The 124,177-nt window shown below is 38.7% G+C and overlaps 6 protein-coding genes across 8 annotated transcripts; 1 reads left to right on the top strand and 5 right to left on the bottom strand.

Moving 5' to 3' along the window:
* Nucleotides 1–4,659: 4,659 nt before the first annotated feature.
* On the bottom strand, nt 4,660–13,298 carry LOC594408 (nucleoside diphosphate-linked moiety X motif 8). Of its 2 annotated transcripts, XM_030986628.1 has the most exons (6): nt 13,105–13,298; nt 11,041–11,650; nt 10,220–10,352; nt 6,767–6,841; nt 5,668–5,915; nt 4,660–5,263 (listed from the first exon to the last, which is right to left on the bottom strand). In XM_030986628.1, the coding sequence occupies exons 2-5, from the start codon at nt 11,568–11,570 to the stop codon at nt 5,670–5,672; spliced, it is 984 nt and encodes a 327-aa protein (XP_030842488.1). In that variant the 5' UTR covers nt 11,571–11,650; nt 13,105–13,298; the 3' UTR covers nt 4,660–5,263; nt 5,668–5,669. The 2 variants fall into 2 exon arrangements, with proteins under 2 accessions (XP_030842488.1, XP_030842487.1); XM_030986627.1 differs by lacking the exon at nt 4,660–5,263 and having other exon boundaries at nt 5,667–5,915.
* A 6,279-nt stretch (nt 13,299–19,577) lies between these two features.
* LOC105443845 (xylanase/beta-glucanase-like) lies at nt 19,578–26,146 on the bottom strand. Its single transcript, XM_030986626.1, has 5 exons — nt 25,960–26,146; nt 24,686–24,846; nt 23,703–23,843; nt 21,528–21,629; nt 19,578–20,864 (listed from the first exon to the last, which is right to left on the bottom strand). The coding sequence occupies exons 3-5, from the start codon at nt 23,754–23,756 to the stop codon at nt 20,616–20,618; spliced, it is 405 nt and encodes a 134-aa protein (XP_030842486.1). The 5' UTR covers nt 23,757–23,843; nt 24,686–24,846; nt 25,960–26,146; the 3' UTR covers nt 19,578–20,615.
* A 3,640-nt stretch (nt 26,147–29,786) lies between these two features.
* LOC577463 lies at nt 29,787–38,020 on the bottom strand. Its single transcript, XM_777691.5, has 3 exons — nt 37,604–38,020; nt 35,507–35,705; nt 29,787–34,339 (listed from the first exon to the last, which is right to left on the bottom strand). Exons 1-3 carry the CDS (start codon nt 37,888–37,890, stop codon nt 33,782–33,784), a joined length of 1,044 nt encoding a protein of 347 aa, XP_782784.1. The 5' UTR covers nt 37,891–38,020; the 3' UTR covers nt 29,787–33,781.
* A 3,064-nt stretch (nt 38,021–41,084) lies between these two features.
* On the top strand, nt 41,085–89,384 carry LOC588097 (phosphatidylinositol 4,5-bisphosphate 3-kinase catalytic subunit beta isoform). Of its 2 annotated transcripts, none has more exons than XM_030986624.1 (19): nt 41,085–41,249; nt 43,890–44,111; nt 55,616–55,844; nt 64,251–64,459; nt 65,301–65,474; nt 66,632–66,868; nt 67,769–68,014; nt 68,683–68,964; nt 69,647–69,823; nt 70,675–70,796; nt 71,339–71,482; nt 72,557–72,656; nt 73,705–73,886; nt 75,157–75,266; nt 76,162–76,240; nt 76,993–77,172; nt 77,649–77,766; nt 79,006–79,154; nt 86,790–89,384. In XM_030986624.1, the coding sequence occupies exons 2-19, from the start codon at nt 43,968–43,970 to the stop codon at nt 87,049–87,051; spliced, it is 3,144 nt and encodes a 1,047-aa protein (XP_030842484.1). In that variant the 5' UTR covers nt 41,085–41,249; nt 43,890–43,967; the 3' UTR covers nt 87,052–89,384. The 2 variants fall into 2 exon arrangements, with proteins under 2 accessions (XP_030842484.1, XP_030842482.1); XM_030986622.1 differs by having other exon boundaries at nt 43,887–44,111.
* Nucleotides 61,068–63,728, bottom strand: LOC115924472. The gene is made up of 4 exons (XM_030986625.1): nt 63,347–63,728; nt 61,991–62,090; nt 61,649–61,735; nt 61,068–61,464 (listed from the first exon to the last, which is right to left on the bottom strand). The coding sequence occupies exons 1-4, from the start codon at nt 63,347–63,349 to the stop codon at nt 61,289–61,291; spliced, it is 366 nt and encodes a 121-aa protein (XP_030842485.1). The 5' UTR covers nt 63,350–63,728; the 3' UTR covers nt 61,068–61,288.
* A 4,797-nt stretch (nt 89,385–94,181) lies between the features above and the next one.
* On the bottom strand, nt 94,182–123,209 carry LOC100890965 (ABC transporter G family member 21). The gene is made up of 13 exons (XM_030986621.1): nt 122,930–123,209; nt 115,913–116,066; nt 113,099–113,271; nt 112,397–112,502; nt 110,421–110,521; nt 109,626–109,787; nt 108,425–108,518; nt 105,030–105,200; nt 103,619–104,058; nt 102,883–102,940; nt 102,172–102,389; nt 98,703–98,914; nt 94,182–94,852 (listed from the first exon to the last, which is right to left on the bottom strand). The coding sequence occupies exons 2-13, from the start codon at nt 116,043–116,045 to the stop codon at nt 94,576–94,578; spliced, it is 2,145 nt and encodes a 714-aa protein (XP_030842481.1). The 5' UTR covers nt 116,046–116,066; nt 122,930–123,209; the 3' UTR covers nt 94,182–94,575.
* Nucleotides 123,210–124,177: the final 968 nt, after the last annotated feature.

The following is a 124,177-nucleotide window of genomic DNA, read 5'->3' as shown; positions in this document are numbered from 1 at the left end:
GGTTTAAGAACATTCAAATACTGTTATTGCTTGTGTTAATAAAGAAACATGTAATTGGAATATAGAAACGCATTGTGAGGTAGTTATTTGAAGACGACACCATCAAACAATATTCAAAACAAAATAAAAACAAACAAAACTTTCAAAAATTCACTCCTTACATAAAATGGATATGTAATAATAACAGCACCGTGGGATACATCTAAAGAGGCGTAGCATGTGTTCCGATAACGAAGGAGCAGAAGTTGGATGACATGCAATTAACTAAATTATTTGTACCCTTTGAGCCTTGTAAATTTGAGCTTATTATTATTATTACTATCATTTTTTTCCATTTTTTTCCATTTTTTTCCATTTTTTTTTTTTTTTTTTTTTTTTTGGGGGGGGGGGGGGGGGAGGTGTTTTTCGTAACTTAAGATTGAAAGGGGACAGTTTGAATTAGGGCCTTTGGTGAATATTTTGAGATGTAAGCTATAATATGTCAAATCAACTTGTGACATACTTTTAAAAAAAATCAAAAGTTGGTAAGAATATGAATAATTTGGTTGTTAACTGTATAAATTGAGCATGTCTTTTAATAATTAGGTGAAAGTATGAGAAGGGGTCTATAATATATCCTCATTCTTTGTTCTCCTCACCTTTTTCCCCTTCTTTTCCTCCTCCCCCGACCTTATTTACTTCCTTTTCCTGCATCAGATGGTAATGGTACACATGCACAAATCTGCAATAGATGCCAAAACATTGAACAATTAAAACTATGATCGTAAATGGAGAGAAAAAAAAAGGATGTTCTTTTTCATTTGTTGGAATACCCCAAAAGGTCATCTGCTAATCTGGCCTGACAACCTCCTCCCCCTTCCTCTCCCCTCCCCAACCCCCCTTCCCTTCACAGCGGTCTTGCAATGCCCCTGAATATTGAACTTTGTGCTTCCCGTACAAGCACTTGAGCATGATCCTGGGTAAATAACTGTACTATTGCCCTCATAATATTTTATTGACTCTAAAAACAAACAAAGAAGCATAACTTAGGTTTATGATGGCCAATACGTTTATTGATATATTAATATATAATCCTTACATTCATATATACACAATAAAACAAAATGCTTTTTAATCATTAACCTGTATGTTGCACTGGCACATAACATTTGGCATTGGAGCAATTAAAGAGAACAGTTTTAGTACTCCGCATAAACTGAATGCTTTTCACTCTCCTCCTCTTTCTACTGCAATATTAAGAAGAACACATCAATTTTTTTCTCTTCTCACAAATTTTATGACAAAATTCCTCATTGGTAGGCAGTTTAAACCTTGATGTTCCTTGTCTAATAATATTGTGAGATCACAAAAATTTGTGTGGTATATTCTATAGTTTGAGTGGTGTATTCTATAGTTTGAGTGGAATATTCTATGGTTTGAGTGGTACATTCTATAGTTTGAGTGGTATATTCTATAGTTTGAGTGGTACATTCTATAGTTTGAGTGGTATATTCTATAGTTTGAGTGGTATATTCTATAGTTTGAGTGGTACATTCTATAGTTTGAGTGGTATATTCTATAGTTTGAGTGGTACATTCTATAGTTTGAGTGGAATATTCTATAGTTTGAGTGGTATATTCTATAGTTTGAGTGGTACATTCTATAGTTTGAGTGGAATATTCTATAGTTTGAGTGGTATATTCTATAGTTTGAGTGGTACATTCTATAGTTTGAGTGGTATATTCTATAGTTTGAGTGGTACATTCTATAGTTTGAGTGGTACATTCTATAGTTTAAGTGGAATATTCTATACCGGTAGTTGTATATTCTACATAAAACTTATGAGGTAGATACAAAAGTATACATGTACAGTACGGCTTACTTACTTACGATACACTAATTATTTTAGTGAAATAATGAACTCTCACTCTCACTTCAAAGCCTAAATTGCGAGTTATGATGCTCAACACAAAAGCAATACCGAAATCAGCGATTTTTGGGATCAACACAAGTAAGACTTAATAGTATTTCTTAGATTCCCTTCAAACTCTGAACTTGATTTTGAATGCCTAGTGGCTAAATAATGCATAGGAACTTAGAGCATGTTTTCGTACAATTATAGAAATTTCTTTCATAATATCATATGCAACTAATAATAGGAACATGTAACTTTTCACACATATATATACTATTTCTTCAACATCAACAAGGTATGCTTCGGTATCGACTACAACAGAATATTTCAGATATCAAAGGCAAATACAAGGTCATTATGGAAGCACAATAAAAACATAAAACATTGATTAAGCAGCCACATAACATTGTCATGAATCACTACATTATAAGCAAGGACTCTCATTCCACACTTAAAGGCCCTATCCGATGAAAATACAACTTTTTATCAACGGAAAGCTGAAAGAGCAGAGAATACAAATACACTGTATAAAGAAATGAAGAAGAAAAATTTCCTTTCAGTATTGCACAAAAGGGAATTAAAAGCTTGATTTCCGCACCTCTCCGAACTACAGGTAAACAGGGGTCAAATTTGCCGCAGTTACAGGGATGACATAGTATGTGCACCCGATCGGCTCGCTTGTATAGCCGAGGTGATGAGCCATGCTTAATCAATGCAAAGTCATTGTAAATATGCGTACTCCACATAAGATGATGTCATCAACTCGACAGCTGGTTTTTAGGTCGGCAACTCCCGATTGTCAAAGCTTTAGATTTCTAGTTTTCAGAGAGCTGTTACTCGTCTGACAGGCACTAAAGTAGAATATAATTGGTTGTATTGTAATCTATGGCTTGTAAGCTTTCCTTTGATATATAATTCATCTATTTCATATTTCACTTTCGGTAGGGTCTTTAAACACAATTTTATAAAGACTTGAGTGGAGCCTAACTTTGCAAGTTTCTGGTTGTATCAGCTTTAGCTACAGTACATGGCCTACTGACTGTGGTCTCTCATAGTCTTCATGCTTAGACTCTCTGTTATGCATTACAATGGACATGGGTCTGTGCCTGCAAACTCACAGTACACCTGCATAAGGATTGCAATTTTAGGATGGCATCCATGTACTGTTGATGTAATGCAGCATAGTTTCATTTCATTTCATTTATTTATTTATGCATGTTCACACACAATTTCACAATTCATTGGAGTTAACATCATACGAAAAAGAATATAATATAACACATCATTTTCAATATTACAATCCATTTAAATTGACTTCACGTGAAAAAGAATATAACAATGTTGCAAAGTTGCAACAAAGGTGATTAAACATAAGTAAATAGAGCTTGGATCGTTACAACACCTATCAAATATATAATATATGACAAATTAAATTTTAAAAGGATTGTAGTAATACTATTTAGTTATTTTAGTTCAGACTTCAGACCTGTCTTTTCAAAATTCGTCAATCTAACCATTGATAAAGACAAGTCCACATGGGCTGTAGAGGGCAGCGGTCAACTTATGATCTGTACTATGGCTTGATTTATAAAAACAGTGTGATAAGATTACATTAGAAGTCTTAGATAATACATATAGATTATCCTTGCTTGATTCTCCCATATGAAATGCATTGGAAACTCATTTATAAAGTAGACTAACAAACTCTTTGTTAAAGGGGGTGTAGCATGGCAAATACTGGTTAACGCCATCTACGACTTCTTTTGGACAACTGCACGTGAACGAGTGGACTCGATGAACAGTCAGCGCGCGCTAGCGTTCATGGAACAGACCAAAGTTCTCCTCGGGCTTAGGTTTCGCATATGTTGCACGCACGTGAATAATGCGGTTGCGTTGTCCATAGCTGTATTATACCTGATCGACTCCGAGCCAGGCCACGGGAAAGACACGAGGACACGTAGTCCCGTCATGCTACACCCCCTATAATACAGGGTTATTAAGTTCATCCCACTTCAATGTATTCTATCGTATTTTGAACCTGATATAACATGGCTTTTTTATGGGCAAGTATAAACTATATTGTCCTATATATGTAACCAACCAGACAGAATTTACACAGCTAAATTTCAAACTATCAAAATAAATCCTATATCAGGTTCTTTCAAAATAAAGCCAGACTCAGGTCGTAAAATGTACTGTACATAACCTTCAGAGAATTAAAACTGTTTCCCTCGCATTATTTATTCATGGTATAGTGTTATTTTCTCATATATGGTATTGTCTATGTATGGAAGATTTACTCAAATATTCTTTCAATATGATATAGGGTTTGGACTTAGGAGACATGAACAAATACAATGTACATAATGGGGAAAACCAGAAAATATTTGGTATTATTAATCGTATCAGACATTTGAGCAGGACAATTTTTAAATGTTATTGCCCTCAAGGTTTGATGGATAAACCAACAAAACTACAGGCGAACAAAATATTATTGACCGCTCAGAAAAGTCAATGGGATTTTGTGTGTAATTTGCCGGTCAATACGGTTATACAGTAAACCGATGAACAAATATTATTGCCCGATCTGAAAAGTCAATGGGATTTTGTGTGTAATTTGCCGGTTAATATGGTTATACAGTAAACCAATGAACAAATATTATTGCCCAATCTGAAAAGTCAATGGCAAAATGCCTGTTAAACTAGTGAGCAATAATCGAGCCAGTTGTAAATTTCATCGCGCACCAGCTGCTGGTATATTACGCGGTATAAGAAAATGTTGTATTGCCCAGAAGGCAGTCAATATTACTTAATAATCTTAGATTCATTGGATGTTATTGTAACACCAGTCCTACCCTCAAACTTACTCCAACCTGAGTGAACCTGACGGAAAACAGATAAAAGTCCTTGCCATTGGGGGTAATATCATGATTTGTTTGGTCTAATGTTAATCTAGTGTCATTTTTATCAACCTGACTTGAAAGCCAGAAACTATCGCACAAATTAAATGTTCACAGATTTCGCAAGTGGTTTGAATTTGCAGAAGTTTCATGCCACAAAATAGTTGATCAACCTTCAGCTGAATTTTTACAATTCATGAAAGTTTCTTGCTCTGAAAATTGCCTTAAAACCATGAAGGTTTCACGTTGTGTATTTTTCTGGTTTGATGGTATTTACTCTGGATCCACCTTTTTAAAATTGCACTACTCGACTTATTGCACAATTATTAACAGCCCACACTGACCAAAATCTGCAGTTACAAACTAAATTATTAATATCTTTAACAAGTTTTGAACATTTTTAAGTATGTGAAATATCTATTTGTCTCGATTTATGTTTCTTGAGACTCCTAGAGTCCACCTTTTATTCCTGAGATACAAAAAACAAAACAAAAATCAAATTTACAAGGGGTATGAATAATTTAGTTGATAACTGTATGTACTTGTGAGTAGAATTTGATAGCACAGGCTTTACACATGATCTTGGTGCTTAATCCCACTAAAGCTTGGAGCGCATTCAGTTTAGTTAGCAAAGGACATTTCCCAACGGCTGATATTTTCATGAAGAGCACAGCGCTGACCGCTGAGGGAAAATTTGATCACGAAGGAAAATACACCTGCTGTGCGGTCCACAAATGTTATATCACACATCCTACCAGTCAATATCTGTTATATTAGATAGCCTTGATTCCACTGTGTTATATAAAATTGTAACAATGGGTTGAATTCCCATTGGCAATAGTTTAAATTAAATTCCCTTAGGCAATTCCCTACCGTCATGATGAAGCAGCCTGTTCTTTCTTGACCTGACTAAGAAGTGACCGGTAGTGGTCAGGGACAATGGCCTGAAGGGCAAGGTCCAAGATGTAAGCGGTCAGTCCCCAGACCCGATGCTCTCCGCCTAGAAAGACAGGTAAAGCCGCCATAGGTTGTCCAGAATACTGGTGGGGCTCGAAGACAGTGTACGCTTGGCAGGCTGGCCTGCACAGATGGGACAGCGTCATTACAAACACGGAAGCAACCTGAAAAAAAAGAAGAACAAAAATAAGATTAAGATTCAGATGATTTTACCTATGAAAAATAGTTTCAGATTCAGACTCAATCAATTAATTGTTTTGTTTATTTACTTCATTTTCATAAAAAATACAATCAAAGTAGTTAAATATTCATACAACAAAACGATAAAAATACTGAGTAATCAATATCATATGTATTACTTTTCAATTTCTATAAAATGAAAAAGGAGAACTTAAAAATAGCCTATGATGGCTTTGTGAGATAATGTTCCCAGTAATATATTCAACTAATTTTTATAGAGCATAGGTTATACATACCAAGGACTATTATCATATGATGTAGGTCAATACCAACATAAATACAAATGAAAATTAGATTAAAATATCAGAGTGATAACGGTCACACAGTTCCTTTACACAAGTTTACCAGAACTCAACCAATCCCCACACACCTTGACCAATCCCCACACACCTTGAACAATCCCCACACACCTTGACCAATCCCCACACTCCTTGACCAATCCCCACACACCTTGACCAATCCCCACACACCTTGAACAATCCCCACACACCTTGACCAATCCCCACACTCCTTGACCAATCCCCAAACACCTTGACCAATCCCAACACACCTTGACCAATCCCCACACACCTTGAGCAATCCCCACACATCTTGACCAATCCCCACACACCTTGACCAATCCCCACACACCTTGAACAATCCCCACACACCTTGACCAATCCCCACACTCCTTGACCAATCCCCAAACACCTTGACCAATCCCAACACACCTTGACCAATCCCCACACACCTTGACCAATCCCCACACATCTTGACCAATCCCAGACCTCCTTACCTCATCAGGGTTGTACTTCAGACTTTGAATGTCAATCTCTCCAAGGTGGCCTATGATTGGTACAACTGTGATCCTCTGTAAACAAACAAATAAATATATATTGTTATTCTTATGATTTTAGACTCACCAGTACCGTAAAAGAAACGGAACATGTATTTCCATATTAAAAAGTGTAGAAAAATAAAATTTCTGAAAGCGGGACTGCACTACCTGTAGCTACTAGAGACCTCTATATAGCAAACAATGCCAAAGTGGTACTCTTTGATCCCCCATGATCCCCTTTTCTTAATGTTAAAGGGGAAGTCCAACCTGAAATTAAGTTAGTTTTAATAGGAGTAGAAAAATGAGAGAAACAAGTCAGTGAAAGTTTGAGCAAATTCCGATTAAAAATAAGGAAGTTAGGATTTTTGAAGTTGTGATCAATCAAACACAAATTGGCAACTCTATGACGTATCATGCGAGCTCAGCTTCCATTTGCTCAGTACTAAAAAATCTAAAATTTTCATTTTCCCTCAAGAAAAATTTCAACCATACATGCACCCTAAATATAATAATTGCAAATATGTTTCTATACTCCCCCTGCAAGGAACAATATATATTTCGTCATCAATAACGAAGAAAACATGATTTTATGGAATATTATGCACAAAGCAAATGAAGGAGAGCTCGTATAATAAGTCACAGAGTTGCCAATTTGTATTTGATTGATCACAACTTCAATAATTCATAACTTTCTTATTTTCATTCAGAATTTGCTCAAACTTTCACTCACCTGATTTTCTTATTATTCTGCCTCTATCGAAACAAACTTATTTTGGGGGTGGACTTTCCCTTTAATAGAGAGCTGATTTGATGAGATAATCACCTGACAGTGACCACGCTGTGAGGTCTAATCCCTCCTGGCCAAACTAGTGCAGACAGACATTAACGTATGCAATATAAAAAATAATCATATAAAATAATAACAACAAGTCATGAAAATCAATGCAGTTAGTTCACACCCAAATCAAACAATCATGAAACACAATAATGTATGTAAATACATAATATGTGATTCAGCATAACAAACTTTATAGACAGATACCCTTCTTTTTTGAAGAAAAAGAAAAAGTTTAATATATCAAATTTGGACCCAACAATGGGAATTTGTATTAACCAAATCTGCCTAGTATGGATGTACACCCATTAAAATGAATATTCATCATATCAAATACTATTCACAAGCATGATCAGATGACAATGTAAAGCACCTGCTTTATTTGCACTTTGCATAATTTAAGGAATGCAGATTTTCACCTCAAACTACAATATATATATCTAGGCATACCAACAGCACCAAACAAGAATTAAGGCCGCAACAAATGGCCTAGGACTGATCAGTTTGGAGTTGATTTAATAATAAAAATAATAGTGAACATTTATAATGCGGTTTGGATTGTAAAGTTCTGGCAAGCCTAACCAGGGGTGATAAAAATAGATAAAAAATAGGTTTTTTGTTTTCCCCTCAACCACGCCCCCCTTGAGTAAAAAAAAAAAAAGACGATTCGCGGGGAAAAAATGGCATCTAACAAACATTCCCCCCTTTCGAGTAAGAAAATTGAGACAAAATTGGGAAAATTGGGGAAAAAATAGGGAAGAATAGAGATAATAAGAGGGAAATCGGGAAAAAAAAAAAAATTTAAATTGGGAAGAAAAAAAAAATCAGGAAAAAAAATCGGGAAAAATAAAAACAAATCGGGAAACCGATTTAAATCGGGTTTTTATCAGGCCTGCTAACACAATGGCTCGTAGGTGTGCATACTTTTGCAGTAAAATTGGAGCATTGTTTGAAAACTTCTCATATTATTGTTAGCAACATGGCCTATTAATTCAAACTGACCTCGCATCCTATAACAGATTGCACTTTTAAAAAAAATAGATTTCACTATGAATGAGAGTCAAAGTCATTAACTTGAAGTATAAGGTTTTTTTTATAAAAAGCTGTTGCTAATACTGGAAAACCGCACACAAGTATCAGGGACCTACTATGCTAATGTTATCATATTTCCTGTCTGGTGTTTTTAAAACACTGAAACAATGGAACAATAACACCAACACTCTCTGACCTCAGAATAAGCACAGCAAAGGATGTCAGACTGAATGGAAGACAATGAGGGGGGGGGGGGGGGATGTCACAGGACCTACATTATACAAGTACCTGTATTCAGTATGGTAACCTCTATTGTTTAAATATTGTAGTACTTAACAGTGTTCATAAAATGATTTTAGAAAGCTAGCCATCGCAACCCATATATACATAACTTTTGATTTCATTTGTGCAAATGTGAGTTGAGATTTTCAGTGAATGTGATTAAATTGCAAATAAACAAGTACATGGTATGTGTTTGAGATATACATAGTGTATGTGAATAAAAGTTACACAGAGACGATAAAAACAATTGATTGTGGTACCATAACAACCTTTCGATAAAAGATAAAGTGAATGCAAGGGTGACTATGGGAGGGAGATAGAGAGAGAGAGGAGAGGTGAGTTGAGGAGAGAGAGAGGGGGCATGAGAGACAGACAGAGAGAGAGAGGGAGGAGCGGAGATAAAAGGAGAGAACCGGAGAGAAAAACAAGAGGAAACAGAGCATTATTTGCAAACCTAACCCTACACTTTCGAAGAATCAAAGCCTGGAAAAATTATCACTGGAAAATGTATGTATCTCTGAGCATCAATCAATGAGTTATCACCAGGCAAAATGATGAGTTTGGTGATCCAACAGGCTCTTTCAACAATTTCTCAGGACTTTTCTTCATCAGAAGGACTGGGTTAAAGTTTGGGTTGCAATTGGCTTTGAGGTTAGGGTTAGGTATAGTGTTGGATCCATGGTTAAAATAGTCACCCAAATAAAATTCATGACAACTGATAATCATAGACAAATTAAATATGGATGGAAAGATTTTCTCTTGAAAAACATGAACAATTTGCTTAAAAATCATATAGATATCATGGAGGGCTTAAAATGCAATTTTGTCGGTAATTGTGTCTCACACGTGACGTCACGAATCTTGATGCTCTACAGAGGACCGCTGAAAGCAGAAAATCAGGATCTCAAAATTAACACTTTTGAGAGATGATTACTGCGGGCCCCAAACATAGTTTGAAGAGGAAAGTTTTTACATTTGATCAGTAAGGCTTCCTTTTCGCAATGATATGAATTTTGCATCAATTAAAAACACTTTTTATTCTTCGGGTGACTACTTTAAAGTTAAGAACTCAGTTTGGGTAGAAATTCCACGAGTGAAAGCCGAAGGAGCATGTGTCATATTACCATGAAATGGGGTTGATATCATGCAAACCTCTTGAGGGTCGTCATCCATGCAAGTGAAGCGAATACAGAGGGCACTGACAAAAGAGAATTAGTGAACATCACCTTGAAACACAACAGACAATTTAGCACGTAATCTACCTCTCTTCCGACAGGGGCTAGGTTACCCCACACCTCCACTGTCTCTGGGTTGATGCCAAGCTCCTCCTGTAGTTCACGCAGAGCGGTGTAGCACACGTCCCCATCCGTGGGGTCCATCTTGCCTCCTGGAAAACTGAGGAAATACTACATGTAGAATCTTGGTCTGAAAATCTATTATTGATCTACTATTGAAGTTCAATTGCTCTATGAATGCCGACATAGGATGCAATTAAAAATACATTACATCAGTGGTAGTGATGTCGGTAAATTACCCCGCATTTAAGAAAAATACACCAAGGTCCAAGTTTTTCTCTGGAAAACATTTTTAGTCCTCATGTCAAAGTTTTATTTTACAACTAAAATAGAATAGAATAAATGAATGTGAAGTGGGATCAGCTAAATCACCTTAACATACAAAGTGTGTTAATAGTGGTCCTCTCTTGTACAATAATTTTGTTTAAAGTGAGAAAAAAAACAGGTCACGTATTACTCAAAATTTCTCACTGGAAATCTACACATTTAGGAGAGATAGAGAGAGAGAGAGGGCTAAGAAGACAGTCATCTACTCTTGAGCTCCAGAGTTTGTACATGGGTACCCGGTAGGATGCGAAAGCTAATGTGGTTTGATTAGCAAGTGTGCACTTGTAAAAAAGACGCCTGGCTGGAATGCTCCCCAGGGATTGGAGAATGTGCATACATTGTGTGAGGGTAAGTCTGAATCCTATGACCGGGTAATAATCTGTAAAGCGCTTTGAGAGGTCCTACGGTCCTGAAAAGCGCTATATAAGAACTAGCTATTATTATTATTATTATTTACACACCTGACCTCGCCCGAGTGGTCTTTGAGTGTCCTGGTCCGGAGGGTGAACAGAATGCAGGGTTCCCCGTTGACGCTGCACAGGGGCACCACCACTGCCCCTCTCTGCTTCACATCCTTGGTGTAAAATCTCCTCAGTGTCCTCAGCTTAGAAGAAAGACTGCTCATCACCCTCTCCTTGTTCTCGACCGAGAAGGCATCCCCGAGAGAAGGCGTCTTTGCCCCAGACATGCCGCTCGTGGAGCCTAACCGAGCAGGTTGCGTATCAGAGACGCCTGTCTTTAACAACTCTACAACATCCCCATGGGTATACGAAGGGCCACACATTCTTTGAACAACTGAATGTAATGGAGGATGTCTTAAATGGCAATCTGGAAGAATCTTTCTATTTGCTGCATGACTAACTGGAGAGGAACAGGTAAAGATGATGCTGGATTGTCTTTGTAAACCACCTGTTCTGCAGTTCATTTGTCTTGCACATATCGACCATATTGATGCTCTTTGTGTTAACTTTGGAAAGAAGCACAGAGGCATGGCTAGGTTGACAAATTTATAGTTTGCCGTCAGTATTTGATGAGACAGTGGCTCTTTTGCTCCTCACAAGGTTTGCCGACCTGCAAAACAGAGAAGAAAAAAAAGAAATACTATGTTTTGTGAATAAGATCGAGATTGCACTACAGGAATGTGCACAGCAGCATGTACGGTTCATGAAGGGGGTACCTTTAAAAAAGATCCTGGCTTTTAAAGATGTACATGCCATTCATAGTCGACATTGTAGATCTACTGTACCTGTTAATTATGAATGTGACAGATGTATCTAACCTTAAGGGCTAAGTGGTTATGAAATATAATAATGATATCACCTAGCCTTAATTGGCAACCTATTGCCTGCATAAAGAGTGAGGTAAACAAAACATGATAAAATGCATTTGTAATTACCCCTTCATACGCCTGACGAAATTTGCAAACTACCTTTGGAGTTTGCTAGTGGACCTTTCTTCTCATACTAAACACTTTGAAATCGGTAGAAAATTGAACCAAAATGCGGAAATTTGTTACCGGAATGGTAGTGCTTTGCTCACCTTCCACATGTCCTTAAAGACAATGGGCTTACATGCGATTGGCAAATACATGTACATTACAAAAATGCTGACCTCTGACGAGACTTCGCAATGTTGGTTCTGCCGGAAACGCAAAATTCATGGGGTATATATAAGAAGATGCTTGTTTTCCTGTTGTCAACTTGATACTTACTTTACAACTTACTTTAGTACACTAAACTTATCGCTATTGTCATAAAGTGAGCATAAAATTGGCAACACGTAAACAGGCATTTTTAGGTGCGGGAAGGGGCGATTACAAATGCAGTTTATCTTGTTTTTGTTTACATCACTCTTTATGCATGCAAATTGGTGCCAATTAAGTCTAGGTGATATCAATTATCACCAAGATTAGAACGCTTTGCAGTGGTGTACTGATGAACTATGGGAGGGCATTACAAGACATTTTCTTACTAAGGAGCCTGAAAAGACAGGTGAATACAGGTGAAAAATCATGCAACAATAACCATAGACCTAAACACTGTGTTAATGTCAACATTAATTCATTAAATTAACATTTAATTAGATCTAATTTGTTTATAAAATAAAGTCAACATTAATAAATCAAATTCATTTCAACATGATTAACAGGACACTGTCAATTGTCCTTCTTCTTCTTCTTCTCCTTCTCCTTCTTCTAAATCTAACTAGACTACTTCTAGTTCTAGACTCTACTTATTTTTCTTCTTCTTCTTCTCTTCTTCCTAAAGACTTAAAGTTTCATTCTTTCTTCCAATTTTTTCTCCATGACCATGTCTTCTTATTTGGATAGAATCGGACTACTCATAATGCTTAACTTAACAAAAGCCTTAAGAATCATACAAGTTCTCTCAAACCGATACTCAACTCAGCTAGTCATAGCATGTCTCTTCTTTCAGTTGACGCGTTGCAATTGCGTTGGCAGAGAAAATACATAGACACAAAATGCAAGGTATGGGACTGAGGTATGGAACTGCATACCGTATTACCTTTCGATGTTTCGCTACAGAAATCCGTGGTTGAGGTCAGTCTTGTTCAAACACATGCAGTGTCCTGGTTTGGAAATGCGATAAAATATCTGAATTACAATAGACTTCAAGTTCTCTGACCGCAGAACAACCCCAAAATATCCAATAAGGCGATAGCAAATGTCAAGTTACTGAAAAAACAAAAAAGTTGTTGTTGTTGTGTTTTGAGTTATTGGCGATTAGTCAGTGATTTGACTATTGTCGCCATTTAATTTCGTGAACTACTATGGTATCCTACACTGAACAAATACCATAAACCCTAGTTCTCGTTCAAATTAAAAAGTTGGTAATTATATGATGGTCAAAGTACGTTTTCATTTGGACATATTGACATTGTGTTCGAATTTCACAGATATTTCTGATATAAATGAATTGAAAAGGAAACGACCTCCCTTCCTCGGAGGGGCACGCATATATTCGTCTTTTAAAATTTAAATGCACTTTGAACAACGGTGTCGATTTGTATCTGTGGTTGGGGGGGGGGGGGGGGGAATGATAGGTGCCAAAATATTTTCGGCAATAGATCAAAGCAACCAAGAAGTAGAGGCGTGTGGCAGGTTGCACGGTTTGCACCCCCTCCCTTCCCAGTTATTAACTTTTTCAAGTCACCCTCAATAAAGATAACATTTCAGAGAATATGGGAACCATGTGGGTCCCACATGGGCTTGCTACCTGGGTTATTATCCTGTCAAGCGCGTAGCAAGGATTTTATTTTAGGGGGGGGGGCGGTAATTATATTTAAACGTCTTTGGGCGGTAGTGAGCATACGAAGAGTGCGAAGCGCGCTCCGTAGGGGGTGGGTGCAGGGAGGGGGGGGGGGTGGGTTCCCCAACCCGCGCAAATCGTGGAAGCTCTATTAGATTATTAGAGAAAGAAGACGATTCGTCCCGGCCTCGAGAACGGACGGACCCCATGCGTGTTCCCAAAATGTCCGGTAAAGGGGTACTTTTCGTGCGACAAATTCCGGCCCGAGAATTGTAAAATAAGTGTATTAACTTTTCACTCGGAGATTTCTTTAAAAAGGGGGTGTTTTTTCTTTTTTTCTCTCATCTCTTTGGACTCCTGAGAAATTATTCCGAATTTAGGGGGGTACATTGAGCATTTTTCATGATTTAGGGGGGTCTCCAAGGCAAGAAAATCCCGCGAAAAGCCCGCGAAATGGGGGTTCGGAAATATTGGCAGTCCTCAGATAGGGGGTGCTTTCAAAAAGAGGGAACAAGCATAATACCCTAAATAACACTGAGTGGGGGGGGGGGGGGGCGGGCGATTCGTTTACCGTTCTCGACTCTTAATCCTTGTCTAAATTCAGTTTCTGTTGACGTTTCATTAAATTAATAAAGAAAGAAGACGATTCGTAGTACCAGTCTCGACTCTTAATCCTTGTCTGAATTCAGTTCCACCCCCTTCCCGGCCGCGCGAAGCCTGGAAGCTTTGACGTTTCATTACATTATCAGAGAAAGAAGACGATTCGTTGTACCGTTCTCGACTGTTAATCCTTTTTCTTCCTACGTCCTCTTCCTTTCTTCTTTCTCTCTCTCTCTCTCTCTCTCTTTTTTATTTGGCCGGCGGTTGTTGTTGTTGTTGTTTGTTTGTTTGTTGTTGTTGTTGTTTTTTTTTTTTGGGGGGGGCGACTGCCCCCACCGCCCCTTGGCTACGCGCCTTATTATTGATAATCCTCTCTGTCTCTCATTTTGCACTTTATCACACACATGAACATGCACTCTCACTTCCCCTCCCCAACACACCATTTCCGCACACCGGTTCACACATCATACACAATGGATGGGGGGGGGGGGGGGGGGGGGGTAGTGATCACTAATTTTTGTTTGGTCCTCGAAAATTTGAAAAATTGCACCCCCCCCCCCTTGGCGCTCAAGGGGGGGGGGGGTCCATCTCCCCAAAAAGGTAAAATTAACGTTAACAAATGTAAAAATACACATTTTTTTTCCCAGGGGGGGGGGGGGGGTCGGGCCCTCCGGTCCCCCCTCCTGGATCCGCTACTGGGGTTCACCGGGTAAAGAATGGATGTAGGGTAATCATGAAGAAAATCTAAATCTTTTGTGGAAGGGGTGAAATGAATTTTCGAATATCTGTTTTAATTTCATACGATGTATCATGTATGTGTCGTTTATGTTTTGATCAAAGCAAACCGAAAACTATGTGTCATCTGAATCTGCCCTTCCATCCAGGTGTTTCATCTATTAATTATAATCACCTGAGGCTAGTAGTAGCCCTCTGTCACACACCGTATTCGGACAACTACCCCCAGGACATCCATCCCGGATAACCACCCCAGTCAACTACCCTCTTAAGGCAACCATCTTCTAGGACGACTACCCCCATAACGAAATACCCCCGGACGACTACCCCAGACAATTACCCCCAGGACAACTACCCCGGACAACCACCCCCATTTAACTACCCCCTAGGGCAACCATCCTCTAGGACGACTACCCCCCCCCCCCAGGACGAACTACCCCCGGACGACTACCCCAGACAACTACCCCTATGATAACTAACCCCTAGGACAACTACCACCCGGACAACTACCCCCGGAGAATTAACCCCTAGGACATACCCCCGTACAACTACCCCCAGACAACTACCCCTAGGATATATGTCCGGGGGTAGTTGTCCTAAGGGGGTAGTTGTCCGGGGTATTTTTCTGGGGGTAGTTGTCCCAGGGGGTAGTGTTTCCGGGGGATAGTTGTCCTAGGGGGTAGTTTTCCTATGGGGTAGGTGTCTAAGGGTAGTTGTCCTGGGGTGAAGTCGTCATAGAGGGTGGCCTTTGAGGGTAGTTGTCCTAGGGGGTAGTTGTCCTACACTCTTAATGTCAGCGAGTAAATTGTGCCGAGTAAAACAAGTTGAGTAACAAAATGAGCAATTCAGTACTCAAGCTGGAGTAAGACCTTGATTTTAGTGGTACTCGTCACCCGAGTAATTTGTTACCTTCGATAAAGAGTAAATCAATGACTCAACATTGAGTACGAATTTCGTTTGTATCAATTTTGAGTAAACTACGGTTGGGTATTACGCTGCGGCAGGTGATAAATAAATCAACATTGATCTCTTACCCGAATTTACCTCGGGTGCGAGTGAAAGTTGGATCGATGGAAAGTGCAACTAGCTGTCAATATGCATGTGACACCTGTTCTACACATTTTTACATAATAGCAGCTGTATGTTCCTTTGTCTACCTAAGGAACTGGATATTTTGTACTCTTTCATTGTCCGTCATGTGCATGTCTCGTGCATGCATGTGCGCGTGCAGAAAGATGCGAAAGAACTGAGATACACTCTTAGAAAAAAGGGTGCAAAAAAGGGTGCAAAATAAGAGTTTGCACCCTTTACATAAAAATGAACCCTATTGAAGGAAAAGGGGTTAAAAAAAGGGTGCAATATAAGATTTTGCACCCTTCCCACAAAAATGAACCCTATCGACCAAAAGAGGGTGCAAAATAAAAGTTTGCATATTGCATGCATATTCATGATTACTTTCCACGTGTTCACATAAAAATACATTTATCATGATTTGTTAAGCAAATTATGACAATGCATATCAATTTTTTGATTTTGTATTTTCCTTTGGCAATCATTAACCAATATATTATTTTGTCTGATCATGTTACAATTACATTCACGTTTTAGCAATAGATATATTGATTATATGATTACTAACCAAGAAACATCATGCATGTTTAATATGTATTTGTGTACGAGCAAATTTTACCAGTATTCCTCGATGATGGGTGCAGGATTGCACCTTTTAAAGGGTGCAGGATTGAACCCCTAAAGGTGCTGCTATTGCATCGGTTTGCACCCCTAATGGAGTAAAAACATGTACTTAACTAAGTACATGTTTTTACTCAATATTGATTGAGCAACTAAGCGTTACCCAGAAAACATACTCAATATTTGAGCAAAAAAATCGCTCAAACAATTTGAGTCAAAACATATACTCGTTAATTGAGTAAAATTTGGCTCAACTCATGAGCAGTTTCTTACTCGACATGAGTTGATTACGTTTCTACCCAGTACTGAGTAAAAAAGGAAACCGCTAAACAAAGAGTAAATATTGAGTAAAGGTTGACTCATTCAAACTGAGTAGAGATTTAGTCTTTTATTGAGTAATATTTTTACTCAACAGATGGGTAGATTTGTTACTCAACACATGCTGAGTAAAGTTTACTCAAAAGTCGGGTGGTTTCCTTTTGACCACCCAAAAGAGTAACATTTTGACTCAAATTGAGCAGTTTTTTTTTTTTAGAGTGTAGGTGGTAGTTGACTAGGGGTGGTTATCCAGGGCAGGGGGTAGGTGTTCTAGAACCGTCACACACATATACCCATCAAGTATTCTCTCTCTCTCTCTCTCTCTCTCTCTTTTTCTTTCTCCCCCTCTCTCTCTCTCTCTCTCTCTCTCCCCCCTCTCCCTCTTTCCCTCAATCTGCCATCTCTCGACAATATATCCCCCCTCTCTCGTCTCGCCTTTTCTCTCCTCTCCGCTTCTCTGCTATCCTGAGCATCACAGTAAGTAATACGCTAAGACTCCGCGGGGGGCATGACGTCTCCGCGAGCCTTTGTATTCTATTGTTTTTTAATGAGATCGCCGACCGAAGTTGGTGCAGCTATCTCCTCCTGAACCCTCCCCTCGGGGTCCAGGTGCCCGGTGCCAACGTCCGCGGGAGAGTCTACTCTGTGGAATTGGCAATACTCCGCCCGAGGTCCTCCTCCGTGTCGACGTCCAGGGCAAAAACAGACGCGATATGCATAATGCATGATATGCGTGACGACAGAGATACTCATGCATATTCCACATTACATCCGTATCAAAGACACACACAACAGATGATTATCAACTCAAATTATGTTGAGTATCAATGCACTATGCAAAGGGTCGGGATTACCCGAATAAAGCATCTTGCGATAGGACGTGCTTTGTAGTAGATGCACAAGACAGAAAGATACACGTACGGGGCTTCCCGTCGACGTCCAAACTTAGAGACCTATTTCCATCATGATTGCCGCGATTTGTATATAGTTTTCGTGAATGGAGGTATGAAATCAAAGTTTATTTTGTTAATATTACGGTCATGTTTACTGAACTTTGATTATCATTTTCTAAAGGAAAGTTTTCACAAGAAAACCATTGGATTGACAGCTCAGTCGCAAGCTCACTTCAGTCAACACACGTACAGTATACAGTATACACGGTGCTCGGCCGGGGCGGTGCATTGACTGAGTGAGCTGCGCTAGAGTCGAAGAGTATGGGGGGCCAAGCGGGCCAATATTCGTACAACTATACAACTACACATACGTCTATCCATCCATCGAAGAACCCGTCAACACAACAGCGTGCGGGCCGAAGTGCCATAAATTTGTTTCTTATATTTACAGTAAATTACAAGAAAGCATAAAATAAGGTTATGAATTGTACATTTGCATATTAATAGTTCAATATCAACCAGATTATCTTCATCACCATGGAGCGGCAATTAACTGGAAGAAGACAGTAGCATGTGACTTCATGCATTGCAAAACAGTCAGTTGCGTATTGAGTAAAATTGTTTGGGGGGAGGGGGGTGCAGAAAATAATCTGCATCACCATGCACCATTCTTGCATGTTACATGCAGGCTCCAAGAAACGTTTTTCAAAGTTGGGGGGGGGGGGGGGGGGGGGGGGTCAGTTAGACCGCAGCGGGTTGAGTGTATATAGGCGTGGGGTCCACGCGTTTCAAGGGGCTATAAACACCCGAAAGCTCAGGGGTTTTAGGCATTTAATTAGGGTCAGATGAGCATATTTTTAATACTTTATTTGTGACACTGGCAGGTCACTAATTGGCGTGGGGTCCATACGAAGATTTGCGTAGTGTTGCGTACCAACTACGCTGGCCTACGTTACTATATGCTGAGGGACGCAAAGGGGTACGCAAGATGGACGCAAACAATTCAACATGTTTAATTTGTTCGCGTACTTTCGGCGTAGAAACTTGACACAGAAAGTACGCAACACTACGCTACTGTACGCCATGCCTACGCAACAGTACGCTACCCTACGCCAGATCGACAAAGCAGTAAAAGCTTTACACACAGTAAACAACCGTAAGCAACCATAAGCAAACCTGTACGCCAGCCTACGCCTAAGCGGACACATTTTTTTTTTTTTTTTGTCTCGAAATTTCATAATTGGCCATTTTTTGGCGTTGGGGAGGGTAAGGTCACCTTATTTAGGTTAGCCGTGGGTATAATTTTTTTTTTTTTTTTTAAGTAATAAGAACAAAAAAAACAAAAAAAACAAAAAACAAAGGGGGGGGGGGGGGTTTTAGGTTTTTTAGGGGGGGGGGTTTACATACATAAAAATACCAAAGGGGGGGTTTGAACCCCCAACCCCCCCCCCCCCCCTGCGTACGCCCCTGCGCTGTGACATTCATCTCAACTATTCGTTTAGTTCATTTTATTCCAGTCAAATCAAGCAATAGTCATCGTTCACAGACCTACATAATAAATTCGTTAATGATTTCAAATGTTCAACATTTATACAGCAGCACATACTGTTGGATAATACAATTTAATGTTCAGTTTCACACACAGATATATAATTATCTACATGTAGATGAATAATCGTGCAAGCCATGCTTTGTATTTAGATTTAGAAGTCAATTGAAGCAGCATCAATACTCGTCACAAAACAATGAAATAAAACAAATGTATAGGCTTCTTGATTAATCATACTCCTTATTACTAGAATTACAAGTCTATAATATCTTTAATATTCTTGCTAGTATCATTACATATGGTGCATTTTAACAATTTGACAGCAATGTGATTTTTACCGTCCCAATGCCCATTGTACACGTGGTGTCATTTCGATCGCGTTATCATCCCTACGTCCTACCCAGTCAAATCTATGTTTGCAATTATTGCATCCTTATGCATTATTCAACGCAAGGTTTGCATTGTTTATTTTACATGCGTCTTTTTTTTTCCTTCTTCTTCTTGTTTTCGAGTTAGTTTACACTCGCACGGCGCATCAATGACTGGACCAGTCGCTGACGCAGTACTACGTTAGAGAATGTCGCATCTGTGTTCAATCGTATCCAAGAAGAAACGATTGCTCGCGTTAATAAATCAACGCACTGCAGGTCTGCATCATTCATTATGTTACGGTATTTTCTACGGTATAACATTCATATGCCACGTCAAAAACCGTGGTGGCTCATGACGCAGTACTACGTCAGTAAAAAATAGGGGTTTCACAGGCACAGGCCGCTCGATATTTTGACTTGAGGGTCGGTTGATTTGAGGTCTGAGGGCCGGTTAATATGAATTCCAGTCCCAGACCACCTCTGGTAAAAACAAATGACGCCTCGTGTGCAAGGCGCGGGATATTAAAGTAAGACCAATTATCATGATAATCAGGTACAGGCCCAATGCCTGAACGATCTATGCAACCGCTCTCAGACAGCATCCATCTACTAGTGCATCGTAGTGGTGGTAGTGGTTGTTGTTGTTGTCGTTCCATCTGAAGTAGTGGTGGTGGTGGTAGTGGTGGTAGTCTTGTCATGGCGAGCTATTCGCACTCTTGATGGCTCAAGTACCGGTTCGATCCAAAGTGTCTCGTAATCGGCGCAGATGGAGGCGACGACGGGTGATGTATTGAGATGCAAGAACCCATTCGGTATGACCCCAGCTGACGTGAAGTTCCTACCAGACGTCTCCGGTAGCTATAATAAAAACAGTAACATTTAAACGGGCGTCCCTGGGGGAAATAATAATTTGTTAGGAGGAAGTGGGAGGAGGTGATCCCAGTAGGTCGTTAGCCCAAGAGACAGACAAAACAAAAAAAAATACTTAAGAAAAGTTAATAGTTATAGAAAAGAAAAAAGAGACCAGGCCGCCGGCCCACAAAACCGACAGCTCACAAGACCGATAAAGTAATTAGGCATGATATTTAAAGGAGGAAAATGTCGGTCTCGTTTGGTCGTCGGTCGAGTGAACGTTCCCCTCAAGAAAGTTGTTAGACAGTCCCCTGAGAAGGACATAGTCAGTCTCATAGTCGGGCTGTCTGACGAGCGGACTTTCGGTCTTGTAGCGGAAAGAGGATGTTGTCGTAAATTATTTAAGCGACGTTTGCAGACAGAATATCATGTTTTGTTATCAATAACAAATCAGACAAAATAAGAAAATACAAAAATCGTCCTGATCCATAAAAGGTTAAAGACAATCAAGAATGCTCGTAAATGTTAAATTTTCTCAGAATCGAAGGCATCAAGGCCGTAAACAAAAATTGAAAGAAAAACAATAAAAATCAAGAGTTTATGAATTGTTAAAAAAAAAATAGGAGTAAGCCAGCACTCAAAATAATTATAAACATGCTTTAATCTTACGTCGATCGAATCTCCTTCATTGATGAATTCAACGTCAATGGTCTCGTCAATCACTCCTATCAAACACATCCGCTTTCGGGTCATCGAATAAGTCATCAGGCGCTACGAGGTCAATAGATTAAGAACGAGTTTTAATTCCTTGATTTTATAGCGAGGCAAGGACATCGACTTTTGGAGGATACAAAGGGCTATTAGACTTCAATCCAATGATTCACAAAAGCTTTGCATAAAGAGGAAAATACGAACACATCTCCCAAATCATCATTATTATTATTATTATTATTATATTATTATTATCATTCATTATTATATTATTATTATTATTATTATTATTATATATTATTATTATTATTATTATTATTATTATTGTTATTATTATTATTATCATCATCATTATTATTATTGTTATCATTATTATCATTTCTATCATTATCATTTTTATCATTATCATTTCCATTATTATCATTTCTATTATTATCATTTCTATTATTATCATTTCTATTATCATTATTATTATTTTTATCATTTTCAGGTGGGCTGTATAACGTACAGACCACCTTATAATTTCGTTAGAATTGCCTTTATTTATTTATTATTTATTATATTATATATTTTTCTTATTTCTAACCACTTTTTTGTTGGCAAGATAACTTGGAAATGGCTCAATCAAATAATTTGAAATTTGGCACACATATGTATAGGCATATGTACAAAGCACAATAACGTTTTCAACATTGACCTTCACTGATGACGTCATCTAGGCGCCATTTTGTAAAATTTTACGAAAATCAACTCCTGATCATATCTTCATAACCAAAAGGTATTTCTGATTCATATTTATCATGATCAGGGTCAATATCCGTCCGGTCAATTTCAGGTCAAATAACGCGCGCGTGCGCGTACGTCCGCGCGTCAATGCGCGCGCAAAATTTTGAAATGCTCAAAATCGTCTCAAAATCATTTTGCATACGTTTTAGGCCATTCTAAGCATTTTTTTAAAAATCGCGCACACGCGCATGCGCGCGCGTTTTCGCGCGTAAAACTATTAGACACCATAGAATCGCCATTTTTTTTCTTTCATAATATTCCACATATTCTTACAAACAAATTGATACCATGTTTGTCTCTTATGACTATAAATAATTGAATAATCGACCGTTTAACATGAATTTCAATGCGCGCGAGCTCTTGTAATACATAGCATATATGGGCAAAAACATGCCTATGCAAAATCCATTATAGCTCTTTAGGATGCAAGGTGACCCCAATTTTTTTTTCATATTTTGAGCGAGTATGAATCAGAGATATGATTTCATGTCTCATTTGACCCTCAATTAACTCATGACGCCATCATAATGGCCTCCGAACTCAAAATTTCAATTTGCCTATTATGACGTCAGCATTTTTTTGGAAAATTGATTGTATCTTTCTAAAAATTGATTAATTTTCTTTAAAATTTTGATATGTTCTAGCTGAGACAATTCTCTACAAATCCAGTTGTCACAATTTTTCATTTTGACAAAGGCATCATGGCGTATTTTTGCGATTAAAGGAGGCAAGCTAATTTTTTCACATTTTGCGTGTATTCTCTATGGGACATGACTTTTTCTCAAACTTGATTCTACATTCCCGTCTTTCGCGAGCAATATCTACGTCGTTTTAGCTTCATTTACGCTGAACTCCGAATATGTTGTAGCTGAGACAAAAAGCTATTTCAAATGTACCCTTTATTTTGTCTCAATTTTTTGTTGGATCAGCCCACCTATACCTGTTCCAAACAAGTATTACAAATCTAGTTTTATATTATTATTATCATCATTATTCTTTTTATTATCATCGTCATCATTATCATCTTCGTGATAACATTTTTTAAATAATTTTATATTATAAGTTCTTTATTGATATGTTAATATAACATATTAGTTTACCGCCCCTCCAAATGTCTAGTAATGTGCCTATTATTTTATTAGTATGTTCTTGTATTATTGTGTGTGCACCTATTCTTTGTTATGATTTTCATGACACGATTGTGTACATTTCTATTTTTAATCCGTACAAGATTTCTCGATTCGGCCTCTGGTTGTGATGAAATTTGGTAATAAACCATTTCAATTTCAAATTGTTAATTCATCATTTTTCGTTAATACTAAGATCAGATTCGAACCTCTGACTCACCCGAGAGAAGTCGTAGATAATGGTCGCATTTTCCCCGTAGCCATCTCCCGTCATGTCAACCCTAAGGACGTTGAGGGCGTGGTCGTAGTGACATTTTTCGTCAAAGCGATGATGATGGTAAGAACCATGGCGATCGAATGACTATTATGAATAAGAAAAAATATATGACTAGTAACAAGACTGTAGATTAAAGTTGTAAAGGGATGTTTTTCTTCAAAAGGTTATGGCAAAATTGAGAAAACTCATGTTTCTTGAGTTCAATTTAGCTTTAGAAAGGGTTAAATTAGGATTGTACTTTGTACAAATACATTCAATGGGCTGTCCACAGTAGTAGAGTAAGGAACATACATTACCGCGGGATGTATACAAATGGGTCACAAGGGTGTATCCAGTTTATAATTTCTTGGATGACATACGTTTACGTAGACATATTTTTCTCGCTAGGACCTTGAGGCTTGCTTATGATATAGGATTCAAAAGATATGGAATAAAGACCTATTCTCTTAAAAGTGGACTCCACGAGAAGTTTGAAAAAAAAGAAGTTTGATATGTATACTCGGAGCAGGCGCATTTTAGTGAACCCCCCCCCCCCCCTTTTTGATTTTTTTTACTTCCCCGGTGGGAATTGTCCTGGGAGGGGGGGGGGGAGTGGGGGTGATTGCCTAAGGGGGTAATTTTCAGGGGGTCTTGTCCTTGGGAGGACGGGGGTCCTTTTCCACAGGGGTGATTGTCCAAGGGGGTAATTTTATGGGATGTAATTATCCAGGGGAGGGGGGAGGGAGGGTAATTGTCCATAGGGGATGGTTCTCCTCGGGGGTGATTTTTCGGGGGTAATTATGTCCCGGGGGGGGGGGGCTATTGTTCCGCTTGTAATTAGCATGGCGTGATTGCCAAGGGGGTATATGTCCTAGCTAGAGCCGTTAAAACGTGTGTGGCGTCACCATCTGGACAACAGAAGACAGTCGAGGTGTATTTTGACGTACCTTGTCTACAGGAGCTGCAGGAGTGGCCTTGATGGGTTCACCGTTCTCCTTGCACACGGTTGTCTGGTAGCATTACTGAGGATGAGGAGGACGAAAATAGCGAAGAAGAGATTTAGGCAAACAGCCAGGAAGACCAATGGTGACTTTAGGACATGTCGCACCTGAAGGACAAAAAGAGAAGTACAGATCCAGAGAAGTACAGATCCAATGAGGAAGGAGGAGGAAGAGGTGGAGAAGGAGAGGAGAAGTTGACGATAGAGGAAGAGTACACTGAGGGAAAGAAGGACAAGGAAGAGGAGGGTGACCCTACATCTCTGAGAAAAATGTATCTAGGCCTGTGCTTTTGAGGTTTTCCGGGGTGAGCTAGAATTTATTTTGTTTCGGTCAGCTCTGGAGCTTTCGTTTTCTGGATACCAGGAACTAAGTTATTTTCACATTTTTGTGACTAGTCTATATTATTTCAGGGACCCTTTTCCCGGGATTTTGCCATATAAAGACCGATCGATGTGACACTGGCCAGATGTGGTTGACAGAGGGGTCTCAGGCTTTTTTTTGGGGGGGGGGGAACTCGACTCTTATCCTGCGAATAAACGGTTTGGAAATGTCAGAAATATTAAGTTTAGGAAAGATGAGTATACATCACATTCTCATTAATGTGACATTATTTTGTTAAATATTTTGTTTATTGACATGACAAATGCAAGGTTGGGAGTTTTTTTTTTTATAATGAATGTCATAGAAATGATAAGTTTCCCTTTTATAACTTTTAATAACAATCAAAATTAATCCATGTGTGAAGTATAAAAATAATTAACTTGGGAGTTACACTTGTTGTATACTTAAGAAAATTATTTGAACAACTTTTGCTTGAACTGCACTTACAAAAACATATCTGATTGTACTGAGTTGGAAAATCACGAATATATGCCAGTTGAATAATCAGAGTGAAATGAAGTGGACCAAAGGATTCTCTAATCGAATTGCAGGAACAACGATTATGATCTCCCGTGAAATCGAAGTCTTCTTGTTTGTTTGCCCCCAATCTTTGATGTAATTAGCATTTCATTAAATAACCCTGGTACAAGATAATCGAGGACACCCCCCCCCCCCTCTTTTGAAGAAACTTTCTATATAGTTTCGCCGATGCCGATCGATATTCAGCTGTAGTATGATATTACATACTCTGGATTGCACAAGTAACAGTTAGCAACACAACAATCAGCAAAAAACTGACCATAACAGTTTGGAGTAATAATTGTTTTCAGTTTGCTCACCCTTTCTCGCCTCTGGTCCTCCGTTCTACTACTCTGAAAGTCGGCACCCGGGGTTAAGACACTGTATACTGAAAGTGGTACAGGCATGTTTGCTTCTTTGTCTCAGCTTGGTCCTCTAATGAAATATCTTCCAAGTAATAGCTCGTGTTTCGTTATAAGGAGACTATTATAACTCGTTCTAGTTGAAGCTAGTTTTGACAGCTTTGGAGAGTTTTCCGACCAAACCTGGAAAAGCAATTTCCTTTGTAATTTCCGAAGGACTTGAGATAAAACATTTCCTTCATGGGATATAAACGTGTTGGGCTAAATAATGGGGGGGGGGGGGGGGGGGGGGTTCTTTCTCATAATTTTACCCTGAACTTTAACCAAAGTTTGTTTTGGAATTACTATCCACAAACATAAACATTAAAGATCTTTTCAGTCTTCATGATTAGAAATGCGTAAATCTCCATCAGAATTGATATTTCCTCATTATACAACGTAACTTTTCGCACTGTGACCTCACAGATATTAAAATATTTGCTCGCTCGCTCGCTTCGCCCTCACTCCCAAGTAAATATTCAGACCCTCACATCCAACTGGAGTGTATGATGTTGGACCATGTAAAGATAGAAACAAACATTAAAATCATCTCTGATAATACAATAACAATATAGGGATATGTACCAATATCTACACATTGGATATTCTCGCTTTGAGGTTTCCCTTTGTAGGTACCCCTTTTTTCCACAGAAAATGCCCTTTTGTGTTGGACCCCCACTCTGAAAGGCGCTCCGCCACCCCTGGTTTAGGGAGGGAAGCTGTCCTATAGCATTCCTAAAATCATGTTTGAAATGGATTTAATGAAGCACGGTTTCATGGTTGACTTAGCCATCAGGAAGACTGGATAGACATGATAGTATGCAGGGAAAAGTCGCTGCATGTACCAATCTGACAAAGTAAATGACTTTACATTTTAGTCATCAGGTATCGATTCCAGGGGTCAACTGTGGTCAGTTTTAATTAAGGTCATCCGTGATCTCTCACTCCCCGGCTCTCTCCGCATCTTTCCCCTCTTTGCAGCAATCCTCATTTCTTTCTTTCTTTCTTTCTCTCTCTCTCCACCCCCCCCCCCCCCCCCCCCCACCTCTCCATTCCATCCATCTCCCCGCCTCCTAATCCCGGCTTTTAAAGATTATATCTCTTTTTCTTTCTGTCTTTGATATCTTTCTCTATCTCTTTCTCTTTTCCTCTGCTTCCTTCGCCTTCTGTATCCGTCCCTTTCCCCTGTTTGCCTCATTATGTTCTCTCTCTTTCTCCTTTTTATTCTGTTGATCTCTCTGTCAATTACCCGGCCCTCCCCTCTCTCTAATATCTCTCACTTGCCTATTCCGTCATCATAACTCTCGTTACCAGGTACATTATTTATCATTTCTACAACGTTTTCCATTCGTTGTATGGTTCTCTCTTCTCATATATTATTACTTTGACCAACTCCACCCCCCCCCCCCCCAAAAAAAAAAAAATGGGGAAAAAAATGGTAAATCGTGAATTTATGAGTAGTACGATTTGTGTGCTTGAAACATGTGAACGACATACTAAACTGAATTGAAAACATTGGCAGTTAACCAACCCTCTTTCTCTCTCGGAAAATACTGCTAAAATAGCAACGGAAGCTTATCGACCACATTGTTAATGTAGGTCTCGATATTTCATCATTGCAATGAACAGTTTGTTGAACTTCATTCCAAACTCTAAACCAGATGTGGACCCCCCCCCCCCCCTCCCTCCCATAAGACAAATTCAAGAGTGTGACATGATTACCCAATGTCTACAATTTAAAGTTGGAAGTTTATTTTCCTTGGCCCAAATGTGCACATCAAGAGGTTTATTACGTCACTATATGATAATTATCAATATATATTAAACAATACTCCCCCCCCCCCCAAAAAAAAAAAGAGTAGATAATAATATGCTGGCGAGTCCACCCTGCAAGTGAATCCAGTTAACAAGATTTTCAAAATTACAATGCCAGATGTAATCTGGTACAAAGGCATTTTACGCTTCCACCCCCCCCCCCACGCTTCCACCCCTCCCTCCACACACATACACACGTTTACATCGGCAGTGCATCCCTTACAAGTCGGCTCTCACGTGTACAGAGAAACAACATAATGGACCACTCAGCAGCAACAAGTAAAAACAAACGCAATGAGTAATAATAGTACTACTACTACTACTACTACTACTACTATACTACTACTACTACTACTACTGCAACTGGTACTGCTACTGCTACTACTACTACTGCTATTGATACTACTACTACTACAACTACTACTACTACTACTACTACTACTGCTGCTGCTGCTGCTACTGCTACTACGGCTGCTATTGATACTACTACTACTACCAGTGGCGGATCCAGGGGGGGGCCTGGCCCCCCCCCCCCACTTGAGAAAAAAAATCATGTAAATTCACGTGATTTTTACCTTTTTAGGGGGTTGGGCCCCCCCCCCCCCCTGGCGCTCAAGGGGGGGGGGGGGGGGAGGGTGCAAATTGAAAATTTTTCGAGGACCCCAAAAAAAAAAATTTGCCCACTACCCCCCCCCCCCCCCCCCCCGGCGCGATTTTCAAATTTTCGGGAGCAAAAAAAAAAAAAAAAAAAATTGTACTCACTACCCCCCACCCCCCTCCCCCCACCCCCCCCCCCCCCCCCCCCCCCCCCCCCCCCCCCACTGAGCGACATTTCGGCCGGCGCGATTTTCAAATTTTCGGGAGTAAAAAAAAAAAAAAAGTTGGGCCCCCTCCCCTAAGAAATCCTGGATCCGCGCCTGACTACTACTACTACTACTACTACTACTACTACTACTACTGCTGCTTCTACTGCTACTGCTACTACTACTACTACTACTGCTATTGATACTACTACTACTACTACTACTACTACTACTACTACTACTACTGCTGCTACTGCTACTGCGACTGCTACTACTACTACTACTACTACTACTGCTATTGATACTACTACTACTACTTCTACTACTACTACTACTTCTAATAATAATGATAAATCAACTAATACACTTTTATGTTGTTATTTGTTGCCCATTTGAAACCTCCATCTATAAATGGCAGAGCGAGTCGGTTTTCTGTTGATTGCTAATTAATGTAATTGCATTGTACGGTATTGGTACACGCTAATTTGTTTTGAATCTAATCCATAGTGCATGTGCATGCTAGCAAACCCATTATTTATTTACATGAAAGTCAATGGCTAGAAATTAATGCATGATCACTAATGATCATAGTATTTAGTATGGTATCCATTCTTTGTGCAAACCTGTAAGCCAACTCTTACAGTGTATAGGTTTAATAACTCGCATCCTAAACACAATCAGCCTAATTGCTACATTTCCTTCGATTGACTATACTGCTCAGAGTCAGCTCACAATTGTGCAGTGTACTATAATGGAAAGACAAATGGGTCGTACAGAATATAGAAAATGTGCCCTAAATTTAGGGAGGGGGGGGGGGGAGGGGCAGGGTTGCATGGGTGGAGAATAATGCAAACAAATTTGCACTACTACTACTACTACTACTACTACTACTACTACTACTACTACTACTACTACTACCACTACTACTACACCACTACTACTACTACTACTACTACTACTACTACTACTACTACTATTACCACCACTACCACCACCACCACCACCACCACTACATGTACTACTACTACTACCACCACCACCACTCCTATTATAGGTTCTATCACTCCAATAAATTATTATGTACAGATTACACATAAACATGACTACAAAGAGCAAAATATACCACGCTTAATTTTTCACAGTATGAAAATGGTTTATTGCAGCCTGAAAAAAAGAAGATCATAAAAAGTTGTTGGAAATACACTGACCCTACTAATATCCTCTTTGGATATTTAAATGTTACACTTGCAAAGTATGAAACTTTATCATCACAGGATCAGGATAAAATTTACAGATTAAGAAAATGAAACTCATAAATTAAAGTTATCCAGTACAGTACTTGCTAATGTCTCACTTAAAGGACATAATATATAGGAAAACTTATTAAAAAACTGGTAAGTGATATCCACTTTGCCAAGATTTTGCGCAAATAGAAATCAGAATCAGAATAAGTAGCATTACAGTGCTTCACAATGACTTGGAAATAATTGAGAAAAGTAGCTGTCATGTCAACTATTTCTCTAAATACAGTTTGGACTGTTGAAATGAATATCATTTAATACAACATGCTTTTATGTGTAGTCCCCATGATAGCGGAAAAACTTGACTTGTTTAAAATAACTGTTATTTTGGAATGAATGAGAGAGAAGGGGAGAGGCGTATAGTAATACTTCACAATGCTGGCTGCACACAAGGCATCAATCCCTTGTACCAATTACTTAGTAATTCAATTAATTGAAATTTCAAAAGGTATCCTGCAACAGTAGAGAGCAAAAAAGGCCAGACACAAAAGGCCTGTTTTCATCAGCTTGAGTTTGCCAAATAACCAGCTATTTTAATTATCCCGATCCCAAATTATCCAGTTAATTTGCATCTTCATCAGCGGAAATCAGAAATGTTGGTCTCGTTTCCAATATATCCCGCTATTTGAGAAATAGCGGGCTAATTTGCGCTCGTCCGAGCTAGTTTGTGATGAGCATACAGTTGGTCTGGTGAAGATGCAATTTCCAGCTATGAGAAAATATCCTGAGTCTGAAAATAGCAGGTTATTTGGCAAACTTGAGCTGATGAAGATGGGCCTAAAGAGTCAACCAACGTTTTGAGCAGCCCTCATTGGCATGCAAAATGACTCCATCTTGTGTTCCATTTACTGTTTTTCAAAAAAATTAAACCTTTTGTTGGGCCATCGCACCATCTAGCAAACAAGTTGCTTCACTGACCTTGGATTGTATTTGGTCTATCCTGTGTATTCATGAATGTTCTAGAATTGCACGATGGTAACGACAAGGCATGCGCAGCCAGCTTCATATACTTAAAAGATGTTCATGCATGGGTATATAGTCCTTCGTGAAGTAGGCAATTTAGCGATTACTATATAAAACTGAGCCAACGGGAATTACGCTCCCGCCTCCAGTGCGTACATCAGTGTGCTACCCTCCATATACCCACGTATGAGCAACTTTAATTGGATTTAAGTTGATTTGATTTGATTTAATGGTTTCTATATCTTCTCTTCAAACTATCATTGTGTTTCTTTGTAATTCCTACTTTCACCTACCAACACCTTTAAGTGTTATCATTTAAAAAATAACCTTACAGAGTTTATCTTTATGCCTGTTATTATTCACGGTGCCCATACATGCTTTGTTTTGCTGGGAAGAAAATACAAAACAATATATCAAAAGCCCTTTTATATCTTAGGACGAATTGTTCAAAGTTCAAATACAAGTAGGAATTTGCCTCCCCCCCCCCCCCCCCGAGAAGGAGTTTACACAATAAAAAAGACATTTTATCATCTCTGTAATCCTTACATTCATTGATCTAAAATCCAACATGTTTTTCTAACTTCAAACATAGCAGATGAGTCAAGAAATATTTCAGTTTGTAGAACAGTAAAATACCCTAAGTGAAGAAGACAATATTAGAACCTACCGAGACTAAAACCACAACTCCCCACTCCAAATTTTGCTACCAGAGATGAAAAAGAGAAAAAAAAAGGTGATTTAAGTAACAGCACATCACATGTATCAATCTCACATAGAGAAGGAATCTGTGTTATAAAAAAAATGCAGCAATTATTCATTCTTTACACTTTATGTTGCCTAGGGTGTTGGTCAGTCATGTATTTTCTTTCAAAATGAATTTTAACCTAAAGTATACAGCTAATTGATGAGAAATAGTCTTGACAGCGGAAGTTGTGTCGTGTACGCGTCTTTACAAGTGTCATAACCATCTCTCTTAAAGGCAGGGAATTGTACCGACACTACTTCAGATTCATAAACATACTGCCATCTGCTGCTCACAATGTCCCAATGTGTTGACAGCCATGTTCCACAATGCATCACCAACTGATGACATGCGTGTGATTATGCTTGGGTACAGGAATCAGGAATTGCTCAATGTATGCCCTCACCGAAGGATGGCGCAATTGAAAATACATTTAGCAGTGGTAGCAATGTTGGTAAAAATATCCTGCCTTTTGTACGCTATGCTAATGGATCTCTAGACACCCCCCCCCCCCCCATATTACTGGGTCTGATTATTCTGCATACCAGTCAATTACACTTCATGATTAACATTCAAATTGCTTTAGGGTTTACAATTCTATGTATGTAGTTCGATTTTAAGGCATAACCCAACACAAACAGTCATCCAGTTCTACTGGAATCATTTTTACAGGGCCACCAACCTAATATGCAGGCAGAGACTCTAACATGACAATGTACCACAGTTCTTAAAGCCTTGAGCAGAGCCTATCTCTGGCCATGTCCAGAGCAGCTTCAGTACATGGCACAGTGTGCAGTATGCAGTCAGCCTAGTCTCACAGAGCAGACACCGTTACGCACAGTAACTGACAAGGGTTTGTGTCTGCAAACTACTACCAACCAAGTTAGGGTTATCAGAAAGTTCATGAATATTCCTATTACTTAATTATTTTTGTGTTGTAAAGCTAAACAGGCAAAACTATGCCTGGGACAAATTTTGATTAACCCATTCGAATTCCTTGAATTCTATCAGATAAGGTTTGAGGGACAATGTTGTAAGGAAATAATATATTTCAAAACATGTCTTCTACTTCTAACATAAAGTGATTTTATTTAACCAAATTTCTTAGTGGATTTAAAATTCCTAATGCTGTCTGTTCCCCAGATGCTAAGCAAAACCCTTCTTGATAAATCTGAAATTAGGAGCCATCATGGCCCCATTTCACAAAACTTGTCATCAGTGACAAATGACAGTTTTTGTTATAAGCTACTGAATTCCTTGCTTCTGATTGGTTATCAGCAGATTTGTCGCTGAATTTTATCATTTGTCATTGAACAAAAAGGCTTTGTGAAACGGGTCCCTGGACATGACTTGTTACACTTTGACCCTGTTCTTTACTGTGGAGTAACACAAACAACTGCACAATGTATGGTTCTCTTCAATCTGGTGTCATGACTAAGTCAATGGAGCCTACCCCTGTATCTATTTCTTTCTATCATATTTTTTGAGCCACATAGTAGTAAGTGTCCATGTGTATTACATCATAATGCACCGACACCAGATAAGGTTGAATTACCAATTAATGTGTCTGTGTGCGTGTGCACAGTTCTCTCAAGTATCGAACCTGTTGCCCCCACCAGATATTATTCCAACTTGCCTCCATATATCGAGGTTGAGGGAAATTTGGTATCATGATGAGAATTCCTTATAGCCGTAAGCTAGGGTGCAGGGCACTGCTTCAGAAGCCTATGCACACACAAATTAGTAATTCAACCTGATCTGGTGTTAGCGAATTATGATGCAATATTCATGGACCCCGTCTACTATGTGGCTTTCACAGTGAAAAACTTGATTCCAATTTGGAACAATGTATGGGAGATAACGGATAGCATCTTTTTTCCTCTTGCGTTTGAAAGAATATGGGTTTAACAGAAATAATCACTTATCATGTATGAAAATGTAGAAAACTGTTACAGTCTTTTTCGAGGTCAGCAAATCTGTTAATGTTATACCTTTTCTTCTTTCAATTCTAGGCTGATAACTTGTCACATTAAAATGAAAAACAACTCTACCTGGAGAGCCTTCCTCTCCTCCATTAGTACCATGTATAGAGGGAGTCGAAAGCGTATCCCTGTGAGCTAATACGACCCTCCTCGCTTGCTCTTCAACATAGGGAACTTTGACCTGTCCCACGGAACTGCCATTTTAGGAGACCTTCTCAACGGATTTTCATTCATGTAAACCTCTGTGACAACGTAAAGCGCAACACAGACCGCTACAATTAAAAACCCGATGATGAGGATGGTATAAATAGTGGCGTTTGTCTGCGTAGGCTGTTCTATTTCCCGTAGATGCGCTTCTGCAGGCTGGAACGTGGGGTTCAGATCCAGGGCATATCTAAAGTGAACCCCTGCCTCTGCGTAGTTACCAAGCACCTTGAATATCTCACCCAGCGTAAAGTGTTGGAGCCACGAGTTTTGGTCGGGCGTCTTGAACTGGAGAGATTTCTGCGTTAGAAAGAGAGCGTCGGAGTGGTACTGGAGATTGAAGAGCACCCTCGCTAGGTTGAGCAGGATGTCAGGGTTGGTCGGTGAAAGGGAGATGGCTTTGCGGAAACACTCGATAGCCAGATACGTGTTGCCTTTGATCCTCCAGAAATTACCTACTTGATTTAAGACGGCTAAAGATGAGGGATTCTGCAGATGACAAGCAAAAAGAAAATGAAAAATAAGAGACCTTCTGGAACACATGCAGATGCAATGTTGGAAGTGAAATTAATTTAGGGAACTACTAGTACTTACTTTAGCCTATATGTATGTGTATGTGTTATGTAATCTGTATCTGATTCCAAGATTCTAGTGAACTGTTTGCAGACAGAATGCACAGATATATAAAGGGTAAGAAAAAGGTAGGACCAGTACTCATTTCAACCCAACAGATAATAAATTTAAGAAATGATGTGTGTAAATTATAAACACAATTGAGATATGTTTTAAGACCTACCAAAAGTCAGGGCTTATTGCCACAGGCATCATTTAACAGGTTGATTATCTGAGTCACAATAGTCAGACCCAAATTTCTGCACACTCTTAAAGAAAACCTTTGAATCCCAAAGTGTGAAAGTACAAAGTACTAAGTAACAGGTACCATACACCCAATAGCAGCTACAAAGGTTACAGGCATGTTCTTTAGGTGCTTTTCATGTAAAATATTGTGGCTGTGAACTCATGGTACAATGAATGTGTTTTCAAAATGAGAGTGAGGAAGGGAGGGGGGGGGGGGGGGGACAGGTCAGTTGTGTCCCACAAATAAAAACAACACTGCCCAATTGCACTTTTTTGTAGAATGATATAATTTAATGCTTACTTCTTTGTGAGATGCCTAGTTATGAACTATTTTGTTAACCTGTTATAAATAACTGTATTTCAATAGTCAGAAAACTCAGAATGCAAGTTGCATGCAGTATACCTTGTTTCATTAGGTAGAGACAGCCAAAATATTTGTCAGACTACCTACCAACAATTAACGTACACTGTATGCAATTCGCGTTCTTCCTACAGAGGTACAATTATTTGTAATATATGCATGAACTGATTTGAATCAAGGCACTTTATAACGACGTAGCATTAACTTTGTTTACAGTGTGAAAATGGCCTATTAATATCCATCAGAGGGCCCTGTCTTATAAAGAGTTGCAACTGATCTACATAGATCAACTGAACTTGAGTTAAATCATAATTTAAATCAAAACTGCATGAGATCTTGCAGGTAGGCAATTATGAGTTTAATTGGGGGAATGCAATTACCTTATTCTAATTCCAATTCTTTATACGATAGAACCATGATGTTGGATGTATACTCACAAGTTTTATAGTTTCTCTGAGCGAGTTTTCCAGCAGCGACATATCGACCTGATCCGAATCGCTTCTCTTAAATATGAGGGCTACTTCTGGCTCTGGTATGCTGGGATGTTTCCATCGGTCTGCTATACCATTTAAACTGTCGTAGTCTGTCTTATTGGCATGCTTCCCACAATGCAATGGGTCTGATGGGTTGCTAAGCCTGCATACAAGGAAGAGAAAACAAGAGAGAAGTGGTTAGAGGTTTGAGAGATAGTGCTCTTCAAACAGTTTGACACATGAAGATCTCAAATTTTGAACATCTCAAGATGAAAGAATTGAATGAAATGAAATAAATAAATTAAAGGGGAAAAAAAGGTCAACAAATTTACTCCATGAACATATTCAATTCAATTCAATTTAACAGGGTATTCAACTATTCATTTAACAAACAAAAAAATAATCGTTCTTAACTTATGATGTTCTTAACTTATTACGGACTATTTTGATTTGTAATGTATTTTTCTTTCGTTTCTATATAAGGTACACTATTTAATGTCATTTTCAACCATCACTCATGTAAATTATTCTTTTGAGCATTTTCTTTTATTATGCTAAGCAAAATTGAGGAATTCTTGGAGAGCATAAACAACAAAATTGTTTCATACAAATTAAACATATTTCAATTCATCATTTGTATTTATTTGTAGTTATATTCTCACATAATCTGTTTACATCGAACAGGTTTAGCCTCAAAACCTGTGTGTTATTGTGCAAGTTAGAATAAATCTAATGGAGAGTGGTTAAGGTTTTTTGGGGGGTGTTAGTATTGATATTAAATACAGATGTCTCATAAGATTGCAATTGTCAGTTCCATTACATCTCTGTATGTAGATCGCAGACAGTTATTACTGTCATGTTGGTTTCTTCGTGGCGATACACCCCAGCAGGATAAATAAAACTAAAGCTAATATTTGACAGGGCCATATTTCTTGTCTTGTCAAACTTCTGAATATAATGATGCTCCAGAATAATTACAAATTGAATCTTGGTTCCAAGATTTTTTCTGACTAGTTTTTAAATAAAGATCGATCAATCAATCTTATTTACTGGGTGTAAGCCACAAATATGTTTTAAAAAATTGAAATTTCTCCCAGGAAGCATTACATTTATAAAAGTTGAATTATGTTAACTCTGGAAAAAGAAAAGGAGGGGGGAAAAAAATCAAATCAGTTACAGAATGAAGATTGGTCCAAACATGTACCAGCTGTAAAACCTAATGACAAGGTCTGGAAGTTGTTTTAAGTTACAACGACGGTTGTACAAGGCATGCTCCTCGAGTACTGCGACATTTGCTCCACAGCTTTTTCCTACACTAACCGTATTCTGAACATCAACCCTGGACCACACCCTGTACACCCAACCCGAATCCTATCCCAGGGCTCCTTGGAAGGGGGTCCGGAGTGATACATGCATTAGCCCTATGTTAAAAAATAGAATGGGGGGGGGGGGGGGAGTGTACTGTAAAGACCTAGATTATGAGAGGGGGGGGGGCACCATTTGGATTTTGGGAAACCCCAAATGCAATCCAAATCCTATACTTTTGCAAAATAGGCGTGAAGCAATTGTCACCGAAGAAAAGGACGAATCCCTCAGCTCAGATGCAGATGACGTCTACCTATTTCTACCATTCACAATGGCAGAATTAATAATAAATTTTTTATTCTACTTTATATTATACAATCAAAAGGTGAGCAAATGGAAGATTCCGAAACAAACATGTTCATCTAGTCTAGATCTAGACAAGTTTTGGTTCAGATAAAAATAACCACATGATAATTTGTTCAAATTCATCAACATCAATTGCCATGACACAGAGAGTCACCCAATCAAAATACAGACATCTTTTGAGGATCACTTCTGCATTCACAAATCACAATTTTGACTTTTCCAATTAGTATATCGACATGATATTTAGTCCCAATTTTGTGACAATTTAAAGTTAGATCTAAACTTGAATTTGACATGTTTCAGAATTCAGTTTCACCATGCATTTGCTCTTTCTGACTAGAAGTACAACTACAATTCTAGTTAATTAATTTCTACACAACATGAACGTACTCTAAAATTCCTCCATCTTCTGTTTTTCCGCAAGATAAACATTCTTGATCATTCGTATTCAGTAAGGGTTCTCCAAATCCATATTTCTGTGCCAGTATACTCATCACCGGATCCTCAGTGGAGAGTTTCCCCGTGTCTTCCTCGCTGACAGGCCGTACAAGGAACTCGCCAGTCGAACTCTCCTGCAGCTTCCAATGCGTCGCTGATCGGGTGTTCGTCGTCACAATACTGGCTGATATGACATATAATGTCATATATGTCATATAACTAGGCATGTCCAGCGCCATGATGGGCCGTTTTCCCGCTGCTGAATGAGGCTAATTTCCGTTTATTTTGAATTATTTCTCAACAATCAATACCTGTCACTTTCTCGATCCTGACCTAAGCCAGTTTTGTTGACACGGAAAATGTACAATGTTATTGCGCCCTCTGCGATAATATGGATTCTAAAAATCCCCATTTGAAACAAATTTCTGCCTTTTCCATTTGGGGGTGGGGGGGGGGGGGGTGGTGAGGGGTGGGGGCAATGGCACGCCGTGTTTTATTATTGCATAGTTTCATTTTTTTTAGGAGGAGGAGAAAAGAGAAGAAGAAGAAGGAGTAGTATTAGTATTAGTAGTAGTAGTAGTAGTAGTAGTAGTAGTAAAAGAGAAAGAAGAAGACGTTCGATAGTTTACACGAAGGTCGATCAATAGGCCATTTTCGTAATGTAACCAAATTTAATGCACAGGTCTTTGTGAAATGCTTCAATACAAACTATTTCATTCACCTTATGTAAGAATAATAGTATTTCAATAGACAGAATCCTAACTGCATACATTAGTCGGTTGCCAGGTTGGACAAACATTATGGCTTGACCTACCAATAGTAACACTTAATATATGCAGTTGCATTCTGACTATTGAAATACTATTATTCCTATCAGGTGAATGAAATAATTTGTATTGAGGCACTTCACAAAGACCTATGCATTAAATTTGGTTACATTACGAAAATGGCCTATTACCCGAGAAGTCATGTAAAGTTTTTTTTTTAATGGACCCATTTGTTCCACCAGCGGCCATTCTAGACCCTGCAAAGACATTCCTGTGAAATGTATTTTTCTCTCTCCTTCGGAGATATTCACACTTGTGTCCCCCCCCCCCCCGTGAATTCAGGACCCGGCATTTGTAAAAGTTATTACCTACTGTCCTTCATTGGCGTATCAAGGGGGGTGTACACCCCCTTTTTGTGCAAACAGGGGGTATTTTAATTGTTCACACACCACCCCCATCCTTGGCAAAAGGGAGATGTTTTACAATTTTAAAGAATCCTTTATCTGTGTTTATCTATTGCATTACCCCCCCCCCCCCCTCCACCCATGGCCCCCAAAAGTAAAAATATAATTATTTTTTTTGCTCAATGGGGACGGAAGGGGGGGGTGTATGTTAAGGTAAAATTTTCTCACGAATTGGGCAAAAAAACACCTCCACTTAAAATATACTGGATACGCCCAGGCTTTCCTTCATTTGCTGTTGTTGGTGATGTTGATTTCAATATCGGTTTCTGAGCAAAAGATTGTCTGTGTGACACTGACACTCATCACTAATCAGAGATGGGACACAGATGGGAGCACAATCTTGGGAAATTATTTTAAGGGGCCCAACTAAATGCATTACTATGACGGTCTCTTTTATGAAAAATCAAACTCACCAACTGTTGTATATTGATGAGACATTTTTAAATGAAGAAAATGTGATCAAAGTTCTTGGAGTTTATATTCATTGTGATTTAAAATGGGATACTCAAGTAAAAGAAATGTTAAAAAAAGTGCAACAGAAAGTTGTACAAAGTCATGTTACGTACCTGAAATGTTTTAATAGTGATCTCGTTATTGTTTATACTGGATACATAAGACCAATTTTAGAGTATTGTGCACCACTTTTTTAATTCCAATCTAATGCGTAAAAAAACAGATAATGTTGAACGAATACAAAAATGGGCATGTGGAATTATATTGGGACTTAATTATGAAACATAATCTTGCTCTATAAGAATTGTGCAATTTGTTAACGTTGGAAGAACGTAGGGATAAACTTTGTTTCGATTTCGCCATTAACTTAGAAAAGCATGAATATTGTGTTCTTTATGGCTACCAAGTCTAAGAATTGTTAATTTTAATTTACGAAATGTATAGAAATATTCTCAATTTATTTGTAAAACCAATCGCTTTAATAATATCTCTCTCTCTCTCTCTCTCTCTCTCTCTCTCTCTCTCTCTCTCTCTCTCTCTCTCTCTCTCTCTCTCCATTGGGTAATTCTGACATTTAAGTCGTCAATGCACTTCAGACAATGGTCTCGGATTCCAGTATTGAAGGGTTGGGGTGTTGTTTTAAGTTTTTCTTTTCAAACCCAATCTTTTTTTATTTGTGTATTTGAACAGTTGTCTTTTTAGACCAGTCTTTTATCTGACATGGTTTCATTGTGCGATAATGTAGATACGTTTTGTGAATGGATATTCTTTTCTATTTATATTGTATTCTCGATCATTGTAAACACATACATTTCAGCTTTTTAGCTGCAGCATGTGCATCATTGTACTCTTATGTTTTTCGAAATAAAACCTTGAATCGAACTTGACCTTTACTTTATGAGCTTTTTGTTCCAGCTTGGAACAGGCTCCCATCATCAACACCACCACCTCCACCACCACCACCACCACCACCACCACCACTACCATCACCGGCACCACCACTACCACCATCACCACTACCACCACCACCACTACCCCACGGTCTCACCACCACCACCACCACCACCACCACCACCACCACCACCCCTACCACCACCACCACCACCACCACTTCCATCCCAATCACCATCACACCACTACCACGTACCATCACCCCCACGGTCCCACAACCACCACCGCCACCATCACATCCACCACCACCACCACCATATATCCACTACCACCACTACTACCACTACCCCGACCACCACCACCATCACTACCATTCCCCCTCCCCCACCCCCACCACTACCATCCGACCACTACCACCAGCACCGCCACAGGTACCACGACCACCATCGCCGAACATTTATGCAGACAACAAAACAGCCGATTGACTGCTCGCTCTGCCCTATAGATTTGTCATCATTTTATTTTTTATTGCACTTGATAACGTTAAACGCATAAATATTCTATACAATATGAGAAGAAAGTAAATATCAACTCGAGTTTAATAATCAAATGTTTTCCCTGCAGCAAATGACTCATCGTGATATAGCATGCATCCTTCTGATCCACTACACAACCATTTGGGGTTTTACGGTGGTGGGTGTTCTTTTAACCTAGACGTATAAACCAGCTACTTTCAGAAATTTTGCGCAAAGTAGGAAAACTAGCTCTCACACAATACGGGCGAACAAAACGTGCAGCCTCCTCGGTGATCTCATGAAAAGAGACTATCGATCGGAGCATGTTGTTTGTCCAAATTCACTTCCTCGTTGGGTTCAATTTGCGGATCATCGGACACCGCTAGCATTCACAGATTGCTGTAAACTCGTAAACAAGTCGGCGGTAGAGATAGAAATGTTAACAAAAAGGCAAAGGTGACACTTCATTCTGGCTGACAAAGAGCTTTAGATGTTGGAGAAAATATAGGTGAGTAATAATTTAGAAGTCCATAGACGATCTTTTAGTTTTATGCGATATTTTTCTTGCAGATCTATCTGATAGATCTACAATCTGTTTTTCATTCTGCCAGACAGTGTTGTAAACAAATCAATAATTTGCAACAGTTCACTGTACAGCATGTATGACAAGTATGAGGCTATGACCAGCCTGTGTATTATTGACTGTACTTCATGTTGTCTTGTATATTTTGACGTTTTAAACATGTGTGCATTACTTAAGAAATCTGCAGGTTCAAACTATAATTTCATACAAAACAATAAATTATAGACAAAATATGTGCAGTCTCGTGTGCAGCCTGCATGCAGCTGCAGCCGGTGTGAGCTATCCGCCATTGGCTGTTCGTGTGTAGACTGTAGGTTTGAGCTGTGTAAACCATGATAAATGTTGTTCACAGTGACCTCTAACTACAAGTTCATTCACTGAGACAAAGACTAAAGACCGAGAGGTTTAAATTGCAGAAATTATTATAAATTTTCCATTTAAATTTAGCTACACCTGTACACATGATTAGTTTACGATTGTGTTAATAAAGTACTTGAGTTAACACCCCTGCACAGATAACATACGGTATATGCAGAGCTACCAAGCGTCCCGCATTATGCGTGATGTCATGTATTCGAGGGTCTAAAAAAACGCTCTTAGGTATGAAGCGCGCATGCGCGCGATTTTAAAACGTACGCCATCGCTATACCCTCGCCCGCCGAGTCATGAAAATATCACGCATACATGTAGATCTAGCTGATCTTTGAACTTGGCGTCTCTGTATATGCTAGTATATTTGACAGCATTTAGAAGAGGATAAACTCCACTTTCACACAGATTGATCACTGATGAAATATTTTAAATATGATTCTATCGTGAATTTGATGAAAATTAACTCATCAAGTGTTCATTGTGTTGAACAGGCTGACGTGTGACTGGTTAAATGGATGTGCAAGACATCTCTTTTTTATGGAGAATGAAGATCTCCAAATTTTGTAGGGTTGCCAAAAATCTCACAGATGCAGGGGTTAAGTATTCGTGGATTGAGATGGTATGGTCATGGGGTTGAGAGAGAAAAAAATCCAAATGGCTTCAGAAAGTAATAAATGTCCAGAGGGTGTTTCACAAAGACTAAGATCTACTTTAAGTTGGACTTAACTATGGCAGGCCATTAATGCCAAAGTCTCACCATTTACTGGCATTGGTCTTTCAAGGGACATACATCATGCTCACAAATCTAAAGCATTTACATTTTTGGATAATTTGTTATTGAAGGAAAAAATATTATCTAAAAATCAAAAGTGAGAGACCATAGTACATGCACAGGTACAAGTAACTATTGATCTCGCTCTCTTGAAAGTTAAAAATGCTCACAATTAAAAATTTGTGAATGTGCAATCACTTGAACTTGCATGAAAGTACACTTCGTACAACATACAATTGTTGTTTGTGTCACATCATTTATAATGATAACCTTGTACATTTGGTCATGTGAGTGAGTTCAATAGCAGAATGTTGTGTACATTGTAACAAAGTTGACAATACAGTAGTACCGTAGGCTTGGACACTTCTGTAAGGGTGATATCCTGCTATAGATAATGTATGGCTAGGTTCAACTTCAACTTTAGCTGATCTAAAAATAGTTTCTACTTTCCAGTTCTACACTGTACCTCATATTACAGTGTATGTATTTAAACAGATTTATCCTTGAATATTTAATTTTATTGCCTACCGGTAAATTATTTTGATAACTATACTGTACTTATCCACATCTTTGATAAAACATCTCACAGCAATATTATATACCGGTAAGCTTTATAATATAAATCCTATATAATGAATGTGAGATGTGACCTTTGTTATATTGCTTTTGTATTTTGATGTTTGTATCATGCAGTAAATACCTGATTACATGTACATGTACTTTGTAAAACGGACCAAGTCAGCCTTGAGCTGCATGTCATGTTTACAGAGAACTTCTAAAGAGAAGGTTCATTAAAATATTGAATATTCAGTGTTAGCTGAATTAGAAAATTACAACATTTTGTAAGCTACAGATACAGTAAAGTGAAATATAAGAAAAGTTACACCCAAGTAGTTCTGACTTTTTCTATTTATAAGCATGTACATGTATGTCAAGAGCCCTTTTGATTTGGTTCAAGTCCCGCCGCAGCACTAATGTACTTTGACAAGACATTGATCTACATTTGCCACTCTCCACCCAGGTGTAAATGGGTACCCGCTTGTAAAAAAGACGCCTGGCTGGAATGCTCCCCAGGGAGTGGAGAATATGCATACATTGTGTGCGGGTAAGCCTGAATCCTATGACCGGGGTAATAATATAGTATTAATGACTGCTTTGAGAGAAATAGTTGTTTTTATACGCTCAAGGGAAGGTTAGAATTGTGCCATTGCCCCGAGGCGTGCCGAGGGCAATAGCCCAATAGCCAATAGCCAATAGCCAATAGCCCAATTGTAACCTTCCCGAGAGCGCTATATACAGTACATGTAAGAACTAGCTATTATTATTATTATTATTTTAAATGTAGATCAGTTAACCAATTGATGACTCAGACCGACTATTGATCTTACAATGTTTAATCTGTTTTTCTTAACTTTCAGAAGTCTGTTGGCGCTAGTTCACTTCAGATTGTGCTTGTCTGTGAAGAAGGATCCCGGCGGCGGCGGGTGGAGTCGGTCAGAATGGCTCCAGGGTCAGTCCCAAACCTTGACCAGTGGAGTGAAGGAGACCTCCATGCCAATGTGGAGCTGATGTGCCTGCTACCCAATGGTATCTACATACCACTCCAGTGTAGCAGGGAGGCGACCCTTACAAACATTAAAAGAGTAAGTTCATTTGTTTGTTTGTTTTACCTGACTGCTAAGAAAGCTTGTGCATGATTGTTAATTAGAAAGTACTGTTTTAAAGGTACATGTACATGTACTAACCCCTTTTGCAGGCCAAAAAATATGAAAAGGTTAAATTCCAAAGGCATTTGAAAGATAATACTACTTTAGAACTCCCCTTAAAACAATGGGGCTGCAAAATGTCTTTAAGTGGGAAAATAACAACTATTAGTTGTCATATCGACTTAGGAGCTATAGAGCCAATAAGTAATAGTCTTGATTTTCAGACTATTGTACCGCATGGTCGTACATTTATGCTGCGCAAAGATTCAATCAGTTTGATTTTGGCCATTACAAGAAGTGGGTTATTGATGTAGACACATCTTTTACAGCTCATGTTATGTATGTTATTACCAAAGAAGATTAAAAAGCCAGTCAGTCACTCAATACTGACAATAGTGTCTGACAGTGAAGTCTAGCAAGTAAACAGGTTTCCTTGCATAATTTGAATATTAGGACACTGCTAACGTTTAAATTTCACAGATAGGACATACTGTACATGACATATTCATAATTCCTGCAAAGTTCTACAGAATTTGAGGTTGGCTGCAAAAGGGACATAGTATCTTTGAAGGGTGTTGTATTATTAAGTGAATGAAGGGATTGTAATATTGGGTCTTACATTAGCAACCAGGGGACCAACAGCTTTAAATCCTCTCCAATGGGGTAATGAGGATTAATGGCTTACCAAAAAGCACTATTAAACACCTATGCGTATCCTGTGTCAATATTCACAGCAAGAAAGCTAGAAAGCACTTACAGATCTCTGGTAAAGGGGTCCTATTGTTTTTCTTTCTTCAAATTCCTCCCTTTCATTTTTTTGGCATTTCTTTATCCACATTCAGGATACGGTAGGCCTACTGATTGATCAATATCATTCAAATGGGACCTGCCCACAACATTATTAGTTCCTTGAATCCCGTACAAATTATATATGTGTAAAAAACAGAGAAAGATTGTTGATAAATTATACAGAGGATATTTCATAGGAAAAGGCTGATACAATGTAGCTGCTGTAGTGTAGGACGGAGAACACTGTACCGGTAAATACTTTTTTGGTTTTCGAGAGCTCCTCTCGTCTTGGACCTGGTAAAATTTTAGTAAGATTTTAACTCAGTGATTTGTATGCATTTAGTTTTTATCAATTTTTTTTTCATGAGCTGTTGTTGGTTTAGAGCTAGATTGCTCACTGCTCCTGTGTACAGTGTACATGTAGTCTGGTGGTACAGACTCTGTTTGGACAGTTCAATACAATTCAATACAGCCTTGGGCCTACCTTAACTTTGTCAATTTTGCTGTGTGGATTAGAGCAGCTACAGTACAGGGCCTATTGAGGTCAAAAGACCATGATATATCTTTATAGTCTTGCAGTTCAGACACTTTGACACATTGCCCCAAATTCACATAGGAGGTTTAAATTTAACCTGTGGTTTAAACCCTCAATATAAAACCCATGGGTTATATAAATGAAGATTTAAACCATGGGTTAAGTAAAGTTTAAACCTCCTTTGTGAATTTGGGCCATTAAACAAACTACACAGTACAAACTACTGTACATTTAGCTCCTGTGCGGCATGTTTTCACTGGTGTAGTTATGTACGTGGGAGTCAGTCGGTCATGTCTCATCCATAATAAACCACTGATTACCTGTCACACTCAACCCGTGGCAATTCTTACTCACCAATTAGATGCCAAATGTCGGAGGTTGGTTGTTGTTTACGCGATGCCGGTGATGCATCCACTTCTCGCATGGTCCTGCATTGCGAGATGCAAGCACACGGTAGTCTCCGTGCGCAAACCCTTGTCAATTGTAAGGCAATATGCCAACAATGTGATGTCGAATTTCACTTAAATTGTATCATAATGTGAAAGAGGATGTCATTTTAAGACACACTTCTGTAAAGTTTTCCCCCCAAAAAATGTTAGTTTGAAGACAAATATTAATAAAAGAATACATAATTTGAGTTTTCTGTTTTATGCAGAAAACCTAAATTTTGTATTCTTTCTTTAATATTCCACTTTGACTCTTTTGTTTTGAAAATCCTTGAAAAAAAAGTGTCTTAAATGACATCCTCTTGCACATTATGAAACAATTTTTCAGGCTTCCAAGTCCCAACACTTTAGAGGGGCTTTAAAGAATGTGGTTGATTTTTATTAATACATACTGTATATAGGAAATGAGCTTCCATAATAGTTTGAGGTTTGTGAATATTCGTTCAATCAATATTTTCCCCTTTTTGTATGCCACGTGCACAGAGTACACGTTCATGATTCTAAAGCCAATAATGCTGTGTCCACAAATCTTTAACTCTGTTTTCATTTACACACATACATTTTATGTTGGTGGGATTCATACAGTATATATTCTCTCTTGTTGCCTTGGTAAAAAATACACATGTAATGTACAAGTTTAGAAAAATGAAATATTGCCTATAAAGGGCAATTTCTGGCGTTGTTGGCAGGGAAATGCTATTGATGTGATAACTGTCTGGTGTACATTGTAGTACCTGTAGAACCTACAGTATTTCATGTTTACTTTCTTTGGTCATTTCTAACAAATGTTAATGAAATTTTGACTAGAGATCGAATTTTGTGAAGCAAACTGCATATCATTGAAACTTTTAGATCATGTACTGTACATGTACATGTACATTGTACACTGTACTTGGGCAGGTCCAAGCTATTGTCCCCTCAGGGGGTCAAATTTCATCTTTATATATATTTAACAAACTATACATCATTTTAAAGCTGAAACTATGAATTTTATGAATCTGATAAAAAAAATAAAAAATCATAAAAATACGAAGAATGCCAAGGTCACAAACTTTGATTTGTGTTAATTAGCGTGACGTACGGGACATTACATTTTTATTTTTGTATCTCATTTGAATTATTTTTTCAAAATTAAATATTTTAGGACATGTAGACCATCATACTAGAAAATAGGAAAAAAATATAAAAACTTTAAAAATTAATTAATTATGCAAATGAGGTAGGTTCCAAAGTGTGATGTCCCGTACGTCACAATTTGACATTAATTTGTTTAATTTTAATTATGAAAATAATTTTTTTTTTAAAAGATATTCTAGGAAGTTCTAATTTAGATGAATACCTAACAAAAAATAGGTTTAACAAAAATAACGAAAATTCTGTGTTGATTACATAATCAAATTAAGAAATGTGACGTACGGGACAAGTGTGTGACGTACGGGACAACCCCATATAAAACCAATGCAAGATGTGAAAAAAGGAAATGACCAAAAGGAGAATATATATGTGTTAGGAAACTTGTTGTATACAGACGGATATGAACATTCCAACTGGGTCCCTTCTAGGAATTTACTTGTACTGTTGTTGTTGTTGTTACTGTTTTAGTCTTAAAGGCATGTGTCATTCAATTATGAATATTTATTGATGTAATTAGTCTTCAAGCCAGACCCCTGGTATTATCAACTTTGGTATTTTGCCAGTTGATGTCCCCAACATTGGCAGAATGCTAAATATGTAAATCATAATAGTACATGTACATGTTATGGAGCCAGCTCAGGAATTTTGATCTCCTAAAAACTAAATCATAACTTTTAAGGAAGGATAGCCTCTCTCACTCTCACCCACTTAAGATTTTCATCACTTTTACATCCATGCATTTTTGTTGAATTACGCTTTAATCTTTTGAATTGTGGAAAAGGTCACACAAACCTTTAGGGTTTTAATTTATTATATCTGGTGGTGTTAATAAGATGTCTTTAATCAATACAAAATACATTCAAGATTTATATTTTTGTATCCATCTTTCACAAACATGTACATTAATGTACCGGTACATTGAAATTCTTGAATATATGACAGCAACATATACATGTACATGTAAATCTGTGATAAAAAGATTAAAATAAGACAATATGTTCAGCATTATCTTTGAATTCCTTCAAAATTCTATGATATTACTATCAAGTAATTCAAACAAGCTATGAAGAAAAGATTTTATATTTGTATTTTGTAATGTACTGTATCTTTGTTCACAAAATATGATGTGCCGAGTGTGCCCCTGTGTTTCAAACAAGTTTTAATAAAAGTTTTCAAGTCAAGGCAGCCCCCAAGAAAGCGAAGAAGCCAGTAAAAAAAAATGACTGAGAAGAAAGAGAAGAAGAAGACTTAGTTCATCTTCTTCATTAATTATTATTTTAAAACATTTACATGTACATGTAGCACTGTTGAATGGAATGGATGAAAGAAATGAGAAAAGAAGCATGACTGCACATGATAGATGGGTAAATGGAATAAAAATGGTATAGTGTGTGTGTATGAATGTAATTTAACTTGTTTTCTTTATTAAAGTAATATTTGTATTGATTTACCTCATAAATTAACACAGAGGATATTGAGTGATGGTCAGAGGATCTAATTGGGTTCTAAAACACTCTAATTGTCACTGATTTAAGTTAAAATTGTTCATATTTAACAAATTTTGACGATAATTCTTCATTTCAATGCATTTTTCCATAGGGAAAAGTTGTCCCGTACGTCACATACACACATTTATGTTTTGGTATATTACAAAACAACGGAAGGTCAGAAAAATATGGTTGTAGTTGTGATTAATGCTTGATTCCATAATGAATTAAGATATCATTACCATAAATCTCATAACTTAATAAATTCAGAGAATTTTTACGACGAACTTATTTTTGAAAAAGTCAGAAATTCTCTGGTCCCGTACGTCACGCAGCACATTAATTACATTAAAAATTAATTTATGAATTGGTCAGAACTAAAACTTTCCACAAATGAACTAGCCCATAATAGCCACAGACTCATACCAAAAGATAGCCATATAAATAATTTCATCCATTGTTATTTCTTGTTTAAAGTCTCTGAATGTCCCGTACGTCACAATCCAAATAGCTTGGACCTGCCCACTTACAGAAAGTAAAGCTATCAAATTGAACTGGCAAAACACAAAATCAAAACAAAGGAAAGAAATAAGAAATAAATAAGAACCAAAAAACAAGAAACCAGTCACATTTAATAAAGTGACTACATGCATGTACATGTACTTGTATGATACATGTACATGATACACTTGCTTCATCATCGAAAAAAAAAAATCAAATCAAATCACGCTCTCGTACAACTTGTAGTTGTACTGTGTGTGAGCTACATGTTTATAATGTAGAATGCTATTTTAGGCAATATATAGGCTAGCATACCTTTACATTCAATTATTGAAAAAAAATTGTTACTTGTCAAATTATATATTAAATGCTAATATATCAGGAAATTCATATGGCCCACCTTCTGAATGTGTCACCCATATTTTGTTATTGTGGTATTCAAAGGTCTGATTTCCAGACATGACACGGCGGTGACTTGCAATCAATATACCACTGTGAAGTTGGAAACAAGTTAGATTTCACAAAATCAGGAAACAAATATGCATCAATATAAATAACTTTGAGAAACTTGACCTCAATTTCCTGTGACCATTCTAATAAAAATTGTGCGAGCTGAAATCTTCCACATGTACATTTTGTTTGTTTGTTTTACCGGAGTTGCTAAGAAAGCATGTGTATGCTTGCATTAAAGTAAATGACCAGGAGACTGACTGTTAACTTGGTAATGAGGATCAATATTACCAAAGGTTTTGAACCCGAGACCTTCCAGTTAGGAGACTCCTGCTCTACCACTGAGCCATCGTGCCTCCTTGTTGTACTCTCCTCCCCTGTATGTGTACATGTACATTGGTATCTCTCCTCCAATTACTGCTTCTCTCCTAAATCAGTATCAAACAATTAATAATCATCATAATGCTACATTAACTAAATTAGGTTCGAACTGGAAGTACTTACTACTTTAATATTCTTAAACTCACTTCAAGTGATCTTTGTGATGGAGTTAATGCAATTGAGATTAGAATATACCTTTTTTGGTGAACAGTTGCTAAAAGCGATTTTGATTTATCGTTATTGATTTTTTAGTGATGCAACAGACTTTGTTTCAGTCTTGCCCACTGTATCTACAGTACTTTAATAATAAAGGTTGGGTATTAATTGTCCAATTTTCAAAGATAAATTCTTTTAATGATTTTCTAATACATTATATCGGCCCTATTTTCACGAAGTGACGGTAGTGAGGAAAATCGTAACACAAAGTGAATGCAATTTTTTTTCACTACCGTCAATTCGTGAAAACAGTGACGATATGTAGCTTACTTTAAACAGGTTTTATTTGCAAGTAATCACATTTTGGACCCCTCAGACTCTGTCAAATGTAGTTGGGTTATATGTACATGTACACCCAGATTTATGTAACTCTCCACCCAAACAGCAGGACAGTAGCCGCGAACAAACTCACCAGTTGCCTCAATGAAATCAAAACCTGGTCTTTTCAAAACTGTCTCTGCCTTAATGATTCAAAATCTGAAATGATTCATATTACTTCTAAATTTCGGAACTCAGACCCCTTTCCTGATCTTGTTATGAGTGATGGCTCTCTCAGTTGTTGTGCTTCTGTGCGTGACCTTGGTTTAAATATTGACAGCAATCTTACTTTCAAACAACACATTAGTAATATTTGTAAGTCTGCTTCCTTTGGTATATATAAGATCAGTAGAATCAGGAGGCTACTTGACCGACCCACAACTTCAAAATTAGTCCATGCTTTTGTCTCGACCCATATCGATTACTGTAATTCTTCTCTTTCTGGCCTCCCTCAGTCACATCTAGTCCCACTTCAAAGGGTACAGAATAGCGCTGCTCGGCTTGTGACTCTCTCGCGTAAATCAGAGCACATAACTCCAATATTGAACTCACTACATTGGCTTAAAATTCACCACCGCATATCCTTCAAAATTCTTCTCCTGTGCTACAAAGCTATCAATGGCTTAGCCCCCTCTTACCTTTCCGATCTCATATCCTTACGTTCCCGTACGTCGTCACGAACACTTCGTTCATCTTCCACATTACTGTTAACACCTGGACCCCGCACTAACACCCGGTATGGTGACCGCGCCTTTTCAGTTATTGCCCCCGCTCTCTGGAACAAACTGCCCGCCTTTATTCACTGCGCCCCCTCTGTATCTCAATTCAAATCTCTACTCAAAACCTATCTTTTCAAATTGTAAATTGCAGTTGTGCGTCGGTCAATGGAGGTGCGCACCATATTTGTCTTTATTTAGTTGATTGCCACTGTTTTTCTTACCTTATCTATGTTACTTTTGTATTTTTGCTTTTTCTTCTAATTTAATTCGACGGGGTATAGTCTTCTCTTAATCAGAACACTGTGCGCTTAGAAACATCAGTATTAAGCGCCTAATAAATGTTATGTATTATTATTATTATTATGTACATGTATGGATTCCATTTTGATGCCTATTTTGAATAACATGTGATTTGTAGCTCAGTACTGTACTTAGATGGAAAAGAAATCCCTGCTGTGCAATATGAATATCCTATTCCAATATTGGCAATAACCCTGATATATCTTAACCTTCTGTACAGGGATGTGAGTTGTTTGTTTGAAAAATGAGAAAAACAAGTTGCTAGATTTCAAGGAAGTATGGTTCCCATGGTATTTGACTCAGTGATATCATTTACTAACACACAACTGAGTTCACTCTGAATCACCAGTCATCATGTTTTTCTTTTTCTGATTGCACAGAGGAAAGAATCAGGCTTTTGACAACAAAAAAATCATTTTACTGCAATGTGTTCTTGAGAAAAAGAAAAAGAAGGAAGCAAAGTGGAGGAAAAAGGAGGAGAAGGAGAAGAAAAGAAGGAGAAGAATAATAATAAGATGATGATGAAGATGATAGAGAAGAAGGAGAAGAAGAACAGAAAGAAAACAAAGTATAAGAGAAAAATAAGAAGGAGAATAAAAAGAAGGCGAAGAAGAAAAAGAAGATTTTACCAATAATTATTTGACATACCGGTACACTGCATGTACAGTGTAGGCCTACAGCATATACAGTACTTCCGGAAGTATCTTTCACTTGAATTATTTCAATCTAGATTTATTTTTAATTTTGCGGATATTTTGTATGAACTGGTTTATTCCTGTTTCAAGCAAGTAGTCTTTTTGTGAAAATTTAAAACAAACTACCTTTACATTCCAGTCTACACAATAACATGTTAGTGTTTGACATGTGTATGCAGTATCCCTGTACATGAAATGTAGTTTCTACTCAAGACAAATGCAAATGAGAAGTATGGTTCTCCCAAAGCAAATTAAGTTATACGTTATGTAATTAAATGCAGGTGCAGTGTTTCAAAAAGGATTTGCCCCCTGATTGCATAATGATGGGTTTCAGGAACCATTATACATGTACAGTTATATCATTATTACTGTACTACAAGTACACATGTATATTGTAGTTCCTGTAGGATAGTAATTGAGATACTGTACATGTACGTTAATTATAGCACTTGGTATCTCTTTTGAGGCAACATGTGTATCATGACCAAGAAATTGAAGATAGTCTGGTGTACATGTACATGTACACGTACCGGTAATTGAATATGATATTAAAATGGCTGAGTATTATACATATTATCGGTGTTTATTTCTCTACAAAAGATACATAGTCATACATGTACATTTATATTTATATTTAAAACTGAAAAATTAAAACACAATCTTCTCTTTTAATCTTTCTAAAGATTGTGAGTACCGTAATGTACATATTTGTACAGTATGTTGTATGCTTTTAAGGTTTAAATTAACATCCATAAGTTTGAATACATGATTGTGTAAACAGGCCCTGCATGATCCCTATCTCAACTATAAACATACTATAGAGTGGTGAAGTGTGACGTCATCAAAAATCTATTTTCAGAATTTCTCAATTTTTTCTTCATTTTCCGAAAGAGCATCAAAAATAATGTCCAAATGTCGAAAACCAATTGAATATGTTAAGTATTGGCTGAGATATGACCATTTGAAATAATATATGTCCTATAGGAACTCTGTGTTATCTATGCTCTGGCTCCTAATGGTTAGGAGCCAGAGCATATAACACTGAGTTCCCATAGGCAATCTTTTTATTCAGATGGTCATATCTCAGCCAATACTTAACATATTCAATTGGTTTTCGAAATTTGGACATTATATTTGATGCTCTTTCGGAAAATGAAGAAAAAATTGAAAAATTCTAAAAATTGATTTTTATGACGTCACAGCTTCGGTACTCTATAGGCAAATTTGTTTGTGTTTGATTGGTCGACTATTTTTTTTTTTTTGGGGGGGGGGGGGCAAGGGAGTGAGATGGGGGACAGATGTCCAGTTAAAATAATACATGGGAGCAGTGAATGTTTTTAGCTCTCAAAAGCTCCAAAAGTACTCTCAGAAATTAAAAAAGAGCTCTAGTAGAAAAACAATACAATACTTAATACACAGGCGTCCTAATTTAATGATCAGGCCATCTTCGGCAGGTAGCGAGTTGGTGAGGTGAAGATCAAAATTTAAAAGGCCAGATTCTGGACTACTACTAGTAGTAGTAGGCCTACTGTATGCACTGTGTTCTCTTGATCTTCATTTGTGTTTTTAGTAATGCAATATCAGACTCTATACAAATAAAGTGCAGAGTCTGAATTGTGGTGTTAACTTCCTGGTTGTGGTGTGTGATGACGAAACGTGTTGTGAAAAAGTCTAGGATTTTCAGGGAAAAAACGCATATTTTTTGTTCTGTTAGTAACTATTGTCTTCTCATAGTCTTATTGTTCTTTACAATAATATATATATGTGGTTAACATTCAAATTAATCCTCATTATTCTTTACATGCATGTAAACTGTATGCTTGTGGACAAATGTTTGAAATGGGAAATGAGCATTATTGAGCAGTATAAACTATGAAGAACTGATGACATTGTCAGTTTGAAAGTCACCACCTGTACACAGACAGGTCTTAAATACTTCCTCTTACATTGTGCATGTGTATTTCATGATATAAATCTTTACAGTTTTTTGTTGTTGGATTGCCCAATACCAGTTAATCTTTTACAGGAAGTTTTTTTAATTTGTTTGTATGTGTCATGGTCTGTAGAGGTGTTGTGGGGCTAGTGGATGCGTCCACCAGACTATGGATGACATGGTTCACGTTTCATGTCCCAACCCGGACTCTTATGTGTCATTTGGCTAGACATTAATCTGCACTTGCCTCTCTCCACCCAGGTTTACGTGTAGTGAATTCACTCAATTGATACCTTGGAGGAAGAAATTCAAGTTATTCCTTGATTGCTTTTATCGACCAAGGGGAGCTGGCCTGTAAAGCCAGGTTACCGTGATAGTTTATATGTACAGTCAAACCTGCTTTAGTGACCACTTGTCTACAAAGGCCACATTTGTTGTTTCCCTTGGAAATGGTTTCTCATTGAATCATGTACTATTAAAAGGAACCTGTCTACAAAGACCACCTGTCTACATAGGCCACTTTTTGTGTTTCCCTTGGGTGGTCGCTATAGACAGGTTTGACTGTACCTTGAGCATAAACTGGGAGTGTTACATGTAGACGTGTATTGTGTGCAATATACAATTATTATTATTAGACCTACAGTGTACAGTGTACATGTGGTTGTATTCTTCAGGTACAACAGTCTCATTTTCATTGTGCTATAAGGGGAAAAGGGAATGAGGAAATAATTTATTATACTACACTGAGCACTAGAAATAATTAACCAAGACCAACTCTCAGTTTTACAAGCGCTGTAATTGATATCCTGTGAGCCTAGAAACCAGAGACTTGTTGCATTATTGATTACCCGTAAGTGCAGAGACTGCTCACCTTTATATCTAAAAATGATTAATTGAGACAATACAAATGATAGAACAAAACATAGAGAGCACAACATGTACATGTATATACATGTACACTGTAGTGCTTGAAACCTCCCGAAGAACTATAAACTCTGCACATATTTTTGTTTAAGAAATACCACATAGAAATTACCATAAGGAAATTACCATCGTGCCAATCCTTATTAAAAGAAGCCACATGTACTACCAGTAAACTAATCAATGGCTCTGCTCCTCAGTGCATTATTACTTTAATTTATTAATCATTAGATCCCATCCAGATCTTTACGCTCTCAAAAATCTGAATTTCATGGTCTTCCTAAGCTCAATAAAGTGGGGAGAAAGAACCTTTGCTCATGCAGGGCCTTTGCTGAGGAATGCTCTAAAAAATTGAGATACATGTATATATATATATATATATATATATATATATATATATATGCAGGGTTAATACTTCTGTACAATATGGGACATGCTTTTCGAAAGGGAAAAAACCTCACAACACAACACAAACAAAACAACAACTATATTCTTTATCCATATACTGTATGATATTTTTCCAATTGTTGTACTGTAGCTCTTTAAGCCAGTTTCACTGTACAGTATATAATGCACATACACTAATGATGAATTAATTTGATCCCTTTCTCTTCAGGAGCTATGGACCAAAGCCAAGTCAGAACCTCTCTTCAACCTCCTCCTCGATCTCAACTTCTACATCTTCCAGTGCATTAACTATTCAGCTGAGCAGGAGGAGCTCTTAGACGAGAAGCGTCGGCTCTGTGATATCAAGCCATTCTGGAGTACGCTGAGAGTCGTCAGGAAGGCAGGTGATGTCGAAGATAGGGTGCTCAACTCACAAATTGGTCTCTGTATTGGCAAGAGTAAGTTATCTTCATTGTTGTACATCCTTTATGCATGTTAGTAGGATTTCTAGTGTCGAGAATCATGTGGAAAAGCATGCGATGTGGAAGATAGAGAGGAATTGGGTTCTTGCATTGCCATTGAAATTTTGCAATTTGTTATTTTAAGGTATAGTTGTATCTTGCTGCAGAGACAGCCCTCATCAACGATTCACAAACTTACGTTGGTGGTTATTCTTGGCGCTTGCTTAACAGTTTAAATGAGTTGCAAGCCAGACAATGTAGATGATTCCTTAAAATAGGGGTTTCAGGTGATTTTTGTCTTTTATAGCTGAAGCTTAATTTCCTTCAAAAGTTGATAGAATGTAATTTTAGAAGCATAATGCAGTTTAAATTTTGAAAATCGGTCAAAGCGTTAAAGAGTTACAATTTTTTTAAGAATTATTTTTTAGGGAATTTTTTCACAGAGGTCACATGATCAAATCTTTTATTCCTATTGTTTTAAAGATGGCACCATTGTGGTACTCTTTGTATAGGAATTTGGCATGTACGTTTAAAACATATTTATCAATATCTCTGAGATGCAGAATCCAACAGCGATGAAATTTTGTATATACCTCCGCAAGATACAATAGATTGTAATTAATATTTTCTTGACATTATTAATCATATTTTAAATATGCAAATTTATGCAAATTTATTCAATTATATGGGAAATGGTGATATCCCTTGAATTAAATGAGTCAGAAATCTAGTTTTCACAAATGTTATGCATATCTTTGCAAGATACAGGAATTTGTAATTCATATTTCTTGACATTAGTGTGTAATAATTAAATATGCAAATTTATGCAAATTTATGCAAATTTATTCAATTATATGGGAAATGGTGATATCCCTTGAATTAAAAGAGTCAGAAATCTAGTTTTCACAAATGTTATGCATATCTTTGCAAGATACAGGAATTTGTTATTCATATTTCTTGACATTAGTGAGTAATAATTAAATATGCAAATTTATGCGAATTTATTCAATAAAATGAAAAAACTATGATATCCCTTAAATTTAAGGAATCAGACATTTTTTTTCTCACATTATTGTGTACTTATCTTTGCAAGATACAATATATTTTAATTCAAGGTTTTTCAAATTTATACAGAAATGTAATCCTTGTTTTCAAATAAAGAAAAACAAACACATGTACAGCTTTATGCACACCGCCAAACATGAATGCTCACACACTCACTTACAAACATAACCACATACGGACAAATACACACACAATAACAATTAACAGAGACTTCCAACTTTCATACCATACAAGTTTCCAAACATATAAGTACATACAATAAAGACTAATATATTTAATGTTTGAATTTGTTCTTATTTATTTGCTATTCTTTTCTTTAAAGGTTGGTTCCATTGCATTTTCTTTGTAATTATTTTTGTTTTGTTACATCTTCTTTGCATGATAATTTGTTTTGGTTCCGTCACAACTTCTCGGGTATACTTCAATTTTCAATTTGCACCAAATTAAAATTAATTTGTTCTAGTTAAAGTTAACACTGCTCAGCTTTGACTTGTGAGATTGACTCAAATGTTACTAATCACTTGATCAGAAAATAATATTAAACAATTCATTCCTTCTTGTTCTGCTCAGCTTCGAATTTTCAGATTAACTGCTTTCAAATGTTACTAATCAGTTGATCAGAAATGAATATTAAACAATTCCTTCTTGCTCAACCTAATACTGCTCAGTTTTGAATTCTCTTTTCAAACTTTATTAATCGCTTGAGCAGAAATCAATCTTTCACAATTAATTCATTCTTCTTCAAGTCAGATAGAAGGTTGTACTCCTTGAGTTCATCCTCATCCTCATAATCAATGAAGAAGAGGGTCTTCAGGTTATCAGTCTTGTAAGAACTAATACCAGTCACCACACCATGGATCCAGACTTTCACATGTTCAATTAGGAAGACGTGTTCGATCCTCTTGCCTACAAGTAACTCTGGGTTCAGAAGAAGTTCATCCAGATATTGTTTTGATGCAATTGCTGCTCTCTTCTTCTTTTCCTCTTCTATTTTTTTGAACATCTTATTTTTCTGCTCTTGAAAGCTTTCAACTTGATCTTCAGGTGCTGTGTACTCGAAGCTGCTTCCAGCACTGCTTTCCCTTTGCTGAATTGCAGCGGCTTCTACTGGGTCAGGTTGTGGTTGGGTTTGTAGATTGTTGTGCTTCACAACATCTACTAAATGTTGCATCATCTCTCCTCTTGTAAACGGCTGCCCTTGATGAGATAGCTGGAAATGTTCTTTTGACGGACCTTGACATTTAAGGACCTTCTGTAAGAATAACAGCTGTGTGTACAGTATTCTTCTTATTTGTTCGTCTGATTTTGTGCTCTCAATGTCTCCAACCATCTCTGTTATCTTCTGCTCTGAAGTCCACACTCCACCAAGCTCAACTACTTCATTGACCAAGTCTGCTGTCGACTTCATTCTCTTTTCCTCAAGATCCTTCCTCTTTTGTGATGCCTTTTGAAGAGCTTCCCATTTCTGCTGTTTGATAGCCTTCTTCCGTTCGGCATATCTCCTAAGAACATCGTCTGAGCACTGCCTTGCCGCCTTCATATATTTCCCTCTTTCTTTCTCTGACAGAGAGTCAAGCCACTCCGGCATCTTATTGTTGGTCCACATGATGAGTGCTTCAAGAGTGGTGATTCTGGCAGAGGGTTTTTTGCGGACAAGCAGATCGAGTTGTGCAAAATCCCTCTCTCCAATCATGTTGGTGCTTGGGACATTGTGGTATGCTGCCTTGACGTCATCAGCCAGGTCCCAATACTTTCCTCCAGGTAGCTGGTCTTTGCACTGGCGTTGAAGGATGAGCAGGACAGCACAGCTTATCAACTCAAGGGCTTGGGTGGTCAGCATCTCTGCTTCAGCATCAGTACTGTCTAGGAGCTTCTTTGAGATGTCATCTCCTGTGCTAATGTTGAAGGGGCTGTCACCTGCCAGGAGAGGGGATGCGTCTTCCTTCCATACCATGAGCTTGGTTTGGAGTTGATGGAGTGGCTCATTCGTGTCGAAAATGTTGCCCGAGCTGATAATCCTTTCCCAAAGGGGCTTGATGGCAGCGATGTAAAATATGCCAAGTGCTCGTATCTCGGCCACCAAGAGCTTCTCATTGATGTCCTCTTCGATTGCCAGGAGAAGGTTGTTACGATTTTGAATCATTGAAAGAAACTCCTGAATGTGAGGAACGTGGAAATAAAGGGCGGAGGCACCTTCAAAAAGAATGTTCGCACGATTTCCAATGTAATCAACCAGATGATTCTTCGTCCCACAAGCGTTTGACAGAAAGGCTGAAAAGACATCTTCAACTCCCGACTTGTCACATCCCCGGTGATGAAAGGCCTTACTCGATATCCTGATGAGTCTTGTGGCGCCAGATTCTGATGTTTGCAATGTGTGTGCATGCCTTCCTGATGTTGTAATATCTTCAAACGCTTTCAGGGCTTTGTCCACTTCTTCAGCGAAGTTTATTAGGGGATGCATTTTACAGAAAAATTTCCCGAAGTCACTTACACAAGCTTGAACATCACCTGGAAGCTGATTCCACTGTTTGACAACTTGAGGAAGGAGGTCCTGACGAAGTGCTCTCAACCTATCATTGAATTGCGGCATGGTAGCCCCTTGATCAGTCATTGTTGACTTCACAGTTGTAACCAATTCCTTGTACATGTCTTCTTGATTACCACCCTCAAGTTGAGCGAGAGATGAAGCCAGTGTGTTGATTCTGTCCTTGAAGGCATCCATTACAGCTTCAGTATCACCTGCAGCCATCTCAACTAAGCCCATTGTTCGGGATGTCCCATCTGGCAATGTCACTTGAAAATTTTGATATTTCCGATGATGTTTGGTAGTACCATCTCCGTGAATGCAGTTTCCAAGTGCTTTTTCTGGTGTTGCTGACTTCATTGCCAGGGCAACTTCAATCGTTGCTAGATGGTTTGCTTCCACGGCCAATCTCGATACTGTCCCTGCCGAAGGGAGACGCCCGATGTTTTTTCCAGTCAAGTTTTTGATGACAGTTCTAATGACGGAAGTAACCTTCCGTAAGGACACATTCTGCGCAAGCAACTCCATGATAGTTTTGCGGATGCAGTCGTTATATCTACCATTTTCGAATGTCATGATGGTATTGTCCTCCATTAAACCTATCACTTCCTCCAATTCCTTTTCCCTCTTCTCTAGGAACGACACTCTCTCCTTCAGGTCCATCAGATCCTGCACGTCTGCACCAGATGTATGTCGTCGCCGGAGATACCTGGCTTGGTCATAGACCTTTCTCCGAGACTGGTTGATATGTTTGGAATGCGCTTCCATGGATTGCACTCTATCTTTTGATGAGCTGAGTTGGTTTCTGTTTTGTTCGAGATCTTCTTTTAACTCTTTGACGAGAGTAGATAATTCTGAATTATCATCCTTCAGCTTTGTTATGCTTTCATCTCTCCTTTTGATCCTCTTGTTAACATTCCTGGCATTTACTTTCTGAAGTTTTCCTTGACATGCTACAAGTTTTTTCTCCAATTCGAGCAGTTCTTTTTCTTTTTCTTCATACTTTTTCTTGTATGCGTTCAGTTCCTGACAAGTTGGATCGAACTCTGCAGTGATTTGCTTCATCTTCTTGCACAGGAATACAAAACTATCCTGTAGCGTGCTGAAATCAGCAATTTCTTTCTGTCTTGCTTTGCGCATGTCGAGCTCCTCCTCTAAAAACTCCAGACGATGCCTTTGGTCTTCTATTGTTCCTTCCATTCCTGCCAATTTCCGTTTCACTCCTTTGTTGTCTGTCTTGATTTCAGCGATTTGCGCTCTCATTTTCTTCTTCCTAGGTGTGTCTGGCTCCTTCAATTGCTTGCTTCTCAAGACTAAGAATTCCTTATCTAGAAGACTTGACAATTTCTGTACCTGTACAATACCTTTAGCATTTTTTTTAATATGTTTGTACTTTGTTACAACCTCTTTAACATAATTACAAACTTTATGGTCGTTAGCAGAAACACCACCTAACTTGATCAATATTCTAGCAATTCCCATATTTGACATTCTATTCTCTTTCAAGAAGTCGTACAGTTCTACTACAAGACCATTTTGCAATTTCTCCACAGTGGGCAAATCCTCCTGTCCCGTGAAGAGGTCCCGGTGAAGATCCATGGCTGTACAGTATGGCCCAATATCTGCAGGGGAAAAACATAAAAGAGAAAAGCAAACTATTAATTTATGAATCATATTATGTCATTTATTGTCAAGTCAATAGCTTTAATTTAGTAACTGAGTAATTGTTGTGTCATATGTGTATTCATTGTGATTGTTCTGCCTATTAAATTAATACAATGCTTATTTACTGATGAGGATTGGATGAACTTAAAATTTGAAAACATATGTATATTCCATTCATCATAAATCACAGATTCCAAATAAGATGTTCATTTAATTTTGGGACGATTAACCATAATAAAAAACAGTGACAACAATAATTACCGTTGCTTCCTCCGGGGATTGCCGTCGCTTGAGAAGCTGATGATCCGGCCGCTACTCCAGGAGCTGATGACCCCGCTGCTAGTGCTACAGGAGCTGTTACTGTTAACAAAACAAAATTAGAAAAGATGAATAATATAACACCATTCTTATTTCCTTAGCGTATTTTGTCATGATAAATACTACTATAAAGATTCAAGGCAACAATTATTAATTAAAACTAAAATGTTCATTTAATTCATGCATGATTTACCATTTGAAAATAAACAGTGACAACAATAATTACCATTGCTTCCTCCTGGGATTGAAGTCGCTTGAGGAGCTAACGATCCTGGAGCTGATGATCCCGCTGCTGATGATACAGGAGCTGTTACTATTTACAAAACAAAATTAGAAAAGATAAATAAATTAACGCCATTCTTATTTCCTGAGCTAATTTTGTATCATTATCCCGATTGAGGGCAATGAAATTGAGTTAACCAACAACAAACTAAATGAATTAAAACATAGACTCTTTGTACAGTATAATATAAGTTGGTTACCAAATTATCTTCAACACTTAATATTATTTCATTAACAAAAATAAATTAATCTAATTAATTTATAAAGAATGAAAGATGATACCTACCTTCAGCTTCATCATGTTCAAGATTAGTCCCTGACAAAATCCCCTTGTCTTTAGCCTCATCCATTGCACTTGCTGGCTCCTCTGACTCTGTGTTTGCCATCTACAAATATAAAATAAAACATTAAAAATCAATCAAAGAAATGTTCACATAACGTTCATTTCCGAAACAAAACATGTAATGTAATATTGTCATAATAATAAGTAATGCCTCCGGCCCCTTTGTTAGCGAAGGCACAATTATTTTTGAGAAGAAAAAAAAAATGATTATTTATAATTACTGTCTAGGGTAGTCTACTTAATGTAGTTCGGTCGAACTTGAAAATTGATTGTAATTTTGAGTACTTTTATAACAATTTTTAAAATTAGGGTCTACAATAAGTTATGTAACTGATTATCCAGTTCAAGAAGTAACAATCAGTGAAATATTTGAACAGAAACATTTGGTTAGAATAACAAATAGATCTAGACTAACATTAATATGCACATTCATTGACAGTGATTTAGTTTTCAGCCGGGTTTTCAGACAGGTGGAGGAGGTAAATAAATGAGAAATGGATCAATAAAGAAGTTCCACACAATAAATAAAATATGTAATCAACGAGAATCTTGCGCAAAGAACATAGATTTCACATTATTTATGATCAGAAAACTGCTAGGGAGTACAGAGAATCGTGGAGAAATGCAACTATAAACTCAAGCAAACGTAACATTCAACGTATGGGACTAGAGTGAGTTCACACAAGTTGCGCAAGAATAAAATCCGGAGGCCTCAATTCCGTCCTTAAAATTGTCTTATTCTTTTAAAAGTGGCATTTTGTAATGTTTATATGACCAAACATACATACCATGTAATATTTTGTCTCCAAAATAACCAAAAAGTCACAAGATCAACATTTTATCCGATTTGTTTCAAGAATTTTCCGTCAAAAATTTATCGTTGTTGTGGTAAATACCATTTTTTCACACAGGTAACTATCGCATTTATCTGGATTTTTTCCCGAACCGAACTTTAAATAAAAATATAGAAATGTGCTTTAAATGTTACCAAACATAATCAAAGTCCTTAATTATCTACTAGAACTAGTTTAAACTCGTGGAATTTCGCTTAAAAACGTAAATATTTACGTATTTGTCATATTGTTGAATTTAACACCCCCACCCGAAAAATGGACCTGCCCATGTGTCTGTGCAAGCTCAAGCGGTCTTCGCACAGCTCGCTCACGACGAAGCTCAAATTCGATCGTTTATTTTCATGAATCGGGCCTTAATAATTGTTTTTTCCGCTCTTCAAATTTGATAAAACATCGACAATGAATACATTTTCTGAATCAGCAGACTCTATATTTTCATACTCACCATCCTAAGTTGGATGCAGATTACGGGAAAATGATGAAATCGTAGCTTTTAAAACTTCATGGCATTGTTTCGTCAGTTCTCCTTGCACTACAAACACTTAGGTTATATCAGCACGGAGGGCACTTTCTCGGCTTCAATCGGGTATGTTCGGATTTTATTTGTCAACAAATACTAAGAGCGGGGGAGAGACGAAAGGAGGCGAAGTCTTAACGATGTTTTCCGAAAAGTACGATATTGCGGTGCCTTCGCAACGCTCCGTGATTTTTAGAGCGAAGTTGTGTGTGGCTACGGAGTTTACGTAATAATCGAAAGACACACAGAGAATACTACACTTTCGCTCTCTCGATCGCCCAGTGCGAACTCATGACGTCATCACTCTGAAACCCCTACTTAAAAGGTCTCTAAATTCTAATGTTAGTGTTCATAGTCTGGGGACTGACAATATTTGCAGGAAAAGGGATTTCATTCAGATATTACTGGTGCCATCAGGTTAACAAAGATCAAATTATTTTCAGTTTTCTGGCAGCCTTTCAGATGGTCATTAGCACCTGGGGAGTGTTTCACAAAAAATAATAATGACTTTAAGTTGGAATTTAATACGGCAGGCTGTTCATGACAATATTTGCTCTCACCATTATGATCTTTAGATGATATTTTTCCCTTCAATAATGAACTATCACAAAATGTAAATTCTGTAGATTTGTGACCATGATTTGTACATCCCTTGAGAGACCAATGCCAGTACATGGTGAGAGGAAACAGTGGCATGAACGGCCTGCCATAGTTCAAGTCCAACTTAAAGTCGATCTTAGTCTTTGTGAAACAGCCCCCAGGACAAGCCCAGATGTTTTACATGTACTCGAATCACCCATTTTGATATGTTTCTCATGTACCTTTGATACAGGTCTTCATGAATACGACATGATGAAGAACCAGGAGGTGCATGACTTCCGATCCAACATGAAACGGATGTGCATGTCAGTACAAAAGGCCCATATGAAGTGGCCTTGGGACAAGAAAGCCATGTACCTGTTCCCTCCGGAGGTGGACCTGGCCGCGCCAAACAACCTTCCGGAAAATCTCCTGATCAACATGAGGTTCTCCTCCAGCCTGGTAAGTTTATTGAAGGGAGAAAAAAACATCACTTCGAGGGCTCAGTGACACAAAGACGTAACTCCATTTTGGCCATTTTGAGAAAAAGTGATTTATGTGTCACTGAGCACTTGGGCCATAAGGAGTTAAGTCTATGTTTCACTAGCCGTTGACTTCAATGGGGTGTTGGGTGGAGTTAAGTCTTTGTGTTTCCTGGAAAGCCAACATTTTTCTGAACATTTTGATATCAAATACTCATTTTGGCAAAATATGGAGTTACGTCTTTGTGTCACTGAACTCTCGACTTGTAGCATACTTTGAGTAATTTGTTGATCACATTTGAAGTAAATTGATTGTGGACTACAGGATTCAGATCTGTGGACTGCATGTGGATCACATGGCTCGGGGTTGTAGTCCAACCGTGGCACTAATGTTCTTTGGCAAGACATTAATCTACATTTGCCACTCTCCACCCAGGTGTGGTAAATGGGTATCTAGTAGGAATATATTCCTTGATTGCTTTTAGCACTCTTAGAGAAGCTGAGCTAAGCCAAGGTAATAATACTACTGGTACTTTGTAGGTGTCTTAAAGCTCATCTGTACTAGTTTATAGAAGGGATTAGACCCACCCGCAAGGTCACTAGACAAGTGGTTATCTCAACAACTCAGCTCTCAATTAACATAAGAAATAGAGGATCACGGGGGACCAATGGCCATCAATTAGGCATTGTTTTCTATATAGAGGGAACAAGTAGCTACAAGTAGTACAGTGTGGCTTTAAGCATCCCCTGAATGGATATGTGCACAATATGAATTATCATGACTATTATTATAATTTATGAAATATCTTTTCTATCTCTAGTCGACCACGTCAGTTCTGCAAGTGAAAAGCATGGAGAAGGCTGAAGATCTGGTGGAGAAAGCACAGAAGAAGATGTCCATGTACCAGCAGAACACTCAGCCTGAGGAATACGTCCTCAAAATCCGCAGCTATGAAGACTTTCTCCTGGGCGGCCATCCCCTCTCAAAATACAAGGTATGAAGGAGACGGGTTCTTCAGGTATCGTAGAGGAATGGCCGGTGTAGCACCTGAATGGAGAAGTGAAAGTCATGGGTTTGAGCCTAGGGAGGGCACTGATGTGATTTCACAAGATATTACAATTTTGCCTGCCACTCTCCACCCATGGGGGTGTTTCACAAAGACTAAGGTCGACTTTATTGTTGGACTTAACTGTGGTAGGCCGTTCATGCCACTGTTTGCTCCCGTCATTTACAGGCATTGTTTTCTCAAGAGACGTACAAATCATGGTCACATATCTACAGAATTTACATCTTTTGATAATTCATTATTGAAGGAAAAAACATTATTTAAAGATCATAATGGTGAAAGCAAACAGTAGTATGAACAGCCTGTCATAGTTATGTCCAACTTAAAATTAATCTTAGTCTTTGTGAAACACTCCCCAGGTGTAGTAATTGGGCATGTGTTTGAATGAAATTTCAGTATCCTGTGAGCATTCAGGTGAGTAGCATAGTTAAAGCTGGGGTAGTATTAGAGCACCTTGTATAGTGGACAGAAGCACTTTACAAAAATCAAATGTTTGTTTATTATCAGGTGTTTACTTTTATGTATTAGTCAATTTCCTCTGAGCTACAAGTTAATATGATTGTGTGCCTTAACTGTCTGGATGATTTTGTTAGCTTTGAGAAAAAAAGGACATCTGACTGCTAATTTCAACTTTTGTTAATTTTTTTTTTACTAATTCAACTCCTGGGCCTTTATTTGTAAATGATGCTAGCTTTAAAGGCAGTCTGTACTAGTTTGGCTAGGAGGGATTAGACCATCCAGGGTGGTCACTTACAGGTGGCTATCTCATCAACTCAGCTCTTAATTAACATAAGAACAAGAGGATCATGGGGTACCAATGGTCACTGATTAGGCATTGTTTTCTATATAGAGGCAGCAAGTAGCTACAAGTAGTACAGTGCGGCTTTAAGCTTTATCAAAATCAGGTTTAACAAGCTAGTAAGAAGCCTAAGTTTTTCTTTTGTTAAATATGAATTTAGACCTAGGGTTGGGTTTAACTGGAAATGCCCACCATGGAGCACACAGTCTATGTACATGATGGTTCAAAAGAAGGCTTTCAGTGAAGCGGTTATAACTGATCCCCATTATTGTGTGACTGTCCACAGTACATCCGGAAAGCTGTAAAGAAAGGCCAAAAGCCGGAGCTCATTCTCATACACAAGTCCGAGTTGAAGGTAGAGGATCGCTTCAAAGACCCCATGTTTAACGTCCTAGCACAGAAGGAAGAGCAGGCGCCGCCCCTCCCTTCCAAAGCAGGGCGTTACGTCAGCTGGGACATCGAGGAGAAGGTCCGCGTCACATTCCACCTGGCAAAGAATGTCAACGTGATTGAGAAGTCGGGGGTAAGTACAGTGAAACCTGTATATAAAGACTGCTTTAGTAAGGGAGGCCAGAAAAGTGGTCTTTATAGGCAGGATGTCTCTATGTATATGTTTCTTAGGTATGATAATAATAGTAATGATAAAGATAGATTTATTGAGCGCATAATAAACCAAAGTTTTTCGATGCGAAAACACTTTCAAGGGAAACAAAAATTGTGGGCTTTATAGACAGGTGGTCTTTCTATAATAATAGTAATGACAATAGGCATTTCTAATGCGACTTCTATCCAGAAGTTCTATTTCGAGGCGCACTAATTATTACCCTGGCTTTAGTCTAACTGCCATTACAGCGCTCTAGCATTTCAAGGAAATAATTCCTGCCAGGCACCCATTTACCTCACCTGCAAGTGGTCCCTAAAGCAGGTTCGACAACAATATTGAATTAGAACTGTAGGAGACCTGTATTAAAGAGAACTGTACAAAAAAGTTCGATTTAGGTTTACGACTTATTCCTCCAAGCATACAATTTCAAGGTGGTTGATAAGTTAGGGGTAGATGAGAACTCTTCAAGATCTGTAAGAGAACTGATAAAAAATAGGTTGAATACCAGGGTCAGAGTCATATTCCTACAAGCAAAGCATGTCAATGTTATAGAAAAATCTGGGGTAAGTAAGATCAAACAAGATCGGTACATGAAGTGTATCTAACAACCCTGTATGGTCTACTGCATTCTGTGTACTTCAGTAAGAGACTAAAAAGAGTAAGGCTAGACTTCAGGCCTCAGAGGAGTGTGTTCAAATGTCAAAATAGAGTATATGTCTTCAGACTAAACTCCGCCTCCCCCTCCCCCCTCCCACCCATGTCTTTATAAGGTCTCATATATGTCAACTTAATCATGATTGGTTTGGTGACATGAAACAGGTCCGACTCAAGGCGGGCGTGTTCCACGGTGACGAGGAGCTCTGCCCCTTCTTCACGTCCAAGGAGGTCGAGGGTCCTGACCCCAAGTGGCAGGAGACCTACGAGGCAGACATCAACGTCAGCAACCTGCCTCGCATGGCCAAGCTCTGCATCATGGTCTACACGCTCGGCAACAAGAAGATCGTCAAGACAACATCAGGAGCACAACTTGACCAAGGAAAGGCAAAGAAGAAATTTCCAAGGAAGGTCAGTTGAATGCTCTTTGGTGGCATGTCCAAGACATGTGGTCATTTCCTGTCCCATAAAGAGGCTGTAAACTCCATATAATCATCAGATGTACCTGAAACTCCGAGGATAGCGTTAACGTATGGGACAGAATACTTTGACCTTGAATGTTTCTTGGTCTTTATTTATTTACTCCTGAAGATACTTTAAAACACCTGTTTTATTGTATGAATGGGGCTGTTGGTTGGGATGATTGATCACATATAAGGTCCCTAGTTATGAAACCATTTGTCCAGAGAGGAATGGGGAGGGGAGGGGGGTAGGGATAGTTTTTAAAGGCCTTCTCTTTTATTGATGTCTTTGACTGTATGTGCCACAAATCAAATTTAAAGAAAATGTCTTGATGCATCTCAAGTGCACATGATCAGTCCAAAGTGGTTGTTAACCTGTTGACAAACTAATTCTGTTATTCACATAGGCTTTTAGAGCTTTAATGGAAACTACTATTTGCTGTAGACAATGGGTTTTAAATGAATGTATTATTCTAATTCCATGTTTCTTCCTCAGTTTCATGTAGGATTTGTTGAACCCTCCTTTTTGCAAACAGCACTATTGAAAATACCATTAAAGAACAACCCTACTTTAATAACCATCTTGCATTCTGTTATCTATCGCATTACTCTCTCCAGGATCTGGTGCCTATCGCATGGGTCAACCTGACGTTCTTTGATTACCGGTCCCAGCTGAGGTCGGGACCACACAAACTCTTCATGTGGCCGGCCTCGGAAGACATCGACCTGAACCCCTTGGGTCATTGTGAGTCCAACCCCAGCAAAGACGACACAACCTGTATCGAGGTGTCCTTTGAGCAGTACAGGCAGGGCAGCGTCTCCTATCCTACGTTTGACAAGGTGATAGAGAGGGCAGCAGACATCGCGAGGAGTGATGACAATCCGTTTGAGACACCATCAGTAAGTGTGCTGTAGAGTTTAATATCTTATATTCATTCTGAATAATAATAATAATAGCTCACATTTATAATGCGCCTAATACTATGTTTCTAGGCGCAGCACATATTATTTTGCGGTCATCAGATTAAGGCTTACCCGCAACACAAAATGACTTGTTAGGTCATAATCAATTGGTTGTAAGAGATAACAATTAATTCAATCACTTTATTAAAGTGGAACATTGCCAACTTCACAAGTGGAAATGAACAATTTTACCGGTAAAGATGCATCTATATTCCATATGAACTCAACCGGCTCTCAAGAAACAAGCCTGAACACAATTTCATTACAGCATTCTATGAACATCAGGGGGGCATTTCACAAAGCCTTTTTTCAATGACAAATGATAAAAATGAGTGACAAATCTGCTGATAACCAATCAGAAGCAAGGATTTCAGTAGCTTATAAAAAAAACTGTCATTTGTCACTGATGACAAGTTTTGTGAAATGCCCCCCATATGATGTTATTATCATGATAGAACTTGAAATAAAGATCGGAGCAATTGTGGCTAAAGGATATGTCAGATCACGTACACGTATGTGTAACTTTTTATAACTTTTTCATCCAGAATTTTTTTTTGGAGGAGCTGTTTCGCTAGATCACATACATGTATGTGTAACTTTTTTAACTTGATTCTTTAAGGAACAAGCTTTGGAGGAGTTGCGTCAGATTGTTGAGAAAGATCCCCTGGAGCCACTGAGTGAACAGGAGAGGGAAGACCTGTGGCTTGCGAGGCAGGATTGCAGGGATCAGCTACCCCATGCTCTTCCTAGATTGCTCAAGTGTGTACATTGGAACCATAGGGATGAAGTAGCACAGGTGAGTTAAGAGGGGGGACAAAAAAAAGGGGGGGGGGGTGAATTGAGAGGGTGGCTATAGAAAAGGGAGAAAAGGGAGAAAGGAGAGAGATAGGGAGTGATCAACTACCCCATGCGCTTCCTAGGTTGCTCAAGTGTGTACATTGGAACCATAGGGACTAAGTAGCACAGGTGAGTTAAGAGGGGGAAAAAAGGGGGGGGGGGGGGTGAATTGAGAGGGTGGCTATAGAAGAGAGAGATTGGGAGGGTTCAACTACCTCATGCTCTTCCTAGGTTGCTCAAGTGTGTACATTGGAACCATAGGGACTAAGTAGCACAGGTGAGTTAAGAGGGGGAAAAAAAGGGGGGGGGGTGAATTGAGAGGGTGGCTATAGAAGAGAGAGATTGGGAGGGTTCAACTACCCTATGCTCTTCCTAGGTTGCTCAAGTGTGTACATTGGAACCATAGGGACTAAGTAGCACAGGTGAGTTAAGAGGGGGGAAAAAAGGGGGGGGGGGGTTGAATTGAGAATAGTGGCTATGTAAGAGAGAGAAAGGAGAGAGAGAGAGAGAGAGAGAGAGAGAGAGAGAGAGAGAGAGGAAAAAGAGAGAGGGAGAGAGAGAGAGAGAGGGAGGGAGAAAGGAGAGAGAGAGTTGGGATCAACTACCACAGACTCTTTGTAGGTTTATTTGAAGGTGGCTTACAGAAGGGGAGATAGAATATGGTTGTACATCAAGGAAGATTTGAGAGAAAGAGATCTAAAAGGAGAAGAATGACTGAAGAGAGTGATCAGGCGAGGAGACAAGTAAGATACGCAAATTTTAAGCCAAGCATATTAACTTTAAATTTTATTTAATTCTTTGTTTGCATAGATGCAAGCTTTGCTGCAGATTTGGCCTCCATTGAAGCCAGAAGAATCAATGGAACTCTTAGACTACCGCTATCCTGACGTATCTGTCAGGCAGTTTGCAGTCAAGTGCCTTCAGCAACTCACGTGAGTCACTCTCCATCTTTTCAACTATTACACTTCCAGGCATCAGAATTGGTAGGCCATTTTGAACGGGGGTGGGAATGTTGGACCATATATTTGCTGACAGGGTAGCTGAGAACTTTTCTATGCGCACAACAGTAAAAAGCATGCGAACCATGAAAAAACAAAAAAGTCATCCAATTGTCAAACTTTCAGAAAACATATCAATAGCCTGCATCAATTTCATTCTTTATTTGGAAATCTCCATCCCTGACTACACCCCCCCCAAAAAAAAAAAAAAAAAAAAAAAAAAATAAGAATAGATAGATGAATGGAAACAAAAAATATAGAGACATATATATATATATATATATATATATAATACAAACATTAATTAAAAAATCAACAATGAACAAATGAATGGATGTGAATCCCAACATAACTTTCTTTCTCCGACTGTTTGGTTCATTTACATAATTTTTTCATTTATTAATTCACATAGTTTATTGTTGATCTGGCTATTTTTTTTGCCACTTAAAGTATTTTTTTTTTTTCTTTTTTTGCAGAGACGATCAACTCTCTCAGTATCTTCTGCAGCTGGTACAAGCCTTGAAGTACGAGACTCATCTAGATTGCGCCATCGGCAAGTTCCTCTTAGACAGGGCTCTCTCTAATCAGAGGATCGGCCATTTTCTATTCTGGCATCTTAGGTAAGCATATTATCTTCTTTGCATGAAAGATTGCATCTCAATTTTTCTATCCAAATTGGCATCTACTGGTAGTCACAATGTCATGTTTACAATTTTTACAATTAACAACTAAATTATTCGTACCCCTTTTTTTGTTTTTTGTTTGTTTTTGTAACTCATGAATGAAAGGTGTACTGGTTGAATTATAGCCTGTGTTGAATACTTTTAGATGAAAGTTGTAATATGTCACATTCTCAAGAAACGTAAATCGGGACAAATCAATACTTCACACACTTAAAGGTAAAGACCAGTATTGGAAACGCCCCAATTTCAAAAAATGAAATGGAAGCTCTCATTACCAATCATGTGAAAGAATATGTTTTGACTAATACATGATGATACAAAATTTGCCGGGAAACCGCCTACTAATTCATATATTTGGTAAATTTGTTTCTCTCATGGTCTATGAGAGATATAGGGTAGTCCCATATACATCTTTCTGTGTATAGTGCTTGTAACTTTACGAAGAATGGGCCAAATTTCTTATCATTTTGATGATTCCAGAACCTTGCAGATGCTAGATGCTAGATGATCAACCTTTTCTGATCGATTCCACAACGTTTCTTTCACAATGCAATCGCATGACCATAACTGGTCTTTACCTTTAAAAAAATTACAAAACATGGTAAGGTTTGAATAATTGAATTGTTAACTGTTTGTGTGTTCAAAATATAATACATGCCCATTCAACTTACCGGTACTAGCAAGCATTTATGCTTTCTTAGCAGTCAAGTTAAAAATAACCACTACTACTACTAATCGGGGAAGGTGAAATCGGTGCAAAAAAATGGAAGTTTCTGACTTTACAGTACCATATAGTACAACTGGTACAACTGGGGGGCGTTTCACAGAACTTGTCATCAGTGACAAATGACATTTTTTGTTATAAGCTACTAAAATCCTTGCTTCTGATTGGTTATCAGCAGATTTGTCACTGATTTTGGTCAAAGGCTTTGTGAAACGGGTCCCAGGTATATCCTATCCTATTATTCAACCGTGCCATTACATGTATCTTTATGTTTTTCTTCTTCTTAGAGCGGAAATGCATCAATCAGCAGTATGCACGCGGTTTGGTCTGATGCTAGAGGCTTACTGTAGAGGAAGCATGGCCCACATCAAGACACTCAGCAAACAGGTCAGTATTAATAATAATAATAATAATATTTCGCTTATATAGCGCTTAATACAATGTCTCTAAGCGCTTTACAGATATATTACTACCCCAGTCATTGGATTCAGTGCTTGCCCTGCACACACTGTGTGCACAATCTCCACTTCCTGGGGAGCATTCTAGCCAGGCGTTAGTTGACGCTCAAAAACACCTGCATCTTATTCCTTTCATTCATTCCTTGCTTTGTTCCTCTACCATTCTCACGACAGAGGGGTCGGGGGTCACAGATGAATACACCAATGCTCTCCTCTATTAAAGCCCCACTGCACTACTTATAGCTACTTGCGCCCTCTTTATAGCAAACAATGCCCAATCGGTGCCTGTTGGTCTCCCATGATCCTCTTTTTCTTATGTTAATTGAAAGCTGATTTGATGAGATAACCGCCTGTCAGTGACCTTGCAGGGCGGTCTAATCCCCCTTGCCACACTAGTACAGATTGGCTTTAATTTGCTGTATTTTTATACAACGACTTCAACCAAAACTCAAAAGCAACATGTTCAAGCACCATAACATGCAGTAAGACAAGCGACATGATTTTCTCACGATTGTAACGTAGGTGGAATCTCTGAATGAGCTGATCAAATCAAAACGGGCCAAGCAACAAGACAAGGGAGAGAGGGTGGTATTCTCATAAGTTAAGCTGGGACTAAGTCCAGACTAAACAAGAATTTTAGTTCACACTTCTATGGAATGCTAGGTTTCATCTTCCTCCTTCAATATTCATGACAAAGATAATCTACCAAAAACTTTGTAGAAATTCAATTCATACTCATATTATCTTTTTCTTCCCATTTCATTGCAAAATTAATTTTTTGAACACTTTTCATTGAAGGATTAAAATAATCTGTACAGGGTAAATTAGTTTGCAACAGGCACTCCATAGAAGTGTGAACTAACTAAGTACGCGCTAACTTAGTACGCGCTACTGGAATACCACCCATGATGCATAAGGTTTCATATAACATGCAGTAATACGATTGAGTGAAATGATTTCTCTCAATTGTAATGTAGGTGGAATCTCTGAACAAGATGAAGAATCTGAACGAGCTAATCAAATCGAAACAGGCCAAACAACAAGACAAGGGAGAGATACGAGATATGATGCAGAAGGTTCTACAGCAAGACTCCTACGCAGACACCCTCTCTAACTTCGTCTCACCTTTAGCTCCTTCCAACAAACTCAAGTGTCTAAGGTAAGACGGTTGTAGATCAGGGGAACGTTTCACAAAAGTGACATCAGTGACAAATGACATTTTTTGTTATAAGCTACTGAAATCCTTGCTTCAGATTGGTTATTAGCAGATTTGTCAGTGATTTTTTGTCATTTGTCATTGAAAAAAGGCTTTGTAAAACGCCCCCCCCCCCCTGCTGATTTTATTTACCAACATCAATAACATAAAGTCACTTGTTACTCACTTGATCCAGTCTTAGACTGTTGTTCCTATCCATGGTTTCCTTTGGTTGGGGTTGTCATCATATTTATCTGGGGCATCTTTCCACCAGTTCTCAAGTTCAGATTTGAAGCGATTGTTAGTGGCACTCTCCACAACATCGCCTGAAAGACCATTTCACACATTGATTATTCTCTAGCTGAATGAGTTTTTCCTTAGTGTCTTCCGGCAGTTTGCAATGAATGTCTTTCTTTGTCATAATGGTCACTTCTGTTATTATGGGATGCACTAACTGTAAGGTCAAATTAATCATTTTAGAATAACAGGTCCTAACTTTGACATACCTTTGTCAAATACTTTTATGGGATGACCCACATACAGTTTTTCCATTGCAATATGCATACATTTGCACACATTTTTGGTTTTAGATATTTAAAGGTATGCATTTAAATTTTCATTTGTATGCGTCAGCCCTTGGCATCAGTACAGAAATACCATAATATATTTCCTTCTATTATTATGACTGCAATAAGATTTTCACATCCTTAAGGCTCCCAAAGTTTGTTGCTATGAAATGTTGCTTTAATTCTTCAAATTCCATAATGATAGCAAGTGATTAAGTGGACCTACATGACTGATATTCCGAATATCAGTCAAGAAATACATGTATAACACTTATCCATGCTGTGCAAAAGTATAGTTTTAGCCATGTTTGATAGAAAATTGTACGATTGATCAATCGACTGATGATCAATTGATAGTACATAGTGATTGATAGCAAATAAGCTAGCAATCGCTCTCTTCTCTTTATTTTATAGGGCCTTAGTTTACTCTTAAAGCCCATCTGCACTACAGGGTAGTTTGGCCAGGAGGGATTAGACCTCCCTGTGTGGTCACTGACAGGTGGTTATCTCATCAAATTAGCTCTCACTTAACATAAGAAAAAGTGCATCATGGGGGACCCATGGATACTGCTTAGGCATTGTTTGCTACCGGCATATAGAGGGCGCAAGTAGCTACAAATAGTGCAGTCCCGCTTTAACATAGCTTGTTGTTTCTATTTCAATCACAGACTAAACAAGTGCAAATTCATGTCATCCAAGATGCGACCGCTGTGGTTGGTGTTTGAAAACGATGATCCAATCGGAGACGACGTCTATATACTCTTTAAGAATGGAGATGGTGAGAACATATTTTGTAACTTTTCAGCCTTGACTGATTCAAATAATCGCAACTCCATACTAAAGAAATACTGAAATGTAGGAGTTTGTAAAGCCCTACGCACAAAATGGCCCGAATTCACAAAGGAGGTTTAAATTTAACCCATGGTTTAAAGCTTGTCTGTACTAGTTTATAGGAGGGATTAGACCGCCCTGCAAGGTCACTGGACAGGTGGTTATCTCATCAACTCAGCTCAATAATTAACATTAAAAAAAAGGATCATGGGGGACCAATTGTCACCGATTAGGCATTGTTTTCTATATAGAGGGAGCAAGTAGCTACAAGTAGGACAGTGTGGCTTTAAATCTTCATCTTCAGTTAGCGATGGATTGGAGGTCTTGTAATCAATCGCAAATGTTCACAAAACAGGGGCCTGGTTACATATTTAATTTCTTCTGCTATTATAAAGACTAGTCTGCTAGTTTTCAGTGACTTCATCAATCTGTTTCACTTGTCAAAGAACAATCTCACTCACCAAGAACCAACCTTTTATTTCATAGTTATGTCACCTCATAATTCTTAGTGTTTTTATGTCAGAGATGGTTCTCCATTTGAGGTCTTTGCACTTGAACTAGCATTGCTTTTTAGTGGACCCCTCTGTTTCCAACATGTATTTCTTAAATTTGTTTTAAATGCTTATAATTGATTTGTAATGTTTTGTTGGAAACATGAATAAATTTGAAATCTTGAAATCTTGAAGAAAAGTGGTCTTTACAGGCAGGTGGTATTTAAGTACAGGTTCCTTTAGTATATGTTTCAATGAGAAAACATTTTCAAGGGAAACACAAAATGTGGCTTTTGTAGACAGGTTTGACTGTATAACAACTGAAAATTCTTATTACTGTGTGTTTTACAGATCTACGGCAGGACATGTTGACGCTCCAAGTCATGCAGATTATGGATAACATATGGCAGGAGGAGGGCTTAGACCTTAGGTAAATATCTCATCTTAAAGCCCATCTGTACTAGTGTACAGGAGGGATTAGACCACCCTGCAAGGTCACTGGACAGGTGGTTATCTCATTAACTCAGCTCTCAATTAACATAAGAAAAAGTGGATCATGGGGGACCAATGGTCACCGATTAAACATTGTTTGTTATATAGAGGGCGCAAGTAGCTATAAGTAGTATAGTGGGGCTTTAAATATCTCATCTGCATTATCACAGACAGGCAGTCGATTGCCACAGTCAACATTTGTCATAAGAACATGTAGTGTAGATGTGACCAGGCACCATAAAACCATCCAACGGTCGAATTGTGTGGTTTTCAGTTTGAGGTCAATAAAGGTGTATTTGGTCAGGATGGTCAAATTTTAGTTTTCAGCATTTTTTGAAAGGGTAAAGATGTAATTTCAAAATTTGGAAGCACAAAACAATTTGAAAGTGGTATTGTGGCAGTATTTTGTAGACCTAATTTATTTTTTCCATGTTTTTTTGCATGTAGTAGTTTTTATTTATGACCCTTGCTACTGGTGTCATTTCGATCTCTAGTAAGGTTGGGCCAGTAGGATTTGAAAATCGTAATCTGCTGCTTACCTAATATGGCTTGCCATCACTACTACCACTACCATGATCGTCTTCTTTTGATTTAACCCAATCCTTTGGATTATCCTCTTTGAGTAGATTGTCTCCATTCTTTGAATTTCTCACTACCAAAATTTATCCACCCTTTTTTTTCTTTCTTCAGGATAATCCCGTACAAAACCCTCGCCACCGGTCCTAAAGTCGGACTGATCGAGGTCGTTACCAATTCGGACACCATCGCAAACATCCAGAAGCAACATGGTTCAGTCAATGTGCTCACGGCAGCATTCCAAAAGGCGGCTCTCTTTGAATGGTTAAAGAAACATAGTCCGACAGAGGAGATGTAAGATCACATCTTTCATTTGCAGAGGCCTAGCCACTAACCGACTTTTTAACTCACTAACATAAAACCACGTTCACGTATACTGTGGCAACTTTTTAATTTTTCTTTTAAAAGGAGACACTAAAATAGCATGTTATTGATATTACTGTAATCTATTGCTTATAAGCTTTCCGTTGGTCTGACAGAGTCTTTAAGCGTACTGCGGCTCACATTTGTGTATCTTATAACACACAGATAAGTTAGTACACGTAGCACCTTTGTTGCTCACAGCTACCTATCATCCCTAATTGTCATTCATTTCAATATTTCTGGTACACAAACAAATATGTGGCTTATGTGAATAGGCCTGTATGGGCTAAGTTGAAAGTCTCGTTTCGGGGTAGTGGATTGGAGAAAGCAGTAAGAGGCATGTCTTCAGATTGTTATTCAATGCTCACATTCATTGTATTAAGTTCTCTCCTTTGTTTCCCCCGTAGGTTAAACAAAGCGATAGAAGACTTCACCTTCTCCTGTGCAGGCTACTGTGTAGCAACCTATGTCCTAGGAATCGGTGACAGGCACAATGATAACATCATGGTAAAAGAATCAGGACAGGTTAGTACATTGAGATGAACACTGTATCTCTTATGCTTTCTCTTTAGTAGAGTGTTATAGAAAATGCTGGTACGCCTTGCTTATCCCAGCAATAGCCCTTCTCTGATCTGAATTAAGCCATTAACAGAGATTCTGAAAAGAGAAATAGATTGACATGTTCCACAAGTCTGGCCATGATCATCATGAACAGCTTCGTCAACAACATTTTTGACCATGTGATTAATTTGAGGAAAATGCTCAATGATGAACAGATCTTTGTGGGCCTCCTGCCCTTCTCTGCTGAGTTGCATAGTAAATATTCATAATTATTATCTATACAAGGCTTCCTAGTGGTACAATTAATCAGTGTATTTAATATCTTTAGCACAGTACCAGGATGACTGATCAATATTGTTGTCGTATTGCTCAGTCATCCTGGAACTTCAACTATCGATATCGATATCACACTAAAACAAAGCCATATTTATTGAGGTAAGTCAATTTTTTTTATTTTGCTAGTTAGCCTGATATAGATGATAATAATATTACATGTCCTTTTTTGGTGTGAAACAAGAATATATTGCTCCCGCTATTACAATATTGGACTCGTCTCCAACTCAATCAATATTGTCATAGCTCTTTCAATATTAATTGAGTATTCATGTATTTAACTGTTGCTTTCGAAGAACAAATATTCATGGATATCACTGCCTCAGGTAAAAGATACTGATATCGGCATCACTTAATTGTATAGTTATGCTTGGAAAGTAAAAATGAATTGTTTAAACCTGTCAAACTTGCCAATAGTCTAGCCATGAAAATGCATGTCATTGACTACCTGTGTAATGCTTTCATCACATTGTTACCTTGATAGTCCGATTCTTAGTCCTTTTACTCTTTGTATGTATTACACTGTGCACATTGTGCCTCTCTGTAAAAAGTTAATTTACTTTTAGCGATGATTTAAAGGGAGTGTAGCCTGACGAGACTACGTGTCTTTCCCGTGGCCAGCCTCTGGCCAATCAGGTATAATTAGACTACGGACAACGCGACCGCAGCAATCACGTGCATGAGACCGAAGTGTGAGGAGAACTTCAGTCTGTTTCGCGAACGCTGATCATTTAGAGATTAAGTCGCTGACTACCGTTAATCAAGTCCATTCGTTTACATGCAGTTGTCCAAAAGAAGACGTAGATGGCATTAACCAGTATTTGCCAAGCTACTCTACCTTTAAGTTTTGTTGATTGGTTCTCATTACAGCTCTTCCACATTGACTTTGGTCACTTCCTGGGTAACTACAAGAGAAAGTTTGGTTTGAAGAGAGAGAGGGTGCCCTTCGTCTTGACCCATGACTTTGTACATGTGATCACCAGGGGGAAAGGAGCCAGCACCACCACAGAATTTGACAGGTAAGTTGACCCCAGAATAGGATGCCTAAAACAGCTGGCAGCGAGATGGTCGTAGGTAGGGGCAGTAGCGGGGACGGGGAACTGGGCCCCGTCTTACAAAGAGTTGATATCAATCGTAACTATGTACTGTACATAAGAGATAGGAGACTGCAAAGATTAGAGGACTTGCGATTGATTTGGATTAATCGTAACTCTTTTTAAGACGGGGCCCAGGCTAGATATATGAATCCTTGGTTTTCTTTCGGGAGTTACATGTAGGTATTATGCTCCATAAAAGCTAGATGTATCTCTGACCTGTAAAACAAAATTTTAAAAGGACCAAAGCACCACCAAAGAATTTGTCCATAGAAGAGGGTAGGTGAATATGGTTGGGGGAGAGGGAAAGGGGGGAGGAGGAAGGGGATGGTTCAATGAGGCCTCTGTCCTCTTCTGGGAGTTACAGTTGTGCAATAAGCTCAACAAAGTTAAAACAACATGTGGAAATCAGCTAGTACCACCAGAGAATCCGATAAGTAATTTTTTAAACAGAATAGGATGGGGTAGTAAGGGTAGGGGGAGGGTGGACATTAATTTTCACTAACTGTACGATTTAAAAAAAAGGATTTGTGGGGATCAAATGATACATACAAATGTGTTGAGAAAAAAATTCCTGTGATTTTACACAGCTTGTGTGTACTCAGAGATGCCAACTAGTACGGATTTCCCGTAATTTCTACGAGAAATCGGCCGATTTTGCAGATTTTGCCGATTTTCAAAATTAGCACTTTAAGGTTTAGCACGTTTAAGGTTTAGCACGTACTCTTGACTATTGCAGCGCAGCCATCCTTGAATCCATGCATAGAAATCCCACAGGGCTTCCGATTGGACAATTTGTTATCTAGCACACCCCTTTCAGTGCATACATGTGCATACAACATGTGCTTCGCGAGCGGGGGCCGGGTGAAATACCTCTCTTGGCCGCGCCGCTACCGCCCGCCCAGCGCCAGGCCTCGCTACGCTAGCGCCGTGTACACTGTCGGATTGCTCACAGGCTGTCACAGCGTTCGTCGATTTTCGTCGACAATCTGAACTCATGTTGGTTGGATTTAGATATCAATCATCATGTCTGTCACATATTAAGTGCAAACAAACTAACAAAGTAGTTGAATTCCATAAACCATAGTCTGGTGTTTATTCCCCGCACTGGGTATCAAGTCACGCGTATCGCATATACATCGCGCACATGCGATCTGACCTCCTGAGGTCACAGGTGTCACATTTGCATAATCTGATACATATTCATTATCATGACATCCCTCCTTTGCCAGAATGAAACTTTATCCTGGTCTATTTTTATACTATAGTTTCACTGAAAATTCTTGTAATATTTCTTTTGTTCTTGTGTTTCAGCCATATGTGAATTACTGAAATAAACATGCTTTGATGCATTTGCTTTTGTTTGTTTCTTCTTTTTTTTTTTTTTTTAAAGAACAACTTCTAACTAACAACAAATTTATCTGGTCGATAAACTTTTCCCAAATGTTTTATCTTCCAAACAACTTTGTTGAACAACATAAAACATAACATGCAATATAATATCTTTCATGCAATATCTTTCATGCATCCAGTCTGTGGTCCAAATAAAAGTTCAACTGTTCACTGGATACTATTGAGTTCTAGTTTTGAGTTTGTGTAAATCATCTGTTATCTCCAAGCGTTCATACGACTAGCTGACTGAAGTTTCTGGAGATACTCTCTTCGATGATTGAATCCATTTTTGAAAACTGATCGATGCTCCAACTCAAACTTGTGTTTTTCGCAACACCTATCACATACAATAAGGGCAGCGTTCGGCGTACACCCTTTTACATTGATTAATGTATGTGTAATATTGAAACATATATATCAGAACTTATTATTTTAGCACATAACACAACTTCCTCGTACGCTTGGTTTCCATGGTGATTTCTCCAACATGTCGATTTCACAAATATGGGCAGCGCAAGGCGTACACCCTTTAAATCATAACTTGGCTTCAACCAATGATTTCCAAACATTTCTCCTTGGCACATGTAGTTTCATATATCACTGTCGCTATTTTACAAAGAGCTCCTCCCCACCATATTGATCTGGAATCACACAAAATCATCATATCGCTTAGGGAATCTTCTCTGGCGTTGTGGTCTACTAGCTGCCATAGGAACGTTGGTGTTTGTTGTCTCTGCTTGGGTATCACCATCTTGATGTCTCTGGTCACCGCCTGATGTGTTGCTCGCTGCCTCTGAGTCTGGATCTCTGGTCACCGCCTCAGGAGTACTGGTCTCCGCCTCAGGATTACCGTCCGACCCTTCAGGAATACCGGTCACCGCCTCAGGATTGCCGTCTGTCCTCTCTGGATTGGCAGCTTCGTTATGAGTGTCTCGGGACATGTATCTTTTTACACTTGATACATTCCTATTATACAGGACTCCGTCAGGAGATTTCACAGTTACCATACTTCCTGTTCTTGCTATCACTGTGTATGGCTGGCTAAAGTATGGCGTGTCTAGTTTCCTCCTTTCATCACGTCTTACTATCACCTTATCTCCTGGCACTATGTCAGAATGTACGGCTCCCCTCTTCAGATCTGCATAGTGTTTTGCACCACTTTTCATTTGGAGGTCCCTGTCTCTGAGTTCCTGATCCTCACTAATGTCCTGGATTTGTGGTAGTTTAGTTCGGATCTTTCTCCCGAACAACACTTCTGCCGGGCTTTTTCCCGTTGTCGAATGAGTACTAGCCCGGTAGACTGCGACGTAAGTCAGCAAGGCCTCTTTCCAATCCTTGCCTTCTGCCTGTGCAATTCGAAGCCTTTTCACTATACTCTGGTTCTGTCTTTCGACCTCGCCGTTGGCTTGGGGCCATTTAGGAGTCACCCGATGGTGGTGAATTCCTGTAATGTTCATGTACATGTACTCTGCGAAAACTTCTGAGATGAACTGGGGTCCATTGTCTGAGTATAACGTCACAGGTAACCCATGTCTGCCAAAGATTTCAGCCAGGGCTTTGACTGTCTTCTCTGCAGTGGTTGATTTCATGATTGCATACTCGTAGTATCTGCTATAATAATCAACTACCACAAGTATAGATTCTCCTGTCGGAAGTGGTCCTAGGAAATCAACAGCTACATCCACCCAAGGTCCTGTTGGCAACATAGTACTTCGAATTGGTTCTGGTGGATTACCCCTGCTTGTGATTTGGCAACCATGACACGTCTTGACGAATTTCTCTGCATCTTTCTCACATCCTGGCCACCATACCTTGGTTCTCAAATTCTGTTTGGTGCCAACAATGCCCAGGTGTCCTTCGTGAGCTAATGACACCATCTTTGGCCTCTGTGCCTGTGGAATCACCAATCTGCTACCTCTCAGCACACACTGACCAATTATACAGAGTTCATCCTTGATGGGAATGTATGCTTTATATGGACAATCATCCCATTGTCCACTGTGAATACACTCTCTGATAACTTCGAGTTCAGGATCATGTTCAGATTCTCTTTCGACTTCCTTCGTTGTCACCGCACCTGGCGTTGACTGGACTGCCACAAAACGCACAAAGCTCTCTGCTTCTGTTTCCAACACAGAAGTTTCTCTTGGTTGATCATCCTTCAGCAATCTTGACAATGGATCTGCTATGTTGGACTTTCCTGCGATGTGGACTACCCTGTACTTGTACTGTTGAAGCCTCAGAACCCACCGCTCTATTCTCGCACATGGCTTAGATCTCGGTGAATAAATGACTTCAAGCGGTTTGTGATCAGTCACTAGATCAAACTCTATTCCATACAGGTATGCATGGAATCTTTCACAAGCCCACACAAGTCCAAGGGCTTCTTTCTCCGTCTGAGAGTATCTCCTTTCAACGTTACTTAACGAGCGGCTGGCATATGCTACTATCCTCGGGCCATCAGCATGCACCTGCACCAGCACTGCTCCTAAGCCAACTGGACTGGCATCCGCTATGACCTTTGTCGGTGCATTTAGATCATAGTAGCCCAGGGTTTCTGCACTCATTAAGCTTTCCTTCAGCGCCTTAAACGCTTGTTGTTGTTCATGACCAAATTGAAATGGCGTGTCCTTTCTGGTCAGCTTTCTCAGTGGATCTGCCAATGTAGCAAAGTTCGGAATGAACTTTGCGCAGTAGTTGACTAGCCCCAAGAAACTTCTCATCTCAGTTGCAGTCTGGGGTTCACGGGCCTCTGCAATTGCTTTCACCTTGGCCAATCCTGGGTTGAGTCCCTCGCTAGTCAGTCTGTGCCCCATGAAGTCCAACTCAGAGACACCAAACTTACACTTTTCTGCATTTGCAGTAAGTCCTGCATCCCGCAGTCTGCCAAGCACCTGCTTCAACCTCTTGTCATGCTCTTTCTGGGTCGATGCATGCACAATGATGTCATCTGATATGTTCGCAGCTCCTTCTATCCCAGCTATCACTCTGTGTATCTCATATTGATAAATCTCTGGAGCAGCATTGATTCCGAACAACAGTCTCTTATAGCGGAACAACCCACAATGAGTGACAAAGGTTGTCACCTCTCTAGACTCCGGATGTAACTCCAGTTGGTGGTACCCCCACTTCAGGTCTATTTTCGAAAAGACCTTGCTAATCGACAGCTCCTGTAGGACTTCCTCAATAGTGGGAATGGGGTGACGTTCTCTTATGATTGCTTCGTTCACTCTACGCATATCGATACACAGTCTAATTTCATCATTTCTCTTTGGAACTATGACAACTGGGCTTACCCATGGCGTGGAGCGTTCAACTGGCTCAATGATGTCGAGATCGATCAATTCCGCAATCTTCATCTCGACCTTTTTCCTCAGTCCAAATGGAGTCCTTCGCACAGGCTGGGCCACTGGCTTCACCGTTTCATCCACTGCTAACCGCACCTGTCGACCCTTCAACTTCCCTACTCCTTTGAAGACTGCTTCAAACTCATGCTTTAAACCTGCATAGCTCTGTACCGCATTTACATGTACAATTCCCACCTGGAGCACTCCCAGCTCTTTAGACGTATGTTTGCTCAGTAAAGGTTCTCCCTTTTCTTTGATGACAACAAACTCTGCAGTCGACTTCATCTTGCCAACTTCTACGGTGGCTGTGAAACATCCAACAGTTGTTAATGGTATCTGTGATGTGTACGGATAAAGCCTCTTGGTACTCTTAGTAGATTTGCAGATGATTTTGTCCTTCTTCAGTTTCTCCCACAACATCTGATCTATTACATTGCAATCACTTCCCGAATCTACTATCACCGGGACTGTGACACCTCCAATGATTATTGGGACTTTCTCATGATCACCATTCACAGCAAATTGATAGTACCTCTGATCACGGCCACGGCTGTTGTCATCATCACTATCATGTCTGGGTTCACCTTCCACTTGGCGAACTCTATTCTTATACTTCTTTCCATCTCTGGACTTCCAGGCCTGATAAAAACCCGATTTAAATCGGTTTCCCGATTTTTTTTATTTTTCCCGATTTTTTCCCGATTTTTTTTTCTTCCCGATTAAAAAAAAAAAAAAAAAAAAAAAAAAAAAAAAAAAAAAAAAAAAAAAAAAAAATCATTTTTTTTTTTTTCCAATTTTTTTTCCTTCCCTATTTTATCCTGAATTTCCCGATTTCCCTCTTATTATCTCTATTCTTCCCTATTTTTCCCCCAATTTTCCCAAGTTTGTCTCAATTTTCTTACTCGAAAGGGGGGAATGTTGTTAGATGCCATTTTTTCCCCGCGAATCGTCTTCTTTTTTTTTTTACTCAAGGGGGGCGTGGTTGAGGGGAAAACAAAAAACCTATTTTTTTTTCAGTGCTCACTATCACCCCTGACTTCCCATCTCTGAATTTTCCTCTCGCCTCACTTGTGCTCTTGGCCTTACTTTTGCACATCGTCGCAAAGTGGTTTTGGCCTCCACATTTCCGACAGATCTTTCCTTTGGCTGGACATGATGCATCCTTCCCAAAATGTCCTTTGTTCCCACATCGGTAGCATTCCAAATTCTTTTTTCTGTCATTCTCGTATGATACTTGATTCACTTGACCAGCTCTAGGCCTTTCTCTCTCTCTCAATGACATGGAGTTAAATTGACCTTCAACAGCTTCTAGAGCAGCAGCCATGGACAATGCATCATTTAACTTGAGCTCACCTCCTTTCTCCAGCATTCTCCTGCGAAGTTTATCAGCTCTGCAGTACTGAACTACTTGGTCAAGAATTTGGTTTTCTACATCCCCAGCTACGAAATTGCATCCAATAGCAACCTGTCGTAATTTGGTAACAAATTGGGCAACCGTTTCACCATCTTCCTGCTTTGTTTTCCTGAACAAATGTCTTTGAAACGTAGCATTAGGTTTGACAACATAATGAGCATTTAGGGCATCTGTGGCTTTTTGATACTCATTCCTCTCTCCTTTATTGGGAAGTGTTTTGAAAGTCTCCCGTACCACAGGCCCCGCAGTGTACAGCAACAGTGCTCTCCGTTGAGCCTCCTGGGCCGGCGTACATCCGTCCAGAAACAGGCCGCGACTATCGGCGTAGGCTTCGAACTCTTCAAGCCAAGCTTTCCACTTGCCGCTGACAATACTTGCACCACCCGTCGGATCGAAGTGTGGAACTCCTCGAAGCGCTAACAATTCCGCTCCAGCGAATGCCATGTTGAAACTTTTCCAGCTCGTAGCCACAGATTCAACATCCAAGAAACATTAATCCTCGTCGCCAATGTCACATATTAAGTGCAAACAAACTAACAAAGTAGTTGAATTCCATAAACCATAGTCTGGTGTTTATTCCCCGCACTGGGTATCAAGTCACGCGTATCGCATATACATCGCGCACATGCGATCTGACCTCCTGAGGTCACAGGTGTCACATTTGCATAATCTGATACATATTCATTATCATGACAATGTCTTCCACAACTAAGAAGCGTGGCAAGAAGTTACAGACTTTTAAAGAACAATACAGTAAGAAATGGAAATGCATCGTGTAACACCAACTAATGAACAGGTATGTTACTTTTATTTAACTTGTTGTGCTATCGCGCTTGCCAGCGTGCAGAAAAATTTGCGTCGCGCAGAAAATTACGGATTTTGTCTCCAAATTACGGATTTTTAGCCTTATGATTACGGATTTGTGCTCTGAAAGGTTGGCATCCCTGTGTACTGCACCAAATATTTGGGCCATTGTGGTGTTAAAGGTAAAGACCAGTATTGGAAACGCTACAATTTCAAAAAATGAAATGGAAGCCCTCATTACCAATCATGTGAAAGAATATGTTTTGACTAATACATGATGATAAAAAATTTGCCGGGAAACCGCCTACTAATTCATATATTTGGTAAATTTGTTTCTCTCATGGTCTGTGAGAGATATAGGGTAGTCCCATATACATCTTTCTGCGTATAGTGCTTGTAACTTTACGAAGAATGGGCCAAATTTCTTATCATTTTGAAGATTCCAGAACCTTGCAGATGCTAGATGCTAGATGATCAACCTTTTCTGATCGTTTCCACAACGTTTCTTTCACAATGCAATCGCATGACCATAACTGGTCTTTACAAGATCAAATTATCATAGCTGTTTGATTGGGAACTATATTTCTTTCTCCCTCTCCCCAGCTTCCGACGTTGCTGCGAGGAGGCGTTCATGATCCTCCGTCGCCGTGGTAACCTGCTGATCAACCTCTTCGCCATGATGCTTTCCAGCGGAATCCCGGAGCTGTCGGACGAGACCATCAAGTATCTCCGGGACGTCCTGGTCCTGGACCGCAGCGAAGACGACGCACTCAGGTTCTTCCAGGGCAAGTTCAACGAGGCCCTCAAGAACTCCTGGAAAACTAGTCTGGACTGGATGATGCATCATATTGCCCATAGAGATTGAGACAATGACATCAATGATACGGTGTCGCGATTTTTGGACATTGTGATCTACAGCATGCACCTCGTAATAGTATACTATTTTTGCAGATGATGACTTGAATATGAAGTCGATGGAAACTGGAGTTGTTTTCTTTTTCTATGAGAACAAACAATGTCTACATCACTGAGATGGAGATGGCGATGGCGATATCATCGGGAGATAATGATGTAACGATGATGATTTTACTGGTAGAAGATGTTGAATCATGATAAATTGTAGGATACAATTGTGCAATGTATAGTTTATACCACAGACCACATTGCAGATGTATACTTGAATAGTGTCAGTCACTACATGCTTAATCTTGATTTATGAAAGAGTTCTATAAGAAACTTTTTTGTCCCGAGGATCATTGGAATTAAATGCTGTTGAGGATTTCCTTGAGGACCTGCATAAATTACCACGCAGCAGATTTTAATTCACTTGCATTGAGAGGTTGAAGGATATTCCATAATAACTTTGAGGAAAGTTTCTATGTAATGTAGAGAATGACTTGCATTGATACAAAGGCACAACTGATACAGCTGGAGAATAGGTCCATGGACAGATATATAGATTTACCTGAGGTACAGAAGTGCACATTGCGACTAGAAAAGGAAGACATACACTGGTCTATTGCTGTAAAACAAAGTGGAAAAGAGATGCAGTTTTCTTCTGGAAGTTCTTCAAGCATCGTGGAGCAATACCAAATTCAGTCAAGGAGATTCGCTCTCTAATTGTCTCGCTGAGGAATTGTGTGCAAATTATGAATCACTACGTGAGCAGTTATCTGATTCAATATTGTGATGCAGTCCAAAATTTAATTACAAAAAAATAGAATAATGGGCTTTTCTCAAATGAATTTATCCATATTATTGCAGATATAACTTTCCTTCACATTCTCAGTAGCTTATATGAGTAAGTCCAACCTTGCAGCAAGTAATGCAAGAAATTGTCTAGTGAACAAAGACGATCAGTTTAATGGCATGACTTGGTCTAGAAAAGAAATTTATTGTAAAGTGCATGACAAAAAGTAGTCTATAAATTGTCAAGCAAAGTTTATGGTTTCAATATATTATGCATTGATGTATGTCGTGATAAATGTGTTAAAGGGACTAAGCAAGAGTATATTGACAGAAAGGAATGCTGGAACATGTTCTCTTATTATTTGCAATATTAATAGATAGGAATATTATGATTATTTCAGATCTTTATGGATGGGTCAAAATACCGCTGGGATGAATGAGTCAACCATTTGCCTACCAGAACCACTCGGTTCCTAAGTGGAACTATGGGGAAATATAAGAATGCTGTAGTCAGCGGGCTAACATCCTAGTGTATGTAAAGATCATGCTTGAAGACGGGATTCTTCTCTGGTGCTCATTGGTGTAAACACAATCGCAACCACTTTCAACAAATCAACCGAAGGCATTTCAATAGCCTTGCACTTCACCCATTGACCTGTGCAAACATGAAAATGACTAATTACGTAATCCAAACAAGATTTCTACGGGATGTACACAAGGGTTTTGATATGGCCCTTGGGTTGAAATTACTTGCGATCGTGTTGGTAGATGAGGGGAAGAAATTGAGTCTATTGCGTATTGTATGCCATGTACCAAGTATAATGAACATACATTGACATAAAAAATATCGTTCTACTTGATATTTGGTTTGGTCCAAGCTTTAGCATGGCCTGCAAAATCGTACAGAGGTGGTTCGATGGATAAGTCTCCTGACTGCGAAGGATGAGGTACGGGGTTCAAATCCATGTCACAGCAGTAATAATGATATGATGATAATGATAATAATATGTCTTGTTTACCCAGGATAACCTTCTCAGTATTAAGATAGTTCTCCCTGAGGTCCCTGTAACTATATTATTATGTCTTTTAGCAAGACATTTATCTACATTTGCCATGCTCAATCCAATTGAGGTAAATGGGTATCTGGCAGAAATCTTTTCCTTGAAACGCTCAAGTGCTGTAATGGCAGCCGTGCTAAAGCGGGGGTATTATACAAGACTCCACCACTATTATTATTACAGTCAGAAGATATAGAATAAACTTAGATGTCACTGGTAACATATGGGCCGAAAAAGCTTGGTCTGGATCTATTCTAGTAGGACGATGGTGCGAAGAAATGAAACAACAAGAGTCATAGATTACTTGTAGTCGATCAGTTGAAAAATATTATTTTATACTTTCCATGTAGTTCAGCTATCGAACATAAATATATTTTATGGTATTGTGACCAAAATGTATTGTACAATTTTATTCAGAAATTAAAAACAACCTAGCAATTTTACATTCCCAGTTTAATGTGAAGTATGGCTCCATCATTTCTATGACTGCGATTGGGTTAACAGTGTTTGACAGTTACATAACTCAGTTCTGGGGGATGTTTCATAAAGCTCTTCGTAAAGTTATGCATGACTTTACGAACGACTTGAATATGAAGTGCCAGATAGGATGCCCAAAGTTTTTTCTGATGTTTCCAATAACCTCAATTAAATTACGGCAAAAAATATTCTTAGCATTAAAAATATTTGTTATAATAAGAATGTTCATCTACATCTGCACAGTTCAGCTTATGGTAAGTTGATGGAGTTAAAAATTATTGACCATCCCATTCGCCTTTTCATAATTATATAACTCATTTTTAAAGTCATGCGTAACTTTACGAACAGCTTTATGAAACACCCCCTGGTGTGTCAGTTTCGCACATATGAAATTGAAAGTAATATAAAGACCTTGTCAAGTGCGTAGGAACATTACCTTGAAGCAGCACTTACACTGGAAGAAGAAGAAGAATTGATTGGAACCGGTCAAGAAAGGGATGTGTGAAAACCAAAGAAGTGTGTGTGTGTGGGGTGGGATGGGGTGCAGAGAGAGAGAGAAGGGGAGGAAGAGTGATATAAGAGTGTATATACAAGAGAGAAAGAGGTGGAAAATGAGATGGGGGTTGGGGAGCGTGTGTAAATAAAAGAGGGGGAGGGAGAGGGGAAAGAGAGAGGGGAGTTGTTGAGTGATGATATTAATGATATAATTGTTTATAAATAAATTAAAGATAAAACGAAACTAAACAACTTGGGACGAAATTGTAACGTAGGGTGTATGCTGTTAATTGCCCCAGTAAAACCACTTTTCTGTTTGAAAACTAGAAAAGTAAATAACTCTCATGACTAATATACACTGCTGCTTCTTTCATATTCCATTGATAGAGACACATTAACTCTTTATTTGCCACACTGTGTTGCATATCCCGCTAGAAAGGTGTTTCTAAACTTCAATTTTGGAATTAAATTTTCTCTTACGAAAAATGAGGTAGTTCATATATTAAGACCAATTATTATTATTAGCAGCCCCACTGTCATCCTATACCCCGCCCCCCTCCCCAGGAAAACAAAAAACCAGGGTACACTATGGTATTAAACATACACTAACTGGTGAATGACCTCTTTCTGAACTTATTTTTCATTTCCGGTGAGCCACCACAGACTGGAAACTTAATCACAAAAGTGTGACGTGTCGAGAAAGCCTCTTTATTTAAAGGGGAAACCAATTCCTTCGTAGCAAACTACTCTAAAATAAAGTAAATAGATATATTGGAGAAACATGCTGGCGAAAGTTTAAATGAAATCGGACAGAATATGAGAAAATTACGCTTTTTCGAAAGTTGCAATCACTATAGGTAGGTATAGCACACAAAAAATAAGTACGACAAACATGTTATTTGATAATTGCAAATGATCAAGCTTCAAAAGCTTCAAAATCAAAAAAACAAAATTGAAATTGGTCAATGCGTTGTGATTTTATACCATTTTTTTGATATCGCAAAATTACCGAAAAACCTGCCAGATATGGTCAAATTGGCAAAAATGGCAAAATTCGACAAAGTTGAGAACCTAATTCATCACTTTCTTGGACACAAATAATAAATTAAATTATCAGACACTAAAATATCGTCTTTGTGGTAAAAAATACAAAAAAATACATAAAAGCGACATAAAGCAGAATAGAAACAAAACATAAATACTAGTTTTTTTAAATACCAAAGTAACAAAAATTCTAAAATAATATCATACTTTTTTTTTCTTTTTCAATAGATTTTTTTTTATTGATTCCAAACAATACAAATTAATTTTTAGAAATAACGTACAGTTGTTTTTCCATGACATGAATTCAAAAAATTTACATTACATAAATTGTACAATTGATGAAAACAAAAATGAAATCAGTTGTAACTTAAAACAAATATCCCCATCCAACCAAACACACTACTCCCCCATCATGCGACACACACACACACACACACACACACACACGCACACACACACCACCAGACCACACTTCCACCACACACTGTTCCTAATCCCTCAGAATACCCCAAATTGGAGCGACAGACAAACAGAAACAATCTATTTAAAACATTTAAAAGAAAATCATACGCACACACACACACACACGCACACACACAAGGTTATGCAAAAATCATTTGAGTTTAACCTTTTAGAACCTAAACCGCCCGAGACCGCCTTTCAGTTTACTCACTAAATTCAATTCAATTCAATTAAGTTTATTCATTTCCATAAAAATCACATTACAAAAAACACATTCATATAATAACATGCAAAATCTTTCACTAAAATATAAATAAGTACATTAAAATATTAAACAATAATGACAAAGGGGAGTTATAAAAACCCAAATAAATAAGTTTGCCGAGATATCTCCCCCCCCCCCAAAAAAAAAAAAAAAAAAATTGTGATGAACATAATAAAGATTTGAAATTACATAAACTTATTTTGCCCCAAAGAAAACTCGTATAACAAAACAAAAACAAACAAACAAACAAACCATACAATCTCTACAAAAACACACACACATATATAAAGTGGAAAAGTATTCTACCCAAAATCATATGTAATTAGATGCTGCTTTACACTTCTTTTAAATCCATTGTAATTTATTATAGATGGTATGTTACTTGGCAAAGTATTCCATATTGTTGGTAATTTATGTCTGAAAGAAAATAATAAATAAGATTTTTCAACAACCCATAGATGGTATTAATTTCTAGTTGAACCGCCGTCCGTTTTTTCGCGCGCTATAGTATCCCGAATACGTGGTCGATAAATGCCCATACTTGTTTTGCGTTACCAGGCGCGCCGGAAGCAGTTTGGGATTGGGGGGCAAACATTCCAGGGGGCTCACCTTCCAGGGGCAGTGACGTAATGAGAAAAAACGTTCGGAAAGGGGGGGGGGGGGGAAACGAAAAATCTGCATCACCACCAGTCTTCCACGTTACGTGCAGGTCCCGCGGAACGTTTTTCAAAGTGGAGTATTAACGATCAGGTAAAGCGTAAATTGGCGTGGGGTCCACTGGGGCATGAGCCTCGGCAGGGGGTCAAGGGGCTGAGCCCCCGGAAGGTCAGGGGTCTTAGGTATTTATTACAGTTAGATGAGCATCCAGGGGCCCTCTTTAAGGCCATTGACGTGTTCCAGGGGGGGGGGGGAGAGCCCCTAGAAGCTCAGAGGTTTCAATATTTAACTACGGTCAAATGAGCATCCAGGGGCCGCCTCAGGGCCCTTGGTGGGGTCCTGGGGGCAGAGCCCCCGGAAGCTCAGGGGTTTTAGGTATTTAATTACGGTCAGATGAGCATCCAGGGGCCCGACTTAGGGCCCTTGGTGGGGTCCAGGGGCCAGAGCCCGGAAGCTCAGGGGTTTTCTGTATTTAATTACGGTCAAATGAGCATCCAGGGGCCCGCCTTAGAGCCCTTGGTGGGGTCCAGAGGGCAGAGCACCCGGAAGCTCAGGGGTTTTCTGTATTTAATTCCGGTCAGATGAGTATCCAGGGGCCAGCCTTAGAGCCCTTGGTGGGGTCTTGGGGGCCGAGTCCCTGGAAGCTCGTGGGTTTTATGTATTTAATTACGATCAGATGAGCTTCCAGAGGCCCGCCTTAGGGCCCTTGGTGGGGTCCAGGGGGATAACCCCCGAGAGCTCGGTTTATTTTAGGTATTTAATTACGGTCAGATGAGCATCCAGGGGCCCACCTTAGGACCCTTGGTGGGGTCCAGGGGGCAGAGCCCCCGGAAGCTCAGGGGTTTGGGATATTTAATTACGATCAGATGAGCTTCCAGAGGCCCGCCTTAGGACCCTTGGTGGGGTCCAGGGGGATAACCCCCGAGAGCTCGGTTTATTTTAGGTATTTAATTACGGTCAGATGAGCATCCAGGGGCCCACCTTAGGACCCTTGGTGGGGTCCAGGGGGCAGAGCCCCCGGAAGCTCAGGGGTTTGGGATATTTAATTACGATCAGATGAGCTTCCAGAGGCCCGCCTTAGGACCCTTGGTAGGGTCCAGGGGGGATAACCCCCGGAAGCTTGGTTTATTTTAGGTATTTAATTACGGTCAGATGAGCATCCAGGGGGCAGAGCTCCCGTAAGATCTGGGGTTTTAGGCACCTAATTACGGTCAGATGAGCATTTTTTATACCTTATTTGTGACATTGGCAGGTCACTTATTTTTTCTCTCCGTCTTTCTTTCTTTTTCTCTTTAACATACTTTGTCAAAAAGTGAGGGGGGGGGGGGTGCTCGAGCCCAGCCACTTTGCAGACCATGACATAAAGGCTTCTAAATAAGCGTATTTTTCGCCCGACTGTAATTTGGGAATTTCTTATTTTCCAACAAACGCATACAAAGGTATGACTTACAAAAAAATGGAGGAAAAATACCGGAAAATCATGTCATAATAACAACATTTGTACATCACTGGTATCGAATAAGAAATACACCCCCATCAGTACGCCAGCTATAACAACAAAAAAAGACACGCTTTCCCATTCTCGCACAATATGTCCACAATATGTGCGTTTCGCTATTATAAAGACCTCCATTGATAAATACCGTATAGGTGGCATGCGCAATGTTTATGAAATTTAATTCCTGTGAACTTTTCTTTTCTTTCAATGGAATTGTATATGTGATTTAATTTAGTTTTTTTATTATTGTTATGTTCTTTTGGGCTAAAAATACAAACCATGTTTACTCCTTTACTGCTTTTTTTTTTGGAGGGGGGGGGGGGGCGTTTTTTTTTTTTTTTTTTGGGGGGGGGGGCAACCGCCCCCCCCCCCCACTTCCGGCGCTTTTGTGCGTTATCTAGGGGTAATTTGCAGTCGGATTCTGCACAAATATGTATATCCTTGTGTAGAGCGAAAGTGAGGATTTCTTCATAATCAGGCAGCTGATACGATGGTCAGTGATCATTGATTTGAATGACAACGACGACGAATCTGATGATGATGACCGCGACATGATCACAATGGTTTCTCCTGTCATGAACATATCGTTGAGCGATAAAACCGGGGCAATAATATCCAAAGTCATTTGAAGGCGTATAAAGACGTTATATCATACAGTGATACAAGGTTATATATAAAAACAGAAATTTTATCTTATTAAGTCGTTAGTTCATACTCATTACAGTGCCATGTAACGGATCCAGGTCACAGCTCTGGTCTGCGGAATCTAAGCACCAAATACGCCAGAAAATTGAACGTGACAGCGAATCCGAAAAGTACCATGTAGGAGCCCCAAATAGGAAAACTGAAATCCAGCAAGACCTCGACGACCTGTGCTTCATTTAAAATCCCACGCGTACTTGTGATCGACGTGGAATTCGATACGATAGCGTCCGATATTGCGCTCATGCTGGTACTGATGTCGTCTGCTCTGCTCAATGAAAGACAATCTCCAAACTCCGAGATGACTGTCGTGTTACAGCTGCCGAGACAAATAAACAAACAAAAAGTTAGAAAGAAGGTTCGGTTGTGGTAAAGGTCAGACATATATTATGTGAGTTTCTTCATACTTTTTAGGTCAGTGTGGAAAAAAAATCATAGAAGAATTTGGCCATGATCAGGATTGCTTTTGAAATATCTTTTGATAAAAACACAGATTTTTACAAATCTAAATGTAACTGAAATACCGATCATTACACTAAATATGATTTACTATTTCGATCTAAAATATGTTATGGAAATAGAAATTGAACAAGTACAGCAGCAACATAAAAAAGCAATCCTTAAATTTCCAAGTTCGGGAATGTAGTAGGTACGAATTAACTTTAAATTAACCTGTGCAATAAAAACTACCTAGACTGGGGAAACATGATTCACTATATAATTCCCTTATAATAATATAAATTCCGTGTTTCGTATACAATGAAAAAGGGGGTAAATCATTGACCTCTATGAAACAAAAAAACAATCAAAACATAGAGATCAGTGGGGGTAAATCCACCGGATAACCATCAGGATAGTGAATCACTCGCTACCGAATACAAATATTTCATCCGGATACCCGATAAGGAGGATGGGATACGACGGTCCTCCGCAAGAGTCACAACAGATTTCCTAGACTGAATTGAAATATCCTAATTGTGAAACATAGGGCCGTTTTTAGAATTGTCTGTTCCTTCGAATAGTTTCGAATAGTTTCGAAGGAACAGACAATTCTAAAAACGGCTCTATGTTTCACAATTAGAGTAAGGTTTAATCTCAAGGCAAATCACAGTAAATTTAACTATAGAAAAGATGAAGATTTGTTTTCTTCACATTGTAATACTAGAAAATTATCACTGTTTCAAAAGATATCTTTTGTAATAAATGGGTTTGCCATCCGAATTCATGAAACTGTTATTAAAACAGTTATTTCTTAACTGTTTCACAAAATTGTTTGGAGAGCAAATTACGCGCATGTATAAGATGAATATGTTGAATAGCATGTTCAGAGGTAAACCCTACGTTGCACTATGGAACCCAATATAAATACCTTTTCCACTTTATGTAATACATGTACATCCCTAGTTCATGATGAGAACGTTATCATTTTGTCACAAATAATAACTCAACTTGAATTGTGCCCTGAGGTGGGATAGGAAAATTCTGTAAAGGCCTACTGTACTTTGTGAATCAACGAACTTCATTAATTATATCGAGTAATATTTAAATATATCAGGGGTGTTTCCTTTTTGGTTGAGTGCATAATTATAGACAAGGTACTGAAATGTGGTGTATTCATCAATCGAAATAAGGGAATGAACGGTGAATTGTAGTTATGAATGATGTGAAAGTTATACACATTTCCAGGTAGTTGCAAAATTGTCTAAGAGGTGTCGAACGAAATATTCCAGCGATATAATTATATAAAAACCAGGTTTTTGTTTAAAGAATAGATATAAACAAACGTTTGGACGTTTCTATCAGCTGACAAATAACAGACTTACTAGATAATGTTGAATGCAACTAAAACAAATATTGAGAGAGGGTCGTGGTTGTAACACCTATCATACACCTATACCGCCGTATTATTAATCATCAACATTCCTCCCCTCCACGTCTTCTTTCCCACCACTACATGCGAGTATTTAAAGGTGAAATTCAAAGAAAATCACAAATATGTCAACTAATGTATCACTAGAAAATGGTAAGCTAACATATGATCATCGTACAAGTTTTAGGTCAACTACATATCGGGTGATTTATAAAAATACAAATACAACCACCTCCATAGCAGCTGGGATATACGAGAGATTCGCCGGAAAAATAACGATGTTTTAATGACGTCACCATATGGACCCATATTGCCCAAGCAGACGACATCCCATAAAGAATGAACATAATTGCAGAGCTATTATTTGTCAAATTATAATGAGTCTATAGTGTATATAAATGTAATGGCATTTTACATGTCAAACCATTCAAAAAGGGATATGACCCGATTCTGATAACTAAAATCTTTTGCTTGTAAATACACAGGATAGGGGTTAATTAACAATCAAAGAAACCAGACTTTCAAATTGAAAAAAAAAACCCGGAATTATATTAAGGACAGCATTTGTTCCCTCTTGAAATGCCGAACATACCGCGGTGTGTGCAGCTGAATATACAATGGCGTCTTATTTTGTTTACAAGCGACATATTCCTTTAGTTTTGTATCGCTGCATTTGTGATCAAAATAAAACCATGCGCGGGGTTTAGAGTGAGGCAATAGAGTATACATTTAGCCTGACGGTAGTGAAGTAAGAGAAAGAACTCAAGAGAAGATGAAAACAAAGTCACTGAAAATGTGTGAGATGTCATGGAACATCGTCTGCTTGTGCAAATCATGTCCATACTGTGATCTCACACATCTCAGCAGCCCAAGACGAAAATCCAATTGAAACCAATTGAACACCAATTGAAATTTCAATTGGTTTCAATTGGTTTCAATTGGTCTCAATAGGTCTCAATAGGTTTTAACAGGTTTCAATGGGACCTCAGATGTTTTCAATTGGTCCAGATTGGCCCCATTGGACAAATTGGCCCCATTGGCCCCATTGGCCTAGGCCCCATTAGACTTTAATGGGTCCCCAATTGGTTTCAATTGGTCCGGATTGGCCCCATTGGACAAATTGGACCCATTGGCCTAGGCCCCATTAGACTTTAATGGGTCCCCAATTGGTTTCAATTGGACCAATTGGCCTTAATTTGGACTTCAATTGGTCCCATTGAAACCAATTGGCCAATTGAAACCAACAAATCTAGGCATCTCATGAATATTCATTATCACTTTACACGTGTCACAGAAAAATAAATTTATCATGATTTGTTAAGCAAATTATGACAATGCACATCAATTTTGTGATTTCTTTATTCCTTCAGCAATTATTAACCAATAGATTATTTTGTCTGATCATGTTACAATTACATTCACGTTTTAGCAATAGATATATTGATTTATATATTGATTATATGATTACTAACCAAAAAACAATATACATATTTAGTATATATATTTGTACGAGCCAATGTCACTGTAAATGAAACTCTTGAATTCACTTCAAATGATCTTTGTGATGAAGTTAATGCAAATGAGATTGGAATATACCTAATTGGTGGACAGTTGCCAATATCGGTTATGAAGTATCAATAATTTATAACTGGTTCTTCTAACTGGATCGATTTACCTATTGAATCCCCATTGAATGCCCCCATTGAATCCCAATTCAATACCAATTGGCCAATTTGGAGTAAATGGAAAGTGAAACAATGGGTACCCATTGAAACCAATTGGCAATTGGTCCCCATTGGAACCAATTGGAATTGGTCCCCAATTTGGAGTAAATGCCAATTGGTTTCAATGGGTACCCATTGAAACCAATTGGCAATTGGTCCCCATTGGAACCAATTGGCAATTGGTCCCCATTGGTTTCAATGGGTACCCATTGTTTCACTTTCCATTTACTCCAAATTGGATTCAATGGGGACATTCAATGGGGATTCAATTGGATTTTCGTCTTGGGAGCGTTCGGAGAGCTCTTCAGGTGCTATGCCGGGGCTGTATTAAAGCGTTTTGTAATTTATAATAATCACTACTTCGAATGTTTCCAAGCATTGAATTTGGATAACCTTGTCGAATCAAAATTTTATCTTTGCAATGATGAAAATAAAGTTAGTTTTTTAAAATCAATGAATATCTACTTTAACACCATGCATGACATAGAAGACAACGAGAAACGGCATATGATCGGAACCCCCTCCCTGCCCCTCCCCTCCCCTCCCCTCCCACTCCACCCCTCTTGAATCCTTACCTGATAGTTCGTGGAACCACAACAAAGACAGTAGAGAGAAGAGCTCTATACACGTATGAAGTGTAGCTAATATATCGCAACCAGAAGAGGAATATGGGTAAATTCTGTACAAAGAACCCCCCTAGAAGCATACTTGTCAGCATAAAAAGTGAAGTAACTGTGAGTGCTTGTTGTATATTGGAGCAAGCTGCGCTGAAAAACCGCCCTATAGCCTGGTGGTATAAACAAAACAAACAAATCAAATAATACGTAATTTAGAAAGATTATAGTGTAGCCACTACACAAATATACCCTACTGCGTTGAACACTTTGGTCGCTTTCTTTGCCTCTTTGCACGGTTTCTCGTTTGACAAGCGTGCAATTTTACACACAACTAATTACATGTAGGCACAAGTTGACGGAAGGATTTCATTTTGCAGAACCATGGCTTTGCAAAAGCAGCCATTTCTGGTCTTGATTTGTTCAATGAAAACCCATTTTTACACCGAAATAGATTAATCTCGCACTAGAAGCAGTTAAATAATCTTTAAGCCTTTGGTATATCTACCCAGAGATATGGCGATTAATTGCTTGGCATATAGAGAGTTAATAGAAAGTATCGTCTTTTTACACCCAGCTATATAATTTGCCCACTATGATAAGGCACTAAAGCATTCATTCTGAAAACCCATTTACATTTACTTAGTGCCGCAGAGGGACTCGAAGTCTCGAACCGCTAACCATGCAATACACAATCAAGAACACCTATACTAATACTAATATATCGATCCCTCTAAAGACAAATTCAGTATTTTGAAATCAGAAAATAAAAGCAAATGCTACTGAATCGCTGTTCAGAGTCATATTCACCAAACCAAATATATCATCCTGAGTTGATCGGGATAAATTGCATACAATACCGATTCATTACAAAACAAATATTTATATCATACTTATTGTAAAATCAACGCTAACATTTTATCGTTTTTTGAGAGGCGGGATGCGATAAGGAAAACAAGAAGACGAAGTATTGTCTGATATAGCTGTTGACACGATGATACGTAAACACGATGTCTTTTCCCCCCTGCATTTGTCCGCTTACGGTGGACTTAATTCAATCTTTTATTAAATTCACACTGCATAGAAACACAATCGCGAAATCCCTTCTAGCGATGAGCTGCGATGTTGGTTCTCGCATCAGTTCCCTTGGCTGCGAAGTGGAAATTAGCTAGGTATTGGGTTACGCACTGTTGGAAAGTTGACCACGAGATGGCGCTGTGTGATAAACAGTATGCTAAGGCAGGAAGTTCATCTGTTCAGTATTGCTTTAAGATACTATGTCCCTTTTGCAGCCAATCTCAAATTCTGTAGAACTTTGCAGGAATTATGAATAGGTCATGTATGTCCTATCTGTGAAATTTAAACATTAGCAGTGTCCTAATATTCAAATTATGCAAGGAAACCCGTTTACTTGCTAGACTTCACTGTCAGACATTATATACCTCACTTAAGAAATCCAGCCATCTGATTGGTCGAAATTGCATTCATAAACTTTAACTATTCCTGTAAAATTCACGGTAAAATTCCAAACTCATGTAATAGTTCTAAAATAATAGTTCTAAAATCCCGGCAAAATTTCAGTTACCATGGTTACCGGGAAAATAGTTCAGTCTTGGTTAAATACCCTTAGGTTCACATGTTAAAAACTGGTTTGAGCGATCGAGGATACCGTACGTGTGCGAAGAATTGGTCGGGAATTTCAATACTGAAATCTCGATCGTACTAAATTCCAAACCGAAGGCAAAAATGGCTGAAGAAATTCTCCCAAGATTTCAACTTCTTGATGATGATCAAATGCAAGACTTGCTGACAGTTAGAGCACCAAAAAGGGTCCGTTAAATTCTCCATAATTTTTTTTTTTTTTTTAATTGATCTAGTAGGCCTAGATTCTAGTAAGTAGGTCTAGTAGTGCAAAAATCCTTCCCGTAGAGATTGCACACATCCCTATGCATTGGCCATTGCGCACGTGCACACATCCCTATGCATTGGCCATTGCTAAATTGGTCGATGTTTTAATAACCAGAGATTCAAACTAATATTGCTCGTGATCCTGAAGGTGATACTCAAAGTGAGGTATCATATGAAAGCGCAGGTTTTTCTCCATATTCCCCACAGGGCCAGCCCACCCCCAAAATTGTAAAAATATCTTGCTTAGACTAGACTCTAGATCTAGTATACTCTCAAAGATACACTCATAAAAAACAACCGTGCAGATAAACTAGAGAAAGGCCAAGGTGGTGTCATAAGTTGGCCCTTTTTTTTTTGGCATATAAAAGTATTAATGACTGCTTTAATATTCGAGAAATAGTTATTTTTATACGCTCAAGGGAAGGTTACAATTGGGCTATTGCCCTCGGCATAGCACAGTTCTAACCTTCCCTTGAGCGTATAAAAACAACTATTTCTCTCAAAGCAGTCATTAATACTATACTATAGAGTGTCAGACACTGGAGTGACTGATTGGCTTTTTTTCTTCTTTGGTAATAACATACATAAAATGAGTTGTAAAGGGTACATGAGCATTTCTCTACATCAGTAACCCACTTCTTGTAATGGCCAAATTTAAACTGATTGAATCTTTGCGCAGCATAAAACGTACGACCATTCGGTACAATGGTCTGAAAATCAAGACTATTACCTATTGGCTCTATAGCTCCTAAGTCGATTCGACAACTAATAGTCGTTATTTTCCCACTTAAAGACATTTTCAAGCCTCCTTTTTTTAGGGAAGCTCTAAATTAGTATTATCTTTCAAATGCCGTTGGAAGTTAACCTTTTCATGTGTTGGGCCTGCAAATGGGACATAGTATCTTTAAAGGGACACTTTTCCTCCTGCATTTGTCCGCTTACGGTGCATGGACTTCATTCAATCGAAGGCAAATATCTTTTTATTAACTTCATACTGCACTAGAAGCACTATCGCGAAATCTCTTTTAGCACCGAGCTGCACTGTTGTTTCTCGCATCAGATCCCTTGTCTGCGAAGTGGAAATTAGCTAGGTATAAGGGAGTTTACAGATAGCACATGGTACAAATGACCCCAAATATCCACAGATCTTTTACACATGGAGAAGTTCCACCTTGAGCATCTTAGAATAATAACTACCAAAGTCCTAGATGTGCTTCATGAATACCTTTTGTTTGCCCTCTTAAAAAAAAAAACTTCCACCTGCGTATCTTAGAATGTACCGTTAGTGCAAAAATGAATAATGTTACATACATTTCATGAGCGCATATCCAGTATTCATCTCTGGTGGGTTTTACCTTTTTGGTACAAATGACCTTTATCTGCCATGCGCAGATTGTATCTGTAAACTCCCTTATTGGGTTACGCACTGTTTGAAAGTTGACCATGAGATGGCGCTGTGTGATAAACATTATGTTAAGGCAGGAAGTTTATCTGTTCAGTATCGCTCTATAGGGACACTTACCTGCCCGGCCTGCACGTAAAGTAGAAGAGTCGCAACGTAACAGAAGTATACTAAGACCGATTTATGAAGCCCAGCCATCCAAAACGTAATGGTCACTGACACTATAGTCATCGTGGACAACAGAGGAAGTACTCCAATGACCTTTGACATGAAATAAGCCGATAGTCTGTAGGCACCAGCTGCACGTTCTTTGGCCAACACAGCGCGTTCAAGTTGAACTGCGTGGATAGAGAATTCATTACAAGAAATCAATTCAAGAGAAAGCAGTGTTCCGGTAAAGGTGAAATATTTTGTGAGCTTTTTTCATTGTTTTAATGTTGAAAGAATATCCTAGAAGTAATGTTTCTAGCAAAAAGGGATTGCTTTTCTTTTGCCCTCATATTCAAAGGAGACAGAGATAGTAGCTGATGTGTTTGGGCCAAACCTTCATGCCAAATATGTTGTGTCATTCCCAAAGCATCATTCTATACAGTACATGTCTCTTTCAGCAAGAACCCCTCAGCTCAAAAGGATTTGTTTTATCATTCTGTTTTTCTTTAAATTTGATTCTGCGGTGTGTATTTAAAGAGAAAAAAAAAATCAATATGGAATACCCCCCCAAAAAAAATCGCATATCTATGTGCATGGCATAAGCTTTTTTTCGTTTGATGACTAGAACATAACTGAATGCTTAAACGGAAGATTTTTGATAATGATGTGAATGGCACTTACACGATGTCAAGCTGCTGTAAATCGGTTCAAATCCCCAATGGGCACTCATGAAGAAAATCTGGTGGGGGGGGGGGGGTATACAAATGTTAACTTTGATACTAATTATAAAATAGTAATGATGATGAGGAGGAGAAGGAGGAAACGGATGATATTAATAATTATATAACAACAATGTAGAGGAGTCGTATTATAGTGCATACGTCGTCAGACTGTGGATCAGATGGTTTACGTTTCGTGTCCCGCCGCGGAACTGATGTCCTTTGGCAACACATTACACCACTCTGTTTACCCTGGTGTTAAATGAGTGCCGGTAGTAAGAAATTGAATGATGTGAGCACCAAAAACGGTAGCCGGGGTAATATTGGATGTGTGTGCTATACATTTGCAATATTATTCTCACAATAATGATAAAATAATAACAATGATATTAATAATTATAATAATAACAATCATCATTCATTATCAACATCCTCATCATCATTGCCATCATCATCTCCCGTTTACCCAGGGTATCCTCATCAGTAATCATTCTTGTTCTCCCTGAGAGTCCTGCAATCATATAATCCCGGCTTTATTCGAGCTACAATGATAAGTTCTTTCTACAGGACATCCATTTTTACTTCACATGGGTGGAGAGTGGTAAATATAATAAAATGGGAAATGACATTAGTGGCATGACGTGAATTCCGTAGCTTGAGAATGTAATGGAAAAGGGTTACAAACTTTTTTGACTTACCAATCCAGACATATCTCTGATATTTTCCTCTGCGAACGTTACTTGGAACCACAGTGTCCCCGCAATGAGCGCCAACATTAGCTGCTTGGAGATCTCAAGCTTGGAAAGAACCAAATATCGGTTCTGTTTAAAGTTCCTGTGGGTCAACGTAAGGAGCTGGTGGAAATATCCCGTCGGCCATTTATCTGCGTTTGCGTACGGGTCAGCGTGAAACTTCTGACTTTCCTTGGTTGTTTTGGCTTGTAGATCACGGCATATCGATGTATTGAGGGATGGCATGACGCAGTTGTTATGCGACGAATTACCGTTGGTGTGTGAACTGTTAGTGGTCATGTGGCCTGCAGATGGGCTTCTCACTTGGTCATCAGCCTCGCCAATGACGCAGTCGACGAAGACGGAATTGTCAAAGCTGCCGTCCTGCAAGCTCCGAACCGATAAAGCTATATTTCCCAATCAAAGCGGGACACGTGTGGGAGAAACGCAGGGAAGTAATGAGTATCAGGAGGTAATGTGACATAAAAACCCTTTACGTATAACGTAATGGCAATGAAAGAATTCCATTAAAAACATTATAGTGCCCTCCCCAGCATGTGGAAATTCGACTCCTATCTTCCCACCCAACTTGCCATTCACCATTTAACTCATCTTAGAGCCAATAGCACCCAACAAACTAAGCAACCATTTCCGTATAACTTTGCACTCATTCGTCATCCTGCCTGAAACATAACTGGACATCGTATCGACATCCATCTTGGTACTCAAATTGCCCTTTACCTTGGAACCCATCTTGACAGCCACCTTGGCAGCCAAAGTGGCACCCAACTCGGCACCTATTTGTCATCCTGCCTGACAAAAAACTAGGCACATATATCGGCAACCATCTCTGTACGCAACTCGTCACCCACATTTTATCCAACAAGAAACAACTTTGCAGTTAGCCATGAACCGAATTCGGCACCCACTTTCATCTAACTCGCTACCTATCTCTGCACCAAACTGATCACCCATATCGGCAATAATCTCAGTACCGGCCCAACTTGGCCTCTATCTCGGCATCCAATTCGGCACCCATTCGTCATCCATTCTGACACAAAATCGGCAACTACAATGACAACCATCTCGGTACCCAAGTCGGCTCTGTAAGTGACCCCCCCCCCCTAAAATTAAATCCTAGCTACGCGGTTGCCCCCATCCTGGAACCAAACTCGCTATCTATCTCTTAACCATTATCAGCACCAAACGTCGCACCCAATTCCGCACAACTCGGCACCCAACATGAGATTCACCTTCCCAAACCGACACCCAACATGACATCCAACCCTCTCCAATTCCATCCCAAATCCGCACCTATCTCGGCACCCAACTTCTCACCTAACCGGTCAACCAGTCAGGCAAATATGGATAGACTTACCGCGATTAATGCTCCCACGCGGCTCTCTCATTTCATTCTCCGCCATCGATTCAAACGTTTTGTGCATACAGTTGGGTGTGTGCTCCCCGCAGTTGTGATGATTCCATGACTGCGCCTTAGCTGCGGTGTGGATCTTGACCCGTTCCTCTTCGGTCCCTTTCACGATATCCACTGGAATGAATACAACGTTTAAATGCATTCATTTATCAGATGTAGCTAATGATTGAAATCAACTCTTTGTGTGTCACTTAGATCACGCAGCGGCTTATATCCCCGTACCTCATTGACTTTCTAAAATGGTTTGTTTTTCCAAATAAAGGCTTCTCTATAAGTTCATAACCAATTAACAATATATAGTTATTACACCTGGCTGATACAAGAGATGTTCTGAATCGAACTTGAGCTATTACGCTCGGAAGGCAAAACCTGATGTATGTTAATTGAATACCAGGGGCGGATCCAGCCGGCGACAGGGGAGGGGGCCCAATTTCTGAAAATTTGAAAATCGCGCCGCATATTGCTCCGGTTGTCTCATTTTCGCTCGCTGGACGTATATAGCAGACGACAATAGGCGGATTAGACGACATTTGGTAGTGAATTTGTATGTGAGATTGCTTTGCTAAATATAAAATACAAGAACATTTTCCATATCTTTAAACTTTTATTGATATCTGATAATATTATACAGTTATTAAAATAAACCTACCAAACTACATAATACAATGAAATACTTGACTTAAAGTAGCGGAGTTTGATGTGGTGCACAATTGCACCCCTCTTTAAATAATCGAATAGTCCATGGTGATCATGAATATTCATGTTTTTGCTTACCTCGGCAAAATGTTTGCTTTTACTAAATGGAAAAATTACGGTGAGGGTTGGATGAAATGGACATAATGAACCTAACAGAAGTGATCTATGATAATTCATGCTTCTTATCCTTCGTGTGCTTGACCTATAATCTTACAATCGCTTGGCAAACTGAGTCCAAAGTTCGACTTGTTTCACGTGTGTTATATAGGCAATGGCGAGCTTGCAACCTATTTTGATCAAATTACGGTGGGTGAACTTTCAAAAGTCAATGGGACATGAGGGTTCCAATGAAAGAGCTAGTGATAACGTACGTCGGGGTGGATGTGCTTTTCGTTTAAACAAAAAATGAATTTTTAACGATTTTTTGGTAAAATTCCATAGGCTAACATGTTAGGCTGCTGACTCTGATGACAGGGGGCGTTGTCAAAAGAGACTAAACGGAGCTATAAGGACGATAATTCGCTCAGTGGCAGGGGGGGGGGGGGTAGTGAGCACTATTTTTTGTTTTAGTACTTGAACCCCCCCCCCCCCCCCCCCCCCCAAAAAAAAAAAAAAAAAAAAAAAAAAAAATTAAAATTAACGTGTTTTTACACGGTTTTTCCCCGGGAGGGGGCCCCCTTGATCCGCCACTGTTGGATACTAAGAATTCTGATTATATCGAGTTATTTCATGTCTACTTTTTGTTATTCATGTCAACTGGAGTTTAATGTACAAATAAGTCATTATGTTAAAGGTGAAATTCAAAGAAAATCACAAATATGTCAATTGTATCACTAGCAGGCGCGTACGCAGGATTTTTTCAAGGGGGGGGGGGGGGGGGTTTTAACATTTATAAATCGGGCCGAAAATTTCGCAGCGACTCAGCCAGCCGCTGAATAAGCGGGGGGGGGGGGTAAGAGGTCACTTTTTTTTTTTTTTTTGGTCCCAAAAAAAATCGCAACGACTCAGCCGACCGCTGAATGAGCGGGGGGGGGGGGGGGGGGGGGGGGGGGTAAGAGGACACATTTTTTTTTTTTGGTCTCGAAATTTGAAAATTTGACATTTTGCTCCGTTGGGGGGGGGGGGTAAGGTCAGCTTTTTTAGGTCAACCATGGGAATTTTTTTTCAATCCAAAAGGGGGGGGTTTTAGAGAAATTTAGGGGGGGTTTACACACAAAAAATTACCAAAGGGGGGGGGGGTTTAACCCCCAAACACCCCCCCTGTGTACGCGCCTGATCACTAGATACTAGTAAGCTAACAGATGGCCATCGTACAAGTTTTATGTCAACTACATATCGGGTGATTTATAAAAATACAAATACAACCACCTCCATAGCAGCTGGGATATACGAGAGATTCGCCGGAAAAAATAACGATTTTTCAATGATGTCACTATATGGACTAATACTGCCCAAGTAGTCGACATCCCATAACGAATGAACATAATTGCAAAGCTATTTTTTGTCAAAATATAATGAGTATAGTGTATATAAATGTAATGGCATGTCAAACCATTCAAAAGGGGAAATGACCCGATTCTGATAACTAAAATCTTTTGCTTGTAAATACACAGGATAGGGTTAATTAACAATCAAAGAAACCAGACTTTTAAATTAAAAAAACCCCGAATGATGTTAAGGACGGCATTTGTTCCCTCTTGAAACGCCGAACATAACGCGGTGTGTGCAGCTGAAAATACAATGGCGTCTTATTTTGTTTACAAGCGACAGATTCTTTTTTTTTTGCATCGCTGCATTTGTCATCAAATTAAAACCATGCGCGGGATTTAGAGTGAGGCAATAGATTATACATCTAGCCTGACGGTAGTGAAGTAAGAGAAAGAACTCAAGAGAAGATGAAAACACAGGCAATGAAAATGTGTAAGATGTCATGGGACATCGTCTGCTTGTGCAAATCATGTCCATACTGTGATCTCACACATCTCAGCAGCTTCCGGAGAGCTCTTCAGGTGCCATGCCGGGGCTGTATTTAAGCGTTTTGGAATTTATAATAATCATTACTTCGAATGTTTCCAAGCATTGAATTTTGATAACCTTGTCGAATCAAAGTTTCAACTTTCATTACAATAATGAGAATAAAGTTAGTTTTTAAAATCAATGAATATCTACTTTAATATCTCATAAACCAGATACATTGCTAGATTTGTCGTCTTTCTCTCAATAAATGCGACATAACATACATCGTATCCGGACACATATCCCCTGGAAATCTAGCCCGGATAACCACCAATAAGATAACCACCCTCTAGGACAACAACCCCCTAGGACAACCACCTTCTAAGACGACTACCCCCTAGGACAACTACCCTCGGACAAAAAAACCGGAATATCTAACTCCTAGGACAACTACCTCCCGACAAATACCCCTAGGACAACTACCCCCGGACAACTACCCCTGGATAACTACCGTCCAGAACCCCCCTAGGATAGTTGTCCGGGGGTAGTTGACTGGGGGTAGTTGTCCTAGAGGATAGTTGTCGTAGGGGGTAGTTGTCTGAGGGTAGTTGTCCGGGGGTAGTTGTCCGAGGGGGTGGTTATCCGGGGTGGTTGTCCAGGGGGTAGTTGTCCTTGAACCAACATACATATATAGTCGGCTGGATTGTAGTGCGGCGGGCATTGGATTCCTAACCGAGCGAAGTAATCAACCACCTGGTCAGCATCTCCGGAGTACACAACCTTTATAGAACATTTTAAATATATATATAGAGAGAGAAAGAGAGAAAACAAAAAGAGTGAGAGAGAGAAGGAGATAGAGAGACAGAAACATAGTGAGACATAAAGAGAGAGAGAGAGAAAGAGAGAGGGGATAGAGAGAGGGGAAAAGAAGAGAGACAGATAGAGAAAGAGACACAGAGAAAGAGAGAGAGAGGGGGGGGGGGAAATAAGAGAAATATATCATTAAGGAAAAAACGAAAATTGCGATGAATTCATAGTAATCTATATAATTGCTCACGTCTCCCCCCAAAACAAAAGAAAAAAAAGAAGAAGAATAAATGAATAAATAAATAAATGTTAATGAATAAATGAAGAAATACAACATTAAAACAACAACAACAACAACTTTTCGATGATCACGAACAATATTCTATATTTTGTATACATCTTCCATATTTCATGCAAACTATCTTGTTTACGACGTTGCATTCAAACTTCTAAATTCTTGATTTTAAAATGTATGGATGTAGGCGGACCCCCCCCCCCCTCCCCCGCTTATTCAACCGGCCGGCTGAGTCGCCGCTAAATATTTTCTCACGAAAAAAATAAATAGTGCTCATGCACTTATCTCTCAAAAGGAACGTTGGAAGCTGCACGTTTGGATATGATGAGCCCTGAGAACTCTTTTTTTTAAAATGATTCGTCCCGTCATTTAGTTTTCTTTTTACCTTGCATGTAGATTATATAAATTCTCATTTTTCACTCTCTTAAAGCCCCACTGTCCTACTTGTAGCTACTTGCTCCCTCTATATAGAAAACTTCCCCAATCCTGTTGTGCCTGTTGGTCCCCATGATCCTCTTTTTTTATGTTAGTTGAGAGCTGCTGATGAAAGAATTAAGTAGTCAATGTATTAAACAAGATACAGCTTAATCCTGTCTGCACTGGTTTGGCCAGGAGGGATTAGACCTCCTTGCATAGTCACTGACAGGTGATTATCTCACCAAATCAGCTCTCCATTAACATAAGAAAAAGGGGATCATGGTGGACCAACGGGTACCGCTTAGGCATTGTTTGCTATATAGAGGGCGCAAATAGCTACAAGTGGTGCAGTCCCACTTAATACGAACCTGCCCCTCAGAGAGCAGAAGTAAACAATCAAAAAGTTGAAACACTCGACTGGAAGGCTGGTGAATAGATGTGATTACAGTCTTTCCGGATGAAACGGCGTATTCTTTCAACGTCTTTATCAGCTCATAGGCTGTCCGGGAGTCTAGTCCAGACGTAGGCTCCTAATAATGAACGATATACATTTTGGTTTATGTTGAACATCAAATTAACTCAATCTTAACATATCTTCAGAATGAAGGAAGGGGAGTAGAATATAAAGAAATATAACTTAAGTATATTGAATCGGTATAGATGCAGGATTATGCAATATTGCATAACCTTTAAATACGCAAAACTTTATTTCTTTAAAAAAAGAAGGAAAAAACTGTAATGACGAAATAAAATATATATGTAACATCTCCTCCTCCTCCTCCCCTTCCCCTCCGCCTACTACTACTACTACTACTACTTCGTTAGAAGAAATTTCTGGTGACATTTTCGACTTTCCTCAACTGAGTAACACCTGTGTCATCGCCCCCCTCCCCCACGTGACGCCACTAGATTGATTTGCGAGGGAGCAAAGCAACAGAGCAAAAAGAAAAAATTTAACATTTCATTCTGTTCTTATTCAAATTAAATACTGAAATATATCAATGTAGGCCTATTACAAAGGCATACAGAGCACATTTCACCTCCGTCTTTCCACCAAAGAAAGAAGAAAAAAAAAAATCAAAACATCGTTTAGCACCCGGTTGGGACCCGGGGTTGGGAGCACGTTGCCTAAGGCTAGCTAGGTCACTGGTGTATATACTCACATCTAGAAGCAGTATGGAGGGATCAGTGAGAAGCTCACATCCAATGTTAGCTCTCTTCTTCTCTCCTCCCGATAGTCCACGATTCAGCGAGTTACCCATCTCTGAAACATAAAAGTGTTTTGAGGAAATCTGAGGTTTAAAGTAGATATTCATTGATTTTAAAAAACTAATTTTATTTTCATCATAGCAAAGTTGAAACTTTGATTTGACAAGGTTATCAAAATTCAATGCTTGGAAACATTCGAAGAAGTGATTATTATAAATTACAAAACGCTTAAATACAGCCCCGGCATAGCACCTGAAGAGCTCTCCGAACGCTGCTGAGATATGTGAGATCACTGTATGGACATGATTTGCACAAGCAGACGATGTCCAATGACATCTCACACATTTTCATTGCCTGTGTTTTCATCTTCTCTTGAGTTCTTTCTCTTACTTCACTACCGTCAGGCTAAATGTATAATCTATTGCCTCACTCTAAACCACGCGCATGGTTTTATTTTGATGACAAATGCAGCGATACAAAAAAAAAGGAATTTGTCGCTTGTAAACAAAATAAGACGCCATTGCATATTCAGCTGCGCACACCGCGGTATGTTCGGCGTTTCAAGAGGGAACAAATGCCGTCCTTAATATCATTCCGGGGGTTTTTCAATTTGAAAGTCTGGTTTCTTTGATTGTTAATTAACTCCTATTCTGTGTATTTACAAGCAAAATATTTTAGTTATCAGAATCGGGTTATATCCCCTTTTGAATGGTTTAACATGTCATTACATTTATATACACTAAACTCATTATAATTTGACAATTATGTTCATTCTTTATGGGATGTCGTCTGCTTGGGCAGTATTGGTCCATATAGTGACGTCATTAAAACATCGTTATTTTTCCGGCGAATCTCTCGTACATATCCCAGCTGCTATGGAGGTGGTTGTATTTGCATTTTTATAAATCACCCGATATGTAGTTGACCTAAAACTTGTACGATTGCCATCTGTTAGCTTACCAGTTTCTAGTGATACCTTAGTTGACATATTTGTGATTTTCTTTGAATTTCACCTTTAAGATGGTTGATGGTTGTGACGTCACACTCTCCAGTAAAAACTGATTCGTAGATGAATGAAATGGGTGAGATATTAATAGGACTTTGTAATCATCTTAAAGGCAGGCTTTACTAATTCAGCCAGAAGGGATTAGACCACCAAGCGAGCCAGCGAGGTCACTGTGAATGGTGGCTATCTTATTAACTCAGCTCTCATTTAACATAAGAAAAAGAGGATCATGGGGGACCAACAGGCACCGATTGGGGAAGTTTCTATATAGAGGGAGCAAGTAGCTACAAGTAGGACAGTGTGCCTTTAAGCAAGAACAACGTTTGACAAAGTGCATGCATATATGGGCGGCTATTGAGGCCAATATTAACACCCACAAAAACAAACAAAGAAGCATAAAAACAAACAAAGGTCAGAGCAAAATAGACAAAGTACCCAGAAGAAAGGACCAATTAACAAACAATCAAGCAAAGGTCAGAGCAAAATAACGGTTAACGGTAAGCAAATAGAAATCAATCACGAACATGAAAAAGGATAAACTCAAATAGACATCACAATCATCGTACGAACTGACACTCAAAGGACAACAGAGGGCGTTTGGTTTACGGTAAGGAAATAGACATCACGAACATGAAAAAGGATAAACTCAAACAGACATCACATCATCAAGCCTCGTTTGGATATGACGCGGCTAAACCGCGGCGATTTTTAAAGATTTTTGTTAAGGCGCACAAGGCTTTGGTTATTCTATTTCATGGCAAGGCAGATTTTGAGGCGGTTTGCAGCGCCATATATGATTGATACTTTTTGCTTCAAATTTTTCAAAAATTAAAACCACATGAGACATGCAGTAGAGAAAAGGGTTGGATCGAGTTGGAGCTCACGTCATCACGTGTTGTAATTAGGATCTAATTAATTACTCACTAGTATCGAGGCACTTGTGTAAGTCAAGAGTTTCGACGATGCTTCGAATCTTCTGCTTTTTGTCCTCATCTGTCAAGCGGCTGGGTAATCTCAGATCTGCTGTGAACTTCAGAGTTTCACAAAAAAATGAAGGAGACAATTATCTAAAATGTAATGGCAATTTCAATTGCAAATGATAATGGTGGATTTTAAGTCATCTACTACTATATTGCGCAAATATCCATCCCAGGGGATGCTTAATGCGTCTACAAAATACATTATATTAGTGCCGCGGTGGGACTCGAACCGCGAACCATGTGATCCGCAGTTGACCAGGGGTTCTCAAACTTTCTGGACGGCCCAGATGTGATTTGTAAAAAAGCTGTAAGGTCCGACATGGGGCGCCATTTGCTGGAAAGCCGGGCACGACTCAAGCATTACTCAATTTTGTTTCAAACTTAGACAATCTACTCCTAAATTTCCACTCTCTTTTTCTCCCGCTCTCTGTAGCTGTGTTAAACTTTGCTACCGAACGGGAGAGAACGTGCCCCATGTCCCCCCCCCCCCCCGTTTCTACGCCGTTCGATTTTACCGAGAAATGGTAGGTAGATACAGATATTTAGGATTTTGGGGTGGGGAAGGGGAACGAGGGGGTCTAGATTCATCTGTAGCACTTTAAAACAACCCTTCTGATTGATCCCCTTGGTACCAACACCCCCTTACCTTAAAAGTTTCCCTCAAAGTGAGTTCACTTAGGAACAAGTCTTCCTGTAACACGAAACTGATTTGTCTTCTTAAACGCTTGCTGATGGGTTGGCCATTCAGAAAAATACCTCCAGATTCTAGCGCCCTCTGTCGACCAGCCAAACAAGTTAGCAGAAGAGTCTTCCCTGCGCCTGTAACATGAAGAAATCATTTTTGTTAAGTCATGATTCGCCAGAATAGAATATTACATGTCGATTCAGGTAAGTGAAAAGTAATAACATGATGTAACAAAGAGGTGTTTCAGAAGCTCTTCTGTTTTTAACCACCACCCCTAAAATTAAATAAATGGATGAATGAATAAATGTAATTACCAAACGTTGTGAAACAAACACCTCCCCCCCCCCCCCATCTCCAACTTTAAAAAATAAAGGAAGTTTGATTAATGTAGCAACCATTATTTGCCCCTCCTACAAATAGGTATAGCACACCAAATATAATTACAACAAACACATGTTATTTGATGGTTACAAATGATCAAGCTTTATGAAAGCTTCAAAAAAAACAAAAAACAGAATTGAAATTGGTCAATGCGTTGTGATTTTATACCATTTTTTTGATATCGCAAAATTATCGAAAAACCTGCCAGAAATGGTCAAATTGTCAAAAATGGCATAATTCGACAAAGTTGACAACTTAATTCATCACTTTCTTGGACACAAATAATAAATTAAATTATCAGACACTAAAATATCATCTTTGTGGTAAAAAATACAAACAAGAAAATCTATTACCGTTTGAAAACAGAAGCCAACAAAATAAGTCATTTTTGTCATTTTTGTGAATCTGCAGATATAAAAAAGTTGTGAAAAATAACTAAGTCCGCCTAATTAATATGCGCATATGTAATTAAATCAAAACCGAACATGATACATCATTAAAACCTATGTATATCAGACAGGTATGGAAATATATTTCATTTGAAATAAAATAAAATCATGAATATTCATCAAATATGCAAATTAGGTCATTTCAGCTAATTATATATTCGCGCACTCATTTTGCAAATTGGGAAAGTCAGACTGTTCTTTTTTGGGGCATTTTTTAAATCATATATTCATAGATCATATTTACACCAAATATTTACCTTAAATTCCTAATATTTTGCAATGCCAATACAATATGGCGATGGAAATTACTTGGATCACCGTCACAGCTATTTCCTCATGTGTTTAACAAATTATTCAGAAAAACTGATCATATGATAAGAATTTGTAGACTTTCAGCTACATCACAGTATATTTTTCTTTAAAAAAAAATGTCAGATGTGAGGATTTATGACGATTTTTCGAGAAACCATTCAACAGGCAACAACATTTCACAGGGACTGAATTTCAGAGAAAAACAAAGTTTGGTGATCCCAGTTGTGGCTACCTTGAGTGTAAATAACAAATTGATTCAATGAGGGAAACACATGAGGATATTGCATATTACATTGAGGTGCATTTTTTTCACCACGCAGAATAGCAGCGCGAGTCAATGGGCGATCAGCGGGCCATGTCACACATGGCTGAAAAGACAATATTCTAATTCAATAATTAACATATTTTCCACATGCCTATAACAATGAAACTACACAGAATTGTAGTTAAAGGTATGTTTGAAATATATGTGAAATAAAAAATATTATATACCTCACTTAAGAAATCCAGCCATCTGATTGGTCGAATTGCATTCATAAACTTCAACTGTTCCTGTAAAATTCCCGGTAACCATGCATAAAACATTTAATATTTTTAATAACCATGGTTATTAAAAAAATAGGTCAGCCTCCATGGTTACCCCATAGGTTACATGTTAAAAAATGGTTTGAGCGATCGAGGATACCGTATGTGTGCGAAGGATTGGTCGGTAATTTCAATACAATTGAATCTCGATCGATCTTACCGACAATTTTATCTTGCATTGTTGACATGAAGACGAAAATAACTTCAAAAACAAAAAAACAACATCTGCCGATAGATCTTGATCTAAGTTCGTGCCAATATGCATTGCAAAAGTAAAAGAAGGGTGCTTTTGCGAAGCATTCATCACGCCGAAGCCGGTTTCAATCCATTTTAATGTATATATTGTACAAAACTGCCACGCATGTGAACAGCGCGCGATGGCCGAATGGTGTAAGGCGTTGGTGTAATATTCATCACTCATTGTACGCAAGGGTTCGACTCTCACCTTCGACAAAAAAAAAAAAAAAAAATTATTTTTTATTTTTTAGTCTATTTTTTTCGGCATATAAAAGTATTAATGACTGCTTTAATATTCGAGAAATAGTTGTTTTCATACGCTCTCGGGAAGGTTACAATTGGGCTATTCCCCTCGGCAAGCCTCGGGGAATAGCACAATTCTAACCTTCCCTTGAGCGTAATAAAACAACTATTTCTCTCAAAGCAGTCATTAATACTATATTGTTTAGTTTTTTTAAATACATTTGCAAAAATTGCTATTTCTACCAACTGACTGCTGTTGTGTGTGTGTGTTTGCGGGGCAGACTGTTTGCGCAGTCAGTGTGATCACCCTACTACAACTAAACCGGTACAAACCAGATTGAATAACACATAACTGGTACTGACCACTGACCACTAAACCGGGGCTGAGCCGGATTGAATAATACACAACACCGGTATTCTCCGCTCGGTCCCATGACTTATGTAAAATAAACCAGTACGAAACAGTTTGAATAACGCTGAACCGGTAACCACCACTTCAGGTCCCATAACTTATTATGTTAACTAAACCGGTAACAGTCAGATTGAATTACACAGAACCGGTACTCACCGCTCGGTCCCATAACTGCCATCAGTTGACCGGGTTTAGCCGTCCCAGACACTCCACGAAGAACCTCCCTTTTGTTGATGGTGAGAAAGAGGTCAGTGAACTCTAATGTCACTTGCTTCTGATAGCTTGCCATAATGGCTATCTTTTTATCCCGCTGGAAACCAAGAATAAAAATGGAGACAAACAAATAAAAAAATATATTCAATACTATATTCTTAGAAAGGCGAGGGATGAGTATTTAATTTAAAAAAGGGGAAATTGGCCTACTCACGAATCTATTGATGACACTGATAATAGTAGTAATAATAATAATGATATAGGCCTATATGATTTATAAGGCGCCAAATCCAATTAAAATTATTAAAATGCTCAAGGCGCACTAGTACAAAATATGAAAATACATAAACATATTTGCACACAAATACAACATAACACACGAAGAAGAAAAATCAGATCAACTAAAATCCAACTGAAAAAGTTAAGTTTTAAGGTTGCTTTTGAAAGATTCTACTGTAGGAATAATATCTCTGATCCCTCGAGATAAACAATTCCAGAGTGATGGCCTCCCGTTTACGGCTAGACTTTAAACATTCTAGGGTGTGCTCTCCCCCCACTTTGGGAAGAACGAGAAATCAAGGGTTTTGAGAGGGTAACAATACGAGCAAACATTATTTCTGAAATTATTGTAAAAAGGCAAGTCGGAGATAAGTTGAACAAGACAGCATTTCCGAACTCAAGGCGAGATGAAAATAATGAATGTATATAGGAATAACCTTCTTCGTTGCACTGCGAGTTATACGAATCCAAAATTACGCAACTGAAAAGACATGGCTGGAATGAATGACAACTGCAGTATAACAGTCAACAGGAACACACAGGGGAATTGAGAACGATGCCTTCAATAATGCTAGCATAAATAGGCTCTCGAATTACGATCATGAAAGTGTGCCGATGATGATGAAATGATAATGTTCATGAATACGATAATGACGATATTAATGGCCATGATTAAAAGTGGTATAGCGCCTCCTTCAGGTATTCGATAGAGAATTGTTAGACGGTAACTGTTAACTTGCTAAACATGCTCAAATTTCGACATGATCCCAACCTCTGATAAAAAAAATTAAAAAACGGAACGTTTCCTATAGCCCATAGTCTCAGCAATGACAAACTAAAATCGGGAATAAAAACAGCAACAATGAACGAGATACTGCTCAGAGAACAGTGTCATGTAGATTCATGATGTGAAGGATATTCACCTTTCATAGGCATAACACGCAAATTAAGAAAATTCTGACATGTCGCCTTTAATTGAAATTTTCACCATGATGACGTCACCAAATCGAAAAATAATGAATGTGTTAGCTACCACATTTTGAAAATATGGAAGTAAATTGATTAATATTTACAGAGATAAAATCAATTTTCCATAAATTTGCTGACGTCATAATTTGCAAATTCGTTTTTGAGTTCCAAGGCTATTTTGATGATGTCGGGATATATATAATGGCCAAATGAGACCTGAAATCATATCTACTGTGTTTCGATAGAAATTGCCTGGATGTATATTGAAAAATCGTTTCCACAAAAAAGTGGAGAAATAAATAAAAATAAATAAAGAAATAAAGAAAGAAAATTCTGACGAAATGAATAGGTGGTCTGTTGACAACAGATCACCTAATAATAATAAACGAGAATTTAATTTATCATTCAAAGGAATTAGGTGGTCTGTAGTAAATCTGAAACTGGAATAGTTTAAATATCGTTCAAGTAGAGTAGAATGATATATTTAGTGATTTGATGTTGTAGTATACATATATGGTCAAGATGATGGTGATAGGGATGATGACAATGATCATTAGGATAAAAGCAGAGATGACACTGGTGATTGGGAAAATAATGAGGATTTATGATAGTAATCATGTTGATATAAGTGATAATGATAATATCTGTGCCCTTTGTATTCTTATTTTACCTCTACCATATACTATGGGGAAAATCATGAATTGAAATACATTAGTTAGTGAATCACATAATCATAATTTCTATCATTATCATTACCACCTATATCACCATGATTGTCAAATCAGCATGACCGCTATTATTATCCTGATTTTCCCACTCGTCAGTGTCATCTCTGCTATCATCTTTATGATCATCGTCATCATCCTTATATCAATCATCATGATCATCAATTTCAATTTGTCCTATATAATTATATGATTCTACTGCTTATTATTTTTCAGTTATTCTATTTTAACGATATACCAACTAATTTCGTTTCAATGACGATTTAAATTGTCATGTTTTTCTCTATGGTACACTTGGTAAAGATGAATTAAGATTTCAAATGGCCAAGAAAAGAAATGGAGCAATCGAGGAACGTTCGAAGACATTTATGAGGGAGAAAATTAGGCGGGATAGGGAGAGGGTATATGAGGGTAAGGGAGATAGAGCAAGAATAAACAGGGAGAGAGAGAGAGAGAGATATGCGAGGGTGAAAGTGTAGAGAGAGAGAGAGAGATGAAGAGACAAAGCAAGAGAGGGAGAGGTCGGGGCAGAACAAAGGAGAAGGTTGAAAACGGAGCAAGAGAGAGAAGAGAGAGAGAGAGAGAGAGAGAGAAAGAGAAAGAGAGAAATGCAATGGAGAACGATGCATCCAAAATTTCAGTATAAAAAGAATTGAATATTTACTATATTTATAGAGAAAGAGGCATATATGCATGTATTATATGTCCGTGGGAGAGACGTAAACATCGCATATACCTGGGCTGATCGAATAACTAGAAAATATAAACGTCTGTAAAGGAGACTAGCATCATAGAACTGACACGATTTGATATTTCTCTCCTATAGATATAACACGCAAAATTAAGCATTTTATTACTTTTTTTGTGATTGCATATGATTATGATATAAATGTCGAAGAAGGTGATAAAATTAGCAGCATATAGAGAGTAATGATAAATCATGACTGGTCTGTATAATGCCATCCATTAATTTGCGCTCACTACCAAACATGCGATCGATAAAAATCTTTGAAAAACACTGCTATTATATATGATGGCTACATAAGCAGTTAAATATTAACAGGGACATATAGATATGGAGAATGTAATGCACTTACCAGACATAGTAAAAAGCTGGACAGGAGCGTGTTTCTAATTTTGGAGAAGGCTTTATATGTACATGACCATTGGTATATAATATTTCAGCTAAAACTTCTATGAACCCAAATTGGAATTTGTTGTAAATAGAGTGTATAGAGTCAAGTCTTGATCATCTTGTATGACAAGTACCAAGCACATTCACTGCATATGTGCATTGGGGTGGTAGTTGTTTGGTAGGGGCAATTGAAAACGTCTGTTTGGGGTCAGCTATGCCTAGTAATTAATTTTAATGTACAAAAGATAATATAATATTTATTTCTTTACCTGTTTGACGGATTTGAATAAAATTTGATATGAAGGTTCGTGGTATCAAAACAAAGGTCATAGCTCATTATATATGCGAATCTGATTTCCGATCCACAACTTTAGTATTGTTTGACGGATTTTAAGGAAATAGGATATGAAGGTTCATGGTATTAAAACACAGCCTAAGTTCGATTTCGGAGTATGTACTAGGTCAAAGGTCATAGCTCAATAAATATGCGAATCTGGTTTCCATTCGATAACTTGAGTAATGTTGGACGGATTTTAATGAAATATGATATGAAGGCACAGCCTAAGTTCGATTTCTGAGTATGTACATTAAAGTTGAAAGGTCATATAGCTCATTAAATATGCAAAAACATCTAATTACATATGTGAAAATGTGGTTAACTTCCTTGCCTATTAATATAATAGTATAGTCTAATGGAGGTAACTTGTTCTGACGTAATATAGGCCATTTGTACCCTGCGAGGGGATGCTACGCTTTGCGTTGACTTGTTGAACTTATTGGCATGCACCCAGTTGATTTTCATCATGTGTTAGATCTCGTTATTGAAAACAAGATCAAACACATCGTCATAATCTACAGAGTGCAACCAAAAATTTCTTAACAACAATTGAAATTTCTTTCAGGAAGCCTAACAATAAAAGCTGATTTTGATTCAAAGAGCATCGTAGAGACGATAAACAAACCGTCACACGTCGTTAAGCGTGAGACCGTTCATTCCTATCTCTCCCCGCCAAATAATCCGAACAAAAGAATCAACCGTGAGTTATCAACTGTACAACCCATCGTACGTGTTTTTAGTCCGTACGGTTTTGGGGGAGGCCATGGCCGCCACGTTTTTCTGAAAACGTAGGGTGGGATTGGCAAAGGCAGGAAGGGAGTACCGGGCACGCATGTCACACACACTGGGGTTGAGTCGCTAGCCCGACCGCAGCCCGAACGCAGCGAAAGTTCCCCGTGCACTAAAAGTGCTACGGTGTGTCTGTGGGCTCCCGAATCCGTACGGAGGCGGTACTCACCACGTACGGATACTCAAATTTTGCCCACGTTTTTGCACGTAGACAGCACGCACTTGCAAGTACGGTGGGTTGTGACTACTGCATAAACGAATCATGAGTCCTTGAAAAATTAATACTGCTTGTCAATTCGAGCCAGATGCATTTAATGGTAAGGTTTATTAAAGACAAAGATTCATGAAAATTGTCAATTGTGAGTTTATCGTCTAGACGTTTTGCAAAAGATAATCAGGATAATAAGGATCAGAATGATACCTCTACTACTAGGCCTACTTCTACATGCATTATACTACACTACTGCCATTGTTGATTATCATGACATTGCTTCACACAATAAAAATCCCATATGTTTTATACGCGCGCGGCTACAAGCCGTCACTTCGTGAAAACAAAATCAAAGCGTTCTATATAATTAGTGTTTTCACGAAATGACGGTTTCGTTAAAAGTTCAAGCAGAGGAATGAAAAAGCAGCTACAGAAAGAGGAAAATGTACTTTATCTCCTAGTTCGAGATATCTTGTCTGTACATCAATTAAAACATAACGTTTTGCCGTATTTAGTGTCCATTTCGGAAATTCCATCCACGAGAGAAAATTCCGGATGTTTTACGCGCTGCTACGAGCCGTCACTTCGTGAAAACAAATCACAGCGCGTCCTTGAATTTCGTGTTTTCACGAAGTGACGGTGATGTTTACAGTTCATTTTCACCTAAAACATAAGAAATTATGGAAATAATTAAACATAGAACTAACATTGAGATATGTTCTATCCCAGGATATAACATTTATTCGCATTACATTAAAGAGGTTGAGATTATAATTTGAAAGTTTGAAAGCGATTTATTCAAAACTAACTTTCTTTTATAACTTTCGTTTTTATATATAAAATATCAACAATATCTAATATTGTTCTGGGGATTAGCCTCTACATGTATTTAGTTGTTCTTTGTTTACGGACTTTAGATTTTTTTCGCTATTTGTTTCTCTTAATCTTATTGTTTGTTAGATGTGTATTTTTTTATATGTCTGAACATGTATGTATACTTGTTTTTTTTTTATGAACCACATGTGGAAATAAATTTTGAACTTTTAATTGCGCGCTCATCCGTCGCTTCGTGAAATAGGGACGATTAATGTCTGGTAGCCCATACATTCGCCTCCATGCCAACGGGTTTCCTTTTACAAATTTAAGCTTTCGGTTGATGTACTGGTCGAGGTTCATTATTTGCTGGTCCAAAATTTGAAATTATGCGAGCCAAATATTGGTACGTAATGGTGACCAGCAGTGACGTAATGAGCAAAAAACGTTTGGGAGGCAGACAAAAAAAAATCCGGATCACCCCATTCTCTTACATGCAGGCCCCGCTGAATGTTTTTCAAAGTGGGTGGGGGGAGGCTAAAGTATTTCGATAAGGTAGAGCGTAGCGTAAATTTGCGTGGGGTCTAGGGGCGGAAGCTCAGGGGTATGGGCAGATGAGCATATTTTGAAACCTTATTTATGACACTGGCAGGTTGCTGATTGGCGTGGGGTCAAGGGGGCTGAGTCCCATCAATCTCGGGAAGTTTAGTCATTTTATAACGGTCAGATAAGCATTCAGGGGCCGCCTTTGGGGTCCAGGGGGCAGAGCCCCCGGAAGCTCAGGGGTTTTAGGCATTTAATTACGGTCAGATGACCATAATGTTGATACCTTTGATACCTTTGGTACCTTCTTTGTGACACTGGCAGGTCACTAATTGGCGTGGGGTCCAGGGGACGGAGCCCCCGGAAGCTCAGGGGTTTTAGGCATTAAATTACCATCAGATTAGCATCCAGGGCCGCCTTAGGGCCCTATGCGGGGTCCAGAGCCCCTGAAGCTCAAGCGTTTAAGGCATTAAAGATGGTTAGATGAGTATCAAGGGGCTCGCCTTTGGGCCCTTGGTTTGGTACAGGGGGAAGAGCCCCCGAAAGCTCAGGGGTTTTAGGCGTTTAATTACGGTCAGATGAGCATATTCGCCTTCGTTTTGAGGGAAGTTCTAAATTAGAATTATTTTTTGATACCTTGTTATTTTGTGACACTGACAGGACAATATTTGGCGTGGGGTCCAGGGGGCGGACCCCCAGAATTTCAAGTGTTTTAGGCATTTAATTACCGTCAGATGAGCATCTAAGGGCCCGCCTTAGGGCTCTAGATGGAATTCAGGGGGCAGAGCCCCCGGAAGCTCGGGGGTTTTAGGCAGTTAATGACGATCAGATGAGCATATTCGCCTTCGTTCTGAGGGAAGTTCTAAATTAGAATTATCTTTGGAATGCTGTTGGAATTTAGCCTTTTCACCTTTTTAGGCCTTCAAATTGGACATAGCATACATGAGGTAAACATATCATTCCCCACTAAAACGTTCTTATTAATTGTTATAAATGGGACCCTATATTTTGTTACTTCTATTTCTACCTCTATAACTGACTATAAACAGAGGGATCAATACATGAGGATGTAGTAATAAAGAATTGAATTGGAAATCTATAAGGATTATGTGTATTGTCTGGTATAAATTTGAAACACACGCACACACAAAAAACTCACCGAAAGCAATAACTTGCGTAGGCCTACTCCTATCCTGGGCACAAAAAGATCAAAAATTCAAATAAATTCCGAGCTACTGTCGTCTAGGCATCAGCACTGACAATTACAACGAGACAAATTCATCCTTCCTGTACTAAGTTATTCCATAAATGTCCATCTATCCTCGAACGAATATAAATTTCCAGTTGCCAACTCAAAGTATCATTCGAACTACTTATGTGTCTAATGCTGAGCTTGATCAGTTCATAATGTGGATGGCTGAGTGCACTTTTTCCCGGATAATAACATTGGCGGAGAACCCCACATGGCCCCAATGTCAATGATCAGATTCGAACGATGCTCCACTGTTCAAAGCCAGCAGACCTGATCTTAGTAAACACGAGGTACCTTACAAATGACAATGACTTACAAATGAATAAAGTCTATAGAGTGGTGAAGTGTGACGTCATCAAAAAGCTATTTTTAGAATTTCTCAATTTTTTCTTCATATTCCGAAAGAACATCAAAAATAATGTCCAAATGTCGAAAACCAATTGAATATGTTAAGTATTGGCTGAGATATGACCATCTGTATGAATATATGTCCTATGGGAACTCAGTGTTATATGCTCTGGCTCCTAACCATTAGGAGCCAGAGCATATAACACTGAGTTCCACGAACACGTGGCTTAAAAATCCGTCCCGATTTTTATGATGTAAATTACATGACATATTTAGATAATGACGGCATTTGAAGAGCCATGCTTTTTAGGGAACATGTTTTATCTGATGTTCTTCTTCACTTGCATAATAACAATGATAACGCTCACAAATTATTTTTCACCTCTTCCGAGAACTCAACCTTCTCTTCAATAGCTTTTGTTTCCTCCACTTCGAAAAGAATAATCTACTGACACTTGTTTATCATGAGTGATAGTTTGAGCAAATTCCGAGTAAACATAAGAAAGTTATGAATTGTTGAAGTTCCGCTTAATCAAACACAAATTGGCAACTCTGTGGCGTATAATGAGAGGTCCCCTCTCATTTGCTCTGTAGTACAAACACACAATATAATTATTGTAAACATGTTTCTATACTGTAAGCATGGACCCTACTACAGATGGACTAATAATGAGAGTCTTTCTTTGATCACGTCATGACCACCGCCACCTGATGTTGATGAGGACATTATGTAATCCCGCATCATCACAGACAAAAGAACCTTTTATATTTCTTCTAGTTTCAGGAAAAGTATCGTGATTTAAGACC

Source organism: Strongylocentrotus purpuratus, unplaced genomic scaffold, assembly GCF_000002235.5.
Source record: "Strongylocentrotus purpuratus isolate Spur 01 unplaced genomic scaffold, Spur_5.0 spur5_scaffold_16, whole genome shotgun sequence".
Taxonomy (NCBI): domain Eukaryota; kingdom Metazoa; phylum Echinodermata; class Echinoidea; order Camarodonta; family Strongylocentrotidae; genus Strongylocentrotus; species Strongylocentrotus purpuratus.
This window is presented reverse-complemented; position numbering and strand designations above follow the sequence as displayed.

Coding starts and splice junctions, on each gene's coding strand:
- LOC594408 (XM_030986628.1), bottom strand. CDS start 11,570: ATGCCTCTGTGCTTCTTTCCAAAGTTAACACAAAGAGCATCAATATGG. Junction 10,353..11,040: donor GACCACTCGGGCGAGGTCAG/GTGTGTAAATAA, acceptor GTATTTCCTCAG/TTTTCCAGGAGGCAAGATGG. Junction 5,916..6,766: donor TGAAGTACAACCCTGATGAG/GTAAGGAGGTCT, acceptor CTTTTTTTTCAG/GTTGCTTCCGTGTTTGTAAT.
- LOC588097 (XM_030986624.1), top strand. CDS start 43,968: ATGGCTCCAGGGTCAGTCCCAAACCTTGACCAGTGGAGTGAAGGAGAC. Junction 76,241..76,992: donor GAGGAGGGCTTAGACCTTAG/GTAAATATCTCA, acceptor TTCTTTCTTCAG/GATAATCCCGTACAAAACCC. Junction 79,155..86,789: donor ACCACCACAGAATTTGACAG/GTAAGTTGACCC, acceptor CCCTCTCCCCAG/CTTCCGACGTTGCTGCGAGG.
- LOC100890965 (XM_030986621.1), bottom strand. CDS start 116,045: ATGGCAAGCTATCAGAAGCAAGTGACATTAGAGTTCACTGACCTCTTT. Junction 108,519..109,625: donor TTCTGCTCTCTGAGGGGCAG/GTTCGTATTAAG, acceptor TGTTCTATAAAG/GTTGTGTACTCCGGAGATGC. Junction 102,941..103,618: donor TCAGAGATATGTCTGGATTG/GTAAGTCAAAAA, acceptor CCCCCCCACCAG/ATTTTCTTCATGAGTGCCCA.
- LOC577463 (XM_777691.5), bottom strand. CDS start 37,890: ATGGCGCTGGACATGCCTAGTTATATGACATATATGACATTATATGTC. Junction 35,706..37,603: donor GAAGATGGAGGAATTTTAGA/GTACGTTCATGT, acceptor CCTTGTATGCAG/GCTTAGCAACCCATCAGACC. Junction 34,340..35,506: donor TCAGAGAAACTATAAAACTT/GTGAGTATACAT, acceptor TGTCATCTGCAG/AATCCCTCATCTTTAGCCGT.
- LOC105443845 (XM_030986626.1), bottom strand. CDS start 23,756: ATGACGGGAGATGGCTACGGGGAAAATGCGACCATTATCTACGACTTC. Junction 21,630..23,702: donor TTATCTACGACTTCTCTCGG/GTGAGTCAGAGG, acceptor TTGACCTCGTAG/CGCCTGATGACTTATTCGAT. Junction 20,865..21,527: donor ATGAAGGAGATTCGATCGAC/GTAAGATTAAAG, acceptor TTTTTATTATAG/CTACCGGAGACGTCTGGTAG.
- LOC115924472 (XM_030986625.1), bottom strand. Junction 61,736..61,990: donor TGAACATGATGAAGCTGAAG/GTAGGTATCATC, acceptor TTTTGTAAATAG/TAACAGCTCCTGTATCATCA. Junction 61,465..61,648: donor AATCCCAGGAGGAAGCAATG/GTAATTATTGTT, acceptor TTTTGTTAACAG/TAACAGCTCCTGTAGCACTA.